Source organism: Hibiscus syriacus, unplaced genomic scaffold, assembly GCF_006381635.1.
Source record: "Hibiscus syriacus cultivar Baekdansim isolate YM2019G1 unplaced genomic scaffold, ASM638163v2 tig00116976_pilon, whole genome shotgun sequence".
In the NCBI taxonomy this organism is placed as follows: domain Eukaryota; kingdom Viridiplantae; phylum Streptophyta; class Magnoliopsida; order Malvales; family Malvaceae; genus Hibiscus; species Hibiscus syriacus.
Genome location: NW_024063500.1, coordinates 42,685 through 168,890, shown reverse-complemented (window position 1 = coordinate 168,890; position 126,206 = coordinate 42,685). Strand labels below are relative to the sequence as shown.

General features: G+C 34.4%; 7 protein-coding genes, 1 long non-coding RNA gene and 3 pseudogenes across 12 annotated transcripts; 7 read left to right on the top strand and 4 right to left on the bottom strand.

The window, feature by feature from the left end:
• Window positions 1–19,048: 19,048 nt before the first annotated feature.
• LOC120192724 (topless-related protein 4-like) lies at window positions 19,049–39,479 on the top strand. 2 transcript variants are annotated; one of them, XM_039195457.1, is made up of 26 exons: window positions 19,049–19,155; window positions 19,344–19,433; window positions 19,560–19,739; window positions 19,869–19,982; window positions 20,089–20,247; window positions 20,342–20,519; window positions 20,600–20,723; window positions 21,038–21,150; window positions 21,710–21,878; window positions 22,024–22,133; window positions 22,234–22,303; window positions 22,386–22,459; window positions 22,559–22,654; window positions 22,734–22,829; window positions 23,476–23,603; window positions 23,730–23,961; window positions 24,047–24,211; window positions 24,303–24,395; window positions 24,546–24,692; window positions 36,900–37,010; window positions 37,113–37,292; window positions 37,565–37,693; window positions 37,779–37,874; window positions 38,285–38,473; window positions 38,745–38,911; window positions 39,025–39,479. In XM_039195457.1, exons 2-26 carry the CDS (start codon window positions 19,354–19,356, stop codon window positions 39,221–39,223), a joined length of 3,399 nt encoding a protein of 1,132 aa, XP_039051388.1. In that variant the 5' UTR covers window positions 19,049–19,155; window positions 19,344–19,353; the 3' UTR covers window positions 39,224–39,479. The 2 variants fall into 2 exon arrangements, with proteins under 2 accessions (XP_039051388.1, XP_039051387.1); XM_039195456.1 differs by having other exon boundaries at window positions 24,300–24,395.
• Window positions 39,480–49,741: 10,262 nt separating this feature from the next.
• Window positions 49,742–51,491, top strand: LOC120192726. Its single transcript, XM_039195459.1, has 4 exons — window positions 49,742–49,911; window positions 50,008–50,122; window positions 50,210–50,324; window positions 50,510–51,491. Exons 2-4 carry the CDS (start codon window positions 50,015–50,017, stop codon window positions 51,418–51,420), a joined length of 1,134 nt encoding a protein of 377 aa, XP_039051390.1. The 5' UTR covers window positions 49,742–49,911; window positions 50,008–50,014; the 3' UTR covers window positions 51,421–51,491.
• Window positions 51,492–54,435: 2,944 nt separating this feature from the next.
• Window positions 54,436–55,086, bottom strand: LOC120192727 (stellacyanin-like). The gene is made up of 2 exons (XM_039195460.1): window positions 54,909–55,086; window positions 54,436–54,830 (listed from the first exon to the last, which is right to left on the bottom strand). Exons 1-2 carry the CDS (start codon window positions 55,084–55,086, stop codon window positions 54,517–54,519), a joined length of 492 nt encoding a protein of 163 aa, XP_039051391.1. The 3' UTR covers window positions 54,436–54,516.
• A 1,186-nt stretch (window positions 55,087–56,272) lies between these two features.
• Window positions 56,273–60,681, bottom strand: LOC120192725 (glucan endo-1,3-beta-glucosidase 11-like). Its single transcript, XM_039195458.1, has 3 exons — window positions 60,223–60,681; window positions 58,083–59,119; window positions 56,273–56,496 (listed from the first exon to the last, which is right to left on the bottom strand). Exons 1-3 carry the CDS (start codon window positions 60,272–60,274, stop codon window positions 56,413–56,415), a joined length of 1,173 nt encoding a protein of 390 aa, XP_039051389.1. The 5' UTR covers window positions 60,275–60,681; the 3' UTR covers window positions 56,273–56,412.
• Window positions 60,682–80,294: 19,613 nt separating this feature from the next.
• Window positions 80,295–83,413, top strand: LOC120192670 (axial regulator YABBY 5-like). Of its 3 annotated transcripts, none has more exons than XM_039195414.1 (8): window positions 80,310–80,386; window positions 80,439–80,521; window positions 81,088–81,210; window positions 81,789–81,915; window positions 82,018–82,066; window positions 82,151–82,226; window positions 82,958–83,026; window positions 83,218–83,413. In XM_039195414.1, exons 2-8 carry the CDS (start codon window positions 80,447–80,449, stop codon window positions 83,221–83,223), a joined length of 525 nt encoding a protein of 174 aa, XP_039051345.1. In that variant the 5' UTR covers window positions 80,310–80,386; window positions 80,439–80,446; the 3' UTR covers window positions 83,224–83,413. The 3 variants fall into 3 exon arrangements, with proteins under 3 accessions (XP_039051344.1, XP_039051345.1, XP_039051343.1); XM_039195412.1 differs by having other exon boundaries at window positions 83,215–83,413; XM_039195413.1 differs by having other exon boundaries at window positions 80,295–80,521; window positions 83,215–83,413.
• A 2,046-nt stretch (window positions 83,414–85,459) lies between these two features.
• Window positions 85,460–88,411, bottom strand: LOC120192668. Its single transcript, XM_039195411.1, has 4 exons — window positions 88,233–88,411; window positions 88,052–88,138; window positions 86,508–87,167; window positions 85,460–86,044 (listed from the first exon to the last, which is right to left on the bottom strand). The coding sequence occupies exons 3-4, from the start codon at window positions 87,150–87,152 to the stop codon at window positions 85,496–85,498; spliced, it is 1,194 nt and encodes a 397-aa protein (XP_039051342.1). The 5' UTR covers window positions 87,153–87,167; window positions 88,052–88,138; window positions 88,233–88,411; the 3' UTR covers window positions 85,460–85,495.
• Window positions 88,412–93,731: 5,320 nt separating this feature from the next.
• On the top strand, window positions 93,732–94,313 carry LOC120192669 (annotated as a pseudogene).
• A 3,422-nt stretch (window positions 94,314–97,735) lies between these two features.
• Window positions 97,736–104,883, top strand: LOC120192665 (annotated as a pseudogene).
• A 1,452-nt stretch (window positions 104,884–106,335) lies between these two features.
• On the top strand, window positions 106,336–114,783 carry LOC120192672. Its single transcript, XR_005522795.1, has 3 exons — window positions 106,336–106,455; window positions 106,739–106,852; window positions 114,753–114,783. It is a non-coding gene; the product is annotated as an uncharacterized LOC120192672 (long non-coding RNA).
• Window positions 114,784–117,287: 2,504 nt separating this feature from the next.
• On the top strand, window positions 117,288–119,859 carry LOC120192667 (annotated as a pseudogene).
• Window positions 119,860–121,509: 1,650 nt separating this feature from the next.
• Window positions 121,510–126,065, bottom strand: LOC120192666 (DEAD-box ATP-dependent RNA helicase 15-like). Of its 2 annotated transcripts, XM_039195409.1 has the most exons (12): window positions 125,915–126,065; window positions 125,665–125,785; window positions 125,375–125,475; window positions 124,877–125,049; window positions 124,546–124,777; window positions 124,324–124,442; window positions 123,513–123,569; window positions 123,240–123,424; window positions 122,417–122,561; window positions 122,238–122,321; window positions 122,097–122,160; window positions 121,510–121,828 (listed from the first exon to the last, which is right to left on the bottom strand). In XM_039195409.1, the coding sequence occupies exons 2-12, from the start codon at window positions 125,778–125,780 to the stop codon at window positions 121,818–121,820; spliced, it is 1,287 nt and encodes a 428-aa protein (XP_039051340.1). In that variant the 5' UTR covers window positions 125,781–125,785; window positions 125,915–126,065; the 3' UTR covers window positions 121,510–121,817. The 2 variants fall into 2 exon arrangements, with proteins under 2 accessions (XP_039051340.1, XP_039051341.1); XM_039195410.1 differs by lacking the exon at window positions 125,915–126,065 and having other exon boundaries at window positions 124,877–125,150; window positions 125,665–125,705.
• Window positions 126,066–126,206: the final 141 nt, after the last annotated feature.

Sequence of the window (126,206 nt, the reverse complement as noted above, 5' to 3'; positions counted from 1 at the left end):
TTTAATTAAATTACATTTAGATTTTTAACTAATTTATAATTATACGTTTAGTACTTTATAATTTAACATTTTATAAATTAATTTAATGATCTCATCCATACTCGTTGAGCGTGGTAACATCATCCTAAAAATAATAACATTCTTTTTTATTACTAGATTACTTGATCCTATAAATAACAACATTCTTTTCTATTATTGGATTACTTGACGTGTTTAGGTTTTTTTTTTTCTTCTCACCGGGGGATATATAAGAATTCATGATTTCACAACTAGGCCTCGACGTTGCAGGTGGCACTGACTTGAAAGCCATTATATCAGTCATTGTGAGTTATTTAGCCATGAACCGGACCACGGTTCGAACATGTTGAACCCTTGTTTTTGGATTATCAAACTTCAATCGTTTGAATTTCCTTCTCGAATTGTATTTAAAAAAAATACTAAAAAATGAATTGTACTGAAATAAGAGGAAATAAAGTAAAGTTAGTGAAAGATCAGTTTTTTATATATTTTTCATTTAAGAAAGGGGAAGGAATGGAGTTGAGCATTCCTTATTTTCTCCCGAAACCCACAATTTTTAATAGGGAAAGAAAAATAGTATTGATAATTCATACAATAACTTTCAATCCTTAAACCTCTTACGTAAAATATTATTTACTTTCTTAAGCTGACTTCCGTTTTTCTTTTCTTTACTTTCTTTTATAATTATTTATCCAAATAGCAAAATTAAATGAGAAATAATCATATGTATAAATGAAAGTAATGATATATTTAAGAAAATAATAAAACATGGGTGTAGTTAGAAGCGCAAGTACAAATTGTGATGGAGAAAGCAGTTTATTGAAAGCAGAAAATTACAAAAGATGTAGAATGGGGATAATGTGACGAGCCTTCCTTTACTCCTACCAACTCCTCCCATCTTATTCCACATTTTTCTTCTCTTTTTATTGCATTTTCACACCGTTGGAACCGTCTTTCGGGTGGCTCCGGAATTGAGCTTCGACTTGGATTAAATGAATTGGAGTCGCCACCAATCATTTATTTTAAAGCAAATAGGTTGATCGGAAACCTTATTTCTTACATGCTCTGCGTTTTACCAAAGACGTGTCGGATTCGGGAGTCGGTTACAGTCAAGAAAGGGTTAACACCCTTGAACCGCCCTTTCGATACTATTACAGTCAAGGAAGGGTTAAAAAGTTACGAGTAGTGTTGGGCACAGTAAAAGAAATTAAATTGGCTAGCTGAAATCAAGTAATAAGAAAGTGATAATAGGTAAACAAATAAAAAAATAAGCAAAAAGGAAAATAGATAAGAGAATAAACACACAAGATGAAACAAGTAAATATAAAAAAAATCATAATAAAATAAATACATTATGGAAAAAAATGAAAACCAAACAAAATAAAAAACGGTAATTAAATAGAATAGGAAACAAAAAAAATAATAAAACATATATATAGAAAAGAAAAAAAAACAAATTAAGGAAAATATATAGAAAAAAATAAAACGAACCGAAGAAAGGAAAACTAAAAACATATACATATATAATATAAAGTAAATAACAAATAAAATCAGAAAAAACAATTAGTATAATAATGGACGTATAAATAAAATATTAATAGTATACATATATATATATATATATATATATATATAATGATAAAATAAAATAGAAAAATGATCAAACAAATATAATTAGAATATACGTATAATAACTATAAGTTTATAAACAAACTATTAAAAATATATACATATAAAACGACATATATAACATAAAAGAAAAATCAAATAAAAATAATTAAAATATATTTATAATGATGCAAATAACAAAAGGAAATAAATAAAAATATGTATATAATAAATAAAGGACTGATATGAAAGAAAAGATAAAATTGGGGCCAAATTTGGAAAGTGATTTGTGTATGAGTTGCAAATTAAGGGTGAAATGGAAGTTTCAACACGAAGGGGGGCCAATTTCGTAGTTTACCCTTTAATACGAAGAAACGCATGGGTCAAGCGGGCCGGGTATAGGTTGTGTATAAAAGCCAATTTTTTTTAAATTATCATTTCTCTTATTCTCTCGTCGATAGCTCCCCCCAAGCTTCAAAATATTCTCATTTATTCATCCGAAAGATGAACACGCCACCGCGTGTTTCAGAAACAGTGGCAACCGCCTCGCCGACCGCCGTAGATCGACGTCGGCCTCCAGTCATCGGTGGTGGCCCACCAAAAATATTATATTTTAAAAAGTTTTCCTTCTCCTTTGCTTAAAAATCCGAGTGATTTTTCGAAAATCCACCTTAGGAGGGGTAGATCTAAAAAATAGTTTCGAAAAATAACCCCTCATCGATCCTCGGCCGAGCACTCTTACGAGTGGTTTCGAGTAAAAAACGCAGTCATCACAAACATGCAAGCATAAAGGTATGAAGTTTACCTTCTATTATTTTTAATTCGTAATCTCTGCTTGTATTCCGTATCAACCGCATGTTACAAATGATATGGATTACATGTATTTATAGCCTCAAATTTTGGCTATTTTTAGAGTCCTATACAAATTAAAATGTTGCTTTTGTTGGTTGTGAATGAGTTCTACTAACACACGTTTGATTGTGTCTGTTGAAACACGAGGAGACTGTTTGCGTGGGGAGAGGGAACCGACGACAGTTTCAGGCTTCATGCAGCAGGGGACATGCGGCGCTGAGGGGTGTGCAAGAGAAGAGAAAGCTAGGGTTCTGGAAACCCTAGCCTGCTGGTTATGTGCTTTGGGTTTGGGTTGAACCAAATTATTCTGTTGGGCTATTTTATTTGGGCCTATATAATTGGATAAAATGGGGTGTTTACAGCTGCCCCTCTTTGCTCATTATCGTTTAACAAAAATAGAACAAAGATTAATAGACACAAATTTCATCCATATCAGATGTCCTCTGTCGTAGAGTTGAAATCCAATATTGAAACTGCTTTAAATCACGAAATGACTCCCTTGTCGTGAGGTTGAGTCGAAACTGAAAAATTATGAGCATGCAATCCTTCTTCGTGAAGCCGAAATTGAACTCAGAATATTAAGAAGTGACTCATGAATCGTCTTCTAGCCCAAGATATTTTGTTGTGAAGTTGCAACTTGACTCGAAGACTTCATTGTTATCATGTTACTGATAACTCCTTCGTTGTGAAGTAGGGTCGATCTGTTGGAGTATGATACCCTTCGTTGTGAAGTTAGAATCGTATATGGCCCATTCATCGTGAAGTTGAGCCTGAAAATTGGATATCCTTCATCGTGAAGTTGAAATTCAATGTAAGTTGCGTTGTTTCGAGGCCAATATCCTTCGTTGTGAAGTTGGAATTGACTCTAAAACTGGAAAGTTTATTGACAGACACTCCTTCTTTGAGTTGGATATCCTTCATCGTGAAATTGAAATCTAATATAGATATGGATGTTGATTGAGTGCACGATTCCCTTCATCGTGAAGTTGAAACCGCGGGTGGCTCATTCGTCGTGAAGTTGAGTCTGGAATTGGATATCCTTCATCGCGAAGTTGAAATCCAAGTAAGTTGTATTGTTTCGAGTCCAATAACCTCTGCCGTGAAGTTGAAATTGGCTCTGAAACTGGAAGCCCCTTCGTCGTGAAGTTGAGTCTCAAATGGCACGATATCATCCGTCGTGGAGTTGAAATCGTGGATGTGTGGGTACGATATCATCCGTTGTGGAGTTGAGATCGTGGATGTCCCCTTCATCGTGAAGTTGAGCCTTGACTTGAATATCATTCGTTGTGAAGTTGAAATCCAAGTATTGTATGTTGCGGGTGGACACGATTCCTTTCGCCGTGAAGTTGAAACCGTGGATGACTCATTTATTGTGAAGTTTGGCTTCGAGTTAGATATCATTCGTCGTGAAATTGAAATCTACTTTTGAGCAAATTGTGTCGCTTCGAGTTTAATATCTTTCGTGTGAAGTTGAAATTGACTATGAATGAAACTGAAAAGTTGTTTGTTGACAGTCAGTCGCCCCTTCGCTGTGAAGTTGAGCTTGTGTTGTCTCGAGTCCAATATCCTTTGCTGTGAAGTTGAAATTGACTCTGAATGAAACTGAAAAGTTGTTTGTTGACAGTCAATCGCCCCTTCGCTGTGAAGTTGAGTTTGTGTTGTCTCGAGTCCAATATCCTTCGCTGTGCAGTTGAAATTGACTCTGAATGAAATTAAAAAGTTGTTTGTTGACAGTCAGTCGCCCCTTCGCTGTGAAGTTGAGCTTGTGTTGCCTTGAGTCCAATATCCTTCGATGTGAAGTTAAAATTGACTCTGAATGAAACTGAAAAGTTGTTTGTTGACAGTCAGTTTTTCTCGACTTAAGTTGTGTTGTACATTTCCTTTAAATGAAAGATGTCCCCCATTCGCGGGTCTAAACCGATCATTTAGATCATAATTATTTGGATGACCCCCCTCACGGGAAAGCCAAATTTTGTCAACCGGATATCCTCCATCGTGGAGTTGAAATATGGCTTGAAAACGTGAACTGGATCCTTTCTGAATTAGCTCTCCAACTCGTCTGAAGTTGATTTTAAGATCTGTCGATCTTTCAATATGTCAAATTAGTTGAGGTGTAACTCATCATTGCTGAGTTAAGCAACCACCATCGATTTTTTACAAACTCTTTTGAATCAAGTATCTTTCGCCTTGAAGTTGAAACTTGACTCTAAAGCTCGGACAGAATCTCATTTTTTGTCTGTTGGTTCCTGCATGTGGAGGAAAGGCCTTCGGAATATCTGATCGTTCGCATTAGGATTTTGAATCCCGAAGATGCCCTAATATTTGATGTTGAATCTTCAAATGCCCCCATTGTAACATTCTCAATATCGAGTTAGTGACTATATTGAAAAATTTTAGAAATTGGTGATTACAGTAGGATAATTGAATAGTTCAATGATTTATTGCAAATATATGATGAAGGTTATTTAGTAATTATGGAATGAATTAAAGGGTAAAATAGTCAATTGACAAGTAAGATTTTTATTATTCCTTTATAAGAAAAGGGAACTACGTGGAAAGGGAGAGATTTCTCCAGAGTTCTCTTCTTCTCCTTTCTTCTTCACGTGGAAGCCAAGAGCAAAGGTAAGTTAGATTTAGCTATTGATTTCTTGAATTTTTAAGTTGGATTTGAGTATTTAGGGGTTATATAAGCTTAAGGAAAGCTTATATAAGTTTAAAACACCAAGAAGAGAGAATTAGAAAGGAATTTCTATTAAGAGTTTATAAATGAACTTTTATGATAAAAAGGTTTTTGAAGTTCTAAGAATGAATTTGACTTGTCAATGGTCTAATTAAGAAGTTAGAAGCAATAGAATTGAATTTGGAACATGTTGAAAATTTAGTGTAATTCTTGAATTACATATGGAGAATAGGATTTTGATGTTAAAGAGGTGATTAATGAATAGAAATGAGTTTGAATATGAGTATGTAAGTTAAGAATAAGAAAGGGGATGATATATGAAGTTATTAAGCTGAAAAGAGTGGATTTTCGGGCATAAAAATGAATTATGGGCTATGTGCATCGATGCACATTCAATGTGTATGGATGCATCAAGGGTATTTCCAGAAATTGTTCAGTATGCACCCATTAAAAAATGGAAACATCGAATGCAATTAGTGTATCGATGCATAAAGAGTGCATCGATGCACCCCCTTAAAATGAAAACATCGAAGGTGATTTGTGTATCGATGCATGGGTAGTGCATCGATGCACTGTAGAATGTATCGATGCACTTTAAGGAGAAATTGAAATAGATATTTCTTTTGGTCTAAGAAATGATAGATTATAGTATATCAATTGGATACTGATAGTATAAATACATGATTGTGTAGATATCGAGCACGAACAAGTTCCGGAATGATTATCAAGTTAAGATTCGATCGGAAGAAAGGAAAGCATAAAAGTGGATTAGAACTTAGTGAGGTCAATGTGAGTGCATATTAGTAGTATATGATGTTAAATGGAAAAAGACTTGCGACAAGTCTATTTCCAATAGTAAAATGCATGAATTCATAAATAGAAGTATCTGTGTGTATGAATTATATGTGTTGATATGTTATTTTATATATGTATTATATGGTTGACGTGAATATATGCTATGTTATGATGATATAAACCATATTAGATGATAATAAATTATATAATATAAAATCTAAGAACTTTGAGATATATATAGAAATGAAATATAACTACGTGAATACATGATATGAGATAACTTAAGTAATAATATGAGAATATGGTAAAAGTGAGTTTATAAGAAATGATATGAACTAAGTAAGCAAAGGAAAAGGTTACATAAATAATAATAAGGTGAGTTGGGCAAGTACATAGTAGTATGATCAATTAAGTGATAATATGAACATATATGATAAGATAGATGGGAAAGATTCATATGCTTAAATAAAATTATGATACATTAGTTGTATGATAAAAGCTATGGAGTGATATGAGAAGATTATAGGAGTTATATGGAATTGAATTAAGTAAATAGATTAATTTGTATATAAAATAAATAATAGAATTAATATATATATATATGTTTATAAGTATAATATAGGTTATGTAATGTAAGTGCATACTAAGGAATAAAGAATAAGATAGATGATACGATAAAAATTATATTATGAATTAGTGATATAGGAATGCAATATAAATATGCAATAAATCTTATGTGTTATATGATAAATATGAACATATGAGAATAGGAGATAAGATAAGTGACTTGGTGATAGAAGTTATATGACCATGAATTATGTAAATATGAATAATTTAAGTGATATGTAGCTATGAGTACTTGAGTATATATCTATGTGATGTGATACATGAGGTTATATGAAATATTATATTATATGATTATATGGGTATATGAAAAGAATATAGATTCTTATAAGTTATGTAGAAATGAGTTGTGTAAACATGCCTGATATGTATGCCATGTTTATAGGAACACATGAGAAGTGTTATATGCTATGAGATATATGAATACGAAATGATATGAGAATTTACATGAACTACGTGATTACATGTATATGTAAATGAAGCTACGAGTTTATATGAATATGTGATATGTTTACATGAATATGAAAAAGGATATAAAAGATAATGCCCATGATATGTGTCATGAGAGCTAGGGTTATAGTTGGCATGCCAAGAGTCGAGGGTCTACGCGGTCCTTCGGGACATATATGTATCCTTTGGAACATCTATGAGGTTTTTTGAGACACATATTGGTCCTTGAATATGTATATGGATCTAAAGGAATTTTTTACGTGGTCCTTAGAGACATCTTATATGGCACTTCAGTGCATTTCTACGCGGCACTTAGGTGCAATTCTACGTGGTACTTCGATGCATTTTATACGAGCTGTGGTGACAGCATTAGTGCACAACCTCTATAGACTCACATATCTATAGTTCTCACATGTGTACATGGGCTAATAAAGAAGATGATATAAAAGAACCTTGTATGATATTATGTGCTTTGTTTGTAATCTTTATGATGAAATGATATATGTGATATGATGGTGATGTGTACATAGCTTGGTTAATAAGAAAAGGTACAAGAACATATGACTAAAAGATAAAGAAGAAAATAAGACTATTAAAGAGATAATGAGAAATTTATTACATACGCTTTACATGTTTTGTGTTAGGAAATATGTTACCAGAATTATATGATGATATGAGTATTTCTTTGTGAAACAATATGTATGTATATGATATATATATTTATGTTTGGATGCGTTTTATGGTTTATCATGACTACATGAAATGTGCATAATAGGAATTAGTTATGATATGCTATAGTCGGTTTGTTTGTGTCTCACTAAGTCATAATAGACTTAGCGTGTGATTGTTTCACACGTATGTTACAGAAGTGAGAAGAGTAAAGAGCAAAGTGGAGCAAGATAGGTCAGTTACTTCTTACCGAAGATCATATCAGAAAAGATGTTTTGAATTAGATGTATTCTGTACATTGAAAATAATTGGCATGTAATTAATGTTTTGAATTGAATATGCTCTGATCGATTTTGATTATTTTGGTCAATTTATGTAAATAAACCGCTTTTATTTTAATGAAAGTTTTAAATTTTCTTTGAATTTTGTCAAGAGTCAAAGTTTGAAAAGTCAATGTGATACCTCAGACTCGTATTCGGGTCGGATATGAGTTAAGGGTGTTACACCCATTGTTCCTCATTTCTTGCTTCAACATTGATTATAAGCACGAGATTAGTGTCTGAGAGCCACATGTCATTTACCAATATCCACTCTAGAGAGATTGTCTTGTTTGGAAAAATGTTTTTCTTTCTATTTTATTTTTAAAGTTATGAAAATATCAATTAAAAGGTTTCAAAATATGTTTAATCAAAAGTTTTGAAAATATTTCCCCTTTCACAGTTTTACAATTGAGACGAATCATAAAACTAGAGTTCATTGGATATCAAAGAATTAATTACATTGCTAATCCTTCAATAAATTATAGTTATTTGACAAGTGCCAAGATCAAAGCTATTTTTGGGAAATGGTTATAAAGGGGTAGCTTGTATGCTCCTCTACTAGAAGTGTTCTCTGACTCCCAGCTTTCATGGTCACGCTCGGATTGTGCGATGCCTTATCAAGAAATTTGTGCGATCGTCTTATCTGCACAATTTTTATATTCGAGCTACCTTTTCAGGTTTTTAACTCGAATCCTCCTTTGGTTTCAAGGCATAATCAGAATTTACATCTTGAACCGCCCTTTGTTATTTTTTCTATCATGCATTAAAGATTTTAGAAAACTTTTTGCAAATAAAGATTAATCCTAATGGGAGGGATGAAATCTGAAGATAGTCTCTTCTGTTCATAAATCCATGTATGATTAGAAGAGACTTTTAAGGCACGTAGCGTAGGTCATGATTCATGGTTATAAAAGAAAATGGTAAATAGGCCCAAACAAGTGTTTTAGGGTATTGAACCAATGATCAATTCATTCGGATGCCTTCAATCTTGTCTTGCTAAATTTGAATATGCTCATACGTGTTTCTCTTGATTGGATGTTCCATGATCTTCGAGTGAAGTGATTCTGGAATGATTGTGCTTGATCAATCTCATAATTTGAATCTCGACGCGTCATTTGAATCGAGTGAATCTTTGCATATGCGTCTTGTCTTCTTTTTTCACTTTTTCCTTTGTTTTTGTTTCTCTTTTTATTTTTTCTTTGTTTTTTCTTTTGTTTTTTCTCTTTTTTCTTTTTGTTCTGATTGAATCTTCGTACTTGGCATTTGGTATCTCATTTGGATTGATGTCAAGATCTATAATTCTTGAAGAATTAAAAGAATCCTTAATTCATTTAATATTCGAATAACTAAAGATTAAAATTTGTTCAATTATTCCACCTTATAAGGTAGCATAAATTCAATCGTTTAAAAGATTAAACAAACATGAAAGATCAAAAACGTGTTTGAACAAAACAATGCTCTCAATGCAAATGGTAAATGTCATGCCCCCTTCTTTGACTCTCCATGCCCCTGAATCCATCAAGATTTGGATCTTGCGCTCAGAGTTCTTAGAGGAATGTCTGAAGCTTCCTATGTGGTAACTGCAAACAACTTCAATATTGTAGCCCTTAGGATATGTGGACTCTTTTCTCATATCTTTCTGGCAGGCTTAGTCCTATAATCAGCTGATCAGGCTCCCACTGTACTGATTTTAATTTTTCTTTTAATTGTTAAAATCTTGCTTTCATGTGGTGTCATGTGGTTAAGAACACTCCGTCGAATCCTCCATGAAGAAATTTCATGTTCATGAAAATACTTAAAAATGAAATGCATGTGCAAAATGCAAAAATTCATGAAATGTTTGAGGCATTGATCCGAAAACATGTATGTTATTATAAATAATATTTAGTCGGACAAAAGTGTTTTATCTTTTAAGAGACAATAAACATATTTAAAGGTATATCCTGACTAAATCCTCAAGACTTGAAACAGGTTGACTAGTCTTCTGCCTTAGTCTGTCACCGGTCAAATACCCTGCTGAACAGCTCCAGCTTCTCTGGCTAAACCGTGCAAGTGACGAGCTATTTTTTGTACTTGTTCTCAGAAGTATCGAATGACTGTATCTCTGGCTTTCATCCTTTGTTGAACCCGTTCTCTAACAGAAACACCATTGAAATCTTCCATCAAAGGGATTATCTGAAGTTCATTTGATTGTTTCTTGAATTTGTCAACAATAACGTCAGCTATCGTTTTTCCATCTTGTTCTTGTTGTTTTTGAATGGACTCTCGAGGTTAGTAACCTTTTACTCGTCTTGCCCCTTCCACCTTTGTCAACATATTTTTGAAAAGTTGACTTTTGATGTACTTGATTATGGGTACCACGTCTTCTTGATCGAATGTGACACATAGTTGCCTTGCAGATTGTCCTTATTTTCTTTCTGAGTCTTTTCTGGCCATAGCCGGACCCCAGCATTTTTCATCTCTTGTATTACAACCCCTTTGTCCATTAATGCAAATTATTCATGTTTAACAAACACGTTTTTAGTGGATTAACACCTCTTTTGAATGAATGATGCAAAAGATGAAAATAAAATAAAAGAGAAAAAATGGAAAAAAGTTAGTAAGGAGAGAAAAAACAATCATGAAGATAAAAGTCCTACCCCACATGATATCTACCCCAACATGTTATTATTCCTACCCGAACATGATCTCTATCCCGCATGCTAATTTAAAACAAATCTTAACCGCATATTTGTCTAGTTCGCATGCTTTGAACAGAAAGTAAAGCAGAAAACAAAGCAACCTAGGGTTTGAAATGAGGTTTTGGGGTGGAATCTAATTCATGTCGTCCCGGTTTAGGTTCTAAAAAGGTAACTGAGTTCTTGGCTTGCCAGACCCTTAGTCTTAAGTCCATTACAAGCTTACGTGGACTAAGTTAAACTCGAGAGGAAACATTCCCTTATGGCCACACGGTGAATAAATTCACACGAAGACATATGGTATATGAATCCCGAATGGTACTTGCTAGGCATGTGCGGTGAATAAATTCACACGAATGCGTCGCTTTTACCCCCACTTAAATAGGGTTTAGAGCCTTATATGAAAAATAAGCTTTGAAGGTTGAGATCATTAGAAAACGGTTAGTATAACTATTTACTCGAAAATATAATCAAAAGTAAGCAATATAATCAAAAGTAAGCAATAAGGATCGAAATGTTACCTTAAAATTTAAACTTACCCTTTCGTTAAAAAGACAACTATAAATTACCTTAGCCTGACTCGCTTACTTGTGTCCCCGGCGGAGTCGCCAAGCTGTCAAAATCATCTTTTGAGTGGGCCCCGAAATTGGGCTTCGACTTGGATTAAATGAATTGGAGTCGCCACCGATCATTTATTTTAAAGCAAATGGGTTGATCGGGAGCCTTATTTCTTACATGGTCTGCGTTTTTCCAAAGACGTGTCAGATTCGGGAGTCGGTTACAGTCAATGAAGGGTTAACACCCTTGAACCGCCCTTTCGGTACTATGTAATTTCCAGTTGCCTTAAATTAAGAAAATTGTAATTTTAAATTAAAATGTAAAATAACGACTCATATTACTTACCCTTGATGGATTTGAAAATGCATCCTTAAAAAGTTACGAGTAGTGTTAGGTAAAGTAAAAGAAATTAAATTGGCTAGCTTAAATCAAGTAATAAGAAAGCGATAATAGGTAAACAAAAAAAAAAAGCAAAAAGGAAAATAGATAAGAGAATAAACACACAAGATGAAACAAGCAAATATAAAATAATAATAATAATCATAATACAATAAATACGATATGAAAAAAACGAAAACCAAACAAAATAAAAAAACGATAATTAAATAGAATAGGAAGCAAAAAAATAAAAAAAATATATATATAAATAAAATAAAAAAAACAAATTAAGGAAAATATATAGAAAAAAAGATAAAACGAACTAAAGAAAGGAAAACTAAAAATATATACATATATAATATAAAGTAAATAACAAATAAAATCAGAAAAAAAATTAGCATAATAATGGACGTATAAATAAAATATTAATAGTATACATGTATATATATAATGATAAAATAAAATAGAAAAATGATCAAACAAAGATAATTAAAATATACGTATAATAGTTATAAGTTTATAAACAAACTATTAAAAATATATACATATAAAACGACATATATAACATAAAATAAAAATCAAATAAAAATAATAAAAATATATTTATAATAATGCAAATAACAAAAGGAAATAAATAAAAATATGTATATAATAAATAAAGGACAAATATGAAAGAAAAGATAAATTGGGGCCAAATTTGGAAAGTGATTTGCGTCAGAGTTGCAAATTAGGGGTGAAATGGAAGTTTCAACACAAAGGGGGCCAATTTCGTAGTTTACCCTTTAATGCGCAGAAACGCGCGGGTCGAGCGGGTCGAGTATGGACTATGTATAAAGGCAAATTTTTTTAAAAAATGATCGTTTCTCTTATTCTCTCGTCGAGAGCTCCCCCCAAGCTTTAAAATGCTCTCATTTGTTCATCCGAAAGATGAACACGCCACCGCATGTTTCCAGAAACGGTGGCCACCGCCTCGTTGGCCTCTAGTCATCGACAGTGGCCCACCAAAAAGATTATATTTTTAAAAAGCTTTCCTTCTCCTTTGCTTAAAAATCCGAGTGATTTTTCAAAAATCCGCCTCGGGAGGGTAGATCTAAAAAATAGTTTCGAAAAATAACCCCTCCCCGGTCCTCGGTCGAACACTCTTACGAGTGGTTTCAAGTAAAAAACGCAGCCATCACAAACATGCAAGCATAAAAAGTAAAAGGTATGAAGTTTACATTCTATTATTTTCGCAAATGTTGAAACAAAAAAATGCTCTGGTTTTAATTCGTAATCTCTGCTTGTATTTCGTATCAACCGTGTTACAAATGATATGTATTACATGTATTTATAGTCTCAAATTTTGGCTATTTTTAGAGTTCTATACAAATTAAAATGTTGCTTTTGTTGGTTGTGAATGAGTCCTACTAACACACGTTTAATTGTGTCTATTGAAAGAAGAGGAAATTGGTTACGTGGGGCGAGGGAACCGACGGCAGTTTCGGGCTTCATGCAATAATGTGCAAGAGAAGAGAAAGCTAGGGTTCTGAAACCCTAGCCTACTAGTCACGTGCTTTGGGTCTGGGTTGGACCAGGTCTGGGTTGGACCAGATTATTCTGTTGGGCTATTTTATTTGGACCTATATAATTGGATGAAATGAGATGTCTACACATACCACTTTGCTTAGTATGAAGGGATAAAGAGAGTACAAAATATTTAATTTTAAAATTATATAAATTTATTAAATATACTACTTTTATTATTTTACATTTAACATCAATATTAAGGCATATTATAAAATCTCTTAATTGAGAGCTAGATTGGAGCTATATTTTTCACTTCACCGTCCTATCTGTCTTCATGAAAACAAAATATCTAAACAGCAAACAATAGATGTCTAACTATTGAATATAACTTTTCGTTTGAGTTAAAAAAGATGAATCGTCAAAAGTCATCATAACCTCAAGCACATTGAATCTAAAAATTATTAGAGATAAAAGTATAATTTTATTTAAGTTTAAACGGACAATAACTTAAAATACTATTAGGCCAAAAAATTTAGGAGGAATGAAAGCATTTCCCACTCTCCATGTACCTTTATCCCTATTAATACTTTTTTCTAATTATTAAATGGAATGTATTCACATATTAATAAATCGCACATTTCAAGTTTAAAAGTAATATTCCTTACTTATAAATTCGGTATGACTTTCTTAAATAATTATCTATTTTTTTTTTACTTTTTCTTCTTAATTTTGGTTATCTTAATCAAATTGCTAGACCAATTTTATATCTTCTCCGTAAGACCAATCTTCATATAATAAGAGTCTTCGAAATTCTATATTTTTTATTAATAAATTCTTTGCATGTCGATATCACTATCCGTATAAAGTCTCTTATAAATATATCATTCAGTCGATCATAATTCCTTAATAAGATCCTTGATAAATCCAAAAAGATCTGTCAAGACGAAATGTACCGACTAATGCCAATATTTGTAAACTATATTGGTCTACACATAGCAATCAGGATTTTAAGCCTAACACAACCATGCACAAGAGATCTATATATAATCTATGTATTAGGTCAGAGAAGAGGAGGTTTCTTCTAGATCTTGTCCTTTTTTTTCGGAGGGTTTTCATTCTTTATTTCTTCTATGTCAAAATCATTAATTAATATTTGTTAAATTATTAACTGCGACTTTCTAATCCAGTTAGAGAAATTAAACCATCGAGAATAATCTTAACCATTTTGTTCTTGTCGATACATACAAATCATGATTGGACCTATGATAATTACATTTTGATGTGATTAAAATAATTTATATACCAAATAATTTCCCCATTTGCATGCATGAGTACAACTCATAATCTTTCAAAGAATTCCCATGTTAGTGCAATTTCCTTTTTGGTGAAGCAGAAAAAAATTATATGTTATATTATTTATTAAATTAAGATTCACGAAAAAATTTAAGATTTACTCAAGTATATTACATCTACATGTTTTCTCATGAAATGTACAGGAGAATCACACCGAATTTATCAAGAGGGGCCTCACATGTGATTCTAATTTCCTTTTTCTTCAAAATAAAAATAAGGAAAAATCACTTTCTTTTGAAAATGTGTTGCGTCACGGGTAATTGACGTGCGCCTGTTTTTCTTTTTGTTAAACGACAGAAATTGATATGATTTTGAGAGAATAAAGATAAATTTTCAAAATATCTCATCTCGCGATTTATATCGCGTTGTAGTGAAACTTTTAAAAAATCGTATTATTATTATTTCATTCAATTAGTTAGCCACACATGTCCTTGTATTGCTCCCGTCGGTAGTCCTCTCATTGTCTTTCACGCGCTCAAATATGATACAGTTTTCTAGTACTCGCTCGTCATGTGACTGATGTAAGCTGCGTGTCTTACTTGGATAACTTTTTTCGGAGCTTAACAACCAAAATAAACATATATTTCCGCCTTTAAAAATCAATTATTTTGATTTGAATTAATAAAATATATAATATAACTTTAAAGGCACATGAAAATAAAGTTGACACATGATTGATACTTTTCTTATTCCAATGGTATGTCTTTCCCTTCCCCTTCTCTTTTTCTTTGCCAAAAGTTTGGGCAATTTTCCCAATAAATCACTGATGATCGGTATATTTATCGATATAACACCAGTCAGATTATATTTTTCGATTTAATACCAGTAGCAGTAAAGTGCGCCCTTGAACTGCGTTATACGTGATTTGGCGCCATGTGGGTATAGGTGCCCCCTGCCCCGCGATATACGGTGATCTGGCGCCACGTAGGTATAGTGCGCCCCTGATCCGCGTTATACCTGAGTATCTGACACGTGAGGTATACGGTGCATGGGACATGTTATACCCCTAAATACCCTTCACGTCCACATCCTCCGTATAAATATCCCATCCTCAATCACTTTTATCACACATACTCTGTACTACAGCGATGATGTTGGAAATATGTACTGCAACGACGACATTCTTCTGTTACTTCCAACATGAATCTTCCTTGAAATCTTCATTATCAGCTCCTCGAGAGTTATGTTTCTCTTGAATGATATTTTAACATGTTCATTTGATACGAAAACAAAGCCGATCTCATCTTCTCGAATTTCACCATAATAAACAATAGCTGAAAATCGCGCCATTCTTTAAGTTTAAAAGTGCGGTAATATTATATCTGCAAAAAAAATAACTTAAACAAACATGATTAAATAAATTATATATGAACGAAAATATAACACAATTTTTTTTACACATCAACGTAAATAATTTAAATAATATAATTTTATATTATTACCTGCACCGCAAAACTATTTCGACGTATGCTCCCACTTTTCAATTTTACAAACATAAAAATTAATTAAAAATAATTAGTATAATATTTTTTCAAATAATGATAATAAACAATAAGTATAATTAAAAAATTATAACAAAATTACCTTATAACGAAAAATCGCACGAACTTCTAAATCAAATATAAGAAGATTGTCAGAATTAGTACTTGTTGACGGAATTATTTTATTAATTTATAAGAGATGAGAGATGCGAGGTATTTATAAACATATAAGGTGTGGTACCTGCACCGCTTATATAGCGCGGATCAGGGACCGCGTTAAATATAATTTTGGTACGGCATATAGCGCGACCCCTGATCCGCGCTATACCCCTACGTGGCGTATAGCACGGAGCAGGGGTGCGTTATACCCCACGTGTAACCCACTCAGCGTATAGCGCAGTACAGGGGCACGCTATACTCCACGTGGTGCCAAATCAGTATATAGCGCGGTTCAGGGGCGCGCTTTACTGCTACGGATGTTAGATCGAGAAATAAAATATGACCGGTGTTAGATCGATAAATATACCGATCACCAGTAATTTTTGGGGAAAATCGCCAAAAGTTTGACCACCCATGTGCATCATATTATTGGATACAAAAAATTAAAATTAAAATATTTAATTTTCTAATTGAATTATTATTTTTAGTGATAGTTATCGTTGAGATTGAAAATATTAAATATTATTAATTTTAATTATATTCTATTTTGTAATTTAAGTTTTTTAATGCCTTATTAAATCTTTTATTATTTATACATTATTTTTTATATATTTTTATTTTAAGATATTAGTATCAATAAATAGTTTGAAAAAAAATTGTTAAACATATATAATATAATACATAAAATTTATGTGTGTATACTTTTTTACTTTAAACTCTAACTTGATTTCGATTTTTACAAATTCGTAACACTATTATTAATGAATTACCATTTGATTTTTATAATATATACAATTAAATCAAAATTAAAGTTCCACATTTTCATTTGAAACATAATTAAAATTTTATGAGTAAATTTTTATTAAAATAAAATTTATATAATACATCAACTTTTATATATAAATAAACTGTTTATCTCTAACAAGCTTATAATAACTTGAACTTTTACTTTGAAATAATACATCATTGTAAATAAATCATGTTAAAAAAAACAATGATATGCGCAAATGAACAACTAGAGTTATCAAACGTATGTGGGCATGGATTGGATAATAGTTTAAGATGATATTAATAACATTCATATTTTTAGAATTTACATACACGTAACATTTGAATGTTTAATGTAATGGTTTAACAAAATATATTTTTATGGAGTGATTTGACAAAATATTATTATAAGCTAAAAGTAATATATTTGTTGTTTAATCTAATTTTTTAATAAAGCTTAATTTAATAAATTTTAGGTATAATAATAAAAAAATATTCTTAATATTTGATAGAATAATCACTTTAACTCATATTTTTTTGGAGTATATTACTTCCAACGTGCACAAGTCATGTTAGTAACTTCATCATTTATTTTTGTTGAGTCGACTTTGGATATTAACCGTTAGTTGATTAACAATTTCCATGCATAAAAAGATTTTTATGACCCAAAATAGAATGTTTGAAGATTAATGTGCTAAAAATGAGAGCTAAAGTGATAAATTAATCAAACTTTAGATTTTTTTTTATAATTACACTATTTTTTATTAGTGATTTGGGAGTTCTATTAAAATCCCATAGAAAGTGAATTCTAATTTAATTTATTTCTTATAATATTTAACTTGAAACCAAAAAGAACGACTAATACTTTAAAAATGTTATTTTTGTTCTTATAAACAAAACATAGATTCAACGAAATTATTTTAGTAATTATTGATAATAATTATAATTTATTAGATCAAAATAAATTAAAATTTGTCCATTTCGTTTTTTTATCAATCTTTAGTTAGGATCTCACCGATCCTCACATATTTTTTTAGATATATATCAGAGATTTAATTCTTATGGATGTTACAAATTTATAATCAAATGCAGGATTCTTTTTATAATAATTTTTACTTAATAAAAGGGAATGCACATTTTTCTTCCAATGAATATTGAACCTACGACCTAATGAAAAAGAAAAGTGCAACTAAGAGTTTTTAACATATTAGTGTAGAGATTGTCGACATCTCTAATAAGGGTTAGGACTTAGGATAGAGTGTAATAGGTAAACCTAATAGTTCAATTATATATATATATATATATATATATATATATATATATATATATATATATATATATCATTATGCGTTTGTTTCATTTTGTTATGTTTCTCTTCTTTAGTAATAAATCTAAAGTTTATCATAAAAATAGAAGGTAGTTTAAAAATATAATAAAAAAATAATTGAAATTAAAATACTATTATTTAATTTTTATCCATATTGATTTAACCTACCAAGCTCTATTTTACTTCCATGATCTCTCTATATTACACAACTACTTTCTTATTTTATGCAGGCAAAGTTAGGTGACATATTTAATTATCTAACTATAATTTTAATTGAATTCTTTTAATAAAGAATGTTGTATTTTTTTAGTAAGTTTTATATAAAGAGTAAAAAATATTTAAGGTTAGTTTATAATGAGTATTTTAAATCGTTTTAAAGCTAATTAATATTTATATCCATATTTAATTGATATAATTATAAATTTTAATAATAAATTATAACTTAAACATAGATAAAATAATTATTTAATTTAAACGCAGGGGCTGGTTTTAGTAATAACGTAAAAATTATTTGAGTACAAAATCAAAATTTAGTAATAATCATGCACTGGGTACTAACCCAGCGTATTAATAATCCTATAAGTCGAATGACTTATCAGAAATAACTTCGTTAACTTATCATTCTTATCGTTGTTTATAATGCTCATATCATATCGTCTCGTTTACGGTATTTAGTTAATTTGTCGGATGCTGGCATATTTAAGTTTATTTATTTATTTATTTATTTTAATTTTTGTTTGTTTTTTTTCCCCTTTTTCATCGTTCAAATCCGAACCCTTTTTCTCTCCTGTATAAGTACTTCACCAGAGACAGCAGCGAAGAGAGAGAGAGAGAAACTACTCTTAGAAAGAAAAAAGAGAAAGCAGTGAAACGACCTGCCCTTCTCTTCGCTTTCTCCAAAAAAATTATATCGATCTGTGCAATTATTCTGGTAATTTTTGTTTTTCATTTATATATTTTTTATCTTTTATTTTTTTGGATAATATTGTTTTGTTGAATTTTATGAGTTGGGATTGTAATTTCTTTAAGGTTTTTTGGGGTTATATTTTGAAGTATAATTGGTTGTGAGAAGCTCAGATCTCTTTGTGTTTATATTGTTTTGTTGATTTCTTTTTACAGAATTACAATCATGTCCTCGCTTAGCAGAGAACTTGTGTTCCTCATACTTCAATTCCTTGATGAGGAGAAATTTAAAGACACTGTTCACAGGTATGCTTTAATCTTTGGACTATTTTCTCCCTGACTTCAATTTAAATTTATTATTGTGTTGTGTTGATGCATATATATATATATATATATATATATATTTGTATTTGTTGATTAATATGTTAATAGATTGGAGCAAGAGTCAGGGTTTTTCTTCAATTTGAAATATTTTGAGGAAATGGTGACAAATGGAGAATGGGATGAAGTAGAGAAATATCTTTCAGGGTTTACAAAAGTTGATGATAATAGATATTCCATGAAAATTTTCTTCGAGATTCGAAAACAGAAGTACCTCGAAGCTCTAGATAAGTAAGCCCTTTTCTTAAACTTCATTTTTGACTCGCCTCATGAGTTGGTTTGTCCTATTTGGAGTTAATTTAGTTTCCATATAAAGGGAATGATTCTTTGCTCGACTGTATTTCCCTAAAATAAATGCAGGAAGGATCGCACCAAAGCCGTGGAAATTTTAGTTAAGGACCTAAAAGTGTTTTCTGCATTTAATGAGGAACTTTTTAAGGAAATCACACATCTGTTGACATTGGACAACTTCAGGTATGAATTAAATATTACTTCTCTGCTTATGCTAGTCTAATGTGGCAGTACTTTGGCTTCATTACTCACGAGTTCATGAGATTTTATGGCTAACGTTAAAACACAGAGAAAATGAGCAACTATCAAAATATGGAGACACGAAATCTGCAAGGGGTATAATGCTTGCTGAATTGAAGAAGTTAATAGAGGCTAACCCCCTTTTCCGTGATAAGCTTCAGTTTCCTACCTTGAAGAATTCAAGATTGCGGACACTAATAAATCAGAGGTCTTATATTTTTGTGCGCAGATTCTATAGTTGATTCCTTCCGTTCTTCCTTTTGTGTGCTTCCTAACAGTTATTTATCATCATTATATTGCAGTTTGAACTGGCAGCATCAGCTTTGTAAGAATCCAAGGTCTAATCCGGACATTAAAACCCTATTTGTAGACCACAGTTGTGGACAACCAAATGGAGCACGAGCACCATCCCCTGTCACTAATCCTTTAATGAGTAATGTTCCTAAGGCAGGCGGGTTTCCTCCACTGGGTGCTCATGGTGTAAGTTAATAGAAGTCATAAGTAATTAAGCTGTTTCTGGAGTGAGTATTTCCTTTGATTTCATATACATATATTTGCAGCCCTTTCAGCCCACACCTGCTGCACTTCCAACCTCTCTTGCGGGATGGATGGCTAACCCAACTCCTGTGCCTCACCCTGTGGCTTCTGCTGGACCGTTAGGACTTACTGCACCTAACAATGCAGGTGGTTATTTGTAGAATCTTTTCATCGAGTTCAAAGTGCTTTTGCTTTAGTAAGCATCACATTTATGTGGGGGATAGATGTAAAGCTATATTTTTATTTAGAAATATACATGTATGGCTTCAGTCAGACATGGCACATGAAACCTATTAGGTAAAGGTATACTTTTTGCTAACATATTATTAAGATGTAAGGCCAAGAAACACTCAGAATTCACTGGCGCATGAAGATTTTAGGATAGGCCGAGTTGTTCTTTTAGTTAAATGAATATTTTGCTGGGATATCGTCTCACCTTCTATATTTCTTTCTCATGGTAGCTGCAATCTTGAAACGCCCTAGTCCTCCAACCAATAACCCTGCTCTGGACTATCAGTCAGCAGATTCTGAACATGTTTTGAAGAGATCAAGGCCCTTCGGAATGCCAGAGGAGGTATCAGTTACTAATAATACCCTTTGTTCTTTTTTACAATTAGATTTATCCCGTGACCTCTGTGTAACACTTGCATATACCTGTTTCCCATATCCGTAAGCAGTATGGCTTTGAGATGAATTAATTAATTACAAGGTTGAAAATCTTTGTTAATTAGTAGCAAAAGGCTTTTCTGCTTCCCCTTTCTGACATAAATGATGGGTTATGAGGGAAAATGTATTATACCAGTGTCGGTGAGGCAGAGCAGAAAATTTTATTTGCTTTGCTTGGTCTTTGTGTGCCATTCTTAAGTCACTTTACTTTCCTGTCATGAAGTCCTTGTCTTTGGTTTCTCTTTATCACTTGAAAAGGGAAAAAGGGTAAATATACAGTTGACTTCGGTGAATTTTAGTTATCTTGTGTATCACCTTAAAGGTTTCCCTGCCATTATTTAGTCGTATGACTGGTAGTCTGGGAAGCATGAGATCTGACCCATCTTGTAGCGTAGATCATCCTTCCCTGCTTTCTTTGAAATGGTATTTATGAATGATGGGTATCTGATCAGCTGCTCCTTCATCAGGTCAATAATCTGTCGGTAAATATTTTGCCTGTTCCATATGCCGGCCAGACACATGGTCAGAGTTCTTACTCTCTTGATGACTTGCCCAAGACTGTTGTTATGACTCTAAGTCAGGGATCTTCTGTCAAGAGCATGGATTTCCATCCAGTGCAACAAATTCTACTTCTTGGTGAGCCAACCCACTGGCATATAAAAGTTTTCATGCCTGCTCAGACTTCATTTCCTCTGAATTGAGTAGGTTTTCATATTCTGGTTTTTTTCTCTTTCATGTTGTGTTCTAATTGTGTTCTCTGTATTTTGTTTTATGATTTCAGTGGGAACAAACATTGGTGATATCATGGTTTGGGAAGTAGGTAGTGGTGAAAGGATAGCTCATAAAACATTTAAGGTCTGGGACCTTTCAACATGTTCAATGCCTCTGCAGGTATTGCCTTTTTTTCACCGCTAACAAGATTTATTGAACATGAAGCTGTTATTCGGTGCTTCTTAAAGTTGAATTGATGTTAACCTTCTGATTCTCACAGGCATCTTTGGCAAAGGATTATACATTCTCAGTCAACCGTGTGGTGTGGAGCCCTGATGGAGCTCTTTTTGGTAATTCTTGTAGCTATAACAATTGGACTTCTGATAGTATACTAAATTGAATGCTAGATTTGACATTTTCTTCTGATTTCAGGTGTTGCATACTCCAAGCATATTGTGCACATATACTCCTACCATGGCGGTGATGATCTACGTAACCGCTTAGAGGTTTGTGTGATTGGTCAATTTGATTAGGTTCATCTAGTTTTAAGCTGATATTTTGCCTTACCTTCCTAATTATATTCACTAAATTATTTTGTATTTTAGATTGAGGCTCATGTTGGAAGTGTTAATGATCTTGCATTCTCCTACCCAAACAAACAATTGTGTGTTGTCACTTGTGGCGATGACAGGTTTATTAAGGTTGCTTGTTCTCTCTTTCTCTCTCTTTTATTTTATTTTTCTATTTGATATCGCTTTCTAACAGTCTCATATCTTGTAGGTTTGGGATGCGGTCTCTGGGGCTAAAATGCACACTTTTGAGGGTCATGAAGCACCTGTCTATTCTATATGCCCTCATCACAAGGAAAATATTCAGGTAACAGACAATAGCATGGATACTGATACTCGTTTGTTCCTTTGCTTAGATTTCTTTTCCATTTCATCAGCTAGGGAAAAAAAGAAAAACCGTTAACCTCGGTTTATGAAGCGACCGATAATTTATTTAGGAAACTAAGTTCAAAAGTAAAATATTAATTTAAGAGAAATCTTCTCCGGAGATTAATTCCAGGACATGGCAAGAAGATTTTTTATTTATTTATTTATTAATCTGGGATAAGTACATAGTAGTATATGTTTAAAGATAACTCTCAATCCTTTGACATTGAACGCTCATACCCTTGGCATTCATGGTGCTCGAATCCGGGACCTCATGGAATCACAACAATTCCTTTACCACCGAGGTCGCTTGGTTCGTGCGGCAAGAAGATTTTAAATATTGTTATATCGAGTTTGTATGGAATAATCTGTTTAGGACGTAGTGCAATCTTTCTTTCAACTATAGAACCGTAAACACTCTTCTAGGTTCTTTTTATTTCTTTAAGAACTTATGTACCTTTTCTTTTGGTGATGTTATTTATTTATTATTATTTTTAAATTATACATTTTAATCATTGGTATCCTGTAAGTTGCATGTTTATTTTACTGCTTTGCTCAAACACTTTGGTTTTCTTCTGTTTTTTCAGTTCATTTTCTCAACAGCAACTGATGGGAAAATAAAGGCATGGTTGTATGATAATATGGGTTCAAGAGTTGACTATAATGCACCTGGTCAGTCATCCACAACAATGGCATACAGTGCTGATGGGACAAGGTTCATATGTGATGTCTTATTTGTACTCTACAATTCTGGTCTTTCTTCTTTTGGGGTTGTTCTTTTCCTATCTTTCTATTCTTTAACAGTATTATTGATCTTTTAATCCATATTGATCACTTATAGGTTGTTCTCATGTGGGACAAACAAAGGGAAATCATTCTTGGTGGAATGGAATGAAAGTGAAGGAGCTGTCAAGCGGACATATTTTGGTCTTGGAAAGCGATCTGTGGGAGTTGTTCAATTTGATACGACAAAGAATAGGTTCTTGGCTGCTGGTGATGAGTTCACTGTCAAATTTTGGGACATGGACAATCTTAATCTATTAACAAGTACTCCAGCTGATGGTGGATTGCCGGTACATAAGCTTATGCCCTTATTTCATGTTAGGCTATTTGATGCTTGCTATCCCTACTAACTGTCTCTGTTATAACAAAATGCAGCCTTCCCCTTGCATTAGATTTAACAAGGAAGGAACATTGTTAGCTGTTTCAACTGATGATAATGGAGTTAAAATTCTAGCAAATTCAGATGGGGTTAGGTTGATACGGACAGTGGAGAACCGTTCATTTGATTCTTCTAGAGTTGCTCCTGCTGCTATAGTAAAGGTAAAATATACACTTACATACAACTATCAGATCGTTTATGTATATATCTTCTATAAGATTATATTCCCTTAGTGCTTGATTTATGTAACAGACACCTAATATTGGTCCATTTGGCTCGAACAATGCAACCATCGGAACAACCATTGGTGATCGGGCTGCACCAGTAGCTCCGATTGTTGGACCAGTGAGTTTCCTCTCGTAATCATACCCTATTGCATTCGGCAGAAATCTAAATTAACTTTTGAATATAATCTGTCTAACAAATTGTAATTTATGCATGAAAAAGATGTATGATCTATTGTGATCTGACCTTTTTTGTTCCGTCTCTCTCCAGAATAATGATGCTCGAAGTTTGGCTGATGTAAAGCCCAGAATTACAGATGAATCGGTGGAAAAATCTAGGATCTGGAAACTTACAGAAATCAATGAACCATCACAGTGCTGCACCTTAAGGCTTCCTGATAGTTTGACAGCAATGAGGGTAAAGTTCAGTCTGGCTGTATAACTTTATAGAACTTGGTAATAATTATCCTTGAATGCCGCTTTTTTCTATCCCTTCTAAAATCAGCTATTCATGAAAAATGTTATCCTCTGCAGTTCTGCTGTGCGGTAGACAGCTATTGTGTTTTTCAGGTTATGTTAACAATGGGGGACCTAAGCTATCAATAGAAATACTTGCGTACGTGTTAGTGAGAGAAGCTCCAGCTTCTCTCTAACCCAGGTGATTTCAAATTTTGAATTTTCACGAGCCCGTTTTGAATCTTTTCTCTCCTCCGTCAAACACCCATTGTCCTCCGTCGTCATCCGCCGCCTCCGTCAGTCGTCCGCCACCTTACTCCGACCTACTTTTGACGCGTTTTTTTCCTAGGAGGTTCGTCGGCTAATGGTGTTTTCGGATCTGGTCTTAGTTTTGATAAAATCACTGCCATTTGATGCAAATCTTCACAGCTTCCTCTGTTGTCTACCGCCGCATCCCGCCGTTAGTGTTCGACACTGTCTCACCTTCGAACTCGTCTTCTCTTCGCGACCAAAACCCGCGTTTCCTTGCGTAGAGAATCGTTGCTTTTTGCTCTATAAGTTTTGATCTATCCATGGCACCTCAACCACTGTCCCAACCCAGGCGACATCGAAGGTCTGCTGCAACAGACCCGGTGGATGCTCCAAGGTCTGCTGCATCAGATGCGGTGGATGCATCCTCTGCGGGTCATTGTTCTGCTCCTCCTTCAACGACTAGGATTTCATCTCTCCCTCTTGAAGCCAAGGATTTAGAAGCGAGAGTGAAGGAACTCAAATCTCTAGTGGCTGATTTGAAGAAGCGAGAACAGGAACTGAAAATGCTGGAGGATACAATATCACAAGGTAGGCAGTTCAAAACCGCTGGACTCGTCGGTGCAAACACTTCATCTTTTTCTGGTAAGGAAAAACGTTCAAAGGTGAATGAAAAGGAGAACACAAAGATTCAGAAACGATACAGACGAGTTTTCACCAGACATTTGCTTGCTGGTTTGAGACAGTTCGGTAATTTCCCTATTCCCCATAATGCTGCTATGAACGATGTTTTAGCTGTCTTGGCTCGTGAAGCTGGTTGGACAGTTGAACCCGACGGTACTACTTTTTGAAAAGATTCTACGTCCCAAAATCAGCAAAGTTTGGGAACGTATTTAGCGAGGTCAGGTGACAGTCCACATTCACCCAATCGTCTGAAGCAGTGCTCTGTTAAAGCAACATTGGATTGTCAGCCACCTGTTAGAAAAGATGACATTGGTCGGTCTTCTGCTCAAGGAGGAAATGATAGGGTCGAGAAGTTTTCAGTAGTTCAGGCAATACCAGCTCTTCCTAACACCGATATTGATCAAGATGAACCAAGGAGAGCACTATGAAAGGGTTCTGTAATGAAGATTTTCCCGAAGTAGCAAGGAGTAGAAGTGGTTTTCATAATTGGTCGAAGGAAGGTCAACCAAGTTTCGGGAATGGGTTCAAAAATGGTTGTTACACGATTTTTATCAAAAACCTTCCAGAGACGATACATTGGAAGAGACTTCGGTCTATTTTTTGCACATACGGTAAAGTTATTGATGCATTCATTCCCAAAAAAAAACTCGCAAGGGGTTCGTTTTGGGTTTATTCGCTTTGCAACAATTAAAGAAGCCAAGATAGCGATTTCAAAGATGAATGGTAATCATATTTATGGCAGCAAAGTTAGAGTTTCTTTGGCTAAGTACAAACCCCGACAATCTTACTGGAGAAAGTCCTCGACTGTTGTTTGCCGTAAGTCTGGGCTGGAAGATATTTCGGGGATTAAATTCTCTGAAGTTGAGGGTGTAACATCCTCCATGTCGGGTGAGTGATTAATTTGCAAAGTTTCAACATTTGGTGATTAAAGTAGAATAATTATATAGTTTAAAATGTATGGTTAGTAAATATGAGATGGAAGTAAGGACCAAATGGTCATTTGTAAGTAATTTTTAATTAAAAATAAAATGTTATGGGGTTATATGAGACCCACGTGTGACATTAGGTTCCAGAACCCTCCCATTTCTTCTCCCTTCTTCCTTATTTTCTTCTCTTCCTTCTCTCAACGTGGAGCTTGCAAGTAAAGGTAAGAATCTGAACCTTGGTAGTTTCTTTGATTTTTAAGATTGGAAATGAAAGCTTGGATGTTATATAAGCTAAAGGAAAGCTTATATGACATTAAAACAACAAGATAAGTGTTTTAGAGAATGATTTGGAAAATGAATTTTTAGATGAAATTTTGATAGGAATGAGTTTTTGAAGTTTGAATAAGATTTTTGACTTGTCAAGAAGCTAACTAAGAAGTATGAGGTGTTAGAATTCAAATTAGAACATATTGGAATTTGGGTTGGATTCTTAAATTCTACATGGAGAATTAGATTTCTAAGTTTTAGAGGTATTTAATGGATAATAATTAGTTAAAGTAAGTGTATGAAAGCTAAGAGTAGTAAAGAGAGTGAAATATGTATGTTTGAGCTGAAATGGGATGATTTCCGAGCTCAAATTAGGATTTTCGGGCTAGGGGAATCGGTACCCATTCAAGGGGAACCGATACCCCTTCAACGAATATGATTTCCAGAATGCTAGAGGGGAATCGATACCCCCAGGGGGGGAACCGATACCCCCTCATCGTATATGAAATTCCAGAATGCTTGAGGGGAATCGATACCCCCAGGGGGGGAACCGATTCCCCCATGAGAAAAAAAGAAAGAAAGAAAAGAAAGCAAGACTAAGCTATAAATTCTTTAAATTAGTAAGCTATTAAAGCTTAATTTCAAGACATAGACATTTGATGATCATCTTGAAAATTATGTTTATGTAGATACCGAGCCTACTCGAGTTCGGGAACAATCTACAAGTAGAATCGATCGAGGAAAAGGCAAAGAAGTATAGGTGAGTGCATATGCATAGCATGAATATAGTATTATATTCAGTTCTAGACTTGTGATAAGTCTAGATTCCATATTATGATACATGACATGAATTTATATTAAATGTATTACATGACATGAATTCATATGATATGTATTGCATGACATGAATATGCAGAAAAGTTATATGAGCTATGTGATAAAGGTATGTAAATGATATGACTATGTGATAAAGGTATGGAAATAATATGACTACGTGATATGAACTACGGGAAATGTATAAGCCCATGTTATGTAGATGAGAACTATAGGTATAGTTGGCATGCCAAGGGTAGAGGGTATACTCGGTTCTTTAGGACATATGTATATCCTTTGGAACCTGTGTGAAGTCTTGAAAGACACATACTTGATCCATAGTATATGTATATGATTCTTAAGGAATTCTATGTGGTCCTTATGGACATCATTATATGGCACTACGGTGCAATTCTACGGGCACTTCGGTGCAATTCTACGGGCATTTCGGTGCAATTCTACGGGGCACTTCGGTGCATTTATACGAGCTGTGGTGACAGCATAGTGCACAACCTCACATTACTCAAATACCTTAGGTTCTCAATATGCTATCATGGGCCAATAAACTTATTAATACAGATTTATGAATGTTACAGTCATACGCTTACAGGTATGGGTATTGATGATGTATACTACATTGATTAAGTACATGTTTGCATTTCATCTCATATGATCCTGACATTTTTATTACATTACATTGCCTTGTTATTATTATTGCCTCACTAAGTCGATGACTTAGCGTGTGAGTGTTTCACACGTAGGATCCGAGGAATTAGACGAGACAGGTGAAGCAGCTTGACAGTATTACTCCTGCAACCATCAGATCAGAAGCAACTTAATCAGTAGGTCATTTTCTGATGTAAATAGCAGTTGGCATGTAATTAAAGGGTTAAGTTGTGTATGCTCTGAATATTTTGGTAAACTTATATTACAGTATGTATATTATTGTATTTTCTTAATACAAGTTCAAATATTTTACTATTATTTATTAAGAGTTGTGTTTTAAAGTCAATGTAGTATCTCTGACTCATATCCGGGTCGGGTATGGGTTGGGGGTGTTACATTTAATGGTATCAGAGCTATGGTTTAGCCGATTCTAGGCATAAACCAGAGTCTATGGAGTCTTTAAATGGAATACATGCCAACTAATAGCGAGAACTTCTGATCTGGTATAGTATGAGTATGCTGTTTTGCTAATAGAATAATGTGATTATTCTTATTAGATGTCCGGACATAATAGCTCCCGAAGTGAAGCGGGAGAAGATAGGCATGCTGAAAGCAGTAATTCACCTGCCCTGGCCAGGCAAGGTGAAGAACAAGCATCTCAAGGAGTGCCTGTACAAGATCAAGATACGTTCTTCAGAACGTTAGACGCTATTCTGACGCGTCTTCAACCTTCTGTTCCACTAACTCCACGAATTAATGTAGCAAAAGAGTTGAGAAGTTTAGGAGCTCCCGAATTTAAGGGAGAAGCTGAGGAAGGTCCGGTGTCAGCGGATCTTTGGTTGAATGATTTGAAAATCATGTTAGATGGTCTCCACTGTTCCGAAGTGGAGAAATTAGATGGAGCTGTGTCTTTATTAAGGGGTCAGGCGAGGATATGGTGGACGAATGTCACCATGAGGATGTCAACCGACCAGTTGACTTGGTCTTTGTTTTTAGAAGAATTTAAAAACAAGTATATTGGAGATCAGTTTATCCGACAAATGAAGCAGGAATTTATGAATTTGAAGCAGATGAGCCGCTCTGTGTATGAGTACGAATGTGAGTTTAATAAGCTGAGCAGGTTTGCAGCTGAACTTGTGCCTACTGAAAAAGATGCTTGCGAGTGGTTCGTGGAGGGCTTGCGCCCTAGACTTAAAGAAATGTTGATAGTATTAAACTTGTCCTCGTTCCAGGAGGTGATCAATCGTGCAAAAGCTCTTGAAAGGGCTCAGAATGAAAGATTTGGGGACTCAAGGGTTCAGACATCAAAGAGGACGACTACTTATTCTGGTTCAACACCAACAAAAAGGGGAAGAGACTCGGGATTTCGATCACAAATTAGATCAGAATCAGTTGCATCGTCTGCTAGGGGAGCAAGTCAGGCAAGAACTAGACAGACGCTGTCAGTGGAATCCGGTGCTGGGAGATCTACTCCGGGTCAAAGGAAACAGTGTGAGCACTGCGGGAAAAACCATTATGGGGATTGTCGTATGGCTGCTGGGACTTGTTTTCGATGCGGAGAGGCCGGACATTTTGTCCGGGATTGTCCCTTGATTGTTGGTGAGTCGGCACCATCTGGAAGAGCTGGTTCTTTCTCACAAAGAGGATGAGGAAGAGGCAGAGGAAGGAACCCGTCTGAATTCTCTACTCAACCTGAAGTTCGATCCACTGCTCGAGTGTACAACCTAAAGACAAGTGAAGACCGTGATGACCCTGATATTATAGCAGGTACTTTTCAGTTGTATGATAAATTAGTATTGGTACTGATTGATCCGGGTTCTAATTATTCTTATATTACAAGTAAGTTAGTAAAGGAGTTGGGGATTCCCTTAGAAGCTACAAGTAATGAGATTATAGTAACAACTCCGTTAGGCCATAGTGCCCGGGTGAATAAAGTCTGTAAGGGGTGTCCCATAAAGGTTCAGGGAATTGAATTCCCTGCTAATCTGATGGAATTACCCTTTGACGAGTTTGAAGTGATTCTGGGAATGGATTGGTTGTTCCGTTATTATGGAGATGTTAGTTGCAGATTGAAAAAGGTAACTCTGAAAAGTCCAGAAGGAACAGAGATAAGTGTGAGCAGTGAAAAGTTTAATCCTTTAGCAAATGTAATATCAGTGATGTCTGCCAAGAAATTATTGCTACAAGGATGTCAGGGTTTCCTTGCAAATGTGATTGATTCAAGAGCTCAAGAGAAAAGGTTAGAGGAAATTCCAAGAGTTCGAGAGTTCCCTGATGTTTTTCCTGCTGAATTGCCAGGATTACCTCCGGATAGAGAGGTAGAATTCCAAATTGAAATAATGCCGGGAACAGCTAAGATTGCAATGGCACCTTATCGAATGGCTCCGAAAGAATTGCAAGAGTTAAAGAATCAATTACAAGAATTGCTAGAGAAGGGATTTATCCAACCAAGTGTATCGCCTTGGGGAGCTCCGGTGTTATTTGTTAAAAAGAAGGATGGATCAATGCGCCTTTGCATTGACTATCGACAGCTCAATAAGGTGACCATCAAGAACAAGTATCCTCTTCCGCGCATTGATGATTTGTTTGATCAACTAAAAGGAGCTTCGGTATTTTCGAAGATCGATCTACGTTCGGGTTATCATCAATTGAAGATCCAGGAGAAAGATATTCCGAAGACAGCTTTCAGAACGAGATATGGTCATTATGAATTCATAGTAATGCCATTCGGAGTAACGAATGCACCTGCTGCTTTCATGGATCTCATGAACAGGATTTTTCAGCCCTATCTGGACCAGTTTGTTGTTGTCTTTATTGATGACATACTGGTGTACTCGAAATCCCATGAAGAGCATAGCACACATCTGAGGATCGTCTTGCAAATTTTAAGAGATAAGAAGTTGTATGCCAAATTGTCCAAATGTGAGTTCTGGTTAAAGGAAGTAATTTTCCTGGGGCATGTGATCTCGGCAGTTGGGATTAGAGTAGACCCTCAGAAAGTTAAAGCTATAATGGATTGAGAAGTTCCTAAGAATGTGTCTGAAGTTCGGAGTTTTCTTGGACTTGCCGGTTACTATCGAAGATTCGTTAAGAATTTTTCGATGATTGTGCTGCCTCTAACAAAGCTAATGAGAAAGAATGTACCATTTGTTTGGACTTCTGAATGTCAAGAAAGTTTCGAAGCTTTAAAGAGAATTCTGACGGAAACTCCGATATTGGTTCAACCGGAATCTGGCAAGAATTTTGTAGTATACAGTGACGCATCCCATAACAGGTTGGGGTGTGTATTAATGCAAGAAGGAAAAGTGGTAGCGTACGCATCGAGACAGTTGAAACCACATGAAAGGAATTACCCCACTCATGATTTAGAAATGGCTGCTGTAGTATTCGCTCTCAGGATTTGGCGTCATTATCTTTATGGGGAGCGTTGTTACCTATATACGGATCATAAGAGCCTGAAGTACCTGATGACTCAAAAAGAATTGAATTTGAGGCAACGTAGATGGGTAGAGTTCTTAAAGGATTATGATGTGATAATTGACTATCATCCCGGAAAGGCTAATGTGGTAGCAGATGCTCTGAGTAGAAAGACGTTTGCAGCTTTACGAGCTATGGATGCAAGATTATCTTTAACGGGAGACGGTGGTCTTTGTGCAGAATTAACCCTTAGACCAGCATGGTTGGAACGAATAGGAGAATTGCAATGTAAAGATGAAGTATGTTTGAAAAGAATTGAGCAAGTAAAGAACAAAGAGATTAAAGACTTTGAGATTAAGTCAGATGGAAATCTATATTGTAAAGGAAGAATTGTAATACCCGACAATGACGACTTGAAGAAGGAGATATTAACAGAGGCTCATTGCAGTCCGTTAACGATGCACCCGGGTGGAACCAAGATGTATATGGATTTGAAGGATCGATTTTGGTGGTCAGGGATGAAGCGAAGCATCACAGAATTTGTGTCTAAGTGTTTGATATGTCAACAAGTCAAAGCCGAGCATCAAGTTCCATCAGGATTATTGCAACCGCTTTTCATTCCTCAATGGAAGTGGGAAAATGTTACGATGGATTTTGTTTCGGGGTTACCCTTGACCCCGAACAAAAGAGAATCAATCTGGGTAATTGTTGATCGATTAACTAAGTCAGCGCATTTCCTCCGGTTAGAACAGATTTCTCTATGGAAAAGTATGCAGAGCTGTATATTAGAGAAGTTATTAGATTGCATGGAGTACCTGTTTCCATAGTCTCTGATCGGGACCCTCGATTCACTTCTAGATTCTGGAAATCTTTGCATGGAGCGTTGGGGACTCGTTTAAACTTTAGTACGGCTTTTCATCCTCAGACTGATGGGCAATCAGAGAGAACTATTCAGATATTGGAAGATATGCTGAGAGCATGCGTAATGGAATTTAAAGGATCATGGGAAAAGTATTTACCGCTGGCAGAGTTCGCTTACAACAATAGTTATCAGTCTAGTATAAAGATGGCCCCCTATGAAGCATTATATGGAAGAAAATGTCGTACTCCATTAAATTGGTATGAACTCAAAGACCGAAGTGTTCTTGGTCCGGATTTAATTCAAGATGTAGAACAAAAAGTTCGAGAAATTCAGTATAACCTCAAAGTGGCCTCTGATCGGCAAAAGTCCTATTCTGATCTTAAAAGGAAAGAAATTGAATTTCAAGTTGGAGATAAAGTGTTTTTAAAAGTGTCTCCATGGAAGAAGGTGTTGAGATTTGGTAGGAAAGGAAAATTGAGTCCTCGGTTTATTGGACCATATGAGATTGTAAAGAGAGTAGGACCTGTAGCATATTAGCTAACTTTACCACCTGAGATGGAAAAGATACATGATGTTTTTCACGTTTCAATGCTTCGAAGATATAGATCTGACCCTTCTCATATCGTGACACCAGAAGAGATTGAGGTTCGTCCTGACTTGACTTATGAGGAAGAACCGATTCAAATTTTAGCACATGAAGTTAAGCAATTGAGGAACAAGATTATTCCTTTGGTCAAAGTATTGTGGAGAAATCACAAAGTAGAAGAAGCAACATGGGAGCGTGAAGAAGATATGCGACATCAATACCACATTTGTTTGTGCAATGAAAATTCGAGGACGAATTTTCTTAAGGGGAGAGATTTGTAACATCCTCCATGTCGGGTGAGTGATTAATTTGCAAAGTTTCAACATTTGGTGATTAAAGTAGAATAATTATATAGTTTAAAATGTATGGTTAGTAAATATGAGATGGAAGTAAGGACCAAATGGTCATTTGTAAGTAATTTTTAATTAAAAATAAAATGTTATGGGGTTATATGAGACCCACGTGTGACATTAGGTTCCAGAACCCTCCCATTTCTTCTCCCTTCTTCCTTATTTTCTTCTCTTCCTTCTCTCAACGTGGAGCTTGCAAGTAAAGGTAAGAATCTGAACCTTGGTAGTTTCTTTGATTTTTAAGATTGGAAATGAAAGCTTGGATGTTATATAAGCTAAAGGAAAGCTTATATGACATTAAAACAACAAGATAAGTGTTTTAGAGAATGATTTGGAAAAATGAATTTTTAGATGAAATTTTGATAGGAATGAGTTTTTGAAGTTTGAATAAGATTTTTGACTTGTCAAGAAGCTAACTAAGAAGTATGAGGTGTTAGAATTCAAATTAGAACATATTGGAATTTGGGTTGGATTCTTAAATTCTACATGGAGAATTAGATTTCTAAGTTTTAGAGGTATTTAATGGATAATAATTAGTTAAAGTAAGTGTATGAAAGCTAAGAGTAGTAAAGAGAGTGAAATATGTATGTTTGAGCTGAAATGGGATGATTTCCGAGCTCAAATTAGGATTTTCGGGCTAGGGGAATCGGTACCCATTCAAGGGGAATCGATACCCCTTCAACGAATATGATTTCCAGAATGCTAGAGGGGAATCGATACCCCCAGGGGGGGAACCGATACCCCCTCATCGTATATGAAATTCCAGAATGCTTGAGGGGAATCGATACCCCCAGGGGGGGAACCGATTCCCCCATGAGAAAAAAAGAAAGAAAGAAAAGAAAGCAAGACTAAGCTATAAATTCTTTAAATTAGTAAGCTATTAAAGCTTAATTTCAAGACATAGACATTTGATGATCATCTTGAAAATTATGTTTATGTAGATACCGAGCCTACTCGAGTTCGGGAACAATCTACAAGTAGAATCGATCGAGGAAAAGGCAAAGAAGTATAGGTGAGTGCATATGCATAGCATGAATATAGTATTATATTCAGTTCTAGACTTGTGATAAGTCTAGATTCCATATTTTGACATATGATCACATTCCATATTATGATACATGACATGAATTTATATTAAATGTATTACATGACATGAATTCATATGATATGTATTGCATGACATGAATATGCAGAAAAGTTATATGAGCTATGTGATAAAGGTATGTAAATGATATGACTATGTGATAAAGGTATGGAAATAATATGACTACGTGATATGAACTACGGGAAATGTATAAGCCCATGTTATGTAGATGAGAACTATAGGTATAGTTGGCATGCCAAGGGTAGAGGGTATACTCGGTTCTTTAGGACATATGTATATCCTTTGGAACCTGTGTGAAGTCTTGAAAGACACATACTTGATCCATAGTATATGTATATGATTCTTAAGGAATTCTATGTGGTCCTTATGGACATCATTATATGGCACTACGGTGCAATTCTACGGGCACTTCGGTGCAATTCTACGGGCACTTCGGTGCAATTCTACGGGGCACTTCGGTGCATTTATACGAGCTGTGGTGACAGCATAGTGCACAACCTCACATTACTCAAATACCTTAGGTTCTCAATATGCTATCATGGGCCAATAAACTTATTAATACAGATTCATGAATGTTACAGTCATACGCTTACAGGTATGGGTATTGATGATGTATACTACATTGATTAAGTACATGTTTGCATTTCATCTCATATGATCCTGACATTTTTATTACATTACATTGCCTTGTTATTATTATTGCCTCACTAAGTCGATGACTTAGCGTGTGAGTGTTTCACACGTAGGATCCGAGGAATTAGACGAGACAGGTGAAGCAGCTTGACAGTATTACTCCTGCAACCATCAGATCAGAAGCAACTTAATCAGTAGGTCATTTTGTGATGTAAATAGCAGTTGGCATGTAATTAAAGGGTTAAGTTGTGTATGCTCTGAATATTTTGGTAAACTTATATTACAGTATGTATATTATTGTATTTTCTTAATACAAGTTCAAATATTTTACTATTATTTATTAAGAGTTGTGTTTTAAAGTCAATGTAGTATCTCTGACTCATATCCGGGTCGGGTATGGGTTGGGGGTGTTACAGAGGGCGTCGTGGACGAGGATAAACTACACTTGCTGAGTAACTGTCTTGTGGGGTGGTGCAAGAACTTAATTAAAATTGGTAATCTTGCTAACCAAATTCAAGCCAAAGGACTTGCTGGCTTCAAGCTAATGAGGGCTGCTGCAAATGTAGTTCTAATGGTTTTTGAAGACTCTGATTCGTTGAGTATCGTGAAGGATGACTATCTAGAGACTCTTACAGAATGGTTTTCCAGAGTGGAAACTTGGTCTGAGAGCCTAGTGGTGAGTGTGGTTAGTTTGCGAAGGTATTCCTTTTCACGCTTGGAATTGGGATACTTTCAAAAGCATTGCAACAAAGTGGGGCAAATTATTATCAATTGACAACAGTTGTGAGTTTCCATCATCTTTTGATTGGGCTAAAATCCAAATACTCACAAAAGATCAAGTGAGAATTGATGAGTTGTTGGAATTGAAGGTCAGTGATAATTTATTCAAGATTATGGTGCATGAAGTTGATCCATCCTTCAAACCTAACTCTTGGGTCCCCAAAGATTGCGATATCTCATTAGAACTTGATCCTCCAATTGATACTTAATTGTTCGGCATCTGTTTTTAGAGGTGTTTTTTTTTCAAGTTTTTGGTTGTAATGTTGGTTTGTTTTGCATTAGGTGTTGTTAGATTTGGTTAATAGGACAACCAATTTAGAGGTTGATGTCTTACCTAATGAAGGAATTGACTGGACTAGTGGTGCTATTTATGGGTGGTTTTAGGTTGTTTTTGTTCATCGGTTCTGTTATAGGTGTTTGTAAGGTTGTATCTTTTGTAATCTCTTATGTGCAATAAAATCCTTAGGCACTCTTTTCCTCCTTCCGCTGATTAAGGAGCTACACTACTAGCTCCAACAATCAATAAGGGGGTTTTTAACGAGGCCTGAAATTCTTATAAAAAAAATAGAAATACTTGCGGTTCAGATTATCCATGGCTGCAATAATACTCTATTGAGTAGAGTATGATAATCAGCATAAGAGATACTCTATTTAATAAATCATCATAAGAGATACTCTTTTTAATAATGTGGATGCTTAAATACCCTAAGGTTATTTTCGTCTTTAGCCAGTTAGCGATTTGAACTTTAAGGATTTTTTGTTGATAATATATACATATATACTTATTAATAGAAGCGGGATAACCGTTTATTTTTTTGTGTTTGATTTCAGGTTTCTAGACTAATATATACAAATTCTGGGCTTGCCATATTGGCATTGGCATCTAATGCTGTCCACAAGCTCTGGAAATGGCCGAGGAGTGATCGCAACATAACTGGGAAGGTTTGTTAATTTCTTTAACATCTTTTTGCTGGGTCGCATGCTTGGTTTTATTTTCTTAATGTGATTCTATGCTAGGTATTAACCAAGTCATGTCTTTTGTAGGCCACAACTAGTGTAACACCCCAATTATGGCAGCCTTCAAGTGGGATATTAATGACTAATGATATAAGTGATACAAATCCTGAAGATGCTGTTTCATGTTTCGCACTTTCAAAGAATGATTCTTATGTGATGTCAGCATCGGGGGGTAAAATCTCGCTCTTCAATATGATGACATTCAAGGTTGGTACTTTCTCCTCTCGTTTCATTCTTTTGACATGACTACCCTCCTAGGAGAGCTCTGGATTTTTATGTAAATAGGCCATTTAGGTGTAAGCTTTCATACTATAGCCTTGAAGTTTAAGGAATTTAAAATTTTGACTAAATTACTGAGAGTATTTGATTAGTTAGAATTTTAGGTTGAAACTAACTTGACAATAAGGTTATCATTTGTGAGGATCGTTATTTTGCATAATTTAGTTTCATATTTTTCTTTGTGCTTTCTTAATATGCAGACAATGACAACGTTCATGCCCCCGCCACCAGCAGCTACATTTCTTGCATTTCATCCCCAGGACAATAATATCATTGCCATTGGCATGGATGATTCATCGATCCAAATTTACAATGTTCGGGTGGATGAGGTCCTTTCGATCGACTATTTAACTTTGATGGTTGTTGATAAATAAGTGGGAATTATTTTATTAACTATGTGCTCTATTTTAACAGGTGAAGACAAAGTTAAAAGGCCATCAGAAAAGAATAACAGGTCTTGCTTTCTCTCATACTCTGAACGTGCTTGTATCCTCTGGAGCCGACAGTCAGGTACAAAATAACAGTGTCCTCCCCACATTTGCTTCTTGTATCCTAAAGCAGTTTAACAACCCTCTTCAAAAAGAAACTAGAATAACTGATACATTGAGATATGGTTAAAGCTGTGCTGAAGCTCATAGTCATTGGCTTATTTTGAGTTATTCTTGTTAAGGACCATACGGAAAGCGTGGCTAGGGAATGATTCTCTTGAATTTATGCTTGAGAAAGCATATGAATTCATTATGCTTCTATGAGGTTGTTCCTACATGGTTTGATGGTTTGTTATCATATTAAACACAATGCATAATTTCGTAGGACTTACCATGTATTGTCATGTCCTATAAAATGATTTTTAGCACTTGTTATGGAATTAACTTTCGATTTATATGTGCTAATCATTCCACATTTATTTTTCTCTACAGCTCTGTGTATGGAGCACAGATGGATGGGATAAGCAAACTAGTAAGTTCTTGCAAATACCTAATGGTCGAGCAGCATCTCCTCATGCCGAGACTCGTGTTCAGTTTCACCTGGATCAGATACATTTTCTGGCAGTTCATGAAACACAGATAGCAATATTTGAAGCACCAAAACTAGAATGCCTAAAGCAGGTGTCCAAGCTTACTTGCCATATAATTTATATTTTCTAGATTATTATCGCTTAAAATTTATGTTTAAATCAATAGCACTTCATGAAACACAGATTGCAATATTTAAAGCATCACATGCATGTGGTAAGGACTACGGAGTGTGCTGGCATTGCCACATTTGACCTTTTAGAAATTGCTTTGCAACCGTATATTGCTATTTGTCAAGAACCTATGTTTTTTGGGATTTGTTCTAAGGTTGTTGATATTGTTTTGGAATTATTTTCTCAAACAGTGGGTCCCTAGAGAAGCAAGTGGTCCCATCACACATGCAACATACTCCTGCGACAGCCAAATGATATATGTGAGCTTCGAAGATGGAAGTGTCGGTGTTCTTACTGCTTCAACGCTCAGATTGAGATGTCGAATTAGTTCTACTGCATATTTACCTCCCAATCCAAGGTACCTTTCTCTTTTCTTATTAGAAGTCATAAACACAAATTGATTGACTAAAATCGGTTCTTTAACTCCGTCTAGTTTTTTGTTGAAGTTTCTAACAATGCAACCTTGAACAGTTTGAGAGTTTATCCACTCGTCATTGCGGCACATCCATCCGACCCAAATCAATTTGCATTGGGACTAACAGATGGTGGAGTCCTAATTGTCGAGCCTTCGGAGTCTGAAGGAAAATGGGGCACCTCTCCTCCAGCTGAAAATGGCGCTGGACCAAGTACCACGTCAGGCGCAACCGGTTCTGAACCACCGCAGCGGTGACCAGTCCATGTGCAGGTATCCTTAGAAAGGATACATCTCTTGCATGCATTTGAATCTTGCTCCCTGGTGGTCCATGTTAAAGTAAAATTAAGGGGAAGCTGCACAAAATTACAATAGGTTGATATATTAAATCGCATGACATCCATCCTTTTTTGCAGCATATAGTGTTTGATTGGTTCCATTATTAAGGATTTTGATGTAAATGTAGGAGTTGCCTTAGAGATGGTGGGTGTGACTATAGACATTTGAAAGGAAAGGAAAGAAACCAGAGACCAAATTTCTGTTGGTTGATTATAACTAGGAACCTTGAAAGGAAACTATTTATTATTTAATCTCATTTTTTAGTTAACCGCAAATCTTTGTTCCATGCTCATTTGTTTTTGGTTCTAAAATTACTTTTCTAATGAATAAGAGATTATTTCTCTTGGAAATTCATATCCGATAAAATAAAACACTTTATTTAATAATACAAAATGATTATAAAATATTATATGTTCAGAATTTTTTTTAATGATTGTTAACATATATGTCTTGCATATATAATTGTTTAAATATATATTCTCTTAAAAGGGAATTAACACTTTTTTATCCTTTATTCCAGAAACCTTTATTTCATTTTTATTGGTTCAACTCCATGTAAAATTATTAAATTTGTGACAATAATGTAATTGAAATATTTATGTACAATCTTTTAGAAAAATAAATATTGAATTTTTTTCACAGTATATGGTGTTGTAATAAGGAGAACCCTTCATTCCCTGAGAAAAGTTGAGTTGATATTGATATTTGACAGTAAATGATATGAAATGGAAGTTGTTTCCATTGCTTACAACAAGTCAAATCAATTAACCTTTATCAGTCCGTACTCAAAACCATATTAATTTGAGTTCATTTGTCAATGAACTTATTACTATTATTTTGGGTGATTTAATCAAAATTACATTGTTTAACCGAATATCTTCTTTTTTAGTATCGTTTAACTTATATTTCTTGAAGTGGCAATCTTTCGATTAAGGTGACGAAAAGTATTTTGGGGACACACTTTATCTGGTTTTACGTTGAATTGGATGCAACGTGTGAAAGATGCGCCTTCACGGGATTTTGCTGATTCAGTTGCCACGATGATATTTTTTTAATAATAAAAATTTTATTTTTATTATTATTATAAATTAGTAATATATTATGTAAATTGTTTTGGTTATAATTTAATAATTATCGAATGTATTTTTTTAATGTGTGTTAAAGGTGGAGTGTATTATCCACATTAATCAAATAGAACAATATATGAAAACTAATTTTTATTTTATTGTAGTTATATGAAAAATATATAAAATTATTATATTACACGTATGGTTATATTATTATTTTTTATTTTGATTATCAATCTATTAATTTTATCACTAAATTATTTTAATATTATCAATCTATTCATATGTTATTATTATTTAACCAAAATATTGATGCATAAGTTAATAAAATTAGTATAATTACACATTTAATCTGTTATTATTATTATACATTGAGAAATTATAGAAAATGCAATTACATTTAAATATTAGAAACAAAAACATTCATTTAAATAGAATATTAGGTTACATAAGGGTTAACGGTTATGTGATGATAATAAAGCTGGACATTTTTTTCTATTGTGTCTGATGTTTCTACAATGCCTACATTTTTTATTCTGTTGACTTCTCCCGAATATCCATATCACAATGTATTATAGTAGATTTTGGACGACTTGAGTCTCTCAATAGCAATGGATCTGGTACAATTGTAAGCCAAATTTGAATCTCATCTGGGTCTCTTTCGTTTCCTATGGGCAGAAACTCAAATTCATATACCTTGAATACTTATGAAAGTTGGTATACGAGATCAACATAATTTTTGTAGTCCAAATACGAATGTGAGCAAGCTGCAATGACATGAGAGCATTGATATTTGAGCGCTTGAAAGAAACCACAATCGCACCACCTCTCATGCAAATTAACTATGAAAGAGTTAGCTTAAATCCCTTACAACGAACGTGGCATTTCGGTTACACGAAACAATTCACGGGTGCGAGAAAAATTTGTAACCAACATCTCATTTGATGCAGCCACTTTTTTCTGTAAATCAGCTACTAGTCTTGGGTGGTAAATATGACCGTTTTGCATCCAAGTAAGAGCTTGTTAACCGAGCTTTGCAAAGAGTTGACCCAAACGAAAATAAGTCGTTTTGACCAATGCCGTGACTGGTAAATGACGCGCCCCCTTTAAGGTTGAATTTATTGCTTCAGCCAAGTTTGTTGTCATATGACCATAGCGATACCCCCGTCATACACATTTGTCCATATTTCTTTGCTGATGTCTATAATGTACTCGCACCCCTTCTTATTTTTGCCAAACAACTCTTGTAGCATCGACTCAAACCTTTGAGATAAGAGTTCGTAACCTAAGCCATTAGAATATGTAATAGTTAATATGAAGTATAAATAAGTAATACGAAAATGATAGAAAAATTGGGGAAAAGTAACATACCCATCCGCACGACTAATTGATGTTCATCGTTCTTCTTGTATTTTCCATAATAGTTTGCAACAATATGACGGACACAATAACGTGTTAAACATGTGAAGGTCTATACATTGTACCCAAAGAGTCCATTGCTGCTTTTATCCCGGCTCCTCGGTCTGAAATAATGCATACTTGTTCCCTGGTGACAACATGTAAACGTAAATTTTTAAGGAAAAAAGCCCAAGACTCAGTGTCTTCTCCTTGAACGAGGGCAAACACAGCAGGAAGAGTATTGCGGTTTCCATCTTGGACCACAACCAATAATAAAACTTGCTTGTATTTCACATACAAGAAAGTACCATCAATTTGGACAACTGGTTTACAATACTTGACTGCATTAATACACTGAGGGTAAGTCCAAAAGACACGGTAGAATTGGCAGCGATCGCGAACCACTCGATCATTCACGTAATGATGTTGAGTTTCGAACTCAACAATTGTCCCGGGATTGAGTCTTTGCACAACATGAAACCAACTGGGCAGCTCGTTGTAAGATGAATCCCATTCGCCATGAAGTTTGCAAATGGCATTCTGTTTTGCCAACCAAGCTTTTTTATATGAGACGATGTACCCATATTGTGACTGTATAGCAGAAATCAACACTGCAACAGCTATATGAGAGCTTTGCTTCACAATGGGCATGATTGATTGGCAAATAATGTTGGAGTCCAAGTTGGGATGATCCTGGTTTATACCTCTTGCACAACACGTATGAGGATCGTTGTATCTGGTTAGTTCCCATAAGTTGTTCTTCCTATTCCTCTTTGATACACGAACCATCCATTGATATCCGTTGTCACGTTGGACGCAGCAACAGACATATTTCTCTGTGTTAGATCGATCAACTCGAGACTGAACTGAGTTACGAATATTGTAACTCTTTATTGCCATCATTGCTTCCTCCTTCGATGCGAACTCCATTCCAATATGTAAATCACCGTCATTGACTGTTGATTGAAGTCTATAGTTGCCAACATCAGGAAGATCCGAAAATTCAGGCTCATACATTGCATCATAATCAGTCCCATACATATGTGCAGGAAGTTCGGCTGGTGTTATATTTATCGAAACGTCATCCTCGTCATCATCAGAATGTACGTTAAACTGTAGTGAGTCAGGTTCAACGAATAATCTCGTTTCAGCACCATCTGCACCTGGCTCCCGAAGAGGTTCTTCTGGTGGAGATGAGGGTCCCTCCGATAATCTAATGTTGAGGTCAAATAAGTTCCCGCTTGTGTGTCATCCCCTTGAACTTGAGGCCATTGTATAATGTGGGATGTGAATAGACTGTCGTCTCGTTGACATTTCCATATGTAAGTCGAAAACATTGGCAGATGAATGTCTGCCCCTTAAAGTAGAAGAGATGTAGCCATATGGATTATTGGTGAAACCACGTGGGTTGAGATCATAAGCAGTTACAGATGAATGCCTTCCTACTGAACTTGATGGCATGGCATCTGGCGTTGGATCCGCCATTAATGATGTGAAATCATTACAGATCGGTTATGTCGGGCTATCAACTTGATCAGCTTGATATACAATGCCAAAGTGAGAGGAATATGAGAGACCACAAGAAGCACGAACCTCAATAAAAGTGGCATACATTTCAATAAGAGATTGTTAACTTCCCATATGAGCATCAACCATCATAGAAACATCATCATCATTTGAAAGTTGAAATGATGTATACGTGAGCGGAAAAAGTTCAGTAGGAAATCTGTACTGAAGTGAAGACAGTCTTCTCCGGCCTACTACACGAATCTTTAACGAAATTTTTGTGATTAACTCCTCAAGAGTGATGTTTCTCTTCAAGGTTAAGGGGATATAATGATCTGACTCAAAAACAACCCCCTCTTCAGCTTCCTTAATTTATCCATCATACAAAACAACAGCAGAAAGACGACTCATTTTTAAAGAATAGAGGATTGAGATTTTTGAGAAATTTAGAGTTTGAGAATTTCAAAGCTTGTGAAATAAAGTTTGTTTTGAAAGTTTATAATATGTTGCATATAATAGTGTCTATAACTGGGGTACTATTCGCGTGAAGGCGAGTTCCCGGGGGGCGCATTCCATTATTTTGTCAGAGAATATGTTATCATTACCCTATTATGTTACTTATGTCCCCCGGGAACTATTCATGTCAATACCTATTATTTCTTAGGGGACCGTGAAGGCACGTTCCCGGGGGGGCGCCTTCCATTATTTTGTCAGAGAATATGTTATCATTGCCCTATTATGTCACTTATGTCCCTCGGGAACTATTCATGTCAATACCTATTATTCCTTAGGGGACCGTGAAGGCGCGTTCCCGGGGGCGCCTTCCATTATTTTGTCAGAGAATATGTTATCATTGTCATATTATGTCACTTATGTCCCCCGGGAACTATTCATGTCAATACCTATTATTCCTTAAGGGGCCGTGAAGGCACATTCCCGGGGGCGCGCCTTCCATTATTTTGTCAGAGAATATGTTATCATTGCCCTGTTATGTCACTTATATCCCCCGATAACTATTCATGTCAATACCTACTATTTCTTAGGGGACTTTAAAGCGCGTTCCCAAGGAACTATAGATGGATGGTGAAATCAGGTAAATTATAACTAAAATTTAACTTCTTTTGGAAGTTCAACAAGTTAAGGATAAAATTATACATATAGATAAATTTAAGTTCATAACTTAAATTAAAACGTTATGTGAAGTTTGAATAAATTAGATAAAATGTTATGGATAAATTGAATAAATGTGAAGTGATAAGTTGATTGTGACATTGAAATTGTATAGAATGAGCATTGACATGTTTTTACGAATAAATGTGAAGTGATAAGTTGATTTTAATGTATACGTTTTAATATATATGTTAATGATAAAATCATATGTATGGATAAATTTAATTTCAATTTAAGTACTGTGAACTATAATTGGAATATAACTTTTAATTTTGAATACAATTGGAATATTAAGTTGAATTTAATGTTAAATTTCGAATACTATAATTTATATTTTAATTTTAAATTTCGAATAATATTATTTGTATTTTAATTTTAAATTTCGAATACTATAATTTGTATTTTAAAAACATTTATTAAACATTTAATGTTAAATTTGAATAAAAATAACATTAAAAATATTGATAGTAACAACCATGAAACATTTAAATAACAAAACCAAATTACATAAATTTCTGAAATATAACTATTTAAATAAAATTAAAATACAACTGGATCACCGATGTCGTATTCTCGAATGAGTTCCACATGGCGGTGGTTGTCTATTTCGCGGAGGATTTCTTCGTGGAACCTGTTCTTCAGTCTCCTCATCTTCAATATCATCATCATCGACATTTTCTTCATTTGGCGTAGATGACGCTGAAGGGGCTGAAGGGTCTGTATAAAATAACGACCCTGGAGGAGTGTTAATAACAATCCCACCGCTCCCCGGGAACTGTGAAAACTGTGGAAACATTGGCATCGATGTCTGTGATCCAGATGGAGAGTGAGGTATCTGTGGAGAAGCACCACCAGCCAAATAAGATGCATATGAAACATATGCTGGATCATTAAACATAGCCGTATATGCACCTCCATATGGTATAAAACCCTGCGGGCTAGGCATGTAACCTGGCGGGCTAGGAATGTAACCCTGCGGAGATGACATATGAACTGGTGGGCTTGGCATATATCCCTGAGGATATGACATCTGAAGTGGAGGGTTGGGCATGTACCACTGTGGCATCGGTGGATAAGGATGTTGTGGTGGGACTGATGCAGAATTGGTAGCTCATTCTCTCCGTCCACGCATCGGGGGACGATGATATTGAGACGGTTGAAGTCTTTCTCAGCGCCTAGGAATGCTAACCCTCGTGCTTCCGCTGAAAGTAGAAACGACTTCCCATTTTCATTAAACCAGTTCATATAGTTATCTGTAACCATATGACCAGTTTCAGCGTAATATTGTCGATGGGCCAACTGTGCATATCGGTTCTCCCAGTTAACCTCTTTCTTTCCTCGTCTATCTATGTTATGCACGTCGTCTAAATTCCTAGGTGCTCCAGGAATATATTGCGTACAACCATACTGATGGAGCACGTGATCAACTGGATGCCACTCAATAATAGCATAACATATAAGAGGTATAACCGATATCTAAACCTCTAATGACCCACCAAGATGGGGTGAGATGCAAGCCTTCACTACATCGCTCGCATAAGGTATCATTGAAACTGAAATATAAATATACAATTCAAATAAATAAAATATTCTAATTATATCTAGCATTTTAAATTAAAATATTAATATTTAAACAGATGTAAAAACATACCTCAGACCCAACTTTTGTATCAATAAGTAAACGAATTTCCTCTAACCCAATAGGTATACTTCTATGGTTCTTTTTTTTCATCGACCACCTATGAAATATAATATAAACTAAATATCACCCTATTTAACTAAAAATATTTAAATCAAAATTTAGTTAGAAAATTACCTCAATAATAAGGGGAATACCACACCCATGATTGCAGAAGCAGGAGATATCCACCGATAGCAGTTTTCTTATAATTCGTCGTCCGACACATTTCTCTAAAGAGAAATGCCAAAACTGCAATGCCCCAACTATATCTTCCAGCTTCATCAAAATCGATCAGATGCCTCAACCACATACAATGCACCTGGTTGCGAGATTTGTCGGGCTTCAATATTCCTCCAATTATTCGTAGAATAAATGTCCGAGCACATGTCTTTGCTTGATCCTCTTAAGCATTTTCATTTAGAACCTCAAAATTAGCTTTCAACTAAGATAAAGCTATTCTACCTTCATTAAACTCTGGCGGAGCAACTCCAAGATAATCCATGCACATTGACTGCCAATCACTATCCGCCATACCACACATCATATTTCCGTCGACGGGAAGCCCCAGATGCATAGAGACATCCTCCAATGTAATTGTAGCCTCTCCACATGAAAGGTGAAAAGTGTGTGTCTTGGGCCTCCACCTCTCAATCAATGCAAAAATTAGTACATGTTCGAGTTTGCAACCGCCAATAATTGTTGCAATATATCCGAACCAGGCGGAAGTTAAATATGGCAAAATACGTTCCGGTGTCGGTATACGTGGATTTTTAATAAATGTCTCTAAAATACGATCAGTATCCTAAATAATATGCATTATAAAAAATTATAATTAATATAAATTCATAATAAATTTAAATTAAACATAACAATAAATATTAACATTAATTATAAAAAAATATTACTATATCGCTAAAATGTCTGGAGATATGGTCAGCATCCAATCGTAGCAGCATTTCACTTTCCATTATAATTGTAGACAAAAAAAATAATTAGCACAAAAAATAATTAATTAATAAATTTAAATAAATAATAATTATATAAATATTATTTTAATAAAAAAATAATATTTATAAAATTATATTAATATAAAATATAATAACTATTTTAAAAAAATGCTAACTGAAAAATAAATTTCTTACCACTAATAAGAAATTTAAAACTCAAAGATTTGGAGAATTTGAGTTAAATAAGAGAGGAAAGATGATTTTGGTGTGAAGAATGAGGGGTTATATAAGGGGAGGAAGAGGGGTAGTTGGGGAAAAATCGGATGGTCATTTAAGACATTTAATGAAAGGCGCGTCCCAGGGGATGTGTCTTTCACACGTGGCATCAAATTCAGCGTAAAATCATGTAAAACACGTCCCTGAGGATGCGCCTTTCGCCACCTCAGTCGAAAGGGTGTCACTTCAGAAAATATATGTCAAACGGTGCTAAAAATGGAGATATTCGATTAAACGATGTCAGTTTGATCAAATCGTCATTATTTTGTCATTTTTTTATTATCATTAATTAAATAATAACATTAATGTAGCAATTTAAGATTCAGACGGACGTTAGGTTTAGTTCCCACCGCCCACATTTTGAACATGATTTTTATGGATTTGGTTCAGTTCCGTACATCTATTTATTAATAGACTAAACTTTATTTAATTATAAAATATTAAAAGCAATATTTAATTCTTTACACAACTATATACTTTCATGAATCCATCCTGATCAAACATTGAATAATACAATGTAATAATTGTTAGCTATAACTAAATCTACATATTTATCGACTGAATTTTAATTCGTTTATTGTTGTTATGTTTTGAATGTTACGAATTTAAATTATTGATTAGATTACATATGTTTAATTTACTTGATTCGTTATTTCAATCGATTAATCTATCTGTCAAAAAAATAAATTACATTTCAAAAATTTAAATATAATCTAATATATTAAATAATAACTAAATCTAAATCGATTCAAGTCAAATAAAATTGAATGAACTGACAAGCAATGTTTGAATAAACCTTCTTCCTTGTTGACCCTACCGGGGCTCCCTTGTCGAGAGTCAAGTTTGTATTTAAGGTTGATGGAGCTTATCGGATACTATGCATAAATAAAGAGACTGTGGCCAAAAATAGAGGAAAGGGTGCAACTTTGCACAGAATTTTTTTCAAATAGTGGTAAGTGGACATAACTGCTACTATGTAGTGGGGATACCAAAATGTCAGGGACATGATAAATCTAATATGTTGGGCCATTCTCGCGTATTAATGGACAATTTTACCTTCTTCTCCTTTTAAACCATTTGATTCAATGTTTTACTTCTCTTGGACCCAACAAGACATGCCCTTTACACGATTTCATTTCGTAAACTACTCGATATTTGTCTTAGGAGTAAAAATGTCCTGTTATTATCGAATCTAAAGTACATTAGAATTTAAAATTTTCATTATGATTAATGAAACGAAACATTAAATTTAAGATTTTACTTTCAACAAATACGATAAATCCAAAAGTCTCAATTTTGGGATGAAGTCTTGTTCATGAAGAATTAAAGGAAGAGGGGGACAGGGATGACAACTTTATTAAGTGGGCATGCAGGGAAAACGATGTGCCAATTGCTCAGAGAGAGGCTTGGGGTGGGCCGTGGGGGGTAATGGCCATAGGTGGGTGATGATGGGGCAAAGCCAATTGACAGCGACATTTTTATCACGACTTGCAACACTTCTCTCTTTTTTATTCACAACCCCAAAGGTCCAAATCCTTCCTCTCTCTTTGTTGATTTATTAAATATTAAAGTATATATTTGTTAATGACACAGGTTTAACTCAACCGCCGTAAATAGTTCACCATTTTTAATTTTGGTGAAGAATTATAGTCGCTGGACAACTATCCTCTTCCACAGAGAGGGAGAATGTTGAAGAGGGAAAAGAAGAACCTCTTTTCACTCGTCATCGAGGGATTTATAGTAATTGTATCTAATAGTGTCATACGTTGAGGGAATTATAGTAGTTCTATCTAATGGTGTCAAATATTGGCTGAAGAATCTGATGAAAGAAAATATTTATATGGTTGTATTGAAGAGGAGGATAGATAGACTCCAAAGATAATTTTCGAAGATATAATGATATTAAAATTATATTTTTAGTGGTGATGGGTGTAAGGGTAGGGGATTGGGGAGCCAAGGGCATTGGTGGGAGATTTTAATGGTGATTTCCCACTTTTTTTTTTTTTTTTGATTCCCAACCCCAAAGGCTGTCTTTTTTGAATTTATTATACCATAGAATGAGACCCCAAAAGCTGACAGTAAAGTGTGTAAACAATGGTAAACTCTCTTAAATTATTGGGGGCCAAGACAAAGGCACGAACCATTTCTATCACTCTCGTTGTACTGCTCCCCTCTCAAAAGAAAAGAAAGAGAAAAGCTTTACCCCTCCATCTCTGATCCCTCTCTTTCTCTTCCTCCCATCGATTGCAGACTGGGGAAGAAGAAAGGCCTAAACCCATTATCATCAAGAATTTGACTAATTTTTCCATCAACCCCTGTATAAAACACTGCTGTCTTCGTACCTTCTTTTAATATTTTCTTCCGGGTAAGCCTCTAAGTATCTCTTCTTTCCCTCTTCTCTCGTTGTCTCTCTTGTTTTACCCTAGTAGATTTTTCTTTTCTCATTCCAAGAAAGATCAAAGATGCCAAGGCCAGGCCCTCGACCTTACGAGTGTGTAAGAAGAGCTTGGCATAGCGAAAGACACCAACCCATGAGAGGTTCCATATTCAACAGATTTTAAGGTCTGGGTCTTTCATTTCGTTTCATTTTAAGCAGCATTATCTAGATTTTTTTCCCGGGGGGGTTTAATTCCATGCCCACCATGTGTTTGATTTTAGGCTAGCTATGGAAACTCATAGCACTGCTACTAAGAAGAACAGGGAATGGCAAGATAAAATAATTACTGTCATCGTCAAAGCTGAGGAGATTATGTATTCCAAAGCCAATTCTGAGGTTGTTTTCTCCTTTCAGTTTTGTGGATCATTTTTTCTGTGTTTACTTTTCAACTTAATTTTGCTCTCCGCTTAACGTTATTTTTAGGCTGAATACACGAACCCGGAAACCCTATGGGACCGTGTTAATGATGCCGTCAACACGATTATCCGTCGAGATGAGAGCACTGAAACAGGAGAGCTTTTGCCACCTTGTGTTGAAGGTACTATTGATTTTTTTAGATTTTACATGTTCTACTCTGGGATATTTTTGGATTTGAGTTTATTATTATTTATCGGTTTGTCTCCTTTTGATCATACATTAGCTGCAACTTTATGAACTTTTCAATTTGAAACCAGTTTCAAGAACAATTTGGACTGAAAGATTGTAGTACATATGTTGTTTTAGCTGCCCTTAATCTTGGGTGCTATCCAGTGAGAGCTTCAAGGAGCCAACGACACTGTAATCCTAGGACTTATCTAACGCCAAGAGCATCCGAACCCGTCCCTGCAGTGCCTAGGATTTTTGATAAAGGCAGTGTGGAACGGTGTCCTCAGTTATCGCCGGTTCGGTCTGGCAGTCAATTTGCAAGAATAGCAACCAATGTGAATTCAAATGTTTCGGTTTCACGAACTAACCATCATGGTTATCCGATTCTGTCTGAAAATTGTCCATCTGGCCATGACCAATTGATGAGAACAGAAACTAACACCCCACCGAACATGAGTCAAGTTTACCCCCTTTACTATGGAGTACACTATCAAATCGCAGAGCTCCAGACAGGTTCCCCCGTTCAGGAAAATATAGTGCCTGATATGATCATTGTTGGGAGACCTGTTGGTACATCTGTTTTAGAGCCAGCTGAAAGGGGTTCCTTGCAGAATTTTTTTTCTTCTGATGTCGATGTTGGTGGTAAGAGAATTGGACAGCAAGATGTCGGACTCACCCATGAGAAGTCATTTGCAAAAGAATGTGATTTGTCCTTGCGGCTGGGTCTATTTTCTGACCCTTGTATGCAAGTAGGAAAGAATTCAATTTGTGAAGCCAAAGATGTTGGTCCAAGCTGTACTCAAGGTGGGAGCAAACTTAATGATGCTTTTCAACAAACAAGCAAAGAGTTCCGTTTTTTCCCAGAGAGGACTGTAAATGACCATTTTGTTTCATCTTCAAGAAAGTGCTTCATGGAAAATGAAGAAAACAATTTTGGGGCAGCAGTGAGGAAACGTAAGGCAACATTTGGAGGCAACTCAGAAGATGAACAATTTTGCCGGCTACCAGGGTCGTCGACTAATAATAGAAGAAATGGACCAGGTTTGTAGGCAATAGTTATAGTTGTAGTTTGTCCTTCAAAATTAGTGGTCTTTTGAGAGCTTGTAAAATTTAAATGCTTACCATGAGTTGCATTTTTGGAGTGTAGCAGAGAGTGAACTGTAAATAAAAATTTTAGCATGATTGATATCTAATGGTTGGATGATCTAATTCTCATGACGCATCTAATTACTTGAATATTTTAATAAATAATTTTTGATCAGTTGAGAACCATGTAAGGAATATTTACCTTCTCTACAGTCTACATATGTGGAATGATTTGTAGGTTTCATCATGCACAAAGGTCAGGAAACAAATGAGAGAGGAAAAGAATTATAGGTATTTTAGACAAATTAATTAGCTTTTTGAAACTATGAAGTGGAGTGAAATATATACCCAAGCTGTCATAGAGTGAAGTGTTAATGAACGATATATCCAGCTTTCAGATTTTATGTTCCTTGTCATCTTAATGGGTACGGATTGATTTTAGCATGTTTGTACAAGAACGTTTTGTTGAATTGAATGCTTCTTAAGTTAGCCATGGGAGGGCACTTTTTAGTTATTGGCATTAAGTTAGGTTGAGCCCTACTTTCTAGTGCAATTCGCTGCTTGCTAAGTCCCTTGTTTTAGGGATTAGGATGGCGAAAAGCACCTGAGTCTGAGTGTTGTATTGTAAGAACTGGAGATAGTTTGTGGGAAGGAAGGAGCACGGTTGGGAGCAAGGGTCTTATGCATGTCTCTGTGGTTTGATGATGAGCATGAGACTTGAGTAATTAGATCCTCTTCTCGTGTAACATTCAAGTTCATAGGTTTTTTTCAGGTAGTACCGATGCACGCTAGAAGGTATAATTGGTTGCAAAAAAATAGCTTTTATGCATTAGCCTCTGTGATCAACAAATGTAGCTCATTGTTACATATTTTGTAGAAAGATGAATGTTTGCTTTGAGGATTACTCCATTATGGGTTCTGATTTATTTTGAACAAGGCAAATGTAAGTGTTGAGCTCTCTTAACCCATGTTTAAAGAACCCTTTGAACCAGAAATTACAATTGGTGGTTCACTTTTATTATGTCTAAGAGAAGGTATGTTGGCCTTTTCCATTATTTTCCCATTTTGGAGCTTTGTAGGCTTTTAAAATTGAGGGAGATTCCTCTGAAAAGAGTAGAGAGAATTAGAGTACAAGGCTAAACACATTCCCATGTGGTGTGTGGTGGGGTGACAATGTCCACCAAGCTTTAAAGATGTGGTTGATAAAACATCTCATTCTCTCCCAATTTTGTGAAAAAGACGATGCCTGAGCTCCGTTAACGTTGGGAGTTTATCTCCCTATCTATTCTTCTTTTTATTTTCACCTTCACCTTTTTTTTATTACCACAGTAATATGAGTTGGTTGTTGAGGAAAATAAAGTGGAGCTTCTTCACATTTTCAACCACATGTTCTGCAACTTTTTTTTTTTTTTATTTCATGGGTTAAATTCATCAAATGCCCTAAATTATGAGTTGAATTCTAAATTGGTCCCTGAACTTCTTCAACCGAACAATTTTGAAGTACAAGTAATTTAGAATTTGTCCATAGGCAGGCATTCCCCAGCCGCAATGTTTTGTGGGTTCCAGGTGATGTCGCGTGCAGTTAGAACAAGAACATGTTGTATGACAGCCGCCATGTGTAAATTCAACATGAAATAACAATAACATGGAAAGGAATGGTGAAGGTCAACCCAAGCAGCGAGAACTGTGAGCAATGAGTAAAATCTTTTGCTGGGTTGGTCCCATTGCACATCTCTTTCTAAGATTAGGATACTTCAACTCCAAACTACATTTTCATCCGGTGATTTTTAAATATATATATATATATATAATATGTTTATAATTATTAAATCATGAATCAAAGGAGAGGTTTATTTTTTTGTACATATAAGGAAATTGTTAGATAGAAATCATTTAAAAAATTTCTGTTTAAAATAAAGTATTTTATGTTTCATTTCGTAATTATTTCAAGGCATCTCTTAAATCTAATTCAAACATTCATCTTCAGTTTGTTAATGGATGAAGGAGTTAGAGACAATGCAAAGAGTAGAGGATGAAACCATTAATGCTAAAGTAGTTTGATTTGCTTCAAAAGTCTGCACCTTTTCAAATAAACAAACCTAAAGTCAGTAATGGGAGTAGAGTGGACCTTTAGCAAGTGAAAAAGAGTTGGGGCCATCTCTAGTCCATGCGTAGCAGTAACTGTTTTTTTCCCATCTTAATTCAAGAAAGATTATAGCAGGGGACCATTTAAGGCCAGGGGATAGTATGGCAGCCTACCAAAGGGTCTCAATTCAAAGTTGGATGAACGGAATGGGTCGGGTGGGAGCATGTCCCCTGAAAATTTTAAATTACTATATATTTTAAATATAATTTTATACTTTTTATTAAAAATTTATTTTTGATTCCTTAAAATTTTATGTCTCCCTTCAAAATTAACAATGCACACACGATGTAACTGCTCAAACTTAGAATTTTATAGAGAATGACACTATTTTTAACTACTAAAACCACTTGATAGATTGTTAATGGATGAATCATGTTAATTGACAATAAAAAAGTTTTAAGAAGAAGAGTTGTTTACAAATTTTATATAAAAAAATTAAAAATAAAATTAACATCACGTTAAGAGTAATTAGCATCCTATTTAATGTCATATATTTAAAAAAAAATTTAAATTTTGACACCATAATTTAATTTTTTTTAATTTCACTTTTTATAATCCTTTAGTAATATTATCTATAAAATTTGAATTTAGATTTTTTTTCTTTGAGTGTATAATATGCCTTATCGCTATAATATCCAACACTGGTTGATCGTTATATATGTTTTCAGTTAAATCTTTAAAGTTGTTGATATCCTTTTCATTATAAATTGAGCTTTAAATTTCTCTTTGTACGAATGTTAATTATCTTTAGAAGTTAAAATTTAGAATTTAATATATTGTTGCTTTAAATAAATGATTTTCTATCATATTATGCTTACCATAATAGGAGTGAATCAAAGTTTTTATTCCAACGCCAAATATCATTCCATGATCACCATCGTAACTAAAGGAACATGAAAAGGGATTAACACAATTAGGACATCAAAGCGAAGGCCATGATCATAAACACAAGAGACATGGTGGCAACAAGGGACGAAGCTGCGCCGGGAGGACTAAGAACTCCGGCCGGCGTATTACTGCGACCATCTCGTACGTCGACCTTGAGCTTTTGGCCAGCGGAACAATGACCAAGGTAAGCACAGATAAAGTAATGCTCACCGGTACTTGCAAGCGTAACTCTTGCCGGTCCTTTGTTCACGGTTAAGATGGTGTCCGACGTGGTGCAGGCGTCATAACCAGGTTCCGTCAACTCTAAAACATCATGTTGCCCTGTAGTGAAATTGAACACTGCATAAAAAACAACTGGAAACTGAATCCGTGTTTCAAAAAGTTGTGATTTTTTTTGGAGGAAATTAAGAAACTCACCAAGAACATCACCGACGACAAAGGTTTCGTTGTCGGCCCAATCACCGTATAAATTGGGATTAATGGTTGGGATTTGCCATCCAAATAAATCTCCTACAGTATAAGTTGTTGTGGCGTACGTGTTCTGCAACAGGATTAGGGTTGAAGCCAAAACTAGAATGACTGTTGCCGTAGCCATTTTCTCTCTGGTTTTGTGTATGTGCTGCGTTCTCTGATTTCACTCGGTCACTCCAGTCTTTGTCTCGTCTTCTGATGTGTATATAGTGCGAGTCAATTAGTGATGGGGCCTATGAGTGAAGAATCCTACTCATATGTTATAAGTTCAAATTTATTTCAATAATCTTCGAAGGTTTTACGAATAACTAAATACAAATGAAACAATAACTATTTAATCATGTTATTTGATCTTGTTAAGAGATGTTTGTTACTTTTAGAAGTTTCAGGTTTAAATACGACGTTTGCAGGGATACTTAAACGATCATTATTAAATTTTAAAATCTTTCTAACAGATATTGCATTGTAATCATGATAAGCTAATTTTTATTAATTTAACCTTTATTACTTTTATTTATTTAATTTATCCTATATATATTATTTTTAATATTTACGCCTTCAACCTAAAAAAATAGAGGCCTTGACAACCGACTATAGAACCATAGCGAAAACCAAAATGGAACTGAAAATGTCAAAGCATTAGTTGAATGCTAATTATTCATAAACTTAAACTATTCTAGGATGGTTACTTTTTTTAATTATTGTATGTATTTTTTTATTAAATTGATACCATCTCAATAAATATAATATAAAATTATCAATTAAAATAATCTTTCATATTCCTCCATCAACATGGTAAATATCATTATTCTAATGCTCTATTATTTTTTAAAAGCTTTGAACTTATTAATAATCTTTATTTTTTTCAGTGATTTCCTTTAGACGTTATTCGACTGAATATTAAATCGATTGACGTTAATTTTAACTCAAATTTTTATGTATGTTATAAAATTTAAAATTATGTTTATATTTTATTAATTAATTAAATTTATTCTCCAAGGATAATCAAATATATATGAAAATAAATAATTAAAAATCTTACCATATGCAATAAATAAAAATAATAACAACAACTCTTTATGAAAGTATAATATGAAGCAAGCTTTACGCTATTCATAAACGAGCTTGTTCATTATCTTCTTCTTTACGACAAGAATGCAACCCCAAGGTTCCATATAACACCAAGTACAAAGGGCACGATGTGAGCCAAAAATCTCCAAGTACATATGTATTTATATGCACATAAACTAAAATTTATTCACGCTCAACAAACACATTTCCTGGTAATTGTAAAGAGCTAATCATGTGTCACTAAAGATCCAAAAATCAGGTGTATTGGTTTGTTTTCTGAAGTATGAAGACAAGTGAATCGTCAACAAATCTATAACTATAGAGTTAATGGGGGCTGGCCTTGACATCAACTGAATGAAGCCTCACTCAATTTCAATCACTATCTTGACAACACAAGCAGGAATGCAGTAGCCATTGTTAATATTATGGAACAGCATCCACACCAACCTTGATCTCGATTATCCTGCAAAAGTGCATACCAACGAAATAGGATGAAGAAAAACCATAGCAGCTCTTACTTTTGCTGTGATATTGAAAGAGCAAGTTGTTGCAGACAAGTGAATCACTAAACTACATACAAGCAACATACTTTATTACTTTCATTAACAAAGAACACAAAATTACAGATAAGTCATCAAAGACTGCCCTATTTGTCTGATAATCTAATAGTATCAGGGGTGGGGAACAGAATATATCTTCATGGTTTCAGTAGTTTTCAAATTATATACCCTTTCCTTTTGACTTGGAACTGTTAGACTTGCTGGCACCAGGACGAGGACCGATAGTCTGATTTGCACTTCATCTTTCCAACAGTACAGGAAAAAGAAGCTATCCATTGGTCCCAATCCTCTTGGTGTACAACCAAACTCAATTCTTGTTTGCCCCTCTAGCTGTTTCCAATTATTTTATTGACTCACCATTGGGGATTAAAGTTCATTTTGACAAGAAAACAAATCGAGCAAGGTAACATGTACAAATACAGTACCGGTAAGTTCAAGATAATGCAAATTATATCCAAACAGATGCTTCTACAGAAGTAAATGCTTTCCCATGTAGCAGTGGTGCAATGGTATGTTTTTTCAGTTGTGTTTAATAAAAGTTCTTCTGCATTGTAAAGAGGGATCATTCGTACACATTTGAAGTAATGATTAATAAGTGATGTATGACAATGGTCGATGGATTAACCTTTTGCAAAGTAAACAGAAGCAAATTAGCAACTCTGATAGCAGATAAATTCTTGAAACAGTTTGGCTGTAATGGTTTGGAAAGGGATACTCGCATTCCTGCCACCAAATTTATCCCTCTACGGGTACTTGGAATCCTTCCAGTTCCAGCATCATAAGAAGATTAATCGATTTTGGTCCAGTAGCGGGTAGACTGAACGAAAAAATAGCAAATTGGAGAACCGTTGCATTACATAAAAGGAGAACTTGCTATGATTTGCTTACTCATCGGTTTATATAAATTAGAGAACTTTTCTTTCACATTTCTAATAGGGGAAGCAATACGGTAGGATCACTACTTAAGAACTTTGGGCAAAGAACATGGGATTCTTTTATGACTTGCACCATAGCCTTCTGAGGTTTTCCTTATAAAAGCATGTTATTATGGTTTGTTGAATTTAGACTCTCTCTCTCTCTCTCTCTATATATATATATATATATATATATATATATATATATAGCCACAACGATTTCATTCTATTCAAGCTGCACTAGGTAGTGACTACTTGCCAAATCTTTCATAGTGGAAATCAGTCATTCAGATCAACAAATACAGGATCTTGGACTCTTAGGTGCCTTCAAACATAAAAAAGAAACGTCCACATAAAAACCATATACAAACTCAAGAAGGTGATACCTCTAAGCTGATAGTTAATGAGAAGATAAATCAAACTCATAAGTGGAAACTGATGTAAGAGAAAACAAAAAATTGGCACGCCAATAACAAGACAGGTTTATATTGTTCCAAGAATATGTATCTTCTGTCGGAAAACAAAAAAAGGTTAACATAGATGACATATGTAAAGGGTGGGAGAGAAACTCATACCTTCAAAGGCAAAAGTAATGAATCTGCGGATGAAGATTTAAGACCATGAAATCCAATATCGTATGAAATGCTCCCATCGGGTTTAAACAGTCCAAAATTCCTCTCAGAAGTTGGCCCAGGCTTCAGATTTTCGTTAAAGATTGCAAACACATATGCCTTCACCACGTTATTTGGCCTCATCGGAGTTCCTTTCATCTTTGCAAGTCTTTTTCGCAAATTGTAATTATATGTCCTTGCATTTTCTATGGTTGCTGCAGATTCATTTTCATCTCCATATGAAGCCCACCCAGTCTCAGTGACTATGACTTCCATCTTTTTAAATCCGGCATCTTCTAATGCAGCATAGGCTGCATCGATCTGTGCATCAAGCAGGTTATCATAATGCAACTTAGTTTTTGGGTCATTTGCTCCCTCCGTTGGTAAGAAGAGAGCATAATTAATATCAATATGCTCCGGATCAGACATGTAGGCTAGGAACGGGTATGCATTTAAACAGAAAGGGGAGCCAATTTGTGAAAAAAATTCTAAAAGTGGCTTCATGTTCTGAACAACATTATCTCGGAATACACATGAAGAAGGAGGGAAGGAATTAGCAAAAACAGCTTGAGAATGTGCAGTGGTAACCTGAACTTCGTCACTTAACTTAAGCATATTTAATGCATTGTAAACATTCTTAACTGCGCCCAGAAGAAATCCTGAAAATTCATCATTTGATCCTAAGACTTCATTCCCTACAGCGATCCCACGGATATGTGTATCAGGAAGATATGCCAGCACATTGTTCTTGACCCAATTCATTGCATGATCTGCATTGGCACTCATGTCTTGCAGATTTCCATTTGGGAGTCCAACCACAATTTCCAGCCCTGTTCCACTAAATGCTTTGAGTACACTAGGATCAGCATCATAAATTCGAACATTCCTTATCTTTGCTCCCCTAAGAAGTGTAACAACTTCATCTGGTGAAGGGATGTTATTCGCTATTCTTCCATAATTAATACCATATGTTCCAGTGAAAGCTTGCACAGTCACAGATGCTGGAGAAAAGAAACCAAAATAGTGTTTAATTAATGTCACTTCATTTGCAAGCACCATAATAAACCGAAGACAACCATAATAACAATACTGACATATGCCAAAGACAGGAGATATTTGCAATGATTTTGGGAAAATGCATCCCACATCCTATGAATTAATAGATCACACACTAAATATTTTGTTGACCAACTAAACAAATTGAATTATTATTATTATTACTATTTTGGTAAAGATCTCTAGAATCTATGATGTCCATCATAAATTGTAGGTAACAATTATTTGATGCACCATTTGGACTGAATAAAAAAGCAAGTTCTCAAACTGATTAACAGCCAAGGTAGAAAGAAGAAGCTAAACACACACTAATATTGCATAAGCCAAAAGCTGAAGGGAAAGTTGGATTATAAGTGATTACCAAATAATTGGTCCTTTATGTTATTTTCATATTTTTGAACTATTACTGTCATTTTAATAAACTTTTATTGCATCGTTAGCAGTTTAATAGCAAACCGATGAATGCTTACACACATACTTAGAAATCATCTCAACAATCAAACAATTTTTTTAAAAATAAAATAACAGGTTATAAACTAGTGAAAATCATTCTTGCGGATGAAGCAATACTAAAGAAAACTCTCATATTTTAATGAAGCTTCAATCAAACAATATCCACCAAAGTATATTTCTCTAGTTCAGTAACCCTCTCAAGAGAACAACAGAATTCAAATCCCAAATCCAACTAAAAACATATAGCAATTCAAAATCCTTTAATTTATGAAAAAGTAATTGATATATAATCATGATATTCAATAAACAGTAAATTTAGTTCAAAATTTTTAATAACAACAATCAAAACAGCAGTTTCTCAGTTACATCTTTTCTTCTTCATGAAACTTGCAAGATTTAGGAACAACCCTACAAAATTCACCAGTAAGATATCATGACCCCAATTCTAAAATAAGGTAAACTTTATGCAATGACCAAAACAGTAGAAATCAACAATTCTGAGATCAACCCAATTCAGACAACATACTAAATAACCAGTAAAAAGCCACAAACAAATTGAACTATAAACCATAAGAAAGTGTAAAGGAGAAAGTACCGATTGGAGCAAGAAAGACCAAGAAGAACAGACGAACCCCAAGACTTTTCATTGCCGTTTTCTTTTTTCTTTTTTTTCTTCAAGGAAGAATTAAAACAGCCAACTATGGAAACCGTCTTTATAAGGGACAGACAAGAAAGCAAAACCGAAATGGGAAATTGAGCAAGCACCTTCAATGCAAAGCTCGTTGTAACTCTGGCATGCCATAACATTAATAAGAAAACAAACAAACAAACAAAATATTCCCTTGGATAACTCACACTTTCTCTCTTTACATCACACTATCTCCAGGCTCCATTGTTTTCTCAATCTTTAGAATCTCAGCTTCTTTTTCCTTCAAGTAAAATATGGGAAAACTCTGGGATGGAAAGAAGAATGTGAAGTGATATTTAAGATCGATAACAAAAGCTTTTTTTTGGCGGTCGTTTTCTGTGTGACTCTTTGGTGGGTCTACGGCCTTGGGCTCTTTTATTGAATTCCAGTATTGATATCACTAGGTGGCTGTTTCTGCACGATTTATGTTTTGAGTAAACTACATCAGTCATCACTGAACTTTACTCTCTCTCTTATTTCACTCACTGTTTTTATTTTTTTTAATTTACTCACTGAAATTTTTGAATTACTCTTGTTTTAGTCACTGCAAATTATTTTATTATTATTATTATTAAATATAAAAGTAATTTAAAATAAATAATAAAATAATTTGTTATTATTAAATTAAAAAAATCATCATCCTTTTTTGACATCGTCGACTACTGCCAGGCTTTAAAATTGGCATTCGTTTGATCCTAAATTGAACTGAGAGACTCGCTTTGACACACTAATTCTGAATATGGTGATTGTTTCACCAGAAAATGTATCAAAACTCGTGAATCTCAACTAAATATTTCAGTTTCCTCACTTTCGACCTCTAATTCGTGGACTTCAGAGTATGTTCCGATAAAATTGAGGTCAGATTCGGACTCAGGTGATTGATATGAAGTGACTAATGAAATTTGAGACCGAATGGTCACCATATACGACCATCGGCTTTTCTGTTTCCTCATTTTTGATCGGATTCGAAGCATGTTTCAACAAAATGAATGTCAAATTCAACTAAAGGGGTTGAGACTAAGCGGTCGATGAAATTTAGGAACAAACGATCACCATCTACGACCTTCAACGGTGACATCCAACGACGGCGAACAATGAACATCCATCGTCTGATTTTAGTTTTATATTTTAAATTATTTTTATATTAAATAATAATAAATCATGTCATACCAAAAATAATAATAAAATAATTCAAAATGAATAAATATAAACAATTTAAAAATTTAACGAGTAGATTTAAAACTTAAAAATATAATGAATAAAATATGAGAGAAAATAAAATTCATTAATATATGATTTAGTTACCGTTGTATTTTTATTATAGTTTTTTTTAATGTTATATATATTTGGGGTTTGGTTCGGTCTTCAACCTGTTGCCATCGCCATTGGTCAGTGCTTACTCTCCAATTTGGAAGTTTTGAGTTTATGTGTATTTACCATTGTTTTGAAAACCGGACCGGATCGACCGGTTCAATCGGGAATCGTTGCTTAGTCCGGTTCAATCTAGACTGGTTGAATCGCTACTAGTGAATCGACCAGAACCGTAGAATCGTTCAAACTGGACCGGCTGAAAACCGGAAAAAACCACCAATTTTATTTAAAAAAAATTAAACCAAACGACGTCGTTTGTTAAACGAGCCAAGTCGAACTCGAGTATTGCTGAGCTCTACTCGAACTTGAAAAATTTAAAAGTAAGCTCAACTCGATTCAAACTCACGAGCTAAAAATTATGAAGTTTAACTCGAACTCGAAATATAATATTGAAACTTGAACTCGAAAAGGCTTGAACTCAAAAAAAAAATTAGAAGCTCGATTGAAGCCTAAAATTCGAGATTGATTGAAGTGAAAGAATAGTTTACTCAATGCTTACCAAAAGGCTCCATGATTTTGAATGTCAAATTACCTCTATTATTTATAGAAGTTAGTTGGGATAATCTTCTATATTTCTTAGCCATGTGAGATTGTTTAAAAAAAAAATTAAGCCAAACAATATCATTTTGTTATGATTTTTTAGCCCAAATTTATTTTTTAATTATAGTTATATAATTATATTTATTATTTAATATATTTTACCTTAAATATTATGTTGTAGTTAATTTGAATCATTTTGTTTCACTTGATTTTATGTTTTTAACTTATATTTGTTATGACTTGCTTTGAATATGAATTGTGATATAAAAAATTATTTTTTATTAAATATTTTTGGTATTTTTATTTAATTTTTTTAAATAATTATGACGTCCCGATTCTTCGAACCGGTTCGACCGGTTAAACCAATAAACCGATAGCATGACGGTTCTCTAACCGGTCCAGTTCTGAAAACCATGGTATTTTTATTTACCCACTCGCTTCCTCTAAAATGGTATACACGCTCCCCAAGTGGCAAGAAATTAATAGGATAAATTATATCTATGACCACTTAATTATTGTAACTTCTCATTTTGAAAATTGATCTTTCGATTTTATCAATCAAACCACTTAACTATTTAATTATTGTCATGCAGATAACATTTGACCGAGATATTGATGTGACAGTTACTAAAATTTACATAATTATATGTTTGGTCCAAATGTAAATGGCCAAATAATTATGTCAATTTCGTTAACTGCTACGTTAGTATATTTGTCAAATATTAATGGCTAGTGACTTGATTGGTAACATATAAATAGTTAGGTGGTATGGTTGACAAAATTACAAGATTAATAGTTAAAATGAAAATGGACAATAATTAAGTGATCATAGCTATACTTTACTCTAATTTATAGTCTTTTTGTCTTAATGTTTTGGCTTAATAGTTATTTTCCCCTTAGTTTAATCTAATACTCACTTTAACCCTTATAGTATTTCCCCCCTCAAATTATCCTTATATTATCATCTAGTCTATTATTTTACCTCTTTTATTCTTATCATAAAAAAGGTTTATTTTCAAAAAAAATAAAATAAAAAGGCCATCCAATCAAAAACATGTCACGTATGCTAAATTTTAAAGATTCAAATCTTAAATTTTATTTAAATAGTTTAATGTCGTATCTTATTAAATTAATGGATAATTAATGATATTACAACACACTTTTGAGGTAAAATTGTGATGCTGATGTGAAATCATGCTCGACAAACGAGGGGTGCTTATACGGTATGGGCCGAGTAATGGAATTGGACCATTGGGCACATGAATGATATCTATAACTTGCGCAAAAGTGGGGGAGAAAAACCATCTCGAGTCCACCAACTTTTCTGGTGAATTTGATGATTATGCGATGAGGAAATTGGGGGGAAATCAAAGGAAATCCAAGACCTTGAAATATTGATTCCATCAATTCCGAAACACAAATCACATCGATGACCATGCAATTCCAAGTGGATGATCTTGACCCTTCCATCAACTGAGATCATCGGCCACCCAAATGTACATATGCGTATTATAGTTATATATAGGATAAATTATCTCATTAGTCATTGAACTTTAGTTTGTGTGTTATTTGGTCACTAAACTTTAAAACACTTTAATTTTAGCTCTAATTTTTTGGTTAATAGACTATTAAATAGTTGACATCGGAATGATGTGGCAGTTTGATGATGATGTAGAAGTTAAAAAATCTTTTTCATTCTATCTCATCGACTCTTTATGAAAATTAGAGTTTTTTTAAGCTATTTTCAGTTGTCACTGTCCACCAGAAACAACCATTCTCTAGTGTCTTCTATGCCACACTAGGCATCGATAAACTTTGTCACACCAACCTCTATCATTTTATCATATTAAATCTTCTCAAAACCTTTTTTAAAACTTATGAAATTATACATAACAAAACCCATCATTTCGGAAGGCATTAGGACTTTTTCATATTTGAGGGGTTTTGAGATGTTTGATCAAAAATTCAAATGACGAGAAGTATTATTTTGTGAAGACGATAATCATATTTCGAAACTAGTCTCATTAGACAACCATCAGAGGAGATTGAAGCTTTGGAACGTCTAACTTTTAGATGGATTTTTGTATACTTTTATTGGGTTTCATGAAAAACTTATTTAAGAAAAAGAAAGAGGAGTTAAATATGAATATTTTGGTATCAATCTTATTGTGAATAAGGACCAATAATGGACGACGATTGGAGAAGTTTATAATTTCTTATAGAAAAATGGGGGAAATAGTCACGCCATTATGCCATAAACGATTTAAAATCTCAATGGCAAAAAAGTAATGTTGAAAATTTAGCATTAAAATTGAAGTGTTTTAATTTTTGGTGACTAAATCAATATAGAAATTAAAATTCAGTGACTAGTAGGATAATTTATCCTTATATATACCCTCTTTTGAGAGTAAAATTTTGGCCATTTAGTGTATTTCATCTCTAAATATCTACCGTTCTTTTGATTTGGTAGAAAAGAAAAGAAAAGAAATGCAAATTTTGGAGTTTGAATTCAAATTTATTGAACAATATTAAAAAATATAATAAAATATTAGATAAATTAGTTAACTGGATTTTATATCAGTTATCGAAATTTAAAAGTTTGACAGAGAATTACATCTGCCGTAATTGCTAATTTAAAACCAAAGCCGATGTAGGTGGAACAATTACTGAATTGTGAATACTATTTCCATTAAGGAGACCGTAATTACAAAACCAAATCAGATAGTCTTTTATTTGACCGGTAAAATAAGACAGTTGAATTCCAACTTATTTAGTTTGCGTTCTTTTTTTGATCAACTCTCTAATAGCAAGTTCATTTTGAAGAAAATTAAAAGATTGAAGGAGTAGAGTGAATGTTAGAGTGTTAACAGAATTGGTTACCATTTGTTATTTTGTTAGGTAGTTATAATTCAGTTACTTTGTTAAAGAGTTGTTTGTAGGCTATATAAGCATATCAATGTAATGGACTAAAGGCAGCCTCTGTAATTCTTTCTATTCATTTAGTGAAATATTACGTTTTCTCCCTATTTGCTCTCTTCACTAAAATAATTACTGTTTCTACTTTCATTGTTACCGGCCTTTTATCACTCTCAGCCTCCATAGGTGTTTTCTCATAAAGAGGGTAGAAATTTCACCTTAAACAGTAGTTTTTACAAGGGTTAAAATTTGTTCGAAGTCTATATGCTTTCATGTACAATTGAAAATTAGTCATGATTTTAATTCTAATTTTTTTAGATTTATTGATGTGACATTTTATAAAAAAAAGTTATTGACTTAAAACACTGAAAATTAAAGTATTTAAATGTTTAATTGTTTGATTTAATTCTGATTCGATTCTAATAAATTTTGATCATTTGACATTTTTTGGGTTAATTTTTGACTAAGTTGAATTGAGGGTATTACATTCATTAGTACCATTCAATAACTAAACCAAAGTCAGTAATTCAACATGCAAGATTGTAAGTCAATTTCTGCCCCTCTTCCTATTAACTTCAAATTATCTCCAATATGAGTCCTAGCAGTGAAGAAGAGAGGATGAAGATGTCTCGAGAACTGTATGCATCGGCAATGGGAAGTTTAATGTTCGCTATGATATGAACAAGACCAGACATTGCACAAGAGTGGGAGTGGTTAGTCGGTACATGGCGAATCCAGCAAAGAGCATTGGAATATAGTAAAGAGGATCCTGAGATACATCAAAGAGACCTCAAATGTTGCATTATGTTACGGAGGATCAAACTTACTAATCAATGGGTATGTAGATTCTGACTATGCATGAGATTTGGATAAAAGCAAATCTACTACAGGATATGCGTTCAAAATTACTAATAGACTCTATAACTAAACCAAAGTCAGTAATAGTTATGTATTTGTACATGCCTACTTTAAATTTCGTTATTCGATAATTGACATGTGACCAATACAATCAAATTTTTTTGTATATCTCCTAAATGTATGATGATTCATTTGATTTCATTGATCTTATATCATTCAATGAATCCTCAAATAATAAAGATGAGCATTAACTTTTGAATCCTTCAAATGCTTTAAATCAATCTAATCTTTCACCTTCGATTCTCGTTGTTGATTTATCTCTAGCATAACTACTTTCTACCCAGAGATTGATAAAATCAATGGCTCACCCCAATGTTAACTTGAGTCTCATCCTCATATGACTTGATAGACAATTTTTTTCCGATATCAAACATATACCTTTATCGGTCTAGACGATGATCATTTTGAGATAACTGGATATTGACTTAATAACACTGAAGATTCTGAATAACCAACTCTAGAGCTTGGAGGAGCACAAGCTCGAGTGTCTTGTTACCTTGATTTCGGATGAAACTCATAATTAGTGGGAGCCCAATATCTAACTGTCTATAAAGAAAAAGTAAAATAACAGAGCACTTCTTTATTAAAGATTTTTTAAAAAAAAGTATGAACAATAATTATTTGATAGAAAATATACGTAAAATTTTATATCTCAAATAAGATTACCAATTTGTTAATCAATATGTCAATGAATTTTGTAGACTTTGCCGATATGGTGCGGAGAAGTTTTGTGGTTTACGTAATTAGTTTTTTCATTTGTAGATGATTGGGTGTGGTGACGAAGCTTAAAAGCAACCCGCCGTCCGAGGAACCGTCTAAATCAAAAGACGTAATCCCATGAGATTTGACATTATATAACACAACATGTCACATGAGGATTAAACTCCACATCTTCACCCACGCATACCATTTTATACAAATATTTCAATTTCATTAAAACATTCAAGTCTATAAAAGATGGAGATCCATCCCAGGGAAAATGAAAGATGATGACACTCAATTCTTATTGGTAACGTGTCACCATCACGCCATTTGGATAAAGACAACACAAATATAATTAAATAGTAGAAAAAATTATATTATATATAACCTATTGATATAATAATAATTGTTTGGTGTAATGGTCGGACATATTATATTTCTAATGATATAATTTATATTCGATTCTTAGATATAACATTATTAGAATTGATAATCATAAGAAAATGTACTTGTTATTTCATTTTTTTCTCTTGCGCTGCTCTTTTCTTTGTATATATAATGATAACATCAATATTTGTTTATATCTATTATTTGTCTTATTTATTTGATTAAAATTTTAAGTGATTAATGTTGCGGAAGACGGCTATCGGATAGAGTAAAATCGCAACTAATAATTTAAGAAAATAAAAATGAAGATAAAAGAGACACAAAATTTACGTGGAAACTCCCTAAATAATATAGGGTAAAAACCACGGACAACGGTAGAAGAATTTTACTATGAGAAAATATGAATTACAACTTCTCTCGATCTACCAAGGAGAAAACAATGATAATTCTCTCTTGATAAAAAGGAGAAAACAACTCTAAAAAACTCTCTAAATTCTCTCTAATATTAGAAGAAAGCTAGAATGTTTTGGGATGGTTTTGAAGCTAAATGAGCTAGGTATTTATAGTTGAAGCTTAAGGACTAATTTGTAAATACCTTAAATTACAATGACTAAAAATGATTTTACCATAAAAATATATATATATATATTCTGCACCTTTCGGTGCCCCCAAAGACAAAGCAATTTAATGCTTGCTTTCGGTGCACATGGCACCGTTTTTCAACAATCCCACTTGTACCATCATGTTGCTTATGTCTCTGACATGCCACAAAAGGATCGACACCAAGTAAATTTATCAGCATTGATCGCCTTCGTCATAAAATCTGCTATGTTGTCTTTGGTATGGATCTTCTGCATATCTACTGTACCTTCTTCCACTTTTTCACGAATGAAATATTACTGAACTCGTATGTGTTTTGTCCTTGAATGAAATGCTGGATTTCTTGCTAAATGCAAGGCGCTTTGACTGTCACAAAACAGAGAGACATACTCTTGATTGTGCCCAAGCTCCTCCAATAGTATCTTCAACCAAATTGCTTCTTTACTGGCTTGTGTAGCTACTACATATTCTGCCTCTTTTGTGGATGTAGCCACAACTGACTGCAATTTTGAAACTCAGCTTACAGCTCCATTAGTAATTTTGAACACATCTCCTGTAGTAGATTTGCTTTTATCCAAATCTCCTGCATAGTTAGAATCTACATACCCATTGATTAGTAAGTTTGATCTCGTAACATAATGCAACATTTGAGGTCTCTTTGATGTATCTTAGGATCCTCTTTACTGTATTCCAATGCTCTTTGCCTGGATTCGCCATGTACCGACTAACCACTCCCACTCTTGTGCAATGTCTGGTCTTGTTCATATCATAGCGAATATTAAACTTCCCACTGCTGATGCATACGATTCTCAAGACATCTCATCCTCTCTTCTTCACTGCTAGGACTCATACTGGAGGATAATTTGAAGTTAATAGGAAGAGGGGTAGAAATTGGCTTACAATCTTGCATGTTGAATAGTGACAAGATCTTCTTTAAGTAATTCTTTTGTGAAAGCTAAATCTTCTTATTACTTCTGTCTCGGTGAATTTGCATCCCTAGAATCTTGTTTGCTGATCCCAAGTCCTTCATTTTAAATTCCCTAGCCAGTTGTGCCTTCAATTCTTCAATATGATCTTTGTTGGGTCCTGCAACCAACATGTCATCCACATACAACAACAATAGGGATGTCAAAAAAACCTGAACCCGACGGGAAAACCGAAAACCGAATTAAATGGGTCGGTTCGGGGATGATAAACGGGGACGGGGATGGGGAAAACTCATTTATTTTAAACGGGGACGGGGACGGGTTTGGTAATCCCTGCCCCGATTACCCGCCCCGATACCCGACCCGATAAATATTAAAAATAATTATATATATATATATAATATTAATAAATTTAATTTAAATAAAAAATATATATTTAATTTAAATATATATATATACCCAGCCCAATACCCTGCCCAGTACCCGTTTAAATAACCGTTTATGCTAAACGGGGATACCCGTTTCCCCGCGGTTTTCCCTGATTACCCGACGGGGATCCCCGTTTAAATCTTGCGATTTTTTAAATGGGGACGGGTATCAGTTTTTTAAAACGGGGACGGGGACGGGGGGACCAATACCCGGCCCGAACCCGGCCCGTTGCCATCCCTAAATAACAATATAACAAAATCGTTATCACTATACCTCTTGAAATAAGCACAAGGGTCTGCATTAAGTCTGTTGTATCCAAGGCACATAATGAAGGAATCAAATCTTTTATACCAACACCTCGGCGCCTACTTTAGACTGTACAGAGATTTTTCAACCTACAAACCAAGTTCTTCTTTTCTTTTTCTTCAAAACCTTCAGGCTAGAGCATGTAAATCTCTTCTTCAAGATTTCCATGAAGAAAAGTTGTTTTAACATCTAGCTGCTCTAGATGTAAGTTCAATGTAGCACACATTGCCAAAACTACTCGAACTGTTGTTAGTCGAACCACAGGAGAAAATATTTCATTGAAATCAATACTTCTTTTTGAGCATATCCTTTACCACCAGTCTTGCACGATACCTCTCAACTTGATCATCACCATTTCGCTTGATTTTGAAGACCCATTTGTTACCAATTAGCTTCCTTCCTTGTGGTAGTGTCACAAGGTCCTATGTATTATTTTTATGAAGGGATTCAATTTCTTCTTGCATCGCCATCATCCACAGTGAAACATCTGAGCTGTTTATCCTCCTGGTATGTTGATGGCTCACCGTCCTCTGTTAAAAGGTAGTATGCAATATTACCTTCTATAACATAATATGAGTACCAATTGGGACGTCTTCTCACACGATCTGATTGACGAGTTATTGGAGTTTCAGAACTCTCTGGTTCTTGTTCATCATGTGCTGGTTCTGCTTCAGAATAATCTCCTTGTTCAAACTCTTTTTCCATATGTATCTGAGTAGTCTCTGACTTTTCAGCGCTATCATCTTCTTTTCTTTGTAGTTTATCTTCTACAAAGATAACATCTCTGCTGATGATCACTTTGTGGGCAGTGGGATCCCATAAGTGATACCCCTTTACTCCATCAACATACCCTAAGAATGTGCATTTCCTGGATTTTGGATCAAACTTTGAAATTTCTTGGGAGTTGTACATCACGTACACAATACTTCCAAATACAAGGAGGTTTGAATAATCAGCTGGTTTACCAGTTCACATCTCCATTGGTGTCTTCAACTCTATTGTAGTTGATGGAGCTCGATTCACCAAATAACAGGCGGTATTGACTGCTTCTGCCCAGAATGATTTTTCTAGGTCTGTATCCCTCAACATTGCTCTTGTTCTTTCTAACAAGGTTCTGTTCATCCGCTCTGCCACTCTTTTTTGTTGAGGAATGTTCGCCACTGTGAACTGTCTTTTGATGCATTCTTTCCTGCAAAAGTCATCAAATTCTTCGCTTATGTATTATCCTCCATTATCTGTTATGAAACACTTGATTATATTTTTATAATCAAGTTTCACCCGCGCTTTGAAGTTTTTAAAAGTTGAAAACACATCTGACTTCTTCTTAATAGGGTACACCCAACATCTCCTGGAGTAGTCATCAATAAATGAGACAAAGTATTTTGCTCCACATAGGGATGTAACTGGTGCTTGCCATACGTCAGAGTGAACCAATTCTAGAACACTTTTGCCTCTAGAATTTGATGTGTTAAATTTCAACCGGTGCTGCTTACTTGTTATACAATGCTCACACAAAGTAAGTGATACCTTTGTTAAGTCTGAAAGTAGCTTTTTCTCCACAAGGACTTTCATTCATTGTTCTGACATGTGTCCAAGTTTATGATGTCATAGCATTGCAGAATCTGAACTACATGCGGCAACAGAGGCTTCTGCTTCTAGTAAAGTCTCTCCCTTCAACATGTACAAGTTTGCTGCTATCTTTTTGCCTTTCAACACCACAAGAGCTCCACGGAACACCTTCATGATTCCTTTCCGTGTTTCAATCTTGCTTGCCTTATTATCCAACAATTCGTAGGATAATAAATTTTTCTTCAGGCCTTTCACGTGTCGCACATCTCGAACAACTTTAATTGTTCCATTATGCATCTTTCAATTTGATGGTTCCTACACAGATCCTCCTGAGACAGGTTCATAATGATGGAACCATTCTCTTCTTGAGGTCATGTGATATGTTGCTCCCGAATCAATGAGCCATATATCTGCAAATCTTTTTCTGCCTTCCACGATGGTTGGCGCTTCACAACATAGAGCATCTCCATCATCTGAAGTGTTTGCGGTATTGCCTTGTGGATTGGAGTTTTTATTTAGACTCCAATAATCCTTCTTCAAGTGACCCTTCTTTCCACAGTTGTAGCACTTTAAATTCTTCTTGCTCCTCGACTTCGATCTACCTTATTTGTGACTGCTGCTTTGGCCACGTTCTGTTGACCTCCCTCTCATCGTTGCCAACGCTTAGGCTTGTTGCAGATTTACTTGTCTACCTTCTTTGTTCTTGCGTCGATTTTCTTCTTGTAGAACAGTAGCTGCAACGTCATCGAAGACTAGACTGGTGATATTACTGTTTATCAAGTTGATGATGAGTTGATCATACGAATCAGGTAGACTTTGAAGTAAAAGTTTAGCACGTTTTGTTCTCCTATTTTACATCTTAAGGATGTAAGCTGAGAAATGTTCAGTGTGTTTAAGTGCTCCGTCACTGAAGTATATTATGACATATGGAGAGTATACAATTTCCTCATAAGGAAAATTTTATTGTGCAATGATGTGGCCTCGTACAATTTGGTGAAATGATCCATATCTCCTTAGTTGTCTTCTTCTCCTCGATACTTGACAATACTTCATCTGCTAATGCTAGATGAAAGTTTGACATAACATTCTGTCCATCTCGTTCCATTTATTGTCATCTGTGAAATCTACCGCCCTTTCACTGATAGCTGCTATACAACCGTATTTCCTCATGATGGCCTTCATCTTCAATTTCCACAATGAGAAATTTCTCCTATTGAATTTTTCAATATCAAATTTCGTTGTCATAGCTTCTTTTACGGATAGCTCCCACTATTTCACTATCGTGAATAGTTCTCTGGAACCTTCAAAGAATGGTAATAACTTCTTACTTTCTTATGTTGGAGGATCCACCTTTTGGTGGCAACCACAAAGACAATAAGCAGATATTACACACTCTAATCTGGCTCTGATACCAATTGTTGCGAAGACGGCTATCGGATAGAACAAAATCGTAACTAATAATTTAAGAAAATAAAAATGAAGATAAAAGAGACACAAAATTTACGTGAAAAACCCCTAAATAATATAGGGTAAAAACTACGGCAACAATAGAAGAATTTCACTATGAGAAAATATGAATTACAACTTCTCTCGATCTACCAAGGAGAAAACAATGATAATTCTCTCTTGATAAAAAGGATAAAACAACTCTCAAGAAACTCTCTAAATTCTCTCTAGTATTAGAAGAAAGCTAGAATGCTTTGGGATGGTTTTGAAGCTAAATGAGCTAGATATTTATAGTTGAAGTTTAAGGACTAATTTGTAAATACCCTAAATTACAATGGCTAAAAATAATTTTACCATAAAAATATATATATTTTCTGTACCTTTCGGTGCCCCCAAAGACAAAACAATTTAATGCAGGCTTTCGGTACACATGGGCTTTCGGTACACATGGCACCGTTTTTTAACAATTAATTTATATATTTTCGATGGTTTTTAATATATATATATATGATCTATATAATTAATTTTTTATTTATATACTCTTCTTTAAAATAATTTTATTTATTTGACAAAACTAACCTCTATTAGCAATGATAAACTTTAAACATAAAATATACATAAGCAGGAGTTATGCGTTGAAAAACGATTACGTAGGGGCCTGTGAAAATGAGAAAGGGGAAAGTCGTCCCCACGGCTAACGAAGTAGGCAGAGAGTTGCAGAGGCGTAGCCCTAATTTAAATGGGATGCAGTACTTAAATTTATAATATAAAATGTTTGATGACTTTGATTTCAAACAGTACGTACACAACATGCAGCAGTCATGAGGCAGCAAGCTTCGTTAATGTCAAAAGAGAAATAACAGCACACTTTTCTAGATTTATGACTTGTTGCAGTGAACAAGGCCAAAACATTTCCTGTTTCCTAATATTTCCAAACTATTTAAATTCCGTCCCATTCTACACACCATTTACATGTTTTGTCATATTAATAATACATAAAATTATTAATATTATCTAACTCAATCAAAGTTTATAATGTTATCAGTGTTTTTCGTCAAACAGAGGTCTTTATATTTTTTAAACCTTGAAATTTCAGTTCTGACATTAAATTTTGTTATTAGTCCTTATATTATGTTTAAATTGTAGATTTAGTTCTTACTCTATAAATTAATCATTTTAAGCTTATAATTTAGTCATATCGTCCATTATTTGGACAAGAACTAAACTTTTAAATTTTGAAAAATATAAAGACTAAATTTGACCAATAAGTCAATAACGTGAATGTCCATAATGTAACATTAATCCATAGTTGAGTGTCGACTCAAGGAGAAACTCATATATAGTCTAGTGACTGTATTATTGTATTTTTACCCTTTTTTGGTTTTAAATTCTCTTACTTATATTTCTGTTTTGTTTGCAAAAATGAATTTAAAAAGTTTATTTTCACATTTTATTTATTATGTAAATAGTAAGAATGGAGGCATACATTATAGATAAATAGTCAAGATTCGAATAATATATAACTGAAAATTATAATAAAACATGAATTAGTCAAATCCAAAATTATATTATAAATTATAAATTTATTATGAAATAGACATCTAACTAACAAATCTATGGACTTAGAAAATAATCACGAATGTTACATTTTCAGTATTTTATAATCAATTTATATCATTTTGAAAATTATAAATTTTAAAATTCAAGTTTTCAATCACCGAATTTACTAAATCAGTTGCATGTTTTTTTTATCAATATTTTAATACCTTTATAATTAAAGTAATGTTATCTTATTTTCTAATATTAATCCAATCAAAAGTTTAAGTATACTATAATATGTATAATGTATAGATACTACATTTAAAGCATTAGGTAGTGAAACATAAAAAGGTTATAACTTTGTCATATTTATACTAATTAATGCCTCTGTAGGAAAATAAATATACATTAAAGTAAAACATATAACAAAAGAAACGGGCAATAAAAGAAAGAAATATATAACACTACTGAAGACAAAAATAATATCTGAAATTTATGGTACGATTTAATTTCTTACACTTATTTACTTCAATTTCATCACTACTCAATCATTATTAAAAACAAAAACGTACATAAAAATAACATTAATAACGCAATGATATATATATATATTGTAATAATAATGTCGTGAATTCTAACATTGGAAACCACGAGTTAATAAAAATGGTGTCACAGTTAATCTCACCTGAATGATGAATTGGGAAACATGAATAACACCTGGAAACTATAATTAATATATTGTATTATATTTTATAAAAAGAAACCATTTAAAAGACAATTATGACAAATAAGTTGTTTCAAGTATTTTATTATAATATAGTTTACTAAAACATATTTTTTAAAACAATGTATAGTTGAATTAAAAGATAAGTTTAAGATATTAAATTGTATTTTTGTTATAATATAAATTAAGTAAAATTATATCTTATTGTATAATAAAATGCTTTCGTTTCATTCTTGTATATATATCTCCAGAGATTGATCAAGGAGGCGATCACCCTCCTAATAAATTTGAATTTATCATATATTTAATTTTTTTTTGTATTCTCTATTGATGATTTATTTTCACCCCCTTAAAATTTTCCCCTAAATTTTATAAGTTCGTCTCCACTAGTATAAAATCATACATTAATTGTTCATATATATACAATATATTTTATATAAAATAAACATATATATTATTTCTGTAAAATTTGATCTCAATCCCAAATGAATTTATTCGAATGAAAACAAAACATGTATTAGAGAGTATACAGGACCACAAACTAAGAGATTAGATAACTGGTGTTATTGTCCTCTTAAAACCAAATGAAGACAGGCAAACTTAGAGGGTTGAGAGATTGCTATTTTTCCAAGCAAATTAATTACCTTCAATGTCAAATCTTCACTTGTAGGTGAGTCACATAATCTTTGTGTATTTTACAAGGATTTAAGGTATACTTATATGTTAATTGGTAGGTTTATCATAAGCCAATTCTAGCTAGGGAAGTAAAATATAAGGTCGAATTTAAATAAAAATTTTAATATAAAAATATTTAATTATAAAAATCTAAAAAAACTTTTTTAAAATAAAAAATATACGTATTATAACATTTATTTAGAAACAACGTACTTAACATAAATTAGTATTATCGTTTAGAAATTGATGACTATTTATTGCAGCAGACATGGAAAGCGACTCGACCCTAACAAGCATTGTTCACCTTATATTGTCAATCAAGTTGCCTAAATTGACAAAGAAATATATCCTAATAATTTCCTGTTTTTCTCATATTCTTAATTTTGTGTCCATTTCTTAATATTATTATTTTGTGGGGGATTTTAAAAGTGGTTTGTCTCTTCCTATAATCATTTAAAATAAAATAATTTTAACGTGTAATATGATATAATTTGCGATTGTATTTTTACAAATATAAATTCTATTTATAAATGTGAAGCGTGTTTAAAGAGTTCTTTCTACTTTCTATTATTTAAAAATAAGGATGTGCTTTCTTTACATGAATAATAATAGAACATGATTATCTCTAAATCGTAAAATATATTTTTTTTCTAAAAAATTGGAGTTCTTTCTACTTCAAGGAATTTTGTTTATCTTAAGAATTACATAAATTATAACAAATTTATTTTTAAAAATAATGATTCTTTCACAATGCGATCATACTTTATCTAATTTCCATTACTTTATTTTCTGATCAGTGTTAACCATTTATTTTGTAAAGTAATGTTATATTTCCAACCTTTTATGCTTGTACAACATGAAATCAAGCGAGGCCCTAATTCATATTGATATTTTATTAACTCTAAAATTGAAGGTAAATAGGAATTAGCTAGAGGCTCATGTAGTCATGTGTTCTCAGTCTTATAACATATGCATAAGGGACTGATGGGGAAATTTATGTTATGGGATACTAATTTTATAAGTTATATTAAAAATTTTAAGAGATACAAAATTATAAAATTTTAGGAATTGTGGAACTAGACATTTAATAAAAAAATACAAAGAAAAAACCTAAAATATAGTACCTCTAGCCATGAAAAATTCAGTCCCATATACATACTATATATTAATATTATATATATATATATAATTAACGATTTAAGTTTTTTATGCAACATCTTATTTGATTTAAATGATTACATTGACAAAAATCATAAAGTTGGAAGATAAAATTATCCAAAAGTCCATATTTTATGAAAATATAATATCACTTAATAAACAAGAAAGGATGAAATTATCTTATATTTCTAAACAGTAATAATTATCGATAATCTTACACCTCCATCATCAGATAATATAATTAGACTAAACAATTTTTTCTCTCGAAATTTTCTATTACCTAAACTATAGAAAATCCATGCAAGCTATCATCTCATCTTACCTTCTTCTTTTCTTAAAAAATTATAAAGATGAAAGCACAATAAACTTTCTCCTTATATGTACAACTAACACAAGTTGGGGTTTGGAAATCCAACTGTACATAGGGTCCACGACTTCCCCTTGTGATAGAGAATCCTAGACCTTCCACATGGTACAATAATATGTTACCCGTTTTGGCTTCATCATTTATAAATCACTCTTTCTATATCAAACTTTATCTTTCCAGGAATTAATCGATTTCAGTAGTAAAAAAATTGTTGTTATTCTTCAAGGTATTGAGTTCAAGCATCATGAAAGCTAAGAGTATGAAAGTTCAATGTTCAATGTTAAATGGTTGATAGTTATCTTTAAACATATATTACCTTATACTTACCCCAGACTAATAAAAAAATTTATGCTCCCTTACAATTTTACTTCATAATGTGATTATAAAATTATTATCAATAAGTGAACATATCAAATAATCTCAATGGTAAAAGAAAAAAAATTATTTTTACTATAGATTTTAAGTTCAAATAGTTATGTCTGTAGGGTGCATACATTGTCAATAAATTAAGAAATTTTAAAAAAAAATCTTTTCAGTAAATTATACACATAGTTGATAGATTTAGGGGAAAAAACCCTCATATCTTTATAATAGTTATCATATTTCTCCTTTCTTCTATTTTCATCTTCTTCTCCCACATCCAAACTCAATTTACGAAAAAACATAATGATCGATAAATCAGATTTTGGAAGATTTTCGCCACCACCAATCATCACCTACCGTCAACGGAGACCAATCTAAAACTCTTATATATTGCATTAATAAATTCAGGGATGGTATTTTTTTTAATATATTTTTAATACTAATCTAATTTTGTAATTTTACATCCCTAAATTTCTAGCATAAGTTCTTAAGTTTGTACCCCTAGTAGAAAGTACTATCTTGTCCCTAGATAAATTCTTCTTGAGTCCCTTTATTTTAGGGTAAAGTACACAAATGGTCCCCCCAACTAGGGTGTTGCTTTATTGAGTCCTTCAACTATTAAAAGTTACAAAAAATTCCCCCAACTATAGAGCATTGCTTCGCTGAGTCCCCTGACTATTAAAATTTATAAAATGATCACTCGACTATTCATATGTTCCAAACTCATCATTTTTCGTTAAAAATTGACGACAATTTGAGTTAGACATTAATATGTTGACTGAGATAAGATACTTATTTGAGATTTTGGGATCAAATTTTATCACATCACAATCATGAAGTTAACGTCTAACTCAAACTACGGTAAATTTTTTAACAGAAAATGACGAGTTTGAAACATATAAATAGTCATGTGACCATTTTGTAACTTTTAATATTCGGGGGACTCAACAAAGCAATGATCTATATCAAGGGACCATTTCATAACTTTTAATAGTCAAGAGACTCAATAAAAGTAACACTATATAGTCAGAGGACCATTTGTGTACTTTACCCTAATTTTTTAATATTTTTCTCTTGAGAACCATTAATGAAGCCTATATCTATTTTTTTCTTTTTAAGAAAAAAGTTCAAATCATACTTTTCTCTATGTCAAAATCACTAACAAATCAAATAAAATGAAATATAGATTTCGCAAATCGAACTCTACAAACATCACTAAAACCAAGATTAGTAAAAAAAATAGTGATAAATTAACAAGTGAATCGCTAATGACAGTATTTAAAAGATTCTAGGCACCATTTGGAACATCACAACAATAGAGAGATAAACAAAGATGGGTATAATAGCATAGTTTAAAATCGGGCCAACTTAACATTGGCTGTAAAAGATCGAAAAGTTGAGAAAGTTAATCTTTAAGATTTGATCCATGACTTTTGAAGTATTTTTTTAGAGAATTCGGTTTTAGATTCATGATCATAAAATTTAAAAGAATTGATTTGAAAAAGTTAAGACTTGAATCATCATCGGACCACGATGGCCGACACCGGTGGAAGACATGATAGTCCAACGCCGATTTTTAAAATGTTTGCATTCAAGTGTTTGAAGGAAGAAATTGAACGAAGAAAGATATAAAAGTAAAAGAAAAAGGGAAATGTAAAAAAAAGGATTTTTTTATTATCGTTGTTATATTAAGCTTATTTTGTAATTAATATTAAATTATCTTTTAGTTATGAAAAATATCACGTTTCTTGTTTCTATTGGTTCACAGTTTTCTAACGTTTTGGGTAACTAACTTAACCTTTGTGGTGATTTGAGTAACAGAAAATTAAAAAAAAAAAACTTTAGGTATTCATTTGGAAAAGTGAGTATAATTCAAGGGGGGGGGAAATGATCAATAAAGCCAAGGGGAAATAGCATTAAATGTTAGGGCTAAAGATTATTACCATTTATTCTCAAATACAAGGTGTACAATTCATATTCATAAAGAGCTTGAAATATTTGATGCATTATGTGCATGAGTGTCATGCACAATCAATGAATCATAATTTGTTATCTCATTATGAATAAAATAAAATAAAAATATTAGAGGACTTCTAAACAAATATCCATAAATTTTATGTAAACATGCTTAAAATTATAACATCAATTCCTTTAAATCTAATTTAACCTTTCCATGGAACTATAACATGATATGGATTTATCTAATTATCTCAGTGCTTAAAGGGGGAGTTTTCTTATTAGATATCTCAGATTCGAGTGGTTGCGTTTAAGAGATGTGTATAAGTTCTCAATAGTTAAAAAAAACCTAAAAAATCACCGAAACCCAAATTTAAGATATAAATGAAAAAAGAATTATAGTCGTGATGTGATACAAATCGATTGATAAATTATTCATGAAACAAGGCCGCAATATATACGGACAAAACTACTCCTCGAAGTTGAATACTTTATGGATAATAACATTTCCTTCTACACACGGTCTTGGAGACCATTCAAAGGACGCTGAAAGACAAAGTGTAAAAGGTAAAATATCAAAGTTAGTAATAATGAAATTGGTAGTGGAAGTGCGACTTAAAGGCAGGTTTGAAGGGTTAAATCACATGTATATAGTTGAAGAAAGAAGGAATGGGATAAGGGAAAAGTTTCTCCCCCATCGTCCGCTGAGGATGTAGCAGAAGGTCAGGGTCACATTTCATTATAATAGCAACAAAGCATAATCTGGGCAGTATTGCTAATACTTCCAAAATTTATTTTTTCTTTTTCCATCAAACCCTAATCTCTTTAACTCGCCAATACCAAGTAATTCATTCTGTAACTAAACCCATAATAAAAAAAATATCACCCTTTATCATCCCTTCCACGTCCCAGCATTTGCTGCCCACTTGTGTACAAATTACCCACTTTTTTCCTTTCTATTTTCACCATATTAGCTTGGCGTTTTCTCTACCCTCTTTGGATCCTCCCTCTCTCTCTCTCTTTGTTTCTCCTTTCCTGGTTCTCTCTCCGAATAAATTTTTTTCTATATATAAAGAAACATTTAGCTTACTGTTGTTATACATAGCCCGGGTTTAAAGAGGTGTAGGTTTCCTTTTGCAACTAACAGAGATAACTATTTGGTTTCTTCTAGGGTTGAGGTTGAGGAGAGTTTGCTCTAAGCTTTGATTTCTTCTTCTTCTTCTGTTTTCACTTGAAGACATGTCGAGCTGCATCGATGTTGTGCCTGAGCAACTTTGCTATATCCCTTGCAACTTTTGCAACATAGTTCTTGCGGTATCTGATCTCATACGTTTCTTCTTTTTAATGGATGGGATCCGCTTTTTATTTCCTTTTCTTTTCTCTTAATGTTGCAGCTTATGTTTTTGTTTACTTTTTGGTTTTTTGCTTGGAATTTTCTCCATGTATATCTTACAAGGAAAAGAACATTATGGATGCTGATAAAAGCTGGCCTTGACTCCTGTGATCACTGATCAGATCCTTTTTTTATAACTGAAATCGATTTGATTTTCTTACCAGTCAGGTTTAGACTTTTCTTTTTCTTCTTTTACAGATCCTTTCTTTTTTCTTTTTGTTAATGTTTTTTTTTGGTGTGGGAAATTTAAGGGTATTTTTTCACAAATCCTATGCTTCTTCCTTGACCAATATTCGACTGACCTAGTTTCTTTCTCGTTTTTCTTTACCCTACTTGAAGCTAATATATCAATAACATAAAGAAAACCCAGATTTTTAGAATATTAGCTGATCTGTGATTTTCTTTCATTTTTGGTTACGATTACAACTGATTTTTAATTTGCAAAACTTTTTAAAAAGAAGTGGGTAATTATTGGATTGATGTGCAGGTGAGCGTTCCATGCAGCAGCCTGTTCGATATTGTGACAGTCCGATGCGGGCACTGCACCAATCTATGGTCTGTTAACATGGCAGCCGCCGCATCTCAGTCACTGTCATGGCAAGATATTCAGGTGATAAGATCCTCGGCGAAATAGAATTAAATTTATACTTTTTCGAAACCTAGGGCTAATCGGGGTTGCAGTAAAAAAATATTATGAAACAGTTGCAGTTTACTGGAAAACCTAGCAACCACCATGTTCGAAACCTAGTTTGCTTTTTTGCAGAACTGGAGTTTTACAGCCGCTTTTCATTTGTTTTCTAATGTCTGGTTTGGGTAGCTTGATTTGATTGACATGTAAGTTAGGGTACTTAGGTTTTTAATGACATGTTTCCAAGAACTTTGTCTTCAACAATGGAAACAATCTGAAGAGGGCAAAACCGAGGGGGTTGTGAGAGAGATCCATTGGTTTCTTAGGGGGCCTTGTTTCAAGAGTTTCGAGCTTATGTCCGGTCTGATATCTAACATTAAATGATGCAACAATTCTAACTGATTCAGTCACTTCGATGCCTGGTTCTTTCCTTTTCTCTTTCTCTCTCAAACCATCACTTCAATGTCTAAGGATGAATCGAGGGACAGTTTTTAATATAACTTTTTAGTTTACACAGCTGAAATAAAATCATGATGTATTAAACTTAATTTTTTTTACAGGCACCAAATTATGCAATACAGGATCACAGGACAGATCTGGGTTCGTCGTCGAAATGCTGCAACATGTTCTCGATGCGACCTCTTCCTGCCGCTAACAGTGCAACCGAGGAAAGGGTGGTGAACCGACGTACGTTAATAAAAAACACTTCTCTTCGAGGGCTTTTCCATTTGTAGTTTTCTTTTCATAATGTGTATGGATTTTTCCATTTTTGTTGTTTTGTTTTTTCAGCTCCCGAGAAGAGGCAGCGAGTGCCTTCTGCATACAACCAGTTCATCAAGTAGGTTTAAACTTTAACGTTGCAATACACACCATTGATTTATATATAATAGTATGAAATGCAATTAATAATGTTTTAATGTAGAGAGGAGATTCAAAGGATCAAGGCCAACAATCCAGACATCAGTCACAGGGAAGCTTTCAGTACTGCTGCTAAGAATGTAAGTATGAATTTGCAATTACTTTAGATTAGAATTCTCTGACTTTTATGAATTTCATCCATATTTGTTATAAACTTTTGGATTTAGTCATTTGAAAATAAATGTAAAATATCACTTCTTTTAAATAATAATTTATGAATATTATTACAGTAACACTTTTGTCTTTTCATAATTTATAGTATTTTTAAAAAAACATTTAAAAACCTTTTCAACCCATACATAAAGGTTTATTTATAAAGTATATTTAACTTTCATTTATTATCCTATATAAGGTTTATTTTACGATTTATAATTTTTATCAAGATATAATTATATAATAATAAATTATTTGTGAATTAAAAGATTCTAAATCCTATACGTTAATTTTTTAAATATAATCTATTTTAAATTATATCTATTTTTAGACATCATTTAAATGTATATTTTTAATTTATAACATCATGTTTAAAATGACCCTTTATGAAATAAAAAAATATGTTTATAGCAATACCAAACACTTAACTCTTAAACTAAATAATCCAAAAATAATTTTTTAGAAGTATTTTATTATTATATCTTTTAAAAGTAATGTTAGACTAACCCTAAAAATACTATTACGCCCGCAATCGTTATTAAATAAAAGTTTAAAATTTATATTTTTTTTAACATAAAATATTTTCTTATCCATAATCTATCATCAAATTTTTTTTGTTATGTTGACTAATATTGTTTTTGTTAATTGGTATATGTAGTGGGCACATTTCCCTCATACCCACTTTGGACTGATGCTGGAAACGAACAACCAGACTAAGGTGAATAATGTAAGTAGTTATTTTGATTTCGTACAACTCATTTTCTCTTTAGGAAAAGTTCGAGGTTCGAATCTTCAACTAAACATTTATAAGTTTTTAGACATTTTTGTATAATGTTTTGGATTTTTGATTTTTTTTAAAAAAAATATGTATATTTAATACTTTAAAAACAGTGTAAATTATGCTTAAATTTTAAGCAGGCTTAAGAAGCATGTGATGGCAAGAAGGGCGGTGCGAAACAAGTGATTGCGCTTGAGATTGAAGCAAAGGTTACGATTTGAGGGTTTGAAGTGTTGATCCAAGCGTGTGTTAGAATATGTAATATTTACTTGAACTCAGCTACTCCTCCACTTTCCAACCAAACATATTTACAATCAAAATAAATTTCACTCTCTACTTGCTTCCTTACTCTATTAAGATATTCAAAATATGTGAGATACCTACTATTCAAATCCTCTTGTAATGAGTAATTAATCGTAAAATAGAAAATAAATACATAAGTTTACGTATATTTATTTTTTGTTGAAAAAGGATTACAATTAGAAGAAAAAATTAATACCCTACTCTAAACTTTTTGACTTTGTCCATTGTCGAAGCAGAGCGATATAGATAGCGTTCAACTCAGAAGAGTGTGAAAAGTAGTCTCCTGCTCACCATTTTGCTCCTTTCCTCATCTGCTTAATGTCCAATACAAAGTAATTGACCGAAACGTTTGGTTCTGCAATTGTGTATATAACTAGAATCACCAAGTTTCCCTTTTTTTTTAATCAAGGAATGGGAATAGAGAGAAGTGCATGTAATGGAAGAGGATGGAATGTTATGGGGATCGGCAATTGAAATGTAATAAAAGACTACAAGCTGGCAAAATAAAAGAAATAATGAATCGTTGGGATTAAAAACAAAAAACAAAGAAAAAGAGGCTCTGACATAAGAATCTGAAATGTCAAAATCATGTGCGGTGAATGAATGGCATTCATTTCCATTTCATTGTCATTTCAGCACTCAGAAAAGTCTGTGACCACCTCCTTCTTCTTTCTTTCTACACACCACACCACACCACTTCCATGGCAGCCCACTCTCCCCTTTCGACATGTCTGAACAATCAATTGTGGTTCCCATAATTTTTATTAGGGTAAACTATGCATTTAGTACCTAAACTACTAGTTTTGATTTGTTTTAGCACTTAAACTTTTAATTTTTTCAAAACCTAAAATTTAGCTTTTGTTTTATTTTAATATCCCGCTATTATGTTTTGAAAAAATGAAACCCTAGGTACAAAAATAGGTTTAGTACCTAAATCACACATAAGTTTTTTTAAAAATTGAAAATTTAGGTACTAAAACATATCAAAATTGATAGATTAGGTATTAAATACGTTAATTTTTTAACGACGGGGTAATAAAATGAAACAAAAAGTAAACTTTAGGTATGATTTTGAAAAAAATTTAAAGTTTAGGTACTAAAGCGAACCAAAACTAATAGTTTAGGTATTAAATGCGTAATTTATCCTTTTTATTAACACTTTGTATTTTGTTGGGTCGAGTAAAAAATCAAAGAAAATATTTTTTAAATAAAATTTTAAGTTTTAATTGTTTAAATAAATATTAAATAATAATATTTTTCATTATGTCTTGATTCATCTTCTTCTACAAACATAGGATTTTTAGATCACTTAAAATTGATACATTATTTCTATATCCACTAAATTAAAAAGGGGTTTATCTCAATTGGATTGTTTAATTAATTCTTTTTTTCATAAGAAAAATGATAGATGATTTTATTTGTTCTTGTACTAAATTTTTTTTTTCTTAGAGTATAATTAACGATGTCTCATCAAATAACATTTATTTTGTTATCATGATAATTTGTCATTTCTTTAAATCTTTAGACTATGTATTAATAGACATTTATAATCATCAAGTATATGTTGCGATTAAATTATGCAAATATCAATTTATCATTATCATAGATAGGTTAAGATTGAGTTGTAGTAATGTTAGTTTATTAATAAATCATCATTGTTATACATTATGTTAACGTTAATGACAACGATATCAATGTTAATGTTAATTATAAATAAGATATAACGTGATCATTAAATATGCGATGCATTAGAGTATACGTTATTTGTTGGGAACATGTGATTCCCGTGGCGTCGACATAAATTATGGAAATGTGTGAACACCAAGTGTGCCACGTCCATCCTCTCCTTGTCTTGGAAAGCAGATATGAAGATCCAAAACCCAAAAATGGGAACAACACAGTCCTCTAGAAAGTGTGAGTAAATCACATTTCACCGGTAAAGACCCAAGTACAAAATTTGTCGCAAAGCTTTTCTTGGCTTTACTGGAGGATATGCTTCTGTAATTTAACTAAGATAAAATCCCAGTTAGTTTTAAAACAACCTTAACCTCATGAACTAACCAACCAATCATAATACAGTTTGAAGTATAACCAAAGGAGCACTATGTTCTAACACTATATCCAACCAAGTTTCAGCTTTAGACAACTCTTTGCCTGATGAAATCTGGAGTCCAACTTGCTACAGTAGGAAAATAAGAATATGGATATCTGTGTCAATGGCAATGTGGTGTTTTTTCCGATAGAACTGAAAGATATTCTTGATGACCCATCAGATCCAAAGTTGAAGGTAATATCTGAAGCATCGATGTGGTTTGGGGCACTGCTTGTCGAAGGGAAAGAAAAAACAACGGCAGAGGAAGATCTGTTCAATCCAAATGTATATGTAGGTCCTGTAAGCTCCTCTTTGGGTTGATGCTGACTGCTACCCAATATTGATGGTACGATGGTTGGTGTTGGCGGCTCAGAAGACACACCCAAAGATGCAGAAAAAGGGAAAGTGAAACTGGTGCTATTATCCGAAGTAAACGTCCACCTTTGCTCAGGCTTGGTGACAGAAATAGAAGCCAAAACGGGTTTATTTCCTGAAGAATTTGATGAAGGCTTTTGTAGATCCTCGGATGCGGCAGCCTCAAACACTTGAACACCAGTGAACTTTGGAAGATCCTGTCCAATAAATTGATGAGTATGCCATTCTTTGATGTAATAAAAGTTTAAGCAACTAATAGACCAAAGCAAATTGACAAATGATACAGAGGGAGTGATTAATTCTCCTGCATCATATAATGATTATGCAGATTTGTTACCCCGACAAATTTCAAAGTTGATTAACTAGAAAAGTTATGTATCTTTTACTTTCAAACAAAATGCTAGAAATTGGATGTCAATATATGTACAAGAAGGCAGTTAATAAAAGATATATATTATTTCCTATATAGAAGCCTTCAATAAATATCAGGGGGAAATTGTTAAATTTCCTCTCAGCAAAATATAGTTTATGCTTACTAGGGAAGTACTTAGCAGAATGATAAGCAATAAGGCATGAGAATAATACATTAGTAGGGAATGCATAAGACCTAATAAGATCATTCATGGTCACAGAATAATAATAATAGGATGAATAAAATACCTTGTGTGCGGTCTTCATTTGTGAATCCTGAGTTTTTCCACTATCTATTGTCGACCCTGCATTACTGCCTAACACTGTAACAGTCCGATCAACTTTTAAATCTGAAGTAGAATTTGTTTTCTTCACGTTACTCTCTGGAGAAGCCATAAAAACTGACTTTTCATTCCAGGGAGCAGGGCTTCTACTGTTGATTTTATCCTTGCTTTTAGAATAATCAAGTCCTAAATTTGGCATACTGTTGTGCCCCGTTAAAACAGAAGCATTAGCATCCGAAGACTGAGCTATTTTCCATGAAGTAGCTATCTTTAACTCCTCTGACTTCTCCTTCGGAGTCGCTAGAGTTCGGTCAAGGTGATCCAATATTGTCCTAACCATCTGGCTGGAATGAGGATGAACAGGTGGCATACCCATTTCAGAGATTCTATTTTTATCTACCGGCTGGAAAACTGAAGAGCTCCTAGTGCCTCCTTGTTCCATATTCCTCTTGATAGAAGGAGATAGACCTTTGGAAATATTGGAATTTACTACTGGAAAAGAACCATTCAATGATGAATGAGAATAAACAGATCCTCTGGATGGAGTTTCTGCAGTGTCCTTATGCCGAACCCTGTGAATGGGTCCCACAGATCCATGACCATTATCCATTATATTGCTCCTCAACTTCACTCAAATGTTCAATCAACAAACAAACGACTCAAGTCAAATAGATGTACAGATAAGAATTCAAATTATCAAAAGCAAGTTGCAAATAGCATTAGTTGCTACACCATGATAAATATTACTTTATTCAGCTTTCAGATCTGTCCAGCTTTGAATTAAACACACACACACACACACACAGATAGGGCTATGTTCAAGTCAAGAGCACATTTTTAGCCTAAGGCTTTGCTTGGTAGGAAAGATATAGTGGAATGAAGAAAGGAAACTTTAATCTAATAATTAGGTTTCGTAACCACTTTCAAACATGTAGCTTAACTGTTTGATTAAACACTTTTCTGACATTGCCCATTTATATCTTTCCTAGCAAGCATGCACCAAGCAAAGCCTAAGGAATGAAGAAAGGAAACTTTAATCTAATAATTAGGTTTCGTAACCACTTTCAAACATGTAGCTTAACTGTTGGATTAAACACTTTTCTGACATTGCCCATTTATATCTTTCCTAGCAAGCATGCACCAAGCAAAGCGTAAGGATATACTTGATAGTGTAGAAAAGTGGAAAGAAAATAAATTCTAAGTGTGCTACGTAGGAAAGAGAATTGAAAGGAAAGAAAATAGGAAATATGATTATTTTCCACCCTCATGCATAAAATCAAATATTCCAAATTGGTAAAATAAGATGGAGGAAATGAGGAAGAGGAGAATAAAGTGCACATATTTACATAATTATCCCTCATTTAAAATGTCTCTTTTTTTTCTCAATGTACAAAAGGTATATCAGAAAAATAATGTACTATCTTTTAATGTGTAGGTATACATTAGCAGCATACTAGAAGGATGATCAGTAGAACCCTCAAATCAAAACCACTAATCATGAAAAATTACCTGGCCATATGCAGGAGTTTGTGATCGCTGCAGGGGAGAGAATGAACCACTCAGGAAACCGTCACTCTTGTCTCGTACAAGAGCCAGCTGATTAAACAAATAACAAGAAAAAGAAAAGCTCTAACAATCATCAAATGTAAATCATTATGGAAGAAAAAAACAAAATTTTAAAATTCCACACCTTGGATTTAGTTTTGGAATAGATTGTTCTGGAGTAAGGGGTTCTTGGAATATTATGAAGCCCGAATCTGCTTCTTTGACTTTGAGGAGTTAAGTAACCACGTTGATCCTGCACCGTGGAACCTGGCCAACCTGTGAATGGCTTTGGGGAAGCAAATGGACAAATGGTTCTGATGCAAAATCATCGGCCAGCATTGTTTGTCTTTCTTCTTTCGATATGATACTTTTTGAACCTAGGTTTACTTCTGATGTTCGGTTTGCCATGTATGCTTTTGCAATTTCAATTGGTGAAGGCGCAGTTTCGTTTGGGAGCTGCAATATTTCATAGAATTTTAGATAGACGGGGAAAATAAAATATATCAGAGAGACAAGCACATTAAATTTCATTGCATTGCAACTAACCGAACAGGTACATTGATATATGATGGGCATGAAAAATAACACATTTGTGCAAGCACACACGTGTATCAGAGAGAGAAATAAGACGAGATTTTTTAAAATATATAAGCTTCTATCCATGGGAGGAAAAATTTCCACCCTTTGATACAGGCAGCTCTCACAAGGTTCATCGTAACCAACCTTCCTCTTCCCAACCAAGAGCTGGAGTAACCATTAAATTTACTTCCAAGAACCTAACCAGGCACACCCCAGGCACAATAACTCTTATAATGTTTGAGGCGCAAAGTGCAAAAATACAACACTAGATTGAAGTAAGGCACAACATGTATAGTTTGTTTTGTAAGTATTTATGTGTATAATGAAAAAGATAGGGCTAAAATATAAAATTCAGGTAATAAACTCCAAAGCTGTCCAGTTTCTCTGACAAAACATGCAATTTTTTTCTTTATCATTTATTGCCCAATATGCATGATTTTCTTAGATTTTCTTGTTCTTTTGTTTCCCAATATGAATGATTTCTTTGTAGTCCATGTTTGTTAAACACTCAAAACTGAGTACAGAGTTTGAATACTGATATTCACTCACAGTTGGCTTAGGAAGTGGGGTTGCCAAATCCCTGACAGCTTTATTCAGATCATCCTTTTTTTCTTCGGATGGCCTTCTCATGTTTGTAGTAACTATAGGTCCCTTGGGTCTTCCAGTAGACAGGATTAAATCCTTACTTTCTTGATTAACTTTAGGTACATCAACAGAATTTGAATTTATAATCCCAATCAGACGATTGATTTCATCCCTGGATATATATATAAATGTTAAAACACATTAGATAGTTAACTCTTTGCACCAACTAAATGATCACCTGAAAGATAGAGACAAGCATGGATGTAAGAATATGAATGAATCATTAATATCAAAACCGATAGTTAACTCTTTGCACCAACTAAATGATCACCTGAAAGATAGAGACAAGCATGGATGTAAGAATATGAATGAATCATTAATATCAAAACCAAGCTCATTTGTATTGGCTGGGAGTTGGGATATGGCTATAATTGACGCTCTGACAAATATACCAGCAATGCTTGGCAGAAATAAGGAAGTTTACAATTTATGAACACATAGCACGTATAAGTGACAACAACAAAAACAAGCCACCTCGAAAATGTTTTCCCCTTCACTAGCTTCTCAATTTCTGAAATCCCATCACCATTAGTGTCACCTTGGTTGTCTTTTCTATTTTCAGCACAGTCACAACAGCCTTTGGTCCATCAGTTGGTCTACTAGTACCAGCGGTTTGGGCTTCAACAAACTAGAAATGGAATGCAAAAATACTTACTCAAGCCAGGCCATCAAGAAAACCTCAAAATTAACAAATTTTCAATTAAATAGAGCAAGTAAAATATGATTTGCCAAAATTTAAACAGAAAATAGGAACACTTACAGTTGAAATTTTTGGTCTTCTTCATTAGCATATTCTTCTATATCCCCATCTAACTGAACTGTTTCAACAGAAATACCAAACTTCAACGACAAATGACAACAATTCAACATTTAATAACAAATATACGGATAGAAAGGAAATCATTAAAAATTCTCCTACTCCTTTCACCTAAAATAATAAGTACCTCTAAAACCCTAAGGAACCCAAATTAATCCCTAAGAATAGAGAAGTTTCAACAGAGATGTGGTTTCTCAAAATAAAAATAACTAACCATGAGCTTGAGGTTCTGGCGGCGGGAGAGATTCGGTGCTGAAGGATTTGAAGAAAGAGGGTAAGATCCTAGTGGCCCCGCCGGCTATGAGACGGCAAGCGGGATCAACAAGTTTGGAGAGTAAGCGGCCGCGTAGGGATTGATTCTGCTGAGGGCGGGCGTAGGGTGTTACCGGTGGTCGACGCGGCGGTTGCCTCCTTAGTTTCCCGCCGGCGCCGCGCTCGGTTGCTGCCCGTTTTTGCATTGAGTAGGACGGCGTCGTTTCGGTGGTTTTTTCCATTCGAGTTGTCGTCTCCTCTCTCTCTCTCTCTCTCTCTCTCTCTGTGCCTCTCCCACGTGCAATCACGTACCAACTCACAGAGTCACTGTGTTTATGCTTACTACGAAGCGTGCTTCTTTTATTTTCTTTTGGTTCCTCTCTAACAAATTTTTTTTTAAAGAAAATAAAGTATTTTTGATTTTACATGGGAAATATTTGCGGAAGTTTTAATATACGGTTAAGATAAATATTCTGATGCTATTTACAATCAATTGAGACATGCAACGAAAAAAAATTAAAAACTAACTTTTTAATTATATTGAATGAATAAAAATTATTTAAATTTAAAATTTAACAAAACTCTACAAAATTTTAATTAATCAATTAAATCAAAAATAATTTATTTAATTTCAGTTCGATCAAAGATGCTGATTAAACAAATGAGGTCAATCAATTATTGGTTCTTATATAAATAACTACATTAAATAAAGTACATAAAGATATATTTCTAAGCTAAGTTCAATATAATATTCTTTAAATCCATATATATACATATTATTTATAATACAAAACCAGTTAAAATTTAATAAATTAGATTAATTCGAATAAAATTAATACCAAACATTATAATTTATATAAATCAAATTGATTTTAAATCGAAATAGAAATAATATCAATAATTATAATGCATAAACATATAAATTAATAATGAACATATATATAATTTAATTTTTTAAAAAAAATCATGTTTTAAAATATAAATTAATACAAATTAAAGGTGTATGCTTCTTAGACCTTAAATTAGAAATAGAACAATGAAATTCGGCAACCTTATTGGTTCTCGAAGTTCAGCCTATGTCTCGGACATCTTATTTCCAAGCCTCTGTAATCTGTTGTTTGGACCCAAAAAAGAAGGCCTGCGAGTAAAATCTTCACCTTCAAGAAAGGTCTAATTATGCTCTAGGCCTCAAACATTTGAAATTTAACTTTTCATTTTGATAAGAGAAAAGAAAAGATTTTCTAAAATTAAACTCTAAATCTATTCTCAATCATAACTAGGGTAAAGTAGATAAATAGTCCCCCAATTATCGGATAATGTTTTATTGAGCCCCTGTTATTAAAAGTTACAAAATAGTCCATCAACTATAAGGTGTTATTTTGTTAAGTCCCTCAACTATTAAAAGTTATAAAATGGTCACCAAACTATTCATATGAACCAAACTCATCCTTTCCCGTTAAAAGATTGATGGTTGTCTGAATTGGATGTTAACATGTTAATTGGGATATGATAAAATCATATTTTGAGAATGTATACTAGCACCATTGTGCTTTTAAGCACTAACTCGACAATATAATCTTTCAAGCACCGCTTGATGATATAATGTAAATAGAGATTCGATCCATGAAATATAGCTCAAACAGTTCTGAGATTAGATTTTATCATATCCCAATCAACATGTTAATGTTCAACTGAGACAATCACCAATTTTTTAACGAAAAATGACGAGTTTGGAATATATGTTTAGTCAAGTGACTATTTTGTAATTTTTAATTGCTTAAGGACTAAACAAAACAATACCCTATAAGTGAAATACCATTTTATAACTTTTAATAATTGGATAACTCAACAAAATAGAACTCTTAGTCAGGGACAATTTATATTCTTTACCCTTATAACTAATGTGATGTTTGTTATATTCGATAAATTTTGGTCTATTATTATTGTGTTTCATGTAAAAAATAAATATTCAAAATAAAAATAAAAATTTGTTAAATATTTAATTAAATAGAGACTGAACTAAATATAGATAATCTCATATTCTCAATTTTTTTTGGTCTAATAACATTTTAGGTCATTCTAAGTTAAATATTAGACAAATAGGTATTGTTTTCTGATTTTTAAGTTTAAATACCTAATAAATCATTATATTTTTAAAAAAGTTTCAATATTTTAACCCATGTAAATTTTAATCATAGCTAAGTCCCTGGTTATATACTTATATAATAATAATGATATAACCGCCACACTATCCTTACCATCCTATAATTTAAGGGGCAATATAAGAAAGGGAACATTATTGTACTTATACTATCATAGTGGAAGTGAATTGTAAAAAAAAAATATTAATATTATTATTTTTCTTTCTTTGTTGGTTACGAATACAAGCCCGGAGCCACATGAAAGAAAGGGAAGTGAGGTGGCACTCTATTTTCTTTAATTTTTACTATAAATTTTATATAAAATAAAATGACTCCAACAAAATATTATCTTTACTTTGAAAAAGTATTATATATTAATTTTTTATATTCTAACATTACAATCTAAAATTGTTAACTCCCTCAATGATTACGAGCCTAATTCTTTCATGGATGTGTGTAGGTGAAATTCTTAATTGCAAAGTACTTATTACTCGGGGACTTTTCCACTAAATACACCAAAAATTCGATGGATTCTGTCCTTACTTGACTTTATTGGGTAGAGCTTTCTTAAAAAAATAGGTTCAGGTCGGGTTGAATATTTTACATTATGAATTCGAGTTCGGGTCGAGTTTAAATTTAGAGTGAAAAATAAACGACTTAAAAAATAATGTAATTATATCTCATATAATATCCTTTTATATATTATCTTTTTTCAATTAGATCTTTATTTTATCAAATGCAATTAAAAATTATATATATATGTTCGACGGGTCGGATCGAATTGAGTGCAAGTTTTATTCAAAAGAAGGTCGAGTTTTTAAATTGGGTAAAGTCATCTTAAACCCAAATTTCGAATCAAGTAAAATCACCATAAACTCAAATTAAATCAAATTTTAAGTTTCAAGTGTATATTTTTCGAATCAAATTAAATTGATAAAAAACTAGACCCAACTTAATCCATGTCCATCCCCAATCAAGACAGCTCATAAATAACCTTTTATCCCTCTTATACGGCAAAACACCACATCTCATCCCCCTCTTAAAAACTATTGCCCAAACCACACGACTTCCATTTTTATGATATCTCTGCACACTTCTCTTAATTAACACGTCTTTCTCTTCTCCATCAAGTAACATGGTACAATCAAAGAAGTTCAGAGGTGTCCGGCAGCGTCAGTGGGGCTCTTGGGTTTCTGAAATTCGCCATTACATTTATTACCACACACACACATATGTATGTGTTTTGTCTGTTATTTTACAGTGTTTCAGATGTTTGCAGGAAGAGGAGGGTATGGCTAGGGACATTCGAGACGGCCGAGGCGGCTGCCAGAGCGTACGACCAAGCTGCTATCTTGATAAATGGCCAAAATGCAAAGACCAATTTCCCCAAGACTCACACAAATGCATGTGATGCTGCTGATGAGGAGTCTCCATTGCCTCCTAAGGCACTTTTCGACCTTTTGAATGCTAAGCTCAAAAAGTGTTGCAAACACTAATCTCCTTCTTGGACTTGTCTTAGTCTTGACACTGATAATGCTCACATCGGGGTGTGGCAAAAACGTGCTGGGACACGGGCGAGTTCGAATTGGGTCACGAAGGTGGAGCTTGGGAATAATAATAATAAGAAGGTTAATACGGTGACATCAGAAGACGGGATCGTCGTCTTCGACTATGGTGGATGAGATCGAAGGTGGAAGCCTAATGGGAGAGGAAGATAGGATTGCATTGCAGGTGATAGAAGAATTACTCAACTGGAAATCTCCGATTGGAGTTTAAAATATGTTTTAACCCGGCTTGTAAATCATTCATATCTACCATCCCCACATGTAAAAACTGGTGCTGCATGATGTATCTTACTCGGTAATTGTGAAATTTACTATAAAAAAAAAAGCAAATGTAGTTCAGCACCTATACAACTGTTTAACCCTACAAACTTAATCCAAGCTATTATGGTTTCTATCCCTATACTATACTAAAGCTCGGGATTTAATACTTCCATTTTATTTTGACATAATTTGATTACCTACTTTTTATAATGTTATTAATAGGTCCAAGACAACACCTTCATTTATTGTATAAAATTTTAATTAAGATAATCTACACATGGTTGATTAATTTTTCATATGATATTAAATGTGTGGTTAAACAATAAAATAGAAAATTCATATCATCATTTTAATGGTGATACTCTTAGTGTTATCAATTTAGACCAGTTAAACAAACGATTACATAATAAAAATGAGACACGAATTTTGTAAAAATTTCTAAAAGGAAAGAAACAGAGATAAATAGAAGAAATTCACTATAATATTGAAATAATATTTATCTCAATAGATATATTCAATGTTCTTCACCCCATTTCGAATAAGTTATATGTGAAGTCGAGTCAGCTTTCTTCCACACCTATTTGTTGCTAATAGTTGCCTGTCATGTATATTAAACAACATGGTCCCTCGTAAGTCTAATCTAAACTTTTATTTCCTTACTTTTATTGTTATTAACATGAGGAGAATCGATATTCATATTTTAATTTAAGATATTTCAAATAAAATTTTAAGTGATTATATATATCAATCAAATCAAACTTAAATTATTCAAATTTTAAAATAAAATTTCGATTGTCACGAAAATGAAGACCTATATTATAAAATACAAAATTATCTAGTAAAATATTTCTAAAAGCTACTTATAATTTAATTAATTATGATTCGTGACTGTATTTTCTTTTAAACATAACACATGAAAATGGGGCGATTTTCCCGAAAAATTACTCTTAAAATCATTTATTTCCTGTCAGGCACTGTTCAAACTTTATTTTCTAATTTAACACCCATTGCAGGAATGTGCGTCCCCTGCACCGCACCTTACGTCACGTAGGGTAAGACACGTTCCCTGAACCTCGCATTGTTAAACGTGTAAAAAACTCAGATGTTAGTTTTATAAATATTTTTAAACTAGCGCCTGATATGTAATTAATTTATGTTAGAGTGATATTTGTATAAAAATGCAATTTTTTTTTATATAGGGCGTGAATTTTATGTATTATTAATGAATAAGAAATAAGAGAGGGCAGCTCTCAACGTCACGCAGTTGGATATGAATTGATGCAGTCCGTACAAAGGGATTGAGGTATCTTGTGATGTCAGAGTGTTTGTTAAATTAGGTGCATTGCTTTTAAGCAGGTGACGTGGACGACTTTTTTTTTTTTTTTTTTGTGAATTTCCCAAAAAATCACCTAATCTTTTTTTTATTTCCCGTCAGACACCGTTCAGATTTTATTTCTCGATCTAACATTTTTTATAGAAAGATGTGTACTTATGGTGCGTTTTACACTACGTGGGGTAAGGCGTGCTCCTGCGTTTTGTGAAACGTGTAAAAAATTGAATGTTAATTTTGTAAATATTTTTGAAATGGTGATTAATGTGTAATAAATTTTTGTTAGGGTGATATTTGTGTAAAAACGTCAATTTTATTTATTTATTTTTTGTGTGTGGAAAAAAACTTTCTATATTAAAATCTTTAAATATTCTTTTGCAAATTATTTTATAACTCGATAAATTTAATTTTTGTATAAAATTACAGAATACGTATAATCTAGTATAAAAAAAACTTTGAGGGTAAATATTTTAAAATATGAATAATTTTATAAAAGTTTTATAACTAGTATTTTTTCTTCTTCAAAATGATGATGATGATGATGATAATAAATATTTTATAATTTAAAAAATTATAAATTTTATATATTTTTGAAGAAAAAATTGACTTTATATGTTTTTTGTATTGAATTTTATTCACTTTTAATTCTTTTTTATTGAATTTTTATTGATTTTTAAAAAAATGAATAATAATTCATTTGATCTATCAATTGTAATTAAAATTTATTTTAATATTTTAATATTTTTAAATAATTAATATTAAAAGTCAATAAACATTATTAACTGTTAAAAAATAATATCACACAAAAAATAAATCAATAAAGTTGACGTTTTTATTGAATTTTATTCACTTTTAATTCCTTTTTATTGCATTTTTATTGATTTTTTTAAAAAGTGAATAATAATTCATTTGATCTATCAATTGTAATTAAAAGTATAAAAATATAATAATAAAAATTAAAAGTGAATAAAATTCAATACAAAAAGAATATAAATCAATTTTTTTTCAAAAATATATAACATATATAGTTTTTAAATTATAAAATATTTATTATCAATCAACATCATCATCATTTTGAAAAAGAAATATTAGTTATAAATTTTTTATAAAATTATTTATATTTTAAAATACTTACACTCAAAGTTTTTATATACTAGATTATACACATTGTTTAATTTCATGCAAAAAATCAAAATTTATCAAATTATAAAATAATTTACAAAAGAATATTTAAAGATTTTAATGTAGAAAGTTTTTTTCACACAAAAAATAAATAAAGTTGACATTTTTACATAAATATCACCCTAACAAAATTAATTATATATTAGACACTATTTTAAAAATATTTACAAAATAAACACCCACATTTTTTACACATTTCACAAGGTACGCTTCAGGGGTGCGCCTTATCCCAAATCAGGCGCGCCCCTGAGTCGCGCATTTCTACAAAGTATGTTAGTTCTAAAAATAAAATCTGAACGATGTCTGAAAGAAAATAAAAAAGATTAGGGTGATTTTTCGAGAAATTCGCCCTTTGTTTCCATTGCTTTTAAGTGATGTTGATCGATACTTTGTCTATCGATGTGATAGGGTCGATGTCTTTGAATCTTTGATTTTATAGATTTAATGATTATTGTTTGGGTCATAATAAAAAAATTAATTATATTATCCATGTATTATTTAGATCAAGATTAAATTTTAAAATTAAAAAATACATAAACTAAAATCGATTAAATTAAAGTAAATGGGCTAAATACAAAACTAAAATAAAATGTCTTTTAGCTCTCAAAAAAATGTTGATGAAACTTTAATATTGCATTTAACATGTGCATTATTTTATTCAATGGTTCATGTGGTTTCTTAAAGCTTCTCGGTCCTACTTATCTATACCATCATGTCTACTGTAGTTATATAAGTATTATTATATATGTAAATAAGATATTATTTTTATTTAATTATTGTTAATTAAATCGATAAACATGACATTTTCACTATAAAAGGAGCGATCTCATCTACGCAGAAACATAAGTTTGTGCGCAAAAAAAAGAGAGGAAGAGAACTATGGCACCTGTAACCACCAGCAACCTCTGCCTGTCTCGTTTTAACCCTAAGCAAATAATGATCCCTACCACAATTCGTCGTCAACAAGTCGTATCTGATCGGACAAGTTTCCATATCTGCTGTGCCGTGTCGTCGACCACACAAGTTTCCGTTTCCGATCAGCCGAAAGACGGAAGGCGTTCGGCGAATTATCAGCCAAGTATTTGGAGCTACGATTTCCTTCAGTCCCTAAACAATGTCCACGCCGTACGTAATTAGACCTCACACTATCTCATCACTCCCTCTGTTTCATTGTCTACATAATTATTTGGTGCTGAATTCCCAGGACGTATTATACAAAGAGAGAGCAGGGGAGTTAGAGCAGGAAGTGAGGTTTGCTATTCATGATGAAGATGCAGAGCCTGTGAACTTGCTTGAATTGATCGATGACATCCAACGGCTGGGATGGGGCATCGTTTCAAGACGGATATCGATAGGGCCCTTCAGAAGTCCGTGTCCTCAGACGACGCCTGTGTCGCGACGTAGTATAGTCTGCATGCAGCATCTCTAAGATTTAGGCTCCTCAGGCAACATGGCTACGAGGTCTCACAAGGTAAGAGTTGATCATCATGCCAAATAATTAATCACATTCGGATAAATCGTTACGGATTTATTCCATGAACTCTAATTTGATCACATAGGCTGATGCTGGTATGTTGTCGAATGCAGATGTTTTTAAAGTTTTCAAGGATGATAAGGGGAGTTTCAAGGAATGCCTTTACAAGGATGTCAAAGGAATGTTGAGCTTGAATGAAGCTTCACATCTTGCCTTTGAAGGAGAAGATCTAATGGAAGAAGCACTCGAGTTTTCACGAGTGCATCTCATGGATTTACATGGTGTTAGAAATTTGGAAAAGGGTTTATTAGAACAGGTGATCCACTCGCTGGAGCTCCCACTGCATCGACAAATGCTCAGGCTCGAAGCTCGGTGGTACATCGAAGCTTATGGCAGAAAGAATGCTACAAAACATACCCAACTTGAATTGGCCAAGTTGGATTTCAACATGGTGCAATCAACGCTTCAAGAAGATCTTCAAGAGATGACAAGGAAAATAAGTTCTTCAAAGCATGTTCTTTGCACTTGCAACTCTAATGGTGTCGCTTTCGTAATGTTCGATTAGATGGTGGATCGGCACGGGGTGATGAGCAAGTTGAATTTTGCAAGGGACTGTTGAAATTCAAAGCCACCGGCTGCTTTGAATAAATGGTGGCTTAGAATTAAAAACATGGGCTGCTAAATATTTTATTATTTTGTAATAGGTATAATTACAAAATTGAGTCATTGAACTTTAGGGTATTTTCAAAGATTAGTCCCTAAGTTTCAACTATAAATACCCTAGCTCATTTAGCTTTAAAATCATCCCAAAATCTTTAGTTCTCTCTCAAGTGTGTTTTGTAAAACCTGTAAATTTTCTCTTAGTAAAAGATCTGCAGCAGCCCGGAGACGTAAGCACAATTGGCTGAACTCCGTTATCAATTTCGGGTATTATTTTCTCACTTTTATTTCGCATTATCACTAATCTGGCTATAGGGAAATTACTCGTACTCGGTTTATTTCCCAACAACTGGTATCAGAGCTTTTGGTTGTGAATTTTGTCAATTTTTCTGCGAGATTACTATTCATGTGAATAGTGAATTTCGTGAATAGTGAAATTCGGTCGGCGATACGAGTTTGTCGACGGAGGTGTTCAAATACACGGTGGTTCGCAGAAATTGTCAAAAACGATCCAAAGAAGCCAGATTCGAGTGGGAGCGATGGCTGCAGACGAAGGGAATGTGAAAATTGAAAAGTTCGATGGTACGGACTTTGGCTTTTGGAAGATGCAGATTGAAGATTTTTTGTACCAGAAAAATCTATATCAACCTCTCTCGGGAAACCAACCAGAGGGCATGAAGAATGAAGATTGGGCTCTTCTCGACAGACAAGCCCTCGGAGTTATCCGACTGACGTTATCCCGCAATGTTTCTTTCAACATAGCAAAGGAAAAGACCACGGCGGGTCTTATGGTGGCTCTATCCAGTATGTATGAGAAGCCATCGGCCTCAAACAAAGTTCATTTGATGAGGCGATTATTCAATTTGCGGATGACGGAAGGGGCATCGGTGACACAACACCTAAATGAACTCAACACAATCACAACCCAGTTGAGTTCAGTGGAAATTGAGTTCGATGATGAAGTTCGAGCTTTAATTCTCTTATCATCTCTACCAGACAGTTGGAATGCTACTGTTACAGCAGTCAGCAGCTCGTCGGGAAACAGTAAATTGAAATTTGACAATGTTCGGGACCTGGTATTGAGTGAAGAAATTCGACGGAGAGAAGCGGGTGAAGCATCAACCTCCTCAGCCTTGCACACGGAGTCTAGAGGGAGAACTTCAGAAAGAAATTCAAATCATGGAGATCAAAATCCAGAAGGGGCAAATCAAGAACAGGAAATAAAGATTTTACCTGTTATAATTACGGCAAGAAGGATCACTTCAAAAGAGATTGCCGAGCACCAAAGAAAAATACCGGTGCACATGAATCTGCCAACGTGACAGAGGAGACAGGTGATGCCATGATTTTAAGCGTCAACAGTCCGATTGAATCATGGATTTTGGATTCAGGGGCATCTTTCCACTCCACGCCATGCCAAGAAATCATGGAGAACTATGTCAGTGGTGATTTTGGGAATGTTCATCTTGCTGATGATGAAACCTTGAAGATCGTCGAAAAAGAGACCTCCGACTAAAGCTGCCAAACCAGGCCACCTGGAAGCTGAAAGGAGTGAGACATATTCATGGCCTCAAAAGAAATATGATTTCTGTAGGACAGCTTGATGGAGAAGGTTATAGTACAACCTTTTCAGGCTGTGAATGGAAGATTACCAAAGGAGCACTCGTCATTGCTCGTGGTAAGAAGACTGGTACTCTCTATGTAACCTCAAATTTAGAGAATATCATTACAGTAGCAGATGCTGATGGAAAAGCAAACCTATGGCACCAAAGGCTTGGTCATATGAGCGAGAAAGGAATGAAGATACTTCTGTCAAAAGAGAAGCTGCCAGATCTAAAGAATGTAGATGTCGGACTATGCGAGGATTGCATCTTTGGCAAACAAAAGAAAGTCAGTTTTGCAAAGATTGGCAAGACACCCAAGTCAGAAAGGTTAGAATTGGTTCATACTGATGTATGGGGACCATCCCCAGTTTCATCTCTTGCAGGCTCACTATATTATGTCACCTTCATCGATGATTCAACAAGGAAGGTGTGGATTTATTTTCTGAAGAAGAAATCAGAAGTCTTCGATATCTTCAGAAAATGGAAGGCCATGGTGGAAAATGAGACTGGTTTGAAAGTCAAGCGGTTGTGGTCTGACAATGGAGGAGAGTACAGAGACAGTAGATTCAGAGATTTCTGCGCAAACAATGGGATCAAGATGGAGACAACAGTTCCCAAGACACCGCAACATAATGGTGTAGCAGAGCGCATGAACAGAACTCTGAATGAACGTGCCAGAAGTATGAGGATACATGCCGGCTTGCCCAAATTTCTATGGGCTGAAGCAATCAACACTGCAGCTTACTTGATCAACCGTGGGCCCTCAGTTCCTTTGGATGGCAGAATACCAAGGAAGTTTGGAGCAAGAAAGAAATAAACCTTTCACACTTAAGAGTGTTTGGTTGTATTTCTTATGTACACATAGACTCTGCTGAAAGAAGTAAACTTGATGCTAAGTCCAACAAATGTGCCTTTGTTGGTTATGGCGGTGATGAGTTCAGTTACCGGTTTTGGGACTACGAAAATCGAAAGATCATCAGAAGCAGAGACGTCATTTTCAATGAAAATGTGATGTACAAAGACAGGTCAACCGCAGAATCAAGTAATACCGAGGCTGAAACAAAGGAATTTGCTGAGTTCGAGGAGATTTCTGGAAATGATGTTCAGATCAATCCTGAAGCAGTTCAAGAAGAACCACGCACACCCGAACTGAGACGCTCCTCCAGAATTCCTAAACCAACCCAACGGTATTCGCCTTCTTTGCACTACTTGTTGTTGACTGACAATGGTGAACCAGAGTGCTATGATGAAGCAATGCAAGTGGAGGATTCAGTCAAGTGGGAGTCTTCCATGAAAGATGAGATGAACTCGCTTATGTCAAATCAACGTGGGAATTAGCTGAATTACCACCAGACAAGAAAGCGCTTCATAACAAGTGGATTTACAGGATCAAAGAAGAGCACGATGGGAGCAAACGCTACAAAGCAAGATTGGTTGTCAAAGGCTTTCAGCAAAAAGAAGGTATTGATTACAATGAAATTTTCTCTCCAGTCGTGAAGCTATCTACAATCAGACTGGTGTTGAAAATTGTAGCTGCAGAGAATTTACATCTTGAGCAGTTAGATGTAAAGACAGCTTTCCTTCATGGTGATTTGGAGGAAGAAATCTACATGAGACAACCAGAAGGCTTCATAGAAGCAGGCAGGAAAAACCTGGTATGCAGGTTAAAGAGGAGCTTGTATGGTTTAAAACAAGCTCCTAGACAGTGGTACAAGAAGTTCGATAGCTTCATGAGTAGCAGTGGTTTTACCAGATGCCAAGCAGATCATTGTTGCTACATAAAGAGGTTCAACAACAGCTTCATTATTTTATTATTGTACGTTGATGACATGCTCGTTGCAGGCTCAGACATGCAAGAGATTATACACTTGAAGCAAAAATTGTCGAAGCAGTTTGCTATGAAGGATCTGGGCGTTGCAAAGCAGATTCTTGGGATGAGGATCAAGAGAGACACAAAGTCGGGACTTTGATGTTATCACAGGCTGAGTACATCAACAAAGTACTCTCCAGGTTTAACATGCAAGATGCTAAACCAGTAAGTACACCTTTAGGTGTTCATTTCAGACTCTCCAAAGAACAGTCACCAAAGACGGAGGAAGAACGTGCACACATGGTGAAGGTGCCGTATGCCTCAGCAATTGGAAGTTTAATGTATGCCATGGTTTGTACCAGACCAGATATTGCTCAAGCTGTGGGAGCTGTTAGCTGGTACATGAATAATCCAGGAAAAGTACACTGGGAAGCAGTCAAATGGATCCTCAGATATCTGCGAGGTACCATAAACAAAGCACTTTGTTTCAAAGGTGGAGATACGATACTGACAGGCTATGTAGATGCTGACTTAGCCGGAAATGTCGATATCAGAAGAAGCACTACAGGGTATGTCTATACTCTAGGAGGAACTGCAGTGAGTTGGGTTTCTCAACTACAGAAGATAGTTGCTCTTTCCACAACTGAAGCAGAATATGTCGCTGTTACGGAAGCCAGCAAGAGATGGTTTGGCTCCAACGTTTCTTGGAAGAGTTAGGCAAGAAACAAGAAAACAATGTCTTGTACTGTGACAGTCAAAGTGATATTCATCTAGCGAAGAACCGTCTTTTCATTCCAGGACGAAGCACATACAATTGCGATATCATTTTATCCGGTCTCTTCTAGAAGATGGGATTTTGAAACTTGAAAAGATTAGTGGAGCTCAAAATCTGGCAGACATGTTGACAAAAACGGTGACCATGGACAAACTGAAGTTGTGTTCAACTTCAGTTGGCATGCTAGAGTAATAAGACCAGAAATGCTGCTGCATTGATCGAGGTGTGAAGACAGATTAAAATCAGTCTTCAAGTGGAGATTGTTGAAATTCAAAGCCACCGGCTGCTTTGAATAAATGGTGGCTTAGAATTAAAAACATGTGCTGCTAAATATTTTATTATTTTGTAATAGGTATAATTACAAAATTGAGTCATTGAACTTTAGGGTATTTTCAAAGATTAGTCCATAAGTTTCAACTATAAATACCCTAGCTCATTTAGCTTAAAATCATCCCAAAATCTTTTAGCTCTCTTCAAGTGTGTTTTGTAAACACCTGTAAATTTTCTCTTAGTAAAAGATCTGCAGCAGCCCAGAGACGTAAGCACAATTGGCTGAACTCGTTATCAATTTCGGGTATTATTTTCCCGCTTTTATTTCGCATTCTCACTAATCTGGCTATAGGAAATTACTTGTTCTCGTTATATTTCCTAACAGGGACAGGCTCATGGAATGCTTCTTCTGGTCGGTCGGAGTGGTTTCTGAACCCCAATTCAGGGATTACAAAAAAAGTCTAACCAAAGTTGCCTCACTGGTAACAACAATCGATGATGTTTACGACGTTTTCGGCACTTTGGATGAACTTGAGTTATTCACCGACGCTATTCAAAGGTTTGAATCTTAAGGTAATCCCAATCTTATTTTGCCCTTACTATTCAATATTCTAATAAGAAAATTTCTACCTTGGATTTCAGATGGGATGTATGTGCAGGGAAAAATCTTCCAAAGTGTATGGAGCTATGCTTCCTTGCCCTTTACAACTCTGTTAATGAGATGGCATACGAAACTCTTAGAGATCACGGGGAAAACATCATCCCATACTTAACAAAAGCGGTATGGTAAACATTTTCTTAGCTTATTGATAATGCACACATCCTGTAAACACAACTGCTTGACTTTCTATTATTTTTCTTTCAGTGGGCTGATCTGTGCAAAGCATTCCTGCAAGAAGCAAAGTGGGCAGGCATCAAACATGTTCTGACATTCGAAGACTATCTCGAAAACGCATGGATGTCTGTCTCTGGACATGCTTTTCTAGTCCACGCCTACTTTCTACAAAGCTCAAACATCGCCAGTGAGGCACTCGATAGCTTGGAAAGTTACCACGATGTTCTTCGTTGGCCATCCACGATTTTTCGACTCTGCAACGACTTGGGAACTTCAAAGGATGAACTGGAAAGAGGTGAAAGCGCAAACTCGATCACATGCTACATGAAGGAAACTGGTTGCTCCGAGGCAATGGCTCGACAACATGTAATTGATCAGATCGACGATTATTGGAAAAAGATGAACAGGTTCCTGATCGATGGTTCACCATTCGCGAAACAATTATTAGAAACATCATTAATTTGGCTCGGATTTCCCAATGCACATACCAACATAGAGATGCACATGGATGTCCAGATAATCTATCTAAGAATCGAGTTCAATCGTTGATTGTTGACCCTATTTCTATCGACTACAGAGCAATTTCATAAGTTATGCATATTGACCTTAGCTTATTGGGTAATTAGGATCAGATAAAACCTTAGATGGCTGAGTAATTATGATTATATTATTGTTTGTAGATAAATAATTTTTTTTTGAAAAGGGGATTTATATGTATTATAAGAAAAAACACATACAAAAAAGACAATGAAAGAACTTCGTTAAAAAACCTCCTTAAGATTAGGAGGGAGGAAAAAGAGTACACTTTTCAAGTCGAAACGTTCAAAGCACAATACAATATATCCACCACAAAGCCACGCTCTAGGAACACACATTGGGAAACAAACAAACTACATAATCTCAAACACAAATAAAACTTAATTTCACTGTCAATTGGTACAAAGATACAAGTTAAACATGCAACCCTATTAACTCGCTAGTTTGCTCACAATTTATTTTTTGAATTAATTAATGGTATCTGATCTATTAATTAACTAATTCAAATTAAGTTTTGTAGAGGACTATTATAAGAACGACATTATCTCAATCAATACAGTTTACTCCATTCATAAATGTTAAAATTCGAACTCCTAACATTTACTTAATGGCTCACAACTTATTAATCATATATTATTTTCACTAAAAATATCCTTTTTAATTGGTTTAAGAGTTTTTTTTGTTCATAAAATAAAATTAAATCAACAACCGAGTATGTATTTTAATTATATTAATTTTGTTTTTTTATATTAATTATATTTTGTTAAGTAAGCACTTTTATCGGTTAGTTAAATTGTTTATTTATATTCTTCCATATTTTTTAGGTAGAACTCATTGGAAGCATTTTCTTTCCTTCTTTATAGTCTCACATTCATTTTCCCTCTAGGTAGGATTAGATTCAGAATTTATCAAAAAAATTATATTTTATTGGGTAAAGTGTACAAATGGTCCCCGACTATGCTGTAATCATATTTTATCATATCTCAATTAGTAGGTTAATGTCTAACTAAGAGGACCGTCGATTTTTTAACGGAGAAAGACTAGTTTGGGGCACATAAATAACTAAGTGACCATTTTATAACTTTTAATAGTCGGGAGACTCAACAAAACAATACCCTATAGTTGATGATCACTTGTGTACTTTACCCTATTTTATTTTATATAATTTATCTTTTCTATTATTAATGTTATTCTTAAGTTCAAATTATTAAAATTGTTAAGAAAATTCCGTAAATTGATTAAATACTTTTTTTCATAAACCAATCGCACATTATAAATCTTTTTATATAGTATAAAAAACGACTTTATTGCAATTTATTAGGACCTTCCCTCGGAAACCGACTAAGGGATAGAGCCTCTTTGAATTAGTCCAACACTAATCCAAATTACCAGTGAATTGCCAGCTCTACACCATCAAACTTGTGGAAACTGTATGATCCTCTAGGGTTAATTAGCTTACGGCGATTAGTAGAAAACAAGGCCCCCTAGGGCTATGTATATTTAATCCAACATAAATAACAGTAGTAAAAAAAATTACATTCAAACACATCATATACTTGAAACAACAAGAAACCAGATCATGTTGCTGTCTATACTTTCTCCAACTTCGCCGGAAACATTCTCTTAGAGAGGTATTTTTAGATACATATGTACGTATGTATGTGCGTGCGTGTGTGATGTTGACATCCTGACTTTATGAACTCAATTGACGGTTCTTAATGGATGACACTTTACCAGCTTCTTTTAATAGGGTCGCACATCAATCGTATGTATTAAAGCATGTGCTGCGCAACTTGTATGTATTTGCAATCACGGTTGGTAAATTTCTTTTGTCATTGTTTGTAGAGGGGAAGTATATAATAAAACTCTGAAGAAGTTGCATGAAAAATCTGGGTTTTCATTGATACTGTATAGGTTCAATGGAGTTCCATCCGAGGAAAGATTGCATTGGAGAACTTTCTTGGTTAAACTGGGAGCTGATAATCTCAAGGGTGCAAGAAATGAAGAGCTCTTTGTTGCTTCCCAAAAGTAATGTAATTTTCCCACATACATTTTGAAAAAATATCTTGCTAAATTTATTGAATGATTTTTAATGTAGAAGTGAATATTGTTCTTTCTAAAATATTTGAATTTAAACAATTATATTTTTATTAGTCAATTGATAACTTTCACACATTGATGGAGTCAGTATAAATCGACATCCCAAAAATTTCTAAAAAGAAAATTTCCCCATATAAATTATATATATAATATAAAAGAAAAAATGACATCACTTTTAAAAAGGTTTAGCATTCTTTAAAAAGAAATTGATTCTATATATTTTTTTAATAGTCTAAGGTGATTGTAAGATAATATTTGTTTATAATATTTTTTACTCATTGATAACACATACATGTAGACGTAACTGCTTGAACTCAGGACATGTAGAGACATTAATACTCCCTTTAACAATAAGAAAAGCTGACTTTTCTCACTAAAAAAAATTCTTCATATAGTTTATAAATTTAATACTTGAAACAAATTTTCTAGCTTTGCCCATGTATACGCTCTACAGATACAACTATTTGAATCAAAGTCCTATAAAGAAAATAACATTCACTTTTACCACTTATACACTCAAAGTCCTATAAAGAAAATAACATTCACTTTTACCACTTATACACTCAACTCAATAGGTTTGGTAACTTTCATTCTTTTTTTTTGAAGGAGTAAAACCTTATATTCCAATAGAATCATCAATTACAACTTGCTTAATACAATCAGGTTCATCTAAATAAAACCAAACTGGATTGATGTTCGATAAGGCCCATTGAGCTAATGCATGAACGCTCTGATAGCTTCCCTACAAACATAATGCACTTTAACAGAAGGAAGGTTAGCTAAAATCAGTCTAGCCTCATTGAGCAACAATCCAATTGTAGAGATATCTTGTGTCTTCTTAGTAACCTTATTAGACAGCTTGTAAGTAATCGAAATGGCATCTCCTTCGATAATTGCGTTGTTCCAACCATTTTTGGAAGCCAATCGGATACCCTCAGTGAAAGCAATTGCTTCTGTGGACTCGGCCGTGAATGGAGGGTCAATCTTCTTCGCCAATCCCCCAATAACCATTCCATGCGAATCCCGAGCCATAATACCAACAGTCGCAACTCGAGAAGCCTTACAAAAAGCCCCATCAACATTAATTTTAACCTCATCCTGGGTCGGTTTAAGCCAACAACGTGGTCTTCGAAGAACAACATCACTTGAAATCCATAAAGAATTCGAAGCAAATTTGTACTCCCCAATCAAATTCGAGGAGTTGATAATTATGTCCCTGTCTGATTGCAAATCCCCATTATGAACAAGATTATTGCGTCGGTTCCATATGTTCCAAAACAAAGCCAAAAACAAATCGAAACCTTCACCATTCAGCTTGGACTGAGCATATGACAACCACATGAGAGACGAGTTTCCACTCCAATCAATAATCTCGGGGGAAAGTCACGACATCAAAAGAACCGTCTTTACTTTAGGGCAATCTTTAATCGCGTGAATAATCGATTCCAGCACACAAAGACAAAGAGGACATCTCCAAGATTTGCTTGTTTCATTTTAGATCCCACGGAATGGCTTCATGACAAATGCACCAACCAAATATTCTGATTTTTGGGAGAACCTTCGCTTTAGCCACCGCATTCCAAATTCCATCCGCAACCATAGTCGGACTATTTTGAATTTTCAACCAATTATACCTGACTTAGCCGAGTAACACCCCGAACTATGATGACCCCATAACAATCTGTACCCACAATTCAGAGCTATCAACATATTAAGAACTTGCGAAGCATCCTCCGTCCGAAGTACTCCAACCACCTTAGGCTCGTCCCACCTTGCACACCCTGGAATCATAAAATCCGTAACTCTAACCGATAGTTCAGCATGATCCATATATCTCTCGTTCCACTGAATAGGACAAACGTCCCCCCATTTGTCCTCAAACATGCGAGCCTTGTTGTCTATACCCACTCTCCAGAAAAAACCTTCCTTGAGGGCTTCTTTGGCCTTCATGAGACTCGCCCAAGCAAAGAATATTTAGCCCCAAGTTTTGCCTCAAAAAACGAAGAGCACGGGAAGTATTTCGCTTTAAGGACCTTGAAAGCCAAAGACTGTTTATCCTGAATAAGTCTCCAAATCTGATTCCCAAGAAGCGCAATATTAAACAAATTAAGGTCCCTGAACCCCATCCCTCCAAAATTTTTGGACTGACAAATCTTATCCCATACAACCATCGCCCAACCTCTGGAATTCTGTTTCCCAGACCACCAAAAAGATCTAGCTTGCGACTTAATGTAATCAATCACCCCCTCCGGAAGAAGATAACATGTCATGGCATAAGCGGGAAGCGCCTGAACCATAACTTGATGAAAACTTCTTGTCCTCCAAAAGACATGAGTCTCTTAGTCCATCCATGAATCCTCTTCTCTTCCTTATCTCTGATAAAGTTGAAGGTCGCCCTTTTGCCTTTCCCTACTGCAAGTGGAAGACCAAGGTAATTCCCCGGATACGTGGCCTCAACGACTCCTAACTCGCTCAAAAAGGTCCTCCTATCCACAGCGGGGGTATTAGGACTGAAATAAATGCTGGACTTCTCATAATTCACCTTCTGTCCTGAAGCTTTCTCATATTTAGCTAGGATACTCTTAACTTTGTGCACTTCCGCAGCTGAATTTTTCACGAACAACAAGCTATCATCTGCATACAACAAATGTGTAATCCTCGACCCTCTCATGCTCGCTCTAATGCCCTTAATCTCGTTCCTACCTTGAGCCTTAAGGAGTAAGGTAGACAGCCCCTGAGCGCAAAACAGAAATAGATATGGAGATAAGGGATCTCCTTGTCGGAGACCCCTCTGAGGAATGAAAGAGTCAGATAACACACCATTAATACGCACTTGAAAAGAGACCGTGAAAATACACTTTCGAATAAGATTAACAAATGAACAACTAAAGCCCATCCGAAGCATAACATCTAATAAAAAATCTCATTCCACTCTATCATACGCTTTCTCCATATTTAACTTAATAGCAGCGCCCTTATTGGGACCATTTTTAGACCCTTTAAGATAATGGATAAGTTCATGAGCCACAAGAAAATTATCAGAAATATAACGACCAGGGACAAATGCGCATTGATTCTCGGCAACACAAGCATGCATCAGAGGTTTAAGGCGGTTTACTATAGCTTTTGACACAACTTTATAGATGACCGAGCATAAGCTAATCGGTCTAAATTGCTTCATTAATTTTGGACTAGTAACCTTAGGGATAAGAACAATAATAGTACGATTAACATAGTTAAAATCCATCGTACCATTCAAAAGGCTAAGACAAAGATTAACAAAATCACATCCAACAATATTCCAAAAAGAACGGAAAATTGACCTGAAAGGCCATTGAACCCAGGAGCTTTCGAGGGATTAACTTGGGAAAAAACAATGGTGACCTCCTCGGCAGAAAAGTCTCGGCAAAGCATCTCGTTATCACAAGGCGAGACAAATCGAGCAATGGCTTGAAGGATCTCCTCGTCGGGATCCGCTTCAGAAGAACGAAAGAGAGAGGAAAAGTAGCTCATAGCGACACCAAATATGTCCTCCAAACTGTCACACAAACCCCCCTCATTCTCCAACCCCTCGATCCAGTTCTTTTTTCGACGCCCATTAGCTCTTGCATGAAAAAAGGAAGAATTACGATCCCCATTCTTAAGCCATTCCACTCGGATCTTTGAAGCCAAAACAACACATCTTTATCCATAACGTCCTTGAGATCCACAAGAGCTTTCCTCCGACGCTCACAAGACTCATCCGTGACCGAACCTGAATCAAGCCTAAGAATAACACTCCTTAAGCGCCTCTCTTCCCTCTTGGCTTGACTCTTTCTCACTCTCTACCAGCCTCTAGCGTAGACCCTATTTTCCCCACTTTCACTGAGAAAGAATCTTCATTATTCTCCCAAACCCGATGCACAATATTTCGGCATTGATCTTCATTAGCCCAACATACATCAAATTTGAAATAATCCCTCCTAGACAAGCAGTTCGTAACAGCACCCTCCAAACTCAACGAGATCACAGAATGATCGGATGACGCCGTCGGAACTGTATCCACAAAGCACTCCAGGAACAAGAGTCTCCAATCGATCTTCACAACAAATCTATCGATTCTCTCGCACACATACGTATTAGCACGGGTACCACTAGCCCAGAAAAACCAACCACTCCTAGGTTTAATGTTCCACACATCGACTCCACGAAGACAACGCTAGGACTCCTCCATATGAACCCTCATCGGTTTCCTCCCTCCTCTCTTTTTATCCGGATGAATAATTTCATTAAAGTCTCCTCCCAAGCACCAAGGAAGAGAAGAGGTAGAGGCCAAATGAGAAATTATCTCCCAGTTGTGCTTTTTATCCGACCACCTACTGCGCCCATAAAACCCCGTAAACCGGAATTTCTGCTCCTTCCAAAAAACCTCCACATCAATATGTAAATTAGAAAAGCTCTGAAGCGAGACATCTAAACCCTCATTCCAAAGCATCATTAATCCCACACAATGATCCAATCTTTCCACTGAAAAACAACCAAACATCTTTGTAGCCAATCTAATTGCATCCGTTTTATTTTTTCGCAACTTAGTTTCAAAAACAAAAACCAACATCGGGTCCTTTTCGGAGATCAGTCTCCTAAGCTCTCGAACTGTCACGGGGTTCCCAAGCCCCCAACAGTTCCAGCACAGTATCGTCATGGCTCCTGGCGAGGCTGAACCTCAGCCGTCGTCGTTAATAAAACATCCCCTACACATTCCTCCAGTATCTCACTAGGGTCTCCTCCTCACTATTACCCACCTTTGAGTTCAAAGTGGAGTCGGAAATATGCACCACTTGTCGATTCACTCGCTTAACTTTCCTCTTTCCCTTACTCGTCTCCCCAATCTTCCTCTTCCCCGAACTGGAAGAACCAACCTCAGCCTCACGCTCAATTCCCGGTTCGGTTGTTGCTCTTCTATCAAAACTCGGTCACTCGCAAGGAAAACTTCCGGGAAAGTCCGAGGAAGGGAGCTATCAGGCCCGGTTAGGTCAGTCGGGTCCGAATCGTCCTCGTGGTTGGAGTTAGATGAGTGCAACAATCATGTCCTAGCATCCACGATCTTCCCCGGGGAGTCCTAATACCCCTTTTCGAAAGAGGGATGTTCGCCGAGCTAGTCATTGACCTTCCATTGTTCTCCCCTTCAACGTAGATAATCCATTCTTTCCTTCTGGTGCTACTTTCTTCGGGTCTCTTGATAGATGACACTCTTAGCCATTCCCCGAATTGGAGTAGTTGCTGCAGTTGGTCCGAGAAACCGATATTCCATGAGAACATGACCAATAATTCCACACCTATGACAAAACGAAGGCAACCGTTCATACTTTAGTAGACACTTCCTCGGTTCACCATTCGCAAGCACTCCCATCTTAGCACATCTTCGCAACGGTTTGGTACAATCAATCTCCACTCTAACTCAAAGGTAATCGCCCATTCTTCCATCTCCAGGTCTTGTGTCAGTAGCAATAGTCTTCCCTATTCTATTGTCTATCTTTTTTGCAGTCTCGATTTTCATGTACCCCAAAGGGAGCTCTTAGATTCTCACCCACACTCCAAGGGGCCGAAAATCAAACTCTTCAAGACTCAAAGTAGGATCAAAGTGAGCAATAGCTAACAATATTCCTTCGAAACTCCATGGGGTACGTTTCATAATGGCTTGCTTATCCAAGAGCGTCTTGAACTTGAAAATGAACATATTATCCTTCAAGATGCTAGATTCCAAGAGTCTAGCATGACCCAAATAGAACGAAAGACCCACAACACCACTTCTCTATCAATTCTCTTGTAACCAATAATCCTCGCAACGATCCACTTATCCATTTCCATAACGTCATCTTCAGTAATAACTCGTGGTGGAGATATGTCCTCAGACTCCTCCTCAGTGAATTTCAAGTGCTTCATCAAATCCGCAACCTCCTCTGACATTTCACTAGTAAAATGAAAATAAAAAAGGGAAGCCAAATGTCACTCTTGCACCCTCTATTGGAAGCCAATATTTCGATGGAATTACTTTAAAAAAACAAAGAAAAGGTAGTAATCTTTCTATTGATAGTATGAAAGGTAAATACAACATTCTCTCCCCTCAAACTCTTATCCCAATTTCGTAACACACCCTTCCAACTTGACTAAAGTCTCTCTGATGTGACTTTCTCCTCTTACACCCTTTGCTACTCCGAATAGGCTTTTAAAATATCTCTCCATTATAATACTCAAATAAATTTTGTATGAGTGTACCATTTCCCCATAAACAGCTAATCGCCCATAGTTTTTCCAGCAAGTAAGTCTGTCCGCAACCTTCAAACTGCTCTACCAGACTTGACCTTGAACTCCCATCCCCTGCAAGATCCCTGCCACTCCCACCTACTGTCTGCACCAAGTAGTATGTTAAGTAGACCAGCCCCCTGCCGATCCCACTTGCTGACTGCACCAAGCAGTACACTGAGTAGCCCAGCCCCATGCCACATTGGGAATAGCCTTCCTGTTGAACAATCTGCTTCCATCGAAGTAAATAAAAAAAATTTCTTTCCCCACGACAAGACCTCATGTCATACTTAAATCTTCTTAGATATTTCCATATAGAGAACTTCCAATAAAATCCCCGAATCCAATCTAAAATCAGAAAAATGATGGGCTCTTGACTTGACACTTTAATCACAAATTTCCAACTTTTCCTTGACTGATAATTCCTTCTATAACAACTTGTCTTAAACACTAACCAACACACACTTTCTTCCTTACCATCATGCTGAACTTTACCAAACCAACCCCAAAACTATTTGAAATCCCGTACAGTAGCTGTTGTAATCGTGTACCATCCTTTAATCTCTCTAACAACTCCCCTTCTCTTTTTGGATACCCGACTCCGGTCACCTTCTTCTAACCCCTTATCGGAACTTCCTGCAATTTTCGGCTTGGAACTCCCTCCGAAATCTTTGTTTGTTGACAGTTTTCCCATATCTCTCATACTCCAAACCCCTTCCCAAACCTTCTTCCACCCTTCTTTCTTTCCTTGAAGAACACCTTCCCACCCAACCAATATTGAGTGTTCACAAAAGCTACATTCCCTCTCTCTTCATCATTCCATCACCAACATCCCTTAAGAAGATCCTACAAAACATAAGTCATGAGTAATAAACTACAATGATAACAAAGATAGCTTTTACCTTCAACTTCCTCCGCTGAAAAGGAACACCGAGAACGACTCTTACTCTTAGAACAACTATCAAATCCTAACAATCGAAGAACTTGACATAAAAACGACCGGACTTTAAGAGAACTTAACCGTTTTGAGCTCCAAAAATGGAACTCGACAACCAGGGATCCATGAGAAACCATGGAAGAAACCGTTGAGACCGACCAATGACCCATCTCGAAGAAGAAACTTAGAGAGAAGGGAGAGAAAATTCTCTCACTAAAAACCGCCCCAGTAGACATTGTTTACTACCAGTAGACATTGAAATGTCTGAAACGAGGACACTTTCTCCATCCTAGTAACTTTCATTCTTAAATGTTATAAAAGGAGTCATTTATAACTAGCTATGGTGGATTTTCTTGTGTCCCTAATTTCAAAATTAAAAGAGGAACTTAAAAGTATATCAAAAAATGGAGAGTTAAAATTTAATTCACTTAATTTCAAAATTAAGAGGGGGAAAACAATTGAATCCAAAAGTTTAGAAAGCTAAATCTTAATTTGTTTACCTTCAGAATTAGGAAGAACTTAAAAATAATTAAACCCAAAATTGATCAATCTTCAATTATAGATGATTAAACCTTTCATTGACTTTTGTCCATTGGTTTGAATTATCAGGACAGTTTACATTGTTTACACAGTGCTGGCAAGGATGAGTATGATGAACTTGCTTGTAAGTTTTCTTTTTCTTTTTCTATACGAAAATGGGATTAATCCAACAGAAAAATAAATTAAGAAAACGTTAACGATCACTAATTCTGGGCTTTGAATGTTGGTATAGTGGCTGAGGTGATGTTTGTAATAACATCTTCAATCAAGGAAGCCTGTGGTAAATCCCCAAATGAACGCTTGTTTCTTGACAAATATGGAAAGATCTGTTTGAGTCTGGATGAAATTGTTTAGCAGGTACGGGTATCAAATTATAGTAGGACTAAATCTGCAAAAATGCACATAGTACAGGGACCTTCTATGGAGTTTGACCATGTTTTGTTTCTGGTTTCAATTCTTGGTTCTGAAACATGTTTTGTTGTAAAGGGAAACCTGGAAAACACGGAGAAAGACAAAATCAGAAGGCTGATAGGGTTAAAGCCTCCAAATCCAACAGAGATTTGAACTGTCCCTGGTGAAGACTGTGCTTCCTTCTCTTTGAAGATGGGACAATATACATGGAATGCCATTAATCTTTCCTCTGTCAAAAGCTTTGTTTTGATCAAAATATAATTCAACAGTACCTGTGAAATTCATTTGAAAAAAAAAACCCCCGACTATTTCATATAGAATGAAGAGTCCAAACAACATAAATAATAATAATGGTTAAAGCTAGACTTTCCATATTGAAGGTAACCAAGGCCGTAAGGAGTCGGTTGACCATATTTATGGATCATATAGCTTAGTTTTCTTAAATGCAACGCCTAAGCTTCAACTTAAAAGGCCACAAAACATTAGATGCTTCTAATCTACTTTTAAGCTAAATATATAGCAAGTTTGAATATAGGTCACCGCCAGATATTGTCCATGCTGTTAGCATGGGAAAGAACATAGTGAATAGCCTTTAAGGACCATTTAACCAGTCATGCATAGGATCATCTATGCCTACATTCAAGAACTCACCGAACACCATGAACAGTGTAGAGTTGTTGTATAAAAAGTGTTGATGGTCAACATCGAAAAGGGAGATTGTGATCGTATAAGGCGGTTCACTATTTTTTATTTAAACAGAGAATTGCTATTTACTATTGTCATGATAAGACCGGAATACATATGGGCTCAGACTTGGCTGCCCAATCCTGGGAGAGAATGGAGAGAGGGGGAGAGGGGAGAGGAAGGCCAGAGTGTTCTTTCAAAGGGCCTCTTCTTTTCAAGAGAGGTGAGGAGCTCCTAATATACCTGACGCCCTTCTGGTCACGTGATATTAGTGAATTGACTGATGATCATGAGCAATTTGGGGACTATATAATAGGTCATATAGTTAAGGCATTAGAAATGAGCTACATAAGAATTCAAAATTGAAGCTATCTTTCAACAATGGCAGAGTGGCCTTGCCACCTACAAGTCTAGTCCAGCAAAATTTATGAAAAATCAGTCGAATTGCGGTCAAATTCGATCAGCTAGGTACCTCCCTAGAGAGTCGATAGGCTTAGCAAAGTCGATGTTTCCAATACCCCGGCGCCTTACTTCATTCCAGCAGACTAGCAAGGCAATCAACTGCAATCATAGAAAAGCTCAACACAATAGACCATCAGGCTTCTGCAACTTCAGGGTACCATACTGATGCCTTTCTTTCATTGCGAAGCTGAAGATAATGTTTTTGGCGCAGGCACTTCTTTCTTCCTAAAGCTTTCCTAAAGCTGTCATAAGGAGAATAAATCAACCGTGTTGCAGGTTTTTATGGAGAGGGAAAGATGGAAGTGCAAGGGGGAGGGGCAAGGTGAGTTAATATTCTGGCCAACAAAGCATTGCCACCGCCGTTAAGATTGATAAACGATCGCTCCGTTTATAAAAAATTTGACCTTTACGTCGACTATCAATTTAGAAAAGGGTGAACTACACGTTTGGTAACTGATTTTTACTCTCTCCTATTTCACTCACTATACTTTCAATTTTTTTCATTTTACTCACTTAACTTTATAGATTGAATTTTTTTATCACTCCACTGTTAAATAATTAAACGACGTTATGACATGAATACTTACATCAAAATGAAATCGTTTTGAATTCTTTAAAAAAATTAAATTTTAGACTAAAACGACTTTATTTTGATTAAAATACGACATGTCATAACACCGTTAATTTAAAAAAAATCAATCTATAAAATTCAACGAGTAAATTAAAAAAATTAAAAGTATGTTGAGTGAAATAAGAAGTGAGTAAAGTTCAATTATCAAACGTGTAGTTTACCCTTTAGAAAATTAGAGTTTTTGGGAAGAAGGTTTTAATATGCGACGTCAATATTTTTTAGTGGCAGTTAACAATACTAACGGTAATGAAATCGAATTAAAGTTGAATGACTGTACTACATATCCTAAAAGTTCAGTGGTCAAAGTGAAAACGTACTAAAAGTTTAGTGATTATCGTTATAGTTTACTCTAAATATATATGTCAGAACTCAGAACTGCCGGTTCTCTAATAAACAAATAGCTAATAGCTATAGTATAACCCATTTTCGAATATTCTGAAAAAAGGACTATCCCCACTTTTCCCTTACCTTTTGTCTTCTATACGATACCATCGCTCACCAGAATTTACTCTATGCATCAAGAAAAAGAGAAGGGTGTGCTTTTGACCTGTGATCAGGTGAGTGGAGAAGCATGAAGTTTTGCAAGAGCTTAAGCATATTGATCGAAGAAGCTTTGCCTGATTGGAGGGATAAGTTTTTGCCGTACAAGGATTTGAAGAAGCAGCTGAAGTTGATTTACCCCAAAGATGGCAACGACGAGAAGCCAAATAAGCGGCCCAGATTGGATTCGACGGACCGTAGAGATGTTGGTTTAAGGAGGAGGAGAGCGAGGTTTCCAAGGAGGTGATGGATTTCGTTTTGCTGTTGGAAGCTGAGGTGGAAAAATTCAATGCCTTCTTTGTTGAAAAAGAAGAAGATTATGTTATCAAATGGAGGGTAAATTTCTAAAAAATTTACATGCACAAGTTTCCATTTTTGTAGAATTTAATGAGTTATTCTTGTATTAAATTGTTGGTCAACGAAAGGGTCGTCTTTTTTATTGATATGATGTTTATAGAGGATTATATTGAAACTTTTTGGTGAATTTAGTGATGGGTTTGTTGAAAATTTGAAGTTAGTGGAGTAAAAAAATTGGATCTTTTCCCTCTTTTTCTTGTTACTACTTCCTTTATTCCGAATTCAGAGAGCTTTATTTGTAGAATCTCTGCTGAATTGCCTGTTATATTGTGAAAAATTGATGAAAGAAAAATATTTTTTATTGTTATGCTGTTTATAGAGCTTTATATTGAAACTCTGTGGTGAATTCAGTGATGGGTTTGTTGTAATTTTGAAGTAAAAAAATATATCTTTTCCCTCTTTTTTTTGTTATTATTTCCTTTATTCTGAATTCAGAGGACTTTATTCGTAGAATTCTCCGCTGGATTGCATGTTTTAGTGTGAAAGTAGGATGAAAGACTTATCTGTTTTGGTACTTTGTGGTGAATTTAGTGATGGGTTTGCTGAAATTTTGAAGTTAGAAAATGAATCTTTTCCCCCTTTTTTTTACTATTTCTTTTATTCTTAATTAAGAGAGCTTTATTTGTAGAATTCTTTGCTGAACTGCCTCTTTTAGTATGGAAAAAAGGATGAAAGACACATCTGTCTTGGAACTTTGTGGTGAATCTAATGATGGATTTAGTGTAATTTTGTAGCTTATGAAGTAAAAGATGAATCTTTTCCCAATTTCTTTGTTATTATTTCTTTTGTTTTGAATTCAGAGAGCTTTATTTGTAGAGCTCTCCGGTGAACTGCCCCTTTTAGTGTAAAAAAGGGATAAGAGGTAAATCCTTTTTGATACTTCTAGGATGTTTGTTTTGAGTCTCAGATCCTTTATGTTTTTCTCACAGTGGAGTTTATTGATGTTATTGAATCTTTGAGGCTACATTATTTCGGCCTTTTGTCATTTGAATCATTTGGGAGATGTAGCATGTCTGTTTTGCTTTTTCATTGTAATTTGCAGGAGCTGCAAGATAGAGCGGAAAATGCCAAAGCATCAGATGGGGAGTTAACAGAGATTGGGAGGGAGATAGTGGATTTTCATGGAGAGATGGTTCTGTTGGAGAATTACGGTGCCCTTAACTATACAGGTAGTAATCTGTTTTCTTATAAGCCCATGTTGTTAATGAATGACTGAAAGCATGGCTAGAACTAACAAACATTCCGGTCTTAATTGTGTCTTATGTTCTTTACAAATTGTGAGAATATTGTTTGTGGAATTGACAAAGTCTTCTCAGCAAGTAGCATTTTTGTGCTATGCCAATGTTAGCTATGTGCAATCTTTGATGTATTATGTGGTCTAATAGAACATTTGATGTAAATTATGAACAGATTACTTGAATCTTGAAAGTAGAAAGTTCCGTTTAAACTGTCCGTTTGAAGTTCATATAATTCAATTTGAATGCTTATGTTGGTGTTGATTCTCTTAGGTTGTCTGGAAAATTTTGAACCTATATGATGTTCGCAGGACTAGTGAAGATAATAAAGAAATACGACAAGCGAAGTGGTGCTCTCATTCGCTTGCCCTTCATTCAAAAGGTCTTGCAACAACCATTCTACAGGACTGATGTTCTTAACAAACTCGTGAAGGAGTGTGAGATGGTGCTCGAACGTCTTTTCACCATGAACGAACCATCGGCTTCACCCAAAGCAACCGCCGATGAGAAAGAATGTCAACCCAGTACTTGTAGCAGAAGTAAAGAAAGCTTACTCAAAGTCCCAAAAGAACTTGCAGAAATTAAGGATATGGAGAACATGTATATGAAGCAAACGTTGTCAGCACTACACGTCTTGAAAGAGATCCGAAGTGGAAGCTCAACTGTGAGCATTTTCTCACTGCCACCTTTGCAAAATCACTCATTAGACGATCGAAAGAAAATTACCGTGCTAGAACAGGAACCGAATAGGTTTCCACTTCTTTTTTTTGTGTTTTTTAAACACGTACTGCTAACCTAGCTTTGTATCCTAAATCCAATTTCTAGTTGGAACTTGTATGACACCTTTTCCTATAAACTATTTTAAATACCATAGCATGTTGTTTTGACCTTTGACCTAAATCACTACATAGAAATACTAGGTTGCTTGGCTTTTGGGTTGTTCGTGTTCTCTTGGTGATGAAGTGGTGGGTGTCTTGTCTGAGTCAGGGAGTTGGGTTTTGGGTGCTGAGGTTTCCGGAAGAAGCACATGGTTAGCTCCAGGTCTGTTCCAATGGTTCAGTGAACCGTTTTGCACCCGAAAGAGCTCCCGGCTTTGAAGAATCCTTTGGTGGTTTCAACTTTCAAGTCTAAGGATGATCACTCATTGAAAGCAATAACGGGGAGGGTTTTCCTTCCTGATGTATCATGACCCTGTAACTTGCTTCCAGTTCTTGTTTATTTCCATGGTGGTGGGTTTTGCATCTGTTTGACTACTACCACCATTTCCTTAGAGATTTCTCCGTTGTGTGACAGTCCACTGTCATTTCTGTTGACTACCGTTTGGGGCCTGAACACCACCTACGTATGACTTAGGATGACTGTTTTAGCTTCCAGGAATGGCTTCATAGACAAGTTATTAATGAACCCTGGTTGGAGCAAGCTGATCCTTGTGTGTTTCTGCCGGTGACAGTGCTGGCGGGAACATTGTTCATCTGGTTGTTATTAAAGCTACGAGGAACATGCATGGATATAGGAAGCGTTGATGAGGCATGAAATTCTGCAAATCCTAAGAGCATGCATGCATGCAGGGTAAAGGCAATCCTACTGATCATCAGTGCTGAGAAAGCCATCAATGAAGCCAGCACCATTGCAATTTTCACATAACATCTGCTTGTTGCCTCTGCAAAATGATCATATAATACCAAGTTATTTCATGGATGAGAAAAGCTCGATACACAAAGTTTAAACATACTGAGAGTTGAGTTCAACGTGCAAGTTCTATACATGTCAAGTGCACTCAACATAGGTTTATGTTCTATTTACCTGCAAAGCCAACGGGAATCACCCTCTTTAGAATACAATGGGCTTAGAACTCAGATAGGTCACTTGTTGCTTCAAATGAATTACGGGCAAAAGGTAATCTTTTTTAACCAATAATAATTAACTAAACCTCCATACTCCTTACAAAATGAAAAACATAAATACATTAGATAAAAAAAATACCTGGAGATAAATAAGATAGATAATGGATTTATCTTAAATAAGATACATTCTTTTTAATATTATAAGTATCTACAATAATTTATTTTATCTATAATAATTTTGATATTTTAAATTATTTTTTAATATTTTGCTTGTTATTAAGACTACTTAATAATTTTAATTGCATATAAACCATTTTTTGTTAGACACGTGCAAGGAATTTTTTTTAAATCATATTACTGAACTGTTATTAACATATTTATAACATTAATTAAAATTATAATATTAAGTAATATATTTTTGAACTTTAATCTCAAACTTATTATCTTATTTTTATCTCATTTTATGACTAATTAGACCAACACATATCACAAATAAAATGCAAAGTCGAACAACATTGAGAGATTTAACGGTGGAGCCTAAAATGAAATTTTCTAACAACCATGACTAATTGACTTTCCTTAAATGACAGATTAACAGCAAGGAAATTGAATAAAACCTAGTCCACAATTACCAATACATCTACATAATTATGATAAGGATATGGCAAGAAAAACCACAATTGATATTAAACCCCTATAAGTTTTAAATGGCAGTAAAAACCAAGAAAGCAGATTAAGAACAAATCATCTCTCTTATGACATGCAACTCTCTAGAAATAGCAGCAAAAAATGTCATCAAAAAGGATGTTCATCCCTACAAATTGATTTGACATAAACTCCCAAGTGAGTTCTTAGAAAGGCTACAACACTCTTTAAGCACCAGTCCAAAATCACACGGCCTCCAGCAACTGCACAAATTTGAATCATGGTTCTGGCCCATCTCCGATATCACAGACTGTAAGCAACTTCATTATGATGGCACTAAAAAAAGAACAAATTTTCTATACATCAGAAATTTTGGTTACCAGGTATAAGAAGAAAACCAAATTGACAAGCGAGTCTTAGTGCCGACATCGATTAATTTTTTTTAAGACCGATGGTACAAAAGTGTACAGCAAAACAAACACATAACAAAGAGATTAAACCCTGCTGGAATCAAGCATTCTAATCTAACTATGCCAATTGTTGACGAGAATATAAATATCATAGTTATAACAAAAGTAGATGGAAGGAGTAAAAAGAATCATACTGTAAGTGGATGTATCAATCTGCTCAGGAAGTTCCTTTATATCCACCTCAAACCTCTCCTGGACCTGCAATGAATCCAACAAAATTGATTAGAGGTTGACATCATGGGGAAAAATAATTCTAGAAAGTATTAAATCCAAACCTGATTGAGCACATCAGAATCTGAAGCAGATGAAACAAATGTAATTGCAAGACCCTTGGTACCAAACCTACCAGCCCTACCAACCTGCCAATAAACCAAGAAGCAACCATAGTCAGTTCAGTACAGAAAGAAGCAAGACAAGAAAAGGTTATTCACTTTAAACATTAAACAGAACCTACCCTGTGCAGGTAGGTATCAGCAGATTCAGGCATGTCATAGTTGATGACAATGTTAACACGTTCAATGTCAATTCCCCTTCCAACCAAATCTGTGGCCACTAGAATTCTTTTATGCCCCTCCTTGAAACTCTTGTACCGAGTCAACCTACAATTCATCAGTTATTATTAAAGCCATGGACAAGATCAGATACTTCCACAACAAATATCAGCTAAAGAAATTTCTAGATGCTAAAACCACATAATATTTAAGCAGAGAACCTTATCCTACTGGAACAGAAAAAGAAACCCAGGCTTCTAAAAATGATGGGAAGTAAACAGTTTCTTGTAGGTAGATATAATACCACAGCCAAAACCTTAAAATAAGAGACCAAAATATGAGATTTTGGGGGGAAATATTGCCAAGTAAAAACTACAAATCACGTAAAGAAAAACATTATTTTCTCTTCACATATGTTCTCTTTCAAGAGGGAAAAATATATTAAGAAAATAAAATAACCATATTGCATAATCCAAGTCAACTAAATCATGTCATAATAAGGTTCCATTGTTCCAAGTGCCCAACAACACCACAACAAAGTAACAGAATACACAAAATAATCAACTGAACCATCATTCTTGCTGCATTATGAAAACATAGTAAAGCATGCCTCAAAAACCTTTGATAGAAAATACTTTTAAAATATAGACCTTTAATTCATTTACATTAAAAAATATAAAGTTTCCTAAAGCTTTTCTAAATTTTAAAATAAAAAAGACTGATGCGGTTCCTATCAAAAAAAAAAGACTGATGCGGAAAATAGAATGATTCAAGATAAGTACAAACCTTTCTTCCTGGGACATGCCGGAGTGGATGCAGATAGAAGGAAAATTACACTCTACAAGTAATTTGTTCAACTCAGCGGCTCGGTTCACACTTTTTACAAAGATAACAACTTGGTTGAAGTCCAATGCATCAAGTAGGTCATTCAACTTGCGGTTTTTCTCCAGCTCACTAAGTTTGATGTAGTGCTGCCATTGGAACCATTTTGCTGATCAGGTCTTAAATATATTTATAAATAAAAAGTTACTGAGGATGAGCAAGCTTCACAAAACACACCTGCACAAGACCATGAAGGGTCAACTTGGCCTCATCGTCCACATAAATTTCCATTGGCTGAAAGGAACAAATGTCATGGTAAATCATATTAGGGAGCTTCCTCAAGCAAACGGAGAATCCAGTACGAAATGAATTATGGATGCACATTGCTTGAATTGGATCCTGGTCCATCTGACTTGCCTCCTTGCATATTCATTACTTAGTCAAAGCAAGAAGTCCTAAGAAACAAAGATTTTATTACAAGACCACACTGCACCCCAAACAAAAAAAAAGTCCAACCCAAACCCACCCAGTGTATGTTGTAGATGTCCTTAGGCAGTTTAGGTTTGTTATTTCTAGATTACTCATGTTAGTTTAGATTAACCTTATATATAATTTAAATTTCAAATGTATTGTACAGTTGTTATTAGGAGTCCTAGCAGAAGTAAATCTCTTGGCTGTAGTCTTTTAAAAAGACTTACGTTGTAAACATTAATGAATGAAAATATTGAGAAAACAAACCTGTTTCCGTCAGTTTCCACACCCAGATCCCTAGCCTTAATTGAAAACAACTAATAATTTTAGCCAAGGTAAAAATCAGATCACTACTTCAAAACCTAAACACTGAGAACCTATCACTTCACAACTAACCTTCCCCATCAATCTGCATAGCCCATAAATGACTAGTTGAAGTCACCCCATCCAAGCGACAGCAGTAGCAAGCATATAGTGATGGACCCAACAGTTTAGCATTTTACATAACTCTTCTTGATAACTGGGAATGAATTAAAAAGATGCTTTCTAAATTGTAGTATTGACCATGGAATATTACATCTTGCATAAATTTCTTGCAAACTGGGCGAATTTCTTTGCTGAGTGTGGCAGAAAACATCATGACTTGCTTATCATGAGGGGTCATCTTGAATATCTCCTGCACATCTCTCCTCATGTCTGCAGGAGATAAATAGAATAAATACCAGAGGGAATGGTATAAGTAAAAGAATAACATAAAAAAGTAACACATTTATCTAGCTTTGGGTGAAGAAAACCAAACCAAGTGATTCAAGCATCTTGTCACATTCGTCAAGAATGAAATGCCTCACATTCTTCAAAGAAAGGTCCTTGTCTCTTGTCAGGGCTAATATCCTTCCAGGTGTCCCAACAACAATGTGGGGGCATTCGTTTTTCAGCAGATCTTTGTGTACTTTAATGTTGACCCCACCGTAGAAGACAACAACCTTAATATCAGGTAGGTAAGTGCTGAACCTCTCGTACTCGTGACAAATCTACAAGGAGATAAATGACATATATCATATCTCAAGAATGAAAAAGGAAATTTTAGGACCAAAAAAGCTTCCAAGAAAATATCCAGAACATGTACTAACCTGATAAGCTAACTCCCTAGTATGGCATAAAACAAGTGCAATAACTTGTCCTGGACTTGGTTCAATCTGTTGTAATGATGACAGAACAAAAACTGCAGTCTTCCCCATCCCTGATTTAGCTTGGCAAATGACATCCATACCCAATATAGCTTGGGGAATGCATTCATGTTGCACTGATGAAGAACCAAAGAAAAGTGCATCGAAGGAATCCGTGGTAAGTAAAATATAACCTCCGTGATCCTGTTAATTTAACTTTATGATAGTTGTATATTACCTGCAAAAAAAATCAATCAAAAAAATGTTTTAGACCAAACAAGAAATCAAATTAAACACATGTAAAAGAGAATATACATCTAAATTGGACATTTTGAACATAATTCCCTAGCATAAGAAAAATAACAAAACAGCCAAAGACCAAGTCATCAATGAAATTTAGGAACTACAAATATATGAAAACAAATATATAAAAAGGACCAAGAGTAAGAGTCAGAAATTTACCTTCCGAAGGGTGCTCAAATCCAGAGTCAACAATGGCCCGAAGAAGCTCTGGCTTCAAAAGGAAGTCTCTGAATCCTGAACTGTGAATCCCAACATAGCCCCTGCAACAGAGAAGAGAATATATTTATTACTATCATATACATAAGCAAAATAAAATCATTTGACATAAAATACAAATTTGACGGAATTAATATCTATTCTAACCAAAGTTTATTCGTTCTCAGAGGAAAACTAATGTAATTTGAATAAGAAATGGAAAAAGGGAGTAAAATAAAGAAATTCAAACTCACTTCTTGCCAGCCTCGCCGTTGACTTTAGCAGTAACGGAGTCAGGGGCTTTCTCTTCTTCTTCCTCGTAGTCGAGAAGCTCTTCCTCGTATGCATCGTTGTCCCTCGTTTCTCCCATTTTTTTCCTACAAAATCACACCCAATAACAAATAATTAGGGTTTTAGCGAAGTAGGAGATCGGAGAGCTAACTAAAAACAAGGTTTTCATACAAACACAAATTTCAAAGATATATCATAGATTTGGGAGATTAACCTGAGAAATTAACTAGAAGAGCAAGAAATTTGAGGTTTAGGGTTAGGGTTCGAAGAGAGTCTGCAAAGGAGAAAGGTTAGCTCTTACAAAATACAGAAATTTAGATTTGAAAAGGGGAGAGAGAAAGGGTTTTCTCATAGATAGGGTTTTTTTGGAGTTCGACGAGTGATCCTAATTGACAGCTGAAATTTTAGTTATTTTCCGAAATACCCTTGCTTCTTCTCATTATTTATCATCTTAACTGCTAGTCTCCCCGGTTGGACACGGGCTGCATCCTCATATCCCAAGCCC

What these genes read in the sequence shown, in the direction of transcription:
- LOC120192666 (XM_039195409.1), bottom strand. Translation starts at nt 125,780, where the DNA reads ATGGGAGAAACGAGGGACAACGATGCATACGAGGAAGAGCTTCTCGAC. An exon ending in CTAGGGAGTTAGCTTATCAG is followed by an intron (nt 124,778 to 124,876) that starts GTTAGTACATGT and finishes ATCTCCTTGTAG; the next exon opens with ATTTGTCACGAGTACGAGAG. An exon ending in GCAAGAAATTTATGCAAGAT is followed by an intron (nt 123,570 to 124,323) that starts GTAATATTCCAT and finishes TGTTCCTTTCAG; the next exon opens with CCAATGGAAATTTATGTGGA.
- LOC120192668 (XM_039195411.1), bottom strand. Translation starts at nt 87,152, where the DNA reads ATGGATAATGGTCATGGATCTGTGGGACCCATTCACAGGGTTCGGCAT. An exon ending in AAATGAAGACCGCACACAAG is followed by an intron (nt 86,045 to 86,507) that starts GTATTTTATTCA and finishes TTTATTGGACAG; the next exon opens with GATCTTCCAAAGTTCACTGG.
- LOC120192726 (XM_039195459.1), top strand. Translation starts at nt 50,015, where the DNA reads ATGGAAACTCATAGCACTGCTACTAAGAAGAACAGGGAATGGCAAGAT. An exon ending in ATTCCAAAGCCAATTCTGAG is followed by an intron (nt 50,123 to 50,209) that starts GTTGTTTTCTCC and finishes CGTTATTTTTAG; the next exon opens with GCTGAATACACGAACCCGGA. An exon ending in TTTGCCACCTTGTGTTGAAG is followed by an intron (nt 50,325 to 50,509) that starts GTACTATTGATT and finishes ATGTTGTTTTAG; the next exon opens with CTGCCCTTAATCTTGGGTGC.
- LOC120192725 (XM_039195458.1), bottom strand. Translation starts at nt 60,274, where the DNA reads ATGAAAAGTCTTGGGGTTCGTCTGTTCTTCTTGGTCTTTCTTGCTCCA. An exon ending in GGTCTTTCTTGCTCCAATCG is followed by an intron (nt 59,120 to 60,222) that starts GTACTTTCTCCT and finishes TCTTTTCTCCAG; the next exon opens with CATCTGTGACTGTGCAAGCT. An exon ending in CATTACTTTTGCCTTTGAAG is followed by an intron (nt 56,497 to 58,082) that starts GTATGAGTTTCT and finishes GCACTTTTGCAG; the next exon opens with GATAATCGAGATCAAGGTTG.
- LOC120192727 (XM_039195460.1), bottom strand. Translation starts at nt 55,086, where the DNA reads ATGGCTACGGCAACAGTCATTCTAGTTTTGGCTTCAACCCTAATCCTG. An exon ending in TGTCGTCGGTGATGTTCTTG is followed by an intron (nt 54,831 to 54,908) that starts GTGAGTTTCTTA and finishes TTTTTTATGCAG; the next exon opens with TGTTCAATTTCACTACAGGG.
- LOC120192670 (XM_039195413.1), top strand. Translation starts at nt 80,447, where the DNA reads ATGTCGAGCTGCATCGATGTTGTGCCTGAGCAACTTTGCTATATCCCT. An exon ending in TTTGCAACATAGTTCTTGCG is followed by an intron (nt 80,522 to 81,087) that starts GTATCTGATCTC and finishes ATTGATGTGCAG; the next exon opens with GTGAGCGTTCCATGCAGCAG. An exon ending in GCATACAACCAGTTCATCAA is followed by an intron (nt 82,067 to 82,150) that starts GTAGGTTTAAAC and finishes GTTTTAATGTAG; the next exon opens with AGAGGAGATTCAAAGGATCA.
- LOC120192724 (XM_039195456.1), top strand. Translation starts at nt 19,354, where the DNA reads ATGTCCTCGCTTAGCAGAGAACTTGTGTTCCTCATACTTCAATTCCTT. An exon ending in CCTCTGGAGCCGACAGTCAG is followed by an intron (nt 37,875 to 38,284) that starts GTACAAAATAAC and finishes TTTTCTCTACAG; the next exon opens with CTCTGTGTATGGAGCACAGA. An exon ending in AACTAGAATGCCTAAAGCAG is followed by an intron (nt 38,474 to 38,744) that starts GTGTCCAAGCTT and finishes TTTCTCAAACAG; the next exon opens with TGGGTCCCTAGAGAAGCAAG.